Source organism: Argiope bruennichi, chromosome 8, assembly GCF_947563725.1.
Source record: "Argiope bruennichi chromosome 8, qqArgBrue1.1, whole genome shotgun sequence".
Taxonomy (NCBI): Eukaryota; Metazoa; Arthropoda; class Arachnida; order Araneae; family Araneidae; genus Argiope; species Argiope bruennichi.
The window spans coordinates 36,936,002-37,080,180 of NC_079158.1; the positions used below are offsets into that span (position 1 = coordinate 36,936,002).

General features: G+C 27.9%; 1 protein-coding gene across 4 annotated transcripts; it reads left to right on the forward strand.

Annotated features, from left to right (window-relative positions):
- The first annotated feature begins 64,063 nt into the window (after positions 1–64,063).
- LOC129981971 (SANT and BTB domain regulator of class switch recombination-like) lies at positions 64,064–120,471 on the forward strand. 4 transcript variants are annotated; one of them, XM_056093047.1, is made up of 14 exons: positions 64,064–64,324; positions 100,314–100,448; positions 101,590–101,650; positions 106,156–106,382; positions 107,687–107,840; positions 108,009–108,074; positions 108,159–108,308; positions 109,122–109,166; positions 110,000–110,285; positions 111,479–111,721; positions 113,913–113,982; positions 116,944–117,019; positions 117,453–117,526; positions 119,276–120,471. In XM_056093047.1, exons 2-14 carry the CDS (start codon positions 100,322–100,324, stop codon positions 119,362–119,364), a joined length of 1,668 nt encoding a protein of 555 aa, XP_055949022.1. In that variant the 5' UTR covers positions 64,064–64,324; positions 100,314–100,321; the 3' UTR covers positions 119,365–120,471. The 4 variants fall into 4 exon arrangements, with proteins under 4 accessions (XP_055949022.1, XP_055949021.1, XP_055949023.1 ...); XM_056093046.1 differs by lacking the exon at positions 64,064–64,324 and adding an exon at positions 99,529–99,767; XM_056093048.1 differs by lacking the exon at positions 64,064–64,324 and adding an exon at positions 99,529–99,767 and having other exon boundaries at positions 111,479–111,697.
- Positions 120,472–144,179: the final 23,708 nt, after the last annotated feature.

A 144,179-nucleotide genomic window follows, 5' to 3' on the forward strand; every position in this document is an offset into this window, starting at 1 on the left:
GTACTCGAATACAATGAAGAGAGAACTCTTTTCGACTACTTCCAACAACTAAGTTTTCTTTCAATTCAAAAATCGCGAAAGATTAGCTGTTCGTTTTTTCACCCCGCTCTTTTTTTGTTTTTCTTTTTTTATTCGATCTCCATTTCTCATTTCTCTTCACTTCGGCAGATGTGCATATTCGTCTGATTAGTTTTTAATGGTCGAACGGATATGAATTAGCGTGATGAGACTAGGGTATAAATCTTTCCTATAAAGTGCATTCGGCCCGAGTTGGTAAATAGGAAAAACTTCAGAGGTGTTATCTTGTTTTTCAGTAATTTTCTTTCTTTGAATGCAATTTTATCGGAAACCGATCTATTAAGTGTAATTACCATTGTGGGTTATGTCCAAGTTTTTTTCTTCACTGGAAAGTTTTTCTTCATTTTTTTTCCAGCAGAAATGATAACCCAATTCGAAGAACGGAAAGCAAAATGAAACTCATTAACTGATATTGGCAATTACGAACATGACGTATCAAAGCGATTTTTTAAAAATATTCTATATATATAATAAATATTGTTGATATAATGATAAATTTAGAGGACATTAGCCGACATCAAAATATTAATAATTTGTTATCTATTACCTTTTATTTTTATCTTTTATTGTTGTGGTTATTTCATTCATTATAAAAAGATAATCTAATGGAATCGACTTATATAAGAAAACTCCTTTGGATTTGGTCACATGTGTCTCATGTCATGTTTGTGGATAATCCACAAAATGACAGAAAAAGAAACATGTCATGAAAAGAACAAAAAAGAACTTGAAAAAAAAGAGAACATGGAAAAGAACTTTGTTTCTTTTTCATGACACAAAACATGAAAAAGAAACAAAAGTGAACGTGAAAATGTTTTTGAAATTGATTTTATTTGTAGTAAGGGGTTATACATGTACAATTATGATTAAATAAATAGTAGATTTTTGTATTTACAAATTAGAATACTTTTTCATTTAAAAGAGTAGATTATTTAAGTTTGTTTTTTTGTGTAAAAATTCTTTTGTTTATCAACGTCTTCTCTGTTTACTGTATAACATTTAACATAGGGATAATGTGGCTTTTAAACATATTTCAGAGAAAAGTAACACTTATAATTTTTTCTATAATAAGGTGTTCTATTATTAAATTGTTGCCCACTATCAAAAAGTAAACTCGATCCAATCTTAATTTTTATAATTCCAATAGAATAATTATTGGATCAAAATTTTTAAGTATTGGTAAAATTCTTTGTTTTCTAATCAGGAACTACTTTATTGTTGGAATTATCTATACAGATTTTTATAAAATATGCATGATATGATTGATTCTATAATCTGACATTTTGTAAAAGCATCTCGTAATTCTTATTAATGATCAAGTAATAAGAACAACACTTGAGTAAAATCCTCTCTCTCCAAACTTCAGCGCCACATCAGGTGAGAACTATTCTATGCGATTGATTTAACAGGATTAGAACCACTTACATGACTATTCTTGCGTGGCATCGAGTTTCGAAATTAGGATATCGGTTCCTGACATCCGAGATTATACCATCAGGATGAAATTATAATGGTGAAAGAATCTAACGAGAGTTTTCAAAAGAATTGGTCTGGATTTTCTTTTTCAGTTTCTTGAATCAATTTTTTTGTAGCCAAAGGAATAAAAATCTGAAGATTATAAAAATAATAGACGAAATAATATGATAAAACAAATAAACAAATTATTACAGTAATTCTCACTACAAAAAGATAAAAGATCTTTATAAATTGAAAAAAAAATTAATAACACACGCATACGCACACACACACACACACACACACACACACACACACACACATATATATATATATATATATATATATATATATATATATATATATATATATATATATATATATATATATATATATATATATATATATATATATATATATATATATATTCAGCTAGAAATAGAAATACCCCTTTCAAATGCTATACTTAATAAATCTGTGCATTTTTCCAAAAAGCGAATAGTAAAGTTAATAATTATCATAATTATGCGATTATGATAATTGTTGGTACAATACGATATTTATAGTACAGTTAAAACAAAAACTTTTACAGGTATTTGTTGAAATTTTAAAATATTTTCGTATTTTCTTTCAGTATTCATGTTTAAGAAAAGAATCATAAACATTATTAGATTTCTAATTGATCATGGAGAATTGTTCCAATTAAATTAACCCTATCAATCTTTAGAGCGTCACTTAATGCACCTCGCATTTTATTCATGATATATCCTTTAACCTCCTCAAGTAACTGGTTTTTATAATTCCTTCATATTTTCACTCATACTGTACATTAACATGTTCATCTATCCATTTTTATTGTACTCCAGATATTTTTTCCTTCTAGTTTTTATCATTTCTTGTTATTTTATATGCATTCGTATTTTGTCATTTGTTTGTTTCTTTCAAATTGTTTTTTTTTTTTTAATAAAGTCCACCTACATCTACACCAAACCGGAAAGGGATCACATGAACTCTAGAAACGGAGGTGTGGTGTGGTGTTAAGTGCTAAGTATTCAAGTTTATTAGATATGCAAAACTTAAATAATTTTAACAGTTCGATAAAGATGTATTAATGTAACGGATAACATTTCATAATAAAATTAAGAGAGAGTAAAAGAAAAAGAAAGACAAAAAAAAACACGTTTCAGGCAGGAGTTTCAAAATCTGGCCATTAATTATAACATTTTTGCTCATACAAAGAAAGATTACACCCAAAAACATCTATTTTAGTAATATGTATATTAATATGATTAAAATGAATATTCTATTCCTGCTCATTTCTCTATATGTTTAATATCGCCGAAATTACATATTCGTTTCATAAGCAGAATTTCATTATTCTCGGTACATATATACACTGATGGTTAAGAAGAGTTTGAATATATCTCTGTTAATATCCCTTTTAAATGAATGATTCCCTAGTACGAATTCCTATTGTTATAAAAAGAGAGGGAACATTTTTAATCGCCGAAGGAAAAAACTAGAGGGCATGCAGAACCATTTTAAACATGACAGGTATAAGTTTTTCTTTTGACAAAATTTCAAAAATTCATTCAACATTTTAAATTGCACCGATATGTACTTGAAGCAATAATTATTTAAATACCGATTTTTATTTAAAACTTCAGGCTGTTATCCATACTTTGTTTGGTAACAGTTTTTTAGTTGAAATAGAACAACAAATTCCATCGATTCCTCGGATTTTCTACATTTATTCTATTCTTAATTCCTCGGGCATAGTCTTCAATACACTTTTTTTTTGCGTACTTTCTATTAAATGTACTACACCCCCTCCTTTCCGCATAAAACTATGAATTTTGTGCGAAGCCGTGAACGCTAGGAGTTCTCCCATTTTTATTTTTTGAAAACTTGCAAATGAAATCTTGAACTTTGAATTTTAAAAAAAGACGGATATGCATTTCGGATTACCGTTTTTCAAAGGATTGAAACCAAATTGTGAGATGGAATTACAATTTTAGAATCAAGCCTTACATAATTTTATAAGAGCTTACGGTTTGCGCTTTTGAAATGCGTTTTGAAATCTTATTTACAGGTATGTGGAAACACAGACCGATAATGCTCAACCCCCTTGACCGACTTAGTTCATAAATTTTTCACAAATCTAGAGTTTAGATCCTAAAAAACTGTGTATTAAATTTCATTTATTCAAGTTATTATATTTTTGAGATTGAGTTCATTTATATTCGGACAGACAGACTTCTTAGTGAAGGAATGTCGTTAAAAGTTTGACAGATAGCTACAAATTTGGTGTAAAGACAACATATCAAATTTCACCTGTCTAGCTCAAAACATTTAGGCTAGACAAATGAAAACTTTTTCGATTGTCGAGTTTACAAACAGACATAATTCCAAAAATCTGTTTTTATGACTCAAATTGGTCTGAAAAGAGGAAATCCGTCTAAATCTTAAGCTCTCTTCACCCATTCATAGTAAAAAGAATGAATGATGAAATAATATTTAACATCATTTCGTCAGGAATTTCATAAAAAACATCTATTCACTGACTCCAACACAGAGCTTTAAATTTTAAATTGAATGCAAATATTTCATATGGAATCTTAATGGTATTCATTTTCCCCTCTCATCACTCAGGGTTATAGGTCAAGGCGGAACGCGAAACAAAACAAGATAAAGAAAAAAAAATATTTCTTAATTTCTACACTTTATTAAGCTTCTTTGGAAATCAAAAACGATTTCTTTCATATCTGTGATCTCATAATTTAAAAACTCTGAGGCATTTTTGAATAAAGCAATAAATTAAGACGGTACCAGCATTGTGGTCAAGGTAAAGATGCTTCTATTAATGCTAGTCATTTGTCTTCTTTTTTGCATATTACATTCTGTTGCATCTAACCTAATAACTTTCTGAAACAAAGCAAGTATGCGGCTCTTAACGTCTTTCTTTGACCTTCCCAAATAGCTCTTTCCAAAATATAAAAGAAAAAAGAAGAGGAGGAAAGAAATATATCGAATCCAACAAACCGCAATTCCTCTGTCTGCAATTAAACCGAGTCAACCCTAGCACTTGAAAGTATCTTGACAGCTCGTACAATCTAATACGCAGTCAAGGAAACTGAGTAGTAACACCTGTGGCCACTGGAGGTCAGGCTAGTTGTCGACCCAAACACTTATTCGCCGTGATGCCAGGTTCGTCAACTTTTCTCAGCATGTCATGGTGTATCGTGGCAGTTTTTGACACCTCAAAGCTGGATCCTTCTCGTTATAGTGATCTGTTGTAATGGGTCTAATATTTCTGTCATCTAACCATTAAAGTGAACTTGAGTTTTTCGGGACCAGTTTTTGATCTCGGCCGTAATCAGGTGACAGGGATTTTTTTGAGCCATTTCATTCATAGAAATATTTATTTTTTTATGCTCTTTATTTCTCTAGGGTTTTTTTTTCTGTGATCAAACCCATGAATGAATGAAGAGGGTAATTTTTCTTTCAAACCAAAGATAGAATCAATATAAAGCATTGTCGCACTGTCAGTTAAATATTAATTAGAATACAAAAAAAGTGAAAATTAATCAGTAAAGCCGTTTGTTTTGGTAAAATTACTATTAATTTTATTCAAGGGAGCAAACAAATGATAAGTTGTACTCACAGGTTTGTGATAGGTAATTTCTGCTGTTGTAAAACATAATTTAGTACTTTTTTTATTAATAAAATGTTATTAGGGCAAAGAATGTAATTTTTATTTCAAACCATAGATAGGATTAGTACTCTAGCATAGTTGTACAATCTGGTAAATACTAATCAGAATATGAAAAAAAAATGGTGATCGGACACTAAAATTATAATTGAAAAAGTATTTGTTTTAGTGAAATCTCATTCAAACTATATGAAAATTACGGATAGTAAGTAATATTCACATTATTATTTTTGGGCAATTTCTACTAATATAGGATTTTTTTTTTTATTTCTAAAATTATTTAATGATTTTGATTATGGTAAGCAGTGGATTTTTTTTTTCATAGACGAAATTGATGCACAATATATAGCATTGCTGATCATTAAATATAACATAAAATACAAAGAAAAGAAGAAAAGAAAATTAATCAGTGGAGTCATTTTTTTTGGTAACATTAAGACGATTTATTTAAAGGGTATTAGAAGAGCATATAGAAAGTAGTTTTTCCAAGATTCTATTATGTAATTTTTTATTGTAATACAATGGAACTTAGTTAATTCGAATGTTTTTAATTTGAATTCGAATTCTTTTCGAAATTGTTAAAATTTCCAATTTCGAATGTTAAATATCAACTGTTATTTTAATTTTTACTTACTTCAAAGAAAAACCTAAAGATAAAATGTAAGATAATATTTTTATTTTTAAATTATTTTATTAGCCAAATACGCCCATATTTTGTGTTTTCAATCATCATTATCATTGAATAAAAGTTTAATTTCTGTTTTCATCTATAAAATATTATGCATTCAAAAAATGATGATTTTTTTAAAAATTTTAAAAGAATTCTTTAACGTGTTTGATGCGAACTCGATAATATTTATTTTCAAGTATTATTACCCATTTGTGGTATTGCAAGTGATGTACACTATTTTGTTTATGAAATTATTATTATTATTACAATTTGATGAAATTATTTTAAAAGTAATTATTTTTAAAGTAAATTAAAGTAATTTTTAAGTAAAATTTTAAAAGTAATTTAAAGTAATTATTTTAAAAGTAATTAAAATTTGATGATAACGATAATCACTTTATTTCTGTATTAAAATTACTCATCTATTATTTTTTAAGAGTGCGTTTTTATTAAAATTGTTAAAATATGATTCTTATAAAACAGTTGGAAATAATATCTGAGAGATGAATTGTTTTTCTATTATCAGATATTAAAAAATTCCGTATAAATGTGATTTAATATTTCAACGACTGACCACTTATGAATTTGATTTTATTGCTGTTCGTATACATCAACAAGAAGAAAAATATGTCAAAAAAGCCAAAACGCTTCCTTAATATATTATTGCATACAAATAAAATATATAAATTATAATACTAAAATATACCTCACAGTACAGAAACGCTTAATTTTCCTCTGTTTTTATATATTCATTCTTAGATGTTGAATTCATTAAGCTATAGAAAGAAAACATCATACTTAATTCTCTGAAAGCACATTTCTTAAACATTTATCCATTGACAACAAATATTACATATTAGGGAAAATTTCTTTTTACTATTTTCCGTTCATAACCCTTTTTCACCCAAAAAAATTCTTGAGAACCAATTTTTTTTCGAAAAATTCAATAACCATACAAAAATGGGGAATTAAAAAAATAAATTCAAGTTTGTATGTCTAATTAGAAAAATATAATAAATTTTTTTAAATCAAACCGATATTAATTGGTTTGATTTCAACAAATAAATTCAATTTAGTATGCTTAATTATAAAACTGTAATAAAATTTTTAAAATCAAGCCGATTTTCTTATTTATTTTCTCTTATAAAATAAAGAATAACCAGAAATAAAAGAAAAAGTAGGATCAAAGTTTTGACGCCAATAATTTTTTTTAATGCTGTTCCAAGGGAGGATCAAAATTTAAGATCTACTCAAAATTGTCCTTTTAATGAACAATGAAATAACAACATACCTTCCCTAAAATTCACTTATGATTTCATACTGTTTTCAGATTAACGCGATTTAAACCCAGCCCCAAACACATAAAGCACCTACCACTCATTGATTTAAAAAAAAATTCTAAATGATAAATAATCTAACTACAATGAAATAAATAAATTAATTAAAAAATGAATACGATAAAATTATTAAACATCTTTTAACATTATATGATATCCGTGTCAATGTAACTGAGTGCTACATAATTGCTCTTAACCACATACCAGATTTTCCCAAAGCCATTTATTAAATGAATTATTATATTTTTGTAGACTTTTATTTAATTTGATGTGTTTCATGTTTGTAAAGATAGAAATTTTAACTCATTTTTCACTCACTTCCTTCACTTCCTAGTTGTATGTTCTCAATGATCTCTTACAACTTTAATACTTTCAAAATTTAACAGTCATTTGATTTAATAATTAAGCAGAATTTTGATTCCGTACACGTGCCATTATCTGTTAGCGGATTTGATAAAAAAATATTTTGATATGCCTTTATATGTATAGTAATGATCTATAAATTAAAGATTGAAAAGAAGAGAATAATTTAAGTAAAAAATAAATTATTTTCCGTGAATAACATTTTTTTATTAAATTGGTTTATCTCTTGAACTTGAACTAAATAAGTTATTCACAAATATATTAATTCACCATTAAGTAAATATGTAGATATAAATATTTCGAGATTTCTATAAAAACTTATTTAAATCGAAACGATAACACACATAAAATAAAGTATGTCGTTAAAAAGAAGAACCTTAAAATAACTTGTCAATGTTTTAATCGATAAATATACAAAATTTTGCCCACAATTTCATCAACACATCATTCTGTTGAATTCTGAGAACATAATGGCCTTGCATTCATCTGCTGATAACTAAATAAGTTATTCACAAATATATAAATTCAACATTAAATAAATATGTAGATATAAATATTTCGAGATTTCTATAAAAACTTATTTAAATCGAAACGATAACACACATAAAATAAAGTATGTCGTTAAAAAGAAGAACCTTAAAATAACTTGTCAATGTTTTAATCGATAAATATACAAAATTTTGCCCACAATTTCATCAACACATCATTCTGTTGAATTCTGAGAACATAATGGCCTTGCATTCATCTGCTGATAACTAAATAAGTTATTCACAAATATATAAATTCAACATTAAATAAATATGTAGATATAAATATTTCGAGATTTCTATAAAAACTTATTTAAATCGAAACGATAACACACATAAAATAAAGTATGTCGTTAAAAATAAGAACCTTAAAATAACTTGTCAATGTTTTAATCGATAAATATACAAAATTTTGCCCACAATTTCATCAACACATCATTCTGTTGAATTCTAAGAACATAATGCCCCTGCATTCATCTGCTGATAACTAAATAAGTTATTCACAAATATATAAATTCAACATTAAATAAATATGTAGATATAAATATTTCGAGATTTCTATAAAAACTTATTTAAAACGAAACGATAACACAAATAAAATAAAGTATGTCGTCAAAAAGAAGAACCTTAAAGTAATCTGTCAATGTTTTAATCGATAAGTACACAAAATTTTGCCAACAATTTCATCAACACATCATTCTGTTGAATTCTAAGAACATAATGCCCTTGCATTCATCTGCTGATGGCAGATCTTTGATGGTCTAGTCAAAAATAGCATCATGTGGCAGATGAGAATTATGAGTCTATTCTGCTGGTAGACGCAGCAGAAAGGGGAATGGATACAGGGGGTTGGCCATTTGAATCATTCTTGGAAGTTTGATGAATCGAACGTCGTTGGCGGCTCGCTCCAGTATTTATTCGATTCCCCGGAATCATTCACGATTTGTAAAAATCACACATCTCTTCATAATTCTTGCCAGCCAACCTTAATCCTGTCACTGGCGTACAAAAGGAAAGATGTATGAAGGGGTCATTTATAATGCAAGCGGAATGCATTCGTGGATACTGCATAGAAACAGAGAGAGGCATTATTCTTCGTGTAGGATCCATACCGAATTCTTGCGTCTATTTTTCAAAAGGGCATTTGTGAGGTGTGATACAGCGTAAAAGTTTTATTTGGAATAAATATGCAAATCTGATCTAAAGAGTGGATAGGCGACAAAAATATAAGGAGTTGGTAATAAATCTCTGGTGACTTGAATTGTTATCATCAAATATTCTGTTCATCAACGATTTATTGCAACCATAGAATTTCTGTCACATTCCAGATGAATTTAGCAGTGATTTGTGGATAACTTTTCTTGGAGTGTGTTTTTGGAATTTCACTGAAATGTGTGGTAAAATCGAAGCAAAAATGAAAACTAAAAGACTTACTTCGAAAACTGTGGTTTATTAATTTTTGTTTTTGAGGTTAAATAAAGCGCATAAAGATTATTAAATGTATCTATATTGTGTTCCATATTCAGGGTGCCTGATATGGAACACTGATCATTACCCAACAAATAGTTTCTAAAACATTAGAATTAGATAGAGATTTCCAAATGGTAAAATGCTTTAAACGAAAATTTAAAAAAATGGTTGTGTGTTGTTTGAGCCAAAAAATATATTACTGAAAAAAAAAATTACTAAATATTAGTTTTCATTCAGTTCTCCTGTCCTATTAATTATATTTAGTAAAATATATTTTATATCCTTAATTAAAAAATACACTTTTCTTTGACTTAGAAGAAGTAGGTTTTAAAGTTCTGATAATTTCTGTTTAAAAATATTTTATAGCGCACCACTGACTTACTCGAGGATGATTCATAAATCAACGTACGCTTCGAGAAAAGGCTATATGTTGGTTGGTCTAAATAGTGATATTCAAAGCCTCATAACTCTGTTTCAGTCTCAGGTGGGTGAAGCTTATTTTTGTGTGTTTTGTTTAAGATATTAATAGGCCGAGATTATGTTAATAAATATAATTAATATGACCAGCTGATTGTATAAAAGACAGATTCCGCAGTTTTAGTAGAGCATATGTCGATTCTAACATAAAAATATTGAAACGGTGATACTTGCTAATGCAACACAATTAGCACATGAACTAGAATTACAAGTATATAGACTACTAATTATATGTATAAGAAATTTTTGAAATTTTAATTAAATTTTCAATTGATTACAAATTAAGAAAAATTGTGGAGTTTTCTGCAATAATATTCGAAAATATAACAGTAAAAAAAAATTGATTTTTACATCAATTTAAAATCTTAAAAAAATTATCTTTTTAATAATAGAAATTTTTGCCATTGGTTTTTTTTTATTTTCAATTAATTTTCAAAAAATATTTTAAGCATATTTTTGATAATACATTTCATATGAAATAAAAATAAAATTTAATCTAAACTATCAAATTACGCGTACATGAGAAAAAGTAGCTTTTATTAACATGTTGTAATCACGTTGACAAAAGCTCAAGTTAAAAGATTAAGATAATTCTTACTGTAAATTAAACTCGAAAAAGGGCCATTTTCAAAAAATGTGTTTGTAAAATGAAATAAATGTGAAGCATAAATTTTCTAGAAAAATAAATTCAAGAAAATGATGTCTGTGATCTTTTAAACTATCTATACTATTAATTCAAAAATTCTATATTATTTAAGGCAAGTATGATTTATATATATATGCAGGTTATCCATTCTAAATGGAGCTTAAAGCTTGCTTTTGAACCATTAGTATAATGCATATTCATCAAATAGGAAAAATTATCTAAATAAAATAAATAGTACTATTTTATGCAATTTAAGCCAATAAAAGTTCTGATGAATTTTGAATTTCATATTTTGATATAGACCTTCGGTTCTATGAGTCATATTTAGTGAATTATTATTAATATTTTAAATGAAAAGAAAGGTCAATCAAAGGTCAAGCGAATTATGAAAATTTGAATATCACTGTTTCTTTAGACGCCTGTTTGTAGACTTCTCCTTTGACCGCCTTGGAAAAGATATTCCAACCAGTGTTCGGAGCACCCAAAGCTGATATTCGATATGTTCTATTCTTTATATTATCCGATCAGATTTGATCGAAGAAAAGGGAGACGTCTTTTGATTTTAAAGTTCAAGCATCAAGAATATTTTTCTGAGTTTGATTTATAGAACTAAACGACTATATTTGATATCGACTACATAGTTTTTCAAAAATATATTTATGGATTGAAACAAAGTAAAATATTATTATTTAAGCCATTTAAATCCTTTTGAAAGAAAAATTGAATTTTATGATGAAACAGATAAATTTTTATTAAAAAATGATAATAATAACGTATAAATTATTAAAAAAATTATGTAATACATATAAGACGATTCTATTTTCTGTTCTCTTATTTGTTAAAAAAATAATTTTTTTTTGTTTCAACATAAAAAAAAAGTTTTTATATTATTTGTAGTTTAATTACTTCCATTTTAAATTAAAATTGAAATTTTAGAGATGACGAAACATTAGGAAATGTGGAATAAAGTTAATAATACAGCGTACGATTTCTAAAATAGGATGAGTGTCAAAATTTCTAGCTTAAAAATATTTTGCTGAAGGAGCCTTTAAAACCGAGTAACGTAAAATATTGAATTGAAAATTTTAGCAACCCTCAATCTTGGGGAACTAACTAGACATAGTTCAAAAACATAAAGAAAATCTGAATTAGGTTATGACTATCGTCAACTTTAATAAAGGATTTTATGAGAAAATTTCATTTTTGTGTCAGAGATTAAGACGTCACTTAAGATATACGGTTTATAGAAATTCTCTTAAATATCTGAACAAAAGCCAACTATCCGAGAATTTATAGCCACTTTTTCTCAGATAATATGGAAGATGGTCGAAAAAGTCTGATATGACATATCTTACAAAACGCGAAATCTTTGTTATTCAGATATCGTTTGTTGATTCGTTTCCCGCCTTTTTTCTTTGAATGCACGTGGCTTCTTTTTCTTCTTCTCTGGATCAATCGAAAAAGCTTTATTTATATTTCGGGAATGTATTGAGAAAAGATGCATGGGAATTTTTTTTGGAGAAGAACGCCATTGTGTTTCGACGACGTTCGACTCAAAAAATGTTCTTTTATTGTATTTTCGTTAAGCATGCAAATATATAGAATATGTAAAATGTCCCTTTTATTTAAAAAAAAAAAAAAAACTGACTTTTTACACAATGTTATGGCAGAATTCTTTGAAAAGAAATGACGCTCTTCTGACATTTTTAGAAATGCAAAAAAGTAGCGGTTAAATGCATCTTAAAAATTTTGAATCGTGTTGAAGTTTATATTGTCGGGTGCAAAGTTTTGATTCTTTTTTCTTTTTCCTTTGACATCAGATAAGAATTATTCATTTTTTTGAGGATCAAACCAGCCTGACATGCATTTCAAAAGAATTCTACATATTTAAAGATAAATAAAGCTTTCAAAAATATCTAGAATACATTCCAAAAATGCAAATAAAACAATTCTATGTTAAAATACTATTACAAAATATATTATATTCGAATATTCTTAAATTCATAATTGCTCAGTTTCCGCAAAAATTTTAGTTTTTAGTTAATAAAATATGACTTAAAGAAAAGAAAAAAATGAATGAAGTACTGATTTTTTAAAAAAAATCAAATGTATTTCTAGTATTTTCAGAATCTTATTAGTGCTGTTTAGTTAGTTATTTTAGTAATTTTTATTATTGAAATTAAAAATAGCTTAACAGAAAGAGTTTTTTAAAGCACACTTTCATTCGTAAATTTTTTTATTTAAAAATTCGATATTATAAATATAATAGAATCTTGAAATTTATTTTTTTTGAATTCAATATCAAGAGGCAGCAATATTGATAAAGAATCGAAATTAAATTGAATTATTATTGAAAAATTATTAAAAATTTATTCTTATTAAAAAATTTTCTGATTAAAAATTTTTAATTTCCGAGAGTATAAAAATAGTATCTTATTATAAAGAATACATAAAAGAGTACACAATTTCAAATTTCTATTACAACAGAAAGTAAATGGAAAAATTCCCACTTCAGAATCATGAAAAAAGTCGATTCATATAAAAATGTTTAGCAATTTTTAAAAAACAAACCGAGTGATAAAGATTTCAAGTTGTTTAGGGTTAAGGGTTGTCAGTTAAAAGAGAAAGATTTGCGGGCATATATATTTAACTCAAAGTATAATGACATATTAATGGGCTTATGAAAGGTGATGAAGTTCTTTTTTTAAACTCTAATTCGGAAGAATATATTTTTTGGTAAAAAAGTTTTGAAGCAGCAGTTTTGAATAGTTGAAAATCAATGGTCCCATTCTTAATTTAAGCTTATAATTTACCATGCTTATTTTTAATATTTTTGAGACTATAATTCATTAAATTTTATTCTTTATTTAGTCCTGTTAAACTAAGCATTTTTAAATTTCCATCTTATTAAAATTCTTGAAAAACAAATAGAAAGCCGTGATAAATAATAACATAGCAATATTTATTCATTCTTAGTCAAGAGCAAACTCGAGTACCTCTATGCCAGCGTTTTATCCATTATACTACTCCAGCCTCGGCAACGGCGACATATTATCTATATCTATACTTATAATAAAGCTCAATGTGTGTGTGTGTGTGTGTGTGTGTGTGTGTGTGTGTGTGTGTGTGTGTGTTGGCGCTCTACAGGCCAGACCATTCAACTTAAAGCTACCAAATTTGGTACATGTATACCTTAGAGGTCAGGAATGTGCACCTGGGGTCCCTTTTTTTGAAATTTTAATTAGAATTTTAATTATTAATTAAAAACTAACTTTCCCGCCAAAAAAATCTTCCATTTTCCCCACCGCCAACTTTTAAGCCAAAATAATCTTCCATTTTCCCCACCGCCAAATGAGTAAGGCTTCAGTTTATTTTTCTACCAACAGTACTGAGGCTAGGGTTAACATTCTTCGGCGGATTATTTCAAACGATTCTGTTTATTTTCTTAATGTTTTATGCATTTAAAATTAAACATTGTTAATTAATCCATGTTTCAGATTCATTCTGAAGTACTTTTGAATTAAAATAACACAGAATAAAGGAAATTAAAAATGTCTAATCTGCATAGCGTTACCCCAACTGGCGTAGAAAAATTCACGCATTTGCGTTAGGATAACTGGCTAAGAAAATTCACGCATGCGCTTTGTGTTCTGATTGTTGTCATAACAACCATTATCAACGGATGATTTAAATTATTTTTAGGTTAGTTGCATGCTTTTGTAAGTAAATTTTATTTATGTTAGTTATATATTTTTTTGTATATGCTTATAGTTTTAAGTACATCGTTTTTTAAGTAGTTTTTTTTAACCTGTTTTAGACCGATTATTTTAAACGATTCATTTTATTTTCTTAGTGTTTGATGAATTTAAAATTAAAAATTGTAAATTAATCGATCTGTTCATGATGAATCTGAGAAAATTTTGTTGACAAATTCTTGAGATATTACATAAATTAAGAAAGATATTCTTTAGTGCCCATAAAGTTTAAACGCTCAGTGACTCTATTATCAGTAATCATATTATTAAAAAAATGCTTTGTTTCAGTAAAAAATATTATTATATTAATCGCAGATTAATCATTTACACTTTAATTTAAAGCATAAATTCTACGAGGGGTAACAGAAAATTAGAGAGATACATATCACGTTATGACTGAAGGCCTTTATAATATTATGAGTGAATTATATGACTATCAAAATTTGAAGTTTTAAAATATTTTGCTGAAGAATCTATTAAAGTTGGAATTGCATGATATATTTAATTATTAAAATTTTAACGAACATTAAGATTGGCGAACCGGCTGGTCGCCAAAGGCGGCTAGTTAGTATATAAGCTATGCAGAAAATCTGAGGGCCATTTTCTCGAAACTGACTGGCCATTGCGCTTTAAAATTTTCGCGAGTGAAAATTCTAAATGTATATTAAATCTCAACCAGAACTCAATTTTCAACTTCGTGCCCTCCCTTTGTTAGATTAACCCTCCAACTGCATATTACGCGATTTACACGGCATTTAATCCATTTTCTGTTGCCTCTCGCGTTTTTCGCAGTTTAGTGTTTATTTTTACGATTACAGAATTATGTTATATTATATTATCATCGTGTAACATATAGCATCAGTTCACTTTATTTGAAAAATATTTATTTGAACTTATTTGCAAACATCGCATCTAAATAGTGTTGTTTTTTCTAATGGTACTTGTCATAGACAAGCCAGCTGACGAAGTCAGCGATTTTAAGCCGAGAAAACGTCTCTTGTTTTATTAGCGCCAACTAGGGTCAAGAGTATGTCTTAGCTACTCACACATTACAATCGCTTGCACAACCCCTTTTTACGGGTGTTGCACATTCACACACCTCACAGATAGAACAGATGAAGAACAACCATGCCCGAACCAGGACTCGAACCCAGAAGGCCCCGATCACGTGGAAAATGCGCTACCCCTATGTCAGGACACCAACAGCCTTAAAGTGTAAATATAACCAGCAAGAAAATAAATATTACTTTTTGAAGCCTGAAAGTAAAAGCAAAATTTAAATGGCATTATAAAGAAAATTGTTCATAAAATACGAATATTGAATAAAATATATTCGATACTTCCGCCAAAAATTAGCTTTTTAACTTACTCACCTACCTTAAGGCATTCTAACAAAAAGGCAGTATCTTAAATTCAAACGGAATCATCAATTCCAAACGGAATGAAGTGAAAGAAACAAAAATATAAACAGATAGAATATACCACAGAAATATAAACAGAAGCTTTTATTACACGGTAAAAATTATCAAACTATAATGAAATGGGTACAGCTGTTTACGGAAACCACATATAGATACATTTTTCAGCCTCATGAATATTTATTTTATATTGATTTTAAAGAATTAAACAGCCAGACGGTTAATTATTTTCTTCATCTGAATTATGATATTGTGTTTCTTTTAGTACATTTTTAAAAATATGTCTAGTTAATTAGAATATGAATGCCTATTTTCCAAAGATAAGCTATTTGAGATTTCAACAGTATAACAATGTTAAAATTATTCCTACTTGTATAAGAAACCTGTTGATATGAATTGCGAAATTTCAGTATTGACATATGGTAAGAGCATGCGCAGTAAAGTGGGAAGATACGGGCGGAAGAACGAGGTTCATCTTCAGTCTGATGAGTGCAATTACACTGTCCTCTTCTTGTCAACATTATAAGAGCAGACATCAGCCAGGTTTCTCTTTTTCATCTTTAAATGAGAGACGGTTTCCCCTTCTATTTTTATGATTGAGAACTGGAATGGGAATTTTAGAAGACGTTAGAAGTTGTTTAGATGAATTATAGTGTATTCAAGACTGTTGTTTGGGACAACTTTTGTCACTTGTGAAATTAATTGAGATGAATCGGTAATACTTTTTCAATTGTCTCTGAATAAGAGTTTGCAGTAATTGAGTTGAAATGAATTCTAAACAATACAATTTAAAACTGAAAAAAAACTGATGCCCGCTTTTTTTTCGAAACACTTTTGCTCACATTGTGATAAAAGAGTTCGTAAATTGTTGGATGTAATTTCTATTGATTTGTATTGTAATAAGCAAGCAATTTTAAAATGACTAGTTCATCTGCAACTTAATTTAAACTCTTTGTATAAGTGCAAATTATGTATATGTTTCCGGTTGTCTATTGTGTTAGACTGGTGAAATAAAACATTTTAAGTGGTGCTGTAGCATGGAAGTTGTATTAAAAGAAGCGATGTTTTTATGTTTTTCCCTCCTTTGTTGTAGAGCCAAATTCGAATGCGACAAAATGTTTTTAAATAATAAAAAATTAAAGTAATAAATAAGTCCTAAATTTCCCGCAATAAATCAATTCTTTGAAACACTTTCTTTTAATCAAACAAATCTGTAGTCTTAATCTATATATTACATTTTTCAGTAATTAAATTTCTAAATATGCTCCAAAGAAGTACTACAAAGTGTAAAGTACAAAGTATAAGAGTACGAAAAATATTTTGGCACATTTTACAGAATTGAAAAGTCTTTTTAAAAAATCTGTAAATCAAAGGCATTTTTTAAAGGCTAAATAAATAATAAAGTTTTCAAATTTCATAATTTACTTTGCCTTATTAGTTCAATCGAATTTCAATTTTACATTGGAAATAATATATAAAAGTAATATTAATGGTGTAAGGTGTTTAGTTTAAAAAACTTTAATAAAATAGTGATAAATATTTAAATATTTAATATCAAATTTTGTGAGGAATAAATTGTAAAACCTCCTAATCTGGAAAAAAATAATTTAATGAAATTTTTGGAATTTACTTTAGTGAATGTTACATACATAAGGATAACTTTTAAAAATTTTTAATCGATATTTACTCTATTTTTTTAAATAGAATATTAAAGTAATATTAAACTTTTCAAGGAAAACAAACGAATAGAAAAGGCGCAAAAGACCTATAAGTACCATTCTGTCAGTCAAAATTCAGGAAAAGAAAAAAAAAATCTTATTCTAAAATTCAGTTGGAATTATAATAGTTGATTTTTGATTGCAGAAGATAAACATTTTATTTGGTTTAAAAGATGGAATGCCAAGAATATTTCACTGAATAGGATTCCTTAGGACCAATGGGCTGTATAAAATTTAGATTAAAGTTTTTCAGAAGTACATTTATTAACTGAACAAATATAAAATATTATTATTTACATTCTTTCAATCTTTCTGAAAGTGAAACTGAAGACTGCATTTTATGAGGAATCAGAGAAATTTTTTTTAAATTGACCTTTGAGATATTGCATAAATTACAGGAAACATCATTCTGTAGTTCACATAAAATTTCAATACTGAGCGATTCTGTTTTCTGAACTCATATTTTAAAAATTATGTTTTCTGTATTGATATTTTTTTTCAGCAAAAAAATTCTTTGTATCAATTGAAGTTCAATCACTTCCGTTTCATTTTATAGTTCACATTTTGAAGGAACTAATAGAAAATCAGAAATATAATACAATGAATATCTATAACAGTATGAATTATATAGCTATAGAAGCTTTAAAATATTTTCCTGCGCAAGCTATTAAGAGACCAAGTTACATAAAACATTTAACCTTGCGAAGCAGCCGGTTACCAAAAATATTTAGTCAAATAAAATCAAAGCATAGCATATCGCCTCAATATTGAATATATACAATCAATATAATATATAAAATAGAATATCCAATTTTTTGTTTGAATTTTACAATATACCATACCTTTTGACGAAATCGAATAAAATCACATCTTTCTTAGCGGCTAGAAGGTTTAACCTAGCTACTAAAAGATTGCTAAACTCGCCTGAAGGTGATGAAAGGGGAAGGGAGATAAGATGATTTTATTTTCTACTTCCGCTATAATATATTGTTCCACAAAAAAAAAAAAAAATGTTTTTACAGCATCCTAAAATTCAAACGAAGAAAAGATTTTTCAATTCAGTGCCGTAAAATTCATAACAGAACAACTATTTTTGTAATTTCAATCGAATTTTTAAAATTCTTTACAACTCAGTTTATAACAATTTCTCCCTATATTTTTTTGTTGAAATATTAACCTTATTTAACTGTTTTATTACATCTGTCTCTCGCGCGTTGAATTAATTTTTTTCTTCTGCAGATATTTTCATTTGTATTGCTATTTTTTATAACTTTTTAGTATACGAATGCACACATGCACTTTATAACACTGTATTTTTAACCTGTATCAATCTAGAAACTTCATACTTCTCCATGGCCAAATACATGCTGCCACGTTCTAGAGCGATAGTTACATACATTTTTTATGAATGTAACAAATGTAAGATACGAGTATACAGCTGGATAACTTTATTAATTTCTATTCTAATTAGGGATGAGGGTTCTAAAACATAACAAAGCTGCAAATCAGATTTAGGAATTCGAAAAATATATGATATAAAATCATATACTCGCACTTTATTTTTCGTGCATGTATATACAACAAATAAACGCAAGTGTAACCGTGAAAGTAGCAGCTATATTACCTATAAATACATACTCTGTCAAAAAATTGCTGATTTGAAATAACAGAATAATGTAATATAAAAGGTAACATGACAAACATAGTTTCTCAAATGTTTCCTTCATGACATATGTTCATTCAAATACACATATTTTAATGAAGATAATTTAGGTGGTATCAAGGAAACATGACGGCTATAACTGAGTTTGCCATTGACATCAAATTGCATGTTGCCTTTTCTATACTGTGTGAGGTTATTTTCCTTTTTCTATCTTATATACGAGGCATAGAGTATTGTTATCATCAAAGAATTTCGAACTCGAGATTTTGAAGAATCGAACTTTTCACCCCTCTCTGAGACCGAAAAACGACTTTTGGCATATGTCTGTGAACAATATAACGCAAACATTCTTTTTACTTGATGTATGAAACATGATATATGAATTTTAGACATAATTTGTAAATTTCTATCAAATTCTAGACATAATCTATTAACAAGAAGTATGTCTATCCGATTTCCCAAGTTGAATTGAACACAATAAACAGAAAACATAAAAGGTTGGGTAGATAAAATTTGGTGTAAAGATTTTTTTTATATAAAATGTAGGCATATATGAAATTTTCAATTAAATCTATTAAAGGATGACCGTCTGTCAGTCTCTAATTTCTCATGTTTATAAACGGAATAACTTAAATGAATTTGATGCGTGATCTTGTGCATACAATTGTAGTTCTATGTTAGTTTTTGGTTTCAGTCCAACGGAAAAAAAGCGTATATTTGCTTTTTACCATTCTTTTTGTTGATAGAATTTCACATTACTTTTCCGTTAGTTGGGCGCAAGCGAAAAATCGCCAAATTATGTAGAATTCCGCCAAATTTCTTACGCCAAATTCGCATTTGGTTCACAATCCGTTAGCCGGGCGCAAGTGAATAATCGCCAAATAATGTAGAATTACGCCAAATTCGCGTTTGGTACATAATTGGCGACATTTGCACCCGGCTAATGGAAGAGTACCAATTTCACTTCATATAAATTAGAATACCTAAAGTGAACTTGAAGGGAATCAATCTGGATTAATCACCTTAAGCTAGATATACTTTGAATTATCCAATTTGTGTGTTTTTAGTTTCTCAGCCACAGAATCTTATTATTTTTTAACATCGATTTGAAATTTCATTTTGTTATAAATACCACGGATTAACCCTTGGGTGTCACCTCGAAATGAGGATGGGATACTTCCTGTATGGTGGTTGGATCTCGCCACCTTGGAGGGTACACAAAAAGGTGGGGAATCTGGCTCCTCCCATCGATGACGGGACGTACTTCCTTCGGGAAGGGTTGTACCGAGGCCGGTGGTGGTCCTTAGGACTCAACCACAGTTCCCGCCAGTGTTGCAGTTGAGGCGGTCCGGTCATTCAGTTTTCGTTATCCATGTGCCTTCAGGCGGGTCGGAGAGTCGGGATTTTCCTCCTTCTTGCAAATGTAACATCATTTCAAGGTTTTCGTTTTTCTAATTTTCAGCAAGAGCTATATAAATCAATAGAAATAAATACCAGGAAGGCTAGAAAAATGTTATTTATTTTAGAATTATATTTTGCTTTAAAATTGTTAAGATAAAAAATAAGTTAAAATATTTTCATAAAACAATCTTTAAAAAAGTTTCTGTTTCAAATCAAAGATATAAATCGGAATTGTTCCCTTGCAAATATTTAATAAAAATCGTTTTACTCGATTAAAAATGATTCAAAATTAATTTTAGAAATAAAAAATTATGCTTAATACAAAAATATTCCATGAAGAATAACTTTACTGACCGGGCAACAATTAAAACTTTTAGACTTTAAAATTTGTATTTTTTTTTTTTGTTACTTTTATTGACATATAAAAAATATTATCATCTTTCTGAGTTTTTCCTAAATATATCGTATTGCCCCCCCCAAAAAAATGTCATGTTTTAACAATGAGATATCCGTAATTTGTTGGTCTGGTTTCTTTGTCTTGGATATTAGAACAATAAAGTGTTCTGGCTTTAAAATAACAATATCTGGAAAACCGAGTTTTGCTCAACGGTTTTTTTTTTCTTCTAAAATCTTGTTTTTTCGGAGAAACTATTTAGATACAAATCCCTTACTGATTATATATGAATGTTTTCCAATCTTACCTACATAAGAACTGGTCATTTAAATAAATAAAATAATGAGTGCACTTAGTTCAACATGCTATTCAAAGCAGTCTGCTTAACATCTGCTAAACAATGTAAAAAACAGTATTCATTTTGCAATTTATCTATCTTTACTTATATTTTTGAACTTACACTCAGTTTTACCATGGTGAAATCGGGTCTTAGATGATGCTATGTGACACTGTCATGACGGCAGATAGAAAAAGGTTCTAATAGTTAATTATAAATAATGTTTTTTTTTCGTGTGTGTGTAAAATAGCATTTTTTCGGATAAGACATCTGTATAGATAAACTTAAAAAGTAAAAATATTAAATATAAATAGATAAGTAAAAAATGAAGCAAAAAGAGCGACTCGAACTGAGGACCCGCAATGCACTTGGCATTCCTGTTGTTCTGACTACCATAATGCACTGCCCATTCTTCGAAATGGAAGTTAAATATGCTTTTTCTAATAGTTTATTTTTTGTGTGTGAGTAAAATCTCATTTTTTCAGGAAAAGCACCTATATAGATAAACTTAAAAAGCAAAATCTTATATATGTATAAAATTTTATCCAAACCGTTAGAGCCATTCCCGAGATACATGAAATAAATAAATTTTTATACATTACTAGCTAAAGCTATAAGATTAATTATTCTTACATCATAAAATTGTTCCTATCATATTAAAAATATATAAACGAACTAAAACAATCAAAACGAAATATTTCACACATATTTCTCATTTCACTGAAAAAAACCTGATATTGAATTAAAGCCAATTTTAAGACTACCGGATTATCGTAAGCTAAGATGCTTATCTCGCAGTTACACCTATTTCAAGTCTGAATTATATAAGTAAAAGATAAATGATAAAAAATGAGTAAGAGTAGCAGAATCCAGTTAAAAAAGAGGGGGGGGGGCAAGCAATGACAAGCTGAAGCTGAGAGTAAAACTATATATGAAGGGGGAAGAGGGTAGAAAAGACATTTTAGAAAACCTATTTCTCTTGTGTTAAATCAGACGGTAATTGCGGTCTTTGGCAATGGGTGTGTCCATGTTCTCACATTTGGGATAGACTAGAGGTGTTCGCATTTAACAGCACATTCAGTTAGGGGGCCATATATGTAGGAAAAGGGTGATTATTTAAGGACACGTAATGGATTGATAAGTCCTCGTTATAGAATTTTTTTTATTGGTTTTTGGTTAGATAGAGAATAGATTTATGATTTAATGCGTTTTAAAGCCATTGAGTGTTTCAATATTTACTCGATGCTAGTACAAATTATATCGGAGCATGCAAGATTTTCTGAATACTTCTACAGATTCGGAAGATTGCAACACAACAGATGTATATATTGGGAAATAGGCTTGGTTCAGTATTGCATAACAGGATTTTATCGAACTCAGTAAAATTAGAGGAAAACTTATTATGGATAATAATGATTTTAACAAAATATTACAATACTCTGAAAATTTAAAAACATTAAAAAAATGATGGAAAATATTTCTAACTTTTTACAAACAGCCTGAAGATTTTTGTTGTTTTTTTTTTTTTTTGACAGAAATTTGTTATTGTTTTACAGAACTTTTGTTGACCTCTTATGCAAAAGCTAGATAGTTATTGAGTGAGCATAACAGCCAGTCACAATAATCCCTGTTTATACGGCTTAGTTCTTGGTAATGGGTTGATTGGTTGTAATTTTAAAAAAAAGTATTTAAATATCAGAAAGTTTATACTCAGGTGGTTAATAAATATAAAATTTAAAACTAGAATATTTGATCCTGAATTTGTTTTAATAATTAGTGAATTTAGTACTTCGTAATGCGAAATATTTGAATGTGAGAAATACTATATGTACTAAATTACCGAAAATGGAATGCATAAAAAAAGTTATTGTTATTATAATTATCATTAAAAAGTTCTTTAAACACGCCATGAACTATAAATAACCAAAATGAATAACTAAATAAAATGTACAATTAATCTGCTTTATTCATAGGAAATTATTTTTAATTTATACGATAGCGAAAATATAGATGCAAAATATATAAAATGCTACATACAGTATGCTTTTTTGAGAAGTTGTGGTAGCCTTTTGGTAAAATCGCAATTTCGAGGCTGAAAGTTCGCGGGTTCAATACCTTATTTCTTCAAAAGTCTGTCATGTTTGTTAGACTACTACATATTATATCTTCCATCGAGGGTCAGAAATCACACACTTCATCGCAGGGAAATTTCTAGAATATTGTACCAGCTCGGTTGCTGCCATCGTCATCTCACCACGGTTCGAAATTAAGAGAGTGGCAAGAGTGTCTTCATTAAGGAATGCTAATCCAGCTGATGAAAGAATTGGTGATTGTAATTATTAAAAAATAAAATATTAAGCCTTGATTTTAAACAAAAAATATTATTTATTTATTTAATATTTTGTAATTTTCTTTACCGAATATTAATGAATTCTCTTATTTTTTCGAGTGCCGTTGTAAAATTTTGCAATTCTTGTAATATCAATAACATGCATTGTAATTCTTCATATTTTAAAATTATCACCAAAAATCTTGTATAAAAAGTTATTAAAAGCATTTTATTTTCTTTTAACGTTAAAAAATATGCTTGAAAAATTCAAAAATATTATTTCATATTTATATACAATTATTTAAATCGATTGTATTCTTTTTTTGTAAATAAGGAATCTGTAATTGGTTTTTTTCACTCCTTACTGTATATGAAATTTTGTAAAATTGTAATATTTTTATAAATTAATATGATTAAAATTTTGTTTCAAGTAAAGGCCATCATTCAGTTAAATATTTGAGAAAAAAATGTTTTCAAGATTCCATAACACATACATAAGAATAAATTATAAATTAAAAACTACGATACTACGATATGAATAAAATAATTAAAATAAGATATTTCTAACAGTAATAAAAAAATTTCTAGCGAAATGCTTTCTATGATTTTAAGTTAATCGATATTTAAAATTAAATCAACTGTAACCGTATGGTAAAACCGAACCTGAACTTATAATGCAATAATTATTTTTGGAAAAAGTATCTTTAATATTTTTCCTTCTTTGAAATTTTAACTACTCTGATGTGTGATGAAATGTTAACTAAGCTAAAAACTACTCTGTGAGTCTAAGATTTCGCTTATGTGGGTCCAGTTTGAATTTTTTAAGCTTCAAAAAATTTCAACTTGATATCAGCCTTTTCATTTAAAAGAGGATGATATAAAGTTGATTTAGTGTTTCTGATCGAAGATATTAATTTTACACTTATTCCCTGGTTATTTTGAAACTTTGTATCTTCCATGGTTATACATAGCTTCAATATCTTCAGAATTTATTAAAGATTAGGCGGTTAATTTAATTAAATTTTTACTATCAAGAATAATCAACTGATTCTAAATTTAAGTTAAAATATGATTTCTGATTTTCTTTGCATTTATAATAATGAATTATAAATTAAAGGCTACAAAATTAGCAAAGTAGTCAAATAAAAGTTGAATTTTTTAATACAATGATATGAGTGTGATTAAAAAAATATTTTTTATTATATTTATTTAGTGTATTAATTGTTATTATTAAAAACTGTAACAATATATAAAAGTAAAAAAAAAATCTGCAAAGTGATATTGAATATAATCATTGATTTTCGAAAACGCAGAAATTTGAATAGCAAGCGCCTTTGTCAAATGATTTCTTAACTAATCAATTGAATAATTAAATATACATAGACCAGATTTATTTGCAAGTGCCTTTGTCAAATGGTTTCTTAACTATTCAATTGAATAATTAAATATACATAGACCAGATTTATTTGCAAGCGCCTTTGTCAAATGGTTTCTTAACTATTCAATTAAATAATTAAATATGCATAGACCAGATTTATTTGCAAGTGCCTTTGTCAAATGGTTTCTTAACTATTCAATTAAATAATTAAATATACATAGACCAGATTTATTTGCAAGCGCCTTTGTCAAATGGTTTCTTAACTATTCAATTAAATAATTAAATATACATAGACCAGATTTATTTGCAAGCGCCTTTGTCAAATGGTTTCTTAACTATTCAATTAAATAATTAAATATACATAGACCAGATTTATTTGCAAGCGCCTTTGTCAAATGGTTTCTTAACTATTCAATTAAATAATTAAATATACATAGACCAGATTTATTTGCAAGCGCCTTTGTCAAATGGTTTCTTAACTATTCAATTAAATAATTAAATATACATAGACCAGATTTATTTGCAAGTGCCTTTGTCAAATGGTTTCTTAACTATTCAATTGAATAATTAAATATACATAGACCAGATTTATTTTCGTAGTTTTAGTAAAATGGAATTATTATATTTTTATTTACTTAGATACAAGTATGGTTAAAACGGTGGACAATTTTTCGATGAACAGTAGTTTATAAAAACAGTAGTTAGCAAAATAAATAATAATAAAATAAAACAGAAATAAAACTTTTAGTGATATTTATTTCTGGATTATAATTGCAAATTACCTTTTCTATAAGGATTTTTTTTTTAATTTTTTTTAAATTTTTTTTTATTTTATTTATTTATTTGCAAAAGAATCAAATTATGCAAAATCTACTTTAATAGTGCATGAACTTATTTAAGCGAGGGGGAAATGTATATAAAATCATGATTGATTATCAGACTGAAATAAAATATACAGTTACAATTCAAATATATAAAAATTTTCTTGAAGGCTATAAACATGAAAACAAATTTAAAAACAGAAAGGTAATTTAAAAGTAGACGAATGAAATAAAGTATCAAATAATTGTTTAGTTAGTTATAACACAAAACTTTTAATAGAAAATGTTTGATTGATGCCCAGCTTAACCTTTATATTAAAAAGAAGCTCTTCATTCAGTCGAATTTATTTGACAGAAGAGATTCAAAACTAGTTTGTTAGTCATGAACTTCCTTGTTCTTCAGCGGAAAGAAATGTTTCAATTTTAATGAGAAAAACGAGCAACCTGAATAAATATACACATCTGATATTTTAGAAAATGCTCTCCGACTGCACACCCAAATTTAAATTCAAAGTATCAAAGCGAATTGACAGAAATATCCTCATGATCGATGACTTCATTAATACTCTTTTTGACGCTGTAGGATGCAGAATTATATTTTGTTTGTTATTTTAATGGCAAAGTCTTTCAAATAAATATTCGAAGTAATTTCCGACGCGCGCTTGATGTCATGTCTCTTCATATCGCTTTTATTCTCTTCATGAGCTTTTCGTATTCATGACAAACATTTTCCATAATACTTCAAAAATATTATTGATAGGTTATTGAAAGCATTTTTTTTTCGCTATACATCGCAGATAAAACTCTTCATGTAATTTGATGCATGGACTGAATTCGTTGGGTTCAGTTCCCGATTTATTTGCCGCAAAAGCCAGTATCTTTATCATACGACATCGTAATCAAACTCATAGATAAATGCATATATTTATTTATTTATTTTTGCAAAATCTTTCAGATGAATGCTCGATGTAATTTCTGACGCACGTTTGATGTCATGCCATTGCATATCGCTTTTATGCTCTCTATGAGTATTTATAAAGAGAATATCCATACAAACTCATAAACAAATATTTTTTTATATAACGCATTAAAAATCTTATTGATGAGTTATTGAAAGACTTTTTTTTTCTCTATACATTGCAGATAAAATTCTTCATGTAATTTGATGCATAGAAGGCATTCGTTAGGTTCAATTCGAGATTTATTTGGCTCAATAATAACTACTGTATCATAATAAACTCATATATAAATTCATATATTTATTTCTGTTTTACTTTCAAAGTCTTTCAAATGAATGCTCGATGTAATTTCTGACGCACGTTTGATGTCATGTCACTTCATATCGCTTTTATGTTCTTTATGAGATAAGAGAATATTCATAAGAACTCATAAAGAGATATTTTTCCCATAACGCATTAAAAATCTTATTGAACAGTTATTGAAAGGATTTTCTTTATACATCATATAAATTCGTCATGTAATTCAATACTAGGTGGTATTAATTGAGTTTGTTTCATGGTTTGTTAGTTCAAAAGATATTATTTTGATATAGTAACTAGGACCAGAATAAACCCTGTAGGGATCTTTTTTTTTAAATTATAGCCACTCACCCCGTTGCCACAGCCGTATAAACTGGGATTATTGTGACCGGCTGTTATACTCATTAACTTACCAACTTTTGCATAAGAAAACAACAGCCAATAAAAGTTCAAGGAATCTTCAAACTGTTGGTAAAAGATTAGAAATATTTTATATAATTTCTTTTAATATTTTTAAATTTCTAGGATATTGTAATATTGAGCTGAGATTACTATCAATATTGAATCTTTCTCTAATTTCTTTGAGTTCGACACATTATGTTGTGTAGTGTTGAACTGAGCTTATTTCCCCGCATATACATGTGTTGTCTTGCATCCATTCGATTCTGTAGAAATATTCACAAAATCTTCCATGTCCCGATATAATTCTATAGGGATCCTTATGCAATAAAAGTTTCGCAACCTAACTTACAAATCCAGATTTTTTTAATGATTCCTTAATCTTTATATAAGCTGTTTTAGAGTAACCAACATTATGATTTGCTAAAAAAAATATTTAAGTGTGGGTTAATTTCAAGAAATTCTTAATATTTACCGAATAAAAAAATTAAATTTAAATTTAATATTGGCCAAAACCTTTAAGAAAATCTATTAATACATTCTAAACATTTTAATATATAACCTGATAAAATTATTAACTCGTGAGTCAATCTGTCAATAGTGAAAAAATATTGACGGCGCAAGCCAATCTAAAAACATAAAACAAATCATGAGAAAGTTGTTTTAAAATTTAAATAGACATAGGACAAGTGTTTGAATAAACTCGAAAACACTGTTCACGTAAATCAAAAATTCAAAAATTAGATAGATCTAAAAATATCGCAAAGGGAAAAAAAAATTTGGAGGTGGCACCCAAAATTGAAGGCTTCTTTACCTATATTACGATCTAATCCCGAGTCTATCATAATTAAATTATTAAACTGATTTGAATTTTTTTTAAAATATAAAATAAAGTCTATTTACCTAGATTAAATGTTTAATTTGCTTAGTTAAAAAGTTTGTAGAAATGTGCAAATAATGATATTTTAGGTGATTCCGTTTTAGTTAATGAAATCAGGTATCAGCTCTGAAAATATATTACTTATAGATTACATATTACTTATTAATCACTTATAGGTTATTGATAAATACAATTAGATGCAATCCCTGATTCAAAAATGTGCTTTCCTAATAATTTAATTAGGAATCCAAATATTACTTAAGATGTGCGTGAATTATGTGTTATTTTTGCCTAGAATTATAGCTTCAGTTTATAAGTTTAAGAAACGATCTTTCGATGTGACGCTTGGGCTAGGTAGTTAAGGCATTAAAAAGAACAAAATAAAATGGTTTTATAAAAGGACGAAGGCGATTGTTCGGACCATTACTGACCAAAATAAAGAGTTTTGTCAAAGCGTTTTTTAAACAATGATTTTAATTTTGAAATTCCATCAAATTGTCGGAAATATTTAATGTAAATGTTTTTCAAAGCAATTGTAACACTATGAAATAATCTAACTTTTTTGTAAACTACAATGAAGAATACTCAAGAAAGCTTAAAGTAATTACTGCATTCATAATAATTACCTATCTGATTTTCCTTGGTCACATGAGCAACATCTGAGTAAAAATCCATTTCATTGCAATAGGATGCATTTTCTATACGTATATTTAAACCATTTACCATTAAACGAAGATGAGTCTGTCTTATGCCTTAATAAAATGAAGATTTAGATAGTCTCAGAATCAGAAGTTTAAAAGATTAAGAAAAATTCCATATCATATGGCTATCTGGTGGTCATCATGCTTCTTGGCATCAGACGCTTAAACAAACGAAGATAGAAGGAATCATTTCAGAAGATGTAGATAATCAAAAAGCCAAAATTTCAGAAGATTTAGAATTAGAAAGTTCGATAGCATGTTTTATCTAATGATCCTTATGCTTCAAAGTATCTGGTACTGAATAAAATGAAGAAAGAAAAAGTAATTTCAGAAGATTTAAATAGCAACAATAGACGAAATTTGGGAGATTTGAAAAGTTGATAGCCTATAACTATCTAATGGTTTTTATGCTTCGCAGTTTCAAGTACTGAATGAAAGGAAAATAGAATGAATTATTTAAGAAGATGCAGATAGCCATAGATTTAGAAAGATCGATAGCATATAAATATCTAATGGTTTTCATGCTTCACAGTTTCAAGTGCTGAATGAAAGGAAAATAGAATGAATTATTTAAGAAGATGCAGATAGCCATAGATTTAGAAAGATCGATACTATATGACTATCTAATGGTTTTCATGCTTCACAATTTCAAGTACTGAATGAAAGGAAAATAGAAGGAATTATTTAAGAAGATGCAGATAGCCATAGATTTAGAAAGATCCGTAGCATAAGACTATATAAAGATTATCATGTTTTAGAGTGTCCAGCGTGAAATGGAATGTTACATGAATTCTGCCCGGATAACAAAAGTCGCATTGAACAATTATTATGTAAAAAGATATTTTTCAAACTTTTTTCGATAATGTTTTTCAATTTTTTTTTCCTTTAATCGTGGTTTACAAAATATTTATAGCCGTTTGAACTCGATGTAATTGGTTTGAATAACCTTGAGAAGGCAACATATGAACTTTTGACAATAATAACATTCCCAAAAGTATACATTATTTTTACTGATATATTAGAAAATTCTTTTTAACTCTTTCAAAAGTTCTCTTTGCGGAAAGTTTATCATTTTTCCTTGAGTATCTCTTGAAGATTCAAGGTTCTGAAAGGAGCAATGTAAAATTATTGATAGATTTAAATATTTCTAGCAATACTGTATATAGAACAGTAATTATGTTATGCACTGCAAAAACGTTTTAGTGCTGCAGTCCCTTAGAGCTTATCCACAAGTCGCCCCGACTGTTGCCTATTTATAGGATATAATGCCACAAAGATTTCTTGTAATTCGTAAAGCTTAGAAATCCCAAAGAATATTTTATATACTCGTTCAAAATTTTTATATATTCATTTCTAGAGCCTAGATATAATTCCAGAAGGTCTTAAAGGCATTTTCAAAAGTTTACTAAGGATTTAATCAAGATGAGTTACCCTGATTTTTGTCTGTTAATGCTGTATAGCAGCACAAGGACTTCCTGCAGTTTGAAAAGTCCTGAAAACCTGTAGAGATGCGAAAGAATACTCTGTATACTCATTCAAATTAAAATTCATGAAACCTAGATTTGCAGAACTTGTTGGTAGATAATGCAGAACTTGTTGGCTGCATTTTTGAAAATTTACTGAGGATTTAAAAAGAAAAATGATTTCCAATTAAAGTCATTCGTTTCTATTGTTGTCTATTTGTAGTGTAATAGCACGTGGACTTCCTGGAGTTTGTAAATCTATAGAAATGAGAAAGAATATTTTATTTTCCTATTTAAATTAAGATTGCCGGAACCTAGATTTGCAGAACTTCTTGGTAGATGATAAAGAATTTTGGAACATTTACTTAAGATTTATAAAGAAAAGTGATTTCCAATCAAGGAAATTTGACCCTATTGTTTCCTGTTAATGTTATATAGCAGCACAAGGACTTCCTGAAATTTGTAAAACTGTAGAAATGCGAAAGAATATTTTATATGCTCATTCAAATTAAAATTTATGAAACCTAGAATTGAAGAACTTCTTGCATGCATTTTTGAAAATGTTCTGAGGATTTTAAAAGAAAAGTGATTTTTATTCAAGGTGTTTCATTCCTATTGTTACCTATCAGTGATATATAGCAGCGGAAGGACTTCCTAGAGCTTGTAAAACTGTGGAAACGCGAAAAAATATTTTATATACACATTTAAATAAAAATTCATGGAACTTAAATTTGCAGAACTTCTGGGTAGATATGGAAAAACTTCTTGGATGCGTTTTTGAAAACTGATTGAATATTCAAAAAGAAATCAGATTTCCAATCAAAGTGATTCGCTACTATTATTGGCTATTAGTGGTGTATAACAGCTCAAAGACTTCCTGGAGTTTGTAAATCTGTAGAAATTAGAAAAGAATATTTTACATACTCATTCAAATTAAAATTGATAAAGCCTAGATTTGTAGAACTTCTTGGTCGATAACAAATAGCTTCTTGGAAGCATTTTTGAAAATTTACTCAGGATTTAAAAAGAAAAGTGATTTCCCACCAAGGTGAGAGTAGAAAAGAAAAGACAGCGCGAGAAACCAAATCCTCTTTCAAGAAAGAGGAAACTAATTACCGCGCAGGTTCATAACAGGTGTTGTTACTTTGACACCTAATGTGTCATTCTGAACTTGTTTTGAGGCCCCTAATTATCGTGACATGCTCGCTGAAGGCTCTTACAATAGCCGTTTGATGGCTAACAAGCATTGTTAAGGCTGCAATTAAGTGCCTTCAATTTTCACACTCAACAAAGAGCCTCCAGCACCGACGTCACTTTGGCTTTTCTTTTTTTCTACCTTCTCTCTTTTCTCTTTCCTCTAAGTTTTCTGTTTCATTTATTATTTATGGTGTTTCGTTTTTCCCCCTGGTAACCAGATGTTGCCTGAAGTTACGATATGTAACTTTGATGGGAAATTTTATGAGAACAGTGTGCGGAATTGAGATGAAAATAACAATCACAATCAAATTACTTTTGTATGCGTGAATTGCTCGTGATTTCGAATTATTGTTAATGGGATTCCTATGGGTAAACGAATGAAAATAGTTGAGGTTTTATACAAGTGGGCAAATGCACTTATTGGTTTCATTCAGTTGAAAGACTGATAGAGTTATGAGCATTTATATTACCTGCATTGAATGTTAAGTAACCAAGTCAAAAGAAAATTTATGTATGATTTTTATTTTAAGATATCAAATCTGTTACAGGAAAAATCAGGCATTTCAATGCATGTTGCACATATGTTGACATGAAAGATTTATTTTTTCTTTTGGAGAAATGTTACTTTCAAACAACAAACACACATTAAAACATTTTTCTTTTCTTTCTGGCTCAGTGAATTTTAATTGAATACCGGCAATGTTATATATATATATATATATATATATATGAATTCGCTAATGTTATGATGTTGATACATTTTTATTTGGTTTCTCCACTTTATTCCAGACTATGTTTTAAAACTGGAAAGGAAATAGGAGATTATAGTATTTCTTTACCAAAACAAATATCTAAGAAGAACTATCTTTATGTACATGCTGTTACTTAGCTTAATTGGGTACCACATTGCTTTGCAAAAGATTGAAGATTTGATTTGCTTTTCTTAATAGTGTTTGAATGTTCAAAGCTGTAAATTTTTCTTATTTTAATAGTATAAAATTCTAGAAATTTTGACAATATATTTAAACCTTTAATTATATTTTTTATTTCCTCAATTAGATAACATATCCTATTTTAAATTGCTTATTGCTATTTCATCCATACAGATTATAAATCGCCCGTAGAATATTCAAACATGCCCAAAGGACTTTTTTAATCAATTAACTGCTATTTCTTTTTATATGTAGATAATAAGTCAAAGATTCAACCATTCAATTTATTTGATTTTTCAGGCATAAGTTTCCTGAATAAAATATGCTACGCCGAAAATTAGAGCTAGATTATTTAGATTAAATTATTTAGTAATTATTATTAAAAATTATTTAGAATAATAAATTATTTAGATTAAATTATTTAGTAATTATTATTAAAAATTATTTAGAATAATAAATTATTTAGATTAAATTATTTAGTAATTATTATTAAAAATTATTTAGAATAATAAATTATTTAGAATAATTATTCTAATTTCTAGAAAATTAGATTAAATTATTTAGAGCTAAATGCGATAATACACTAATACTTGAAACCTAACAAAATCAGTAAAATGAAGGGAATGATAGCAGTATCACTAAGACATGAATGTATTAGAAAAAATGAAACTAAATATTAAAAATAAAAAAAAATACCAACATCCTTAAACTTTAGGAAATTAAAATCTGGATTTTGTCCAAATAATGTCAATTTAAAGTATTAGAGTAAAATTACTTCCAGCAATATATATTAAAAACCACACAGTCTTTTAAAATATGTTGGGCAGTCAGCGTGTCTCCAAGATGGCTATAAGACAGAGCAGATTGTGCAAAAAGCTTACATTTTTGTATAGTCTGTATGTCTCATAAGGAGTCTAATTAAAATGTTATTACAACATCTATTAAATTTAGAAATTTACTGCGATTCTGCCAATAAATGCTCCAGCTATACAAACTAATAAGTGCTATATATCCTATTTGCATGTGATTGGATAACAATCTGTTTATATCGTTTCTGATAAAAGAAAAAACATTTTAATTATGCAATTCATACATTTTCTCAAATCGTTGAAAAAGAAAAATTCATACAAATTCACATTCACTACACATTTTCACAATTCCAAAAATCAATAGCAATTTATTCAATTCAATATAACTTTTATAGATGATGCTTTTAACATTTTATGTCTATGAATATGGACAAGAATTTTTTTTTTTCGTGCTTTAAACAGATGCTGTAAAATCATTGAAACAGAAGTCCTTTCCTGTGAACCGTACCAACTTCTCACGGCATAATTTGAATGAAAACTGTAGGTGGTCCAACAGTAGCTGACGCGAGGAAGTGTAAAACGGACAAAGCAAGAAGTGAGTACTGTAACCCGAGGGTTTCCAGTGAAGCTTTGACGGCCATATCCTGGCTATGTCATAGCTAACATCAGTGATAATAATCGTACGCCGGAAGCTTTGGTTACCCTCGCTGGAGTTATTAATTCACCCGTTGACCGACTGTTGCTGACAACGAATCGAGAATTAAAGATATAATTTATTTTCATAACTTCAGCGATTAAGTTCGCTTCAAACTCGAGAATCAAGTCTGGGCTACTTCAAAGTTTAGTTGTTAAGAAGATGAGAAAATAAAAGGAATCAACTTCATGCAACTCGAGGGATAAGAGTAAAAATATATGAACGAGTAAAATCCATAGAAATGTAATGTATTCTGTCTCTTTTATAAATCACTGGAGTCTTTTGTTTTCTTTAAAGTGATTTCAAAACTAGTATTTTTGACGTGAAGGAATAATTTAAATTTATAAATGCAAATTATTTCAAATTAATTCGCAAGACTTTTTCCTTTCGAATTAGCCGTTGATAGAGTGTCATTGAAAAAGATTTGTAAAAAATAAATATTAAACAGGATAATTATTATATATGATAGCTGTCAGATATCTTTCACAGACATTCATTATTATTCAATTTAGCATAAATTTGCAATCGAATTAAACTTTGAAATATTTGTTTTCTCCAAGCTGTTTTTTTTTTAAAAAATATATTGTATATTTGCATTTACAGACTGTTGAGAAATTATGCAATAATTTAATAACTGGAAATTAAAACTTATATAGTTCAACGCATTGTAAAAATAGTTTATCTTCAAGTTATGTATTTACATTTACAGAGAAAATGATGTACTTACTTTTATGGAGAAATATCTATTGTTATATGGGGGAGTGCGTGAGTGCGTGCGTGCGGCGCATGTGTATGTGTACTTTATTTTTAAAAGATATAATTTTATTGGATATAAAAATGCTTTTCAGTATACAAAGATTCATGAAGATAAAGAACAGTATGTAGATATATATTTTCCAATGGAAAATTGACTGTCATAGAATAGCTAAAACCCTTTCCCACTTTCTCGAATATTCAAGTTGGTTATAATTTTTGAATTCATGTAAACCGGACAATTCAAAAACGTAACAAAGGATTTTTTTTAAGTAAATGAATTCAGATTTCACTAAGTGAATGAAATTCATTTCTCAGTTTTAATATCTAAATTGTATATCAATATAAAATTTTGAACCAAATCTGCTTAAAGGTTAACTATCACCAATTGGAAATACAAGTAAATGCAGCTATTCACAAACCTAATGATCTAAATAAATGAAATTCGATATGTGATCTTGCCATTATAACTGTAGTTATAAATTTTCAATTTTGACTGCAATCAAACAGAAAAAAAAGACATCAAAAACATACATTTGATTTTCAAGTACTTGTATATTAACCCCAAACCAGGGATTAATCCTTCAAAAATTGTCAATAATTGCACTCTCAAGCTTTAAAGAGACCATTTCCGCTTATCTTTACTGTCTTTGGATTTTTAAGTCTTCAAAACATTTTCAATAATAGATGTTGGAGATATTTTTGCAGACGAAATGGATCATTCGTCTTAGAAGTTTAAAATTTCTTGCTTGAATGTTTGAGATAATTGTTAATATCTTTTGGATTTCTATGTCACTCAAGATCATTAGCGTACTAAAGGTTTATTGAGTCAAAATACAGAATTTCTGTTTATAAACGTCATTATATTACTCCATTATCTTTATTTATAAACGTTTCTTCTCTTCTCTTTACATTTATCTTTAAAAAAGTATTGTGTAATGTTTTGTTCTCATGGTGTTTTCTAATAACGCTTTGTAGTGAGCACTTATAAGCTCTTTTTGGCTATCTACTTGCCACTTTACCTGTACCTAAAATTCATTATACAGGGTGTTTCAAAACTCATAGGCAAAAATTTAAGGGGTGATAGGAAACATCTAAACAAGTAATTTTCACCATACAATGCATAGGCGGAGAGCGAGCAGAGAACCGCCAGGAGGTATCCGCTACTGTCACATGAAAGAACGAAACACCAAACGGAAGGAGGAGGGACTGAATAATTTTATTGACAACTTGTATGGCAATGTTACAGAAACCGCCTGCTGTAATGCAGGCGTTATACCTGCGACGTGTAAGGGGAGCACTTTTTCAAACACCTCCGACATTTCTCGGATGGCGTCGGCAGCAACAGAAATCCTGGCAACTAGGTCCTCATCGGAGAGGATAGAACTTTCGTAGACGAGAAGAAAGACAGGAGAAATCGGGTTTGCGTGCCGGCCCACTCCGACTAATCCTTCCAAAGTGTCTTCTCGGGAAACGCTCTCCGTACAGTCTTAAGGCTTCAAAAGCATTCCCACTCGCCAGACCATACATAAAATGCATGTCCGCCTCTTCCTGATTACTGTACGTCGCCATACTTCCTGAAATCCACTGTAGGAATGACGATGTGTAAGAAAACTTGCGATTTATGCTTTCCATTACAGCGCCATATAGCGGTTCACCGCTTGCTCTCCGCCCATACATTGTATGCTGAAAATTGCCTGTTTAGATGTTTTCTACCACCCCTTAAAGTTTTGCCTATGAGTTTTGAAACACCCTGTATTAATCACGGCTATGATTCAATTTATATGCTTTGATGATTGAATTATTATTATACTAGGGATCATTTGTCTAATGTCTGTTATTATTTATTTTTGACATTCACAACTGCATTCTATATATTTTTAATTCTTAGCATTGTTGTATGCTGCTCTTAGATTACCGTCTTTTTCCTTGCAATGTTTTGAAAAGAAAAACTATAAGTCTTACTATCATTACTTCGCGAAAGGAAATTTCCTACAAAATTATATATAATAAATGTGTTAAATCTACAACAAACATTTTTGAGTAATGGATCTTGATTGTGGTCCAGTGCCTGAAAATTCTTAGATTAATGAGACATTTCCAAATATATATTTAATATATCTAAAGAAATTGTCGTTTTCCCGTCTTGAAAGTCATTCCTCTTAATATCAGATTTCTTTTTTACAATGAATTCATCTCTCTGAAATAAAGTTGTTGTTTTTTTTTTTGAGCAGAATAAATTTTTTCAGTAAAATTAATATGTTTATATATTCTCTTTATATTATCCAGGGCGGTGTGTTTTTCCTTTTTTTACTTTCTTTATGCATTTGAAGAGAATGAAAGAATTTCTGAAAGAGCTATTTTGATGAGAAAGAGAAGAGATTTTGAATAGTTCAATTTCGAAGTTTCATGTGTATAGTTTCTTGTTTGTTTATGAACATAATAACTCGAAAACGGAACGAGTTAGATTAATGAAATTCAGTACATGATATTTCATCAAAATTATAGATCATGTCATATTTTATACGCATTAAGTCAAAAAAATTCAAGTTCTTAAAATGATACTCGATTTTTTTCCCCATGAAATGATGAAGTTCAGACAAATCACATTATATTCCTTTAAATATACAAAACGCATCAAGGAGAGAACACTGAATCCGATACATTACAGCTGAAGGAGCCGCGATTTGCAACAAAAGGGTATGAAAAGGAATAATTTGTTATATTTAAATAAAATATAAATATATCATTTTTGATATATAAATAATTTTTTAAGTGTTGCTTATCCCGCCTGTGGCTATATCAGATATAGAGATTAGAAGCTGAAACGCGTAACGAAAGAAAGTGGCATCTGGGCCATCATATATTTCTTTCGAATTTCAGTCGTCTTCATTGGTTTAGAAAATGCAAATAACGTCCAAGGTATGGCATTATTTTTCGCGTCTTCATGATATTTCAATTTAAAAATAAAAATAAACGCAGTAACGTTTTATCGGCATGACGCACCCATAAGACTGCCCTCCCCGTGACTTCTACACTGCCATGCCCCACTCATCGGTTACATCGCAATTCAAGAAATAGTTGGTAAAGTGATTGGTTCTACCTTCCTTGATACATATATTAAGGTTGCGGAGTTGAGTTACCTCCACTTCAAAGACGGACGTACCTCCTATCGAAGATTTGTATCATAGCAAAAAATTACCATTGGGGTCGACTTTTAATTCAAAATTTTTGGTATGTCGGGCGGGAGGGGTAAATCTCATCTGATAATATTTTTAAACTGGATGTTATCGATAAATTGCGGGCATGATGGAAAAATCATACAAAAAGCTATACAAGGAAGATTGGTGAGCCTATAACTGTCAAAAAAGGGACTTTGTTATCTCTAACATAAGAAATACTCAGTAGGAAAAGCTTTTCAAAAAATTTGTTTAGGTTAAATAATCAATTTTAAATCAATCGAAATTTTAAAATTTTCCCTCATTTATTTTGTTGAATATAGTTACAGAAAATCTATTTTTACCTTGATTTAACATTCAAAAATTCAGCGTTTCAGAGATACCAATTTTTTTAGTACATTTTTTTTTTCTTAACTTTAATAAATTTCTATCAATATCTTTAAACATATTTTACAACAGAATTTGACATTGCTTTAATTTTTGGTTTTATACTTAATCGTATTATGGAGCTATTCCCAATTGGTTTTATACTTAATCGTATTATGGAGCTATTCCCAAGAATTTTGTTTGAACTTTATTGTTACAACAAGTACGAATTAAGTATGAGCAAGAATAGCATAATAATTAATAAATCAAATTCAATCTTTATCATGCTTTGATGTATCAGACTAGAGATTCGAATCACCTTCCTTTCATTCTTTTTTTTTTAATAAAATCTCTCGTATTACGGACATTAAAAGTAACATTGTGATGTAAAGGATATCCCAAAATAAACGCAAGATTTGAATTTGTCACTAAAAAATTATTGCATTTCATGATTACACAATAATTTATTTGATAGTGAAGATTGTGATCTGGGTGAAATGACTTGAAAACACAGGTTGTCTTTTATGGGGCTTATTGGTAGCAGCAACAACAAAAGGCACATGATTACGCCATAGTGTAGTAGGCATAGAGAACTACACATAAAATTTCTCGGGAAAGAGAGAGCCGATACTCTAGTACAGGAGTCAAGTTCCCTTCTGCTGGGGAAAAAAAGTATACTAACATCAACAGGGAGACCACATATTTACATGATTGGCAGCTAGCTCTGCCCAATAAGACCACATGGTTAACTGAATTCTTAACAGTCACCTTTCGTGCAATAAAGTGTTAGCAACTCTATTAAAAAAACATTGGACAGCTGATAGTTAGTTTAGTTTAGTTATATTAACGTCCCGTTGTAAAGCAACACTAGGGCTATTTTGGGACGGACCTCGTAATTTTGAACCGCGGTCAGATGATGAGGACGACACCTGAGCTGGCACCCCCTCTCCACACCACACTACACCAGCGGGAGGACGTTTGTCATGACGGATTTAACATGCAACAGACTCCCTTACACGACAGTTCTTCGGTGGAATCGGGTCTCGAACCTGAAACCCTACGGCTCACAAGCCGAGACCTTACTACCAGGCCACCACGGCCTTTTGGCAGCTGATAGTTTAGTGTTAGTAAAAATGGAGGGTTACATGATAGAACAACTTGTAAACGCAAATTTTGAACTAAATAAAATAAAAAAGTTTATTTCTTTACATTGTTATATTTTTATTGAATCTTAAAGTATACTGGATAAGGTTGTCTATGGAATAACACATAGGACAAATGGCCTCCACGTCTTTGCTGGCACATAAGCACTCTTCTGTCGAAATTTTCCATGACCATTTTGCATAAACATGGCTGAATTTCATTGTTGAGGCTTTGAATTTTCTCCTTCAATGCACGTGTGCTTGTGGGCTTGTTGGCATATGTAATAATCCCGTAAAAAGAAATTCGATCTGAAGGACCAATTCTCAAATTTTTGAACTGTGGTCGCCAAACTTTTATTATTTTTGAAATATTGCCCACTTTTTTTCTATTGTGTAACGCTCCATTTTTACTAACCCTAAACTATCAGTTCATCAAAAGATTTTTTTTTAATAGGATTTCCAACACTTTACTGCACGAATTCAAATCTTGCGATAATTTTGGGACGCCTTTTGCAGCATGAAAACTGAAAAGATTATATTTTATTCAGATTAAAAAGGAACTAATAAACAAAAATAAAGAAACATGCCCCAAATTGTCTAATGATTTCTGACATTTTGTTTTGTCTCAGGGTTAATTAATCGACTGTCAGTTATGCGAGATATTTGCGTACAAATTCATTCAATTCTAATTAACTTGTCAAATTATGTGTTTCGGGAAATATTAAACAAAATGCATTACATATATTTAAATTTCTAATCAAAATCACAGTAGTAAACTTTTCGAAATTAACAAAACAAGGTTATTGATGCGGCAATGAAAGTCACAGAATCGCTATTTAAAATTTATAAATAATGCATTTATATTTTGTAATCAAAATTCATATCACTGCTAATCTGTTTCACAGATATTTAGTAATTTTCAGAAATTGATTTATATCTATGCTTCCATAATGGAGAGAAGGTTTCGAAAAAAATTAAATATTAGGCTTTCAAAGAAAGGGAAGATTAGGAAAAGTTATCATAAAAACAATAAAAATATATTATATGAATTAAAAAAATTAAAAGTTCCTGCTTAAAATATAAAAAATTTAATGCATATAAGTAACATAAAATTATTTGGATATTAATTTTTGAATTTTACCATGGGTAGTAAGTAATACATAACAATTTCATCATTAAAACTTCTGCCCTCTTAAAATTATTTTTTTTACCTTAAATACTAATCGGTATTAACAAAAAAATTAACTAAATTTAAAATTAAGAACTGCTAAATTTAATTTAAAAAACATTAACAAAAGGAATTATTGCTTTTTTTTATTTGAAGAAAAATATTTTTGTTAAAAGAATTTTGCCTCAACAATTGCACTTTCTTAATTACTTAGCTGAGATTAAAAAAATCGCTGAATGTCCAGTAGAAATTAAAAATAAATTGATTAGCAGAAAAAAAACCCAATAAAAATCGTTATAAGATATCACAGCTGAAAGTAGAAAGTATGATTTCAAATACTAAAAGAATCGGGAATCATTAAACTAAAATTAATTCTCACATCACCAACCTGTCTACTCCTCACAACTACCAATAAATTTAATTTTTAATATTTATTTACATAATCAAACTAATCCAAAGAATATAAGATCATACTGAAACGCTATTTAGATTTATAATTACAAATAAAACTCTTACTTATTACTGTTGCATCAAAAATATGTAAAAGTAACAATAATAAAGGCAAAAACCATACCTCGCTATTTGCCACAATTATTTATAAATTGAATATCGAACCATATGTTTTGAAATCAAAATGCAATTTTAATTATCTATTACAAAATTAATAATTAGAATATAAGACAAAGTACAACAATCAAGACTATTGTCGCAGCATGCTAAACACAAATGCAAAATTTTTACAAGCATATCAGAATTTCTAAAAGCAATAAAAAACAATGTGTGTGTGTATGTGTGTGTGTATGTATGTGTGTGTGTGTGTGTGTGTGTGTGTGTGTGTGTGTGTGTGTGTGTGTGTGTGTGTGTGTGTGTGTGTGTGTGTGTGTGTGTGTGTGTGTGTGTGTGTGTGTGTGTGTGTGTGTGTGTTGATTTTAAATGACTGCTATAGAAAAAATGTTGCTTACAAAAAAATCCAGAAATGTTTAAAATTTCTTTGAATTTCATATATTAATTCTTTATCAACAGTTTTAACTATACAATATTTCAATTTGATAATCTTCCTAAACTGCACCATGCGTGATACAAAAAAAAACGGCTAAACTTCTTCAGGTTAGAACGATTGATTTGTCACGTTAATTAGTTACTTCTTAATGAGTCTGAAAAAAATTATTAAATATTTTATGAAAATTATGATAAAAAGTAAAGAAATAAATTAAAAATCTATTAGAAATTAGAGTATTTTTTCAGACTTTCTATTACTAATAGCTTAAATTATAGGAAATATTTAATCAAAAATATGAAGAAAAAAAACACATCTCAAAGGTAGAAGTATTTAAAAATATTATAGATATGATGATATATATAAAATTTAGACATACTAAATCTTATAAATATGGAAAATATCTAAATATATTTCGAAAATTAGAATATTATTAAAGCGCTAATCTGTTTATAGTATTTCTATCACCACATCACACTTTTGTCAAGTTCTTCTGTTCGTCATATATTTTATTTTTAAAAATTGTGGCTTAGAGTGTAGGGATAAAAGTACTGTTTAAAAACAATTATTTTTATTACATTAAATATTCTTGTAGTTATCATTCATTAATATATTATTTTCATATTCATTTTCCTATTTTTGAAAACTTAGGAAAGAATGAAAAGTTGATAAATTCTTTTCTGATTCTAAAAGATAACTAAAATAAATTTACGATACATTGTATTAAAGCAACAACGATCAATGCTTATCTGTTATCCTCTTATCATAAAGAGCACTTAACTATTTCCCAATAGGATATTGCAAAATTAAAATTTTTCGTCCTTGGGAAAAAAAGGGCCTCCTGTCCGATTCACCTCTCCCTGAGCAGTTAATACATCAAAGAGCTCATTAAGAAATGAAAAGTGGTCGAAAGCAGACGGAAGAATCCTTCTTATTTTCCAACTGCTGTTTAGTTGTCCCAACTTCGAATGACAGATCACTGCTATCTTACGACTGGCTTGAACTGTTTCACACCTTGGGCGCCAACTAATTTTAAGCTAAATAAGTTCCAATATCATTTTTCTTGGGGGACAAAACAAAAATTGCATTTCTGCTTGTTGTAGAACAGGCAGACCAGCACGGCATTTTTTTTTCTCTGGAGAATTAGGGCTATAACAGATTTAGAAGTAACCTAACTAAGTATATATCTATGGTTTTTTCTTTCCTAAAATAGTGATATATTCCTAATTGGCCATCGGTGTACTGATTTTTTTTTCATTATAATTTAGGCGTAACTTTTGAAAATAAATTAAAATATTTTTAAATGAAGAGAATTGTTATCATAAGATACCCATTAATAGAATGATATAACTCAAAGTTGTAATAGTAAAAGATAAACACATGAGACCATTGGATGCAGCAAAAAATAGACGGGTTTAAATTTGTTGAAATTCGGTGAATAAACAGATGTAGAGTTATTGAGAAATGAAACTTATTTCATTATTAATTTCAATCAGAAAATTTTATTGAAGAAGCTTTGAATAAGCAATTCCGATTTTAATTCAAAACTAGTAATTCTACCTTTAATTTAAAACTAACTGTGTCCGAAAAAGATTCAAACTCAACTCTTTCCTTATACTGGTTTTTATCAAACCTGTTATTCCAAATATTTTTTCTTAAGACTTGCCTATAAATAATATCTTTAAATATTTGCTTTATTAAACTCCGTTACAACTTTCAATGATGAGATAAAAGACTAAAGACGAAAAAAATGTAAATATTTGCCCTCACAATTTGAGTTCACTTAAATTATGAAATTTATTTAAGAATTTGTTGTAATTGTTGTTTCTTACTGTTACGAAATTTCCCGGGGGTTTGTTTGGATAGTGGGAGTTATATGGTGTGGTGAACACTCAATCACCAGGCGGCAGTAGAAAATAAAACAACGACGTTTATTTACACGAAGACACACAGGACAGCACAAAGACGATAACTATATACAGCACAGAAGACGATTATCTTCAGCCGAGTCGTGCAGCATACACAGCAGCTCTACTCCGTCGCTGCTCCGCTAGTCCCTGGGAGACGAGTTCTTCACCGTCGCTTCCGACTACTCTTCGACTCCACTGGTCCACGACTCAATTCACGACCGCCCGGCAGCTGCGGGTACTTCCTTTTATAGGTCTCATTAGGCGGGGCTAGAAACCTCTCAACCAATCAGGAACGTTCGAGACGCATCTCCGTTCCTACTGGACGGATCGGGAAAATTCTCGATGTTTCGAGTATAATCTATTTTGGCGCCAAAGTCGCCAAATTCGTCGCCAAGTCACCAAATAGTCGCCAAGTTTGTCGCCAAGGTCTGGGACTTCCTATGGAACCAACTATGCTGGGAAGCAGCATTACAGATTCGTAACATTACTTTATGAATTAAATTCAGAACTCGTTATTTTTTTAAATGAATATAACGCAATTGGCTTAGAAATGGGCCGCAAAATGAGATCCAAATTTCATATCCTTGATGCTTTACTTTTCTATGGAGTTCTTTTAACAGAAGCAGATCTGAATTTTCTGTTTTGAAGCATGAATTAAAATTCAGGATTATTTATTATAAATTATTCTTTCTATATTTCTTACACTTATATTATATTAATAGAGTTACACAACTCCGTTGAAAAGATGTAGTGTTAAGTTAAATAGATTTGTATTGAAGATCTCTTAAATACTAGCTCCCAAACAGGGTAGGGTTATCAAATAGGTAAAGAATACAATTGCTTAGAAATCCCGAAGTAGTCGATACGTCCATAAATTGTGTTTATGCTTTCATTTGATTCGCAAGGACAATATATTCGAACTCATCGGTCTAAAATCAAGTATCTTCAGAACATTATTCTGAAAACATTTCTTTGTAATCATATTTGGTAAGTTGTATATTATCCTGTCTAATAAATATTGAAAAGTATATTGTTTTAATTTATAAAAATCTCGTCCTATTTTTAAACAGTATTTATATTGTATTAAAATAGTTTAGTTCAATATTACTTTTAAATTTACATTTTTTGCAATATTTTCAGGTTGATTTGATTTCATGATTGTATGTGACTTAAGAACCACATATTTAAATTAATTCGAATTGTATTCACTTATAACTTAAATTTAAAAAATTATTCTTCAAGTGTTTTATGTTTCGATATTTGCTTGCATTCAATGTGTTTATTTTTTATTTTATTTTTTTGTTGGTCATTAGTTAATTGATTTACAAATTAACAACTCTGACAAACATAATACCTTATATTAAAGCATTTTGAAAAAATTTTTACAATTTTTTCAAAATTATTTTTAAATTTAAATTAATTAAATTTAATTTAATTTTTAAATTTTAATTATTTTAAATTTAAATTAATTAATTAATTAAATTTAAATTAAATCCAATACTTATATTACTTAAGAATTCCTAAACGATTTAATCCTTTCCTCCTCTCAAAATATGTGTTTTTGTTTTTAGATGAAAAACAAAAGTCAAATTACATCTTTAGGGAAAATAATTTAAAATTATATTTCTGTACGAGAAAACCTTTTCTGTGTTTTAAATTAACATAAAAATTTATAATCGTTTTGTGGCAAATTAACGATTATAACATTATAACAATATTAACGCATCAACATCCATATAAAATCCTTTTTCATTGCCTAAATTCTGTAAATCAATGATTAAATGAGGAATGTATTGAAATTCAATTGAGGCAGATCAGATATATCATTCGATTTCAGGAAGAAAGGATAAAGTACGATCATTGAATAGACTTTCATGTTGATCCTATGTAGAAACTTATGAATGATCGCATTATCGATTAATCGTATCATTCATTAGTTTCTATGAATGCTTCAATCTGATACATTCAATTAGTAAGTTTTGCCGATTTTCTGAGTAAATACTTTTGTCAGAATTTTAATAGTAACGTATTACCGCACAAAAAAAAAGTTAATTGCAAAAACTAGGAATTGCAATAAATTTAAGTTTTAAATATATGTTTCAAAGCACTTTACAATTAAAATATAACAAAATATCATGGAAAATGAAGTAAAATTTTCTAATTTATGCTGCTTTTAGAAATATTTAAAAAATTTCAATAAATATTTAAGCAAACGTTTATAAACAAAAGGGTTTAAATTATTCAATTCCACGCCAAAATAAACAATAAATAAACGTAAAAAATTCATATACGGCGTAGAAGTATTCATATACGTTCATTACATTCATTAAAATTCATATACGTTCATATAAATAAACGTATAAAAGGCGTTGAAGCATTTATTTATGTACTATATAATGAAACACGAAATTATACCAATGTAAAAGAACATATATAAATTATTCAATAAAATGCATTGTAGCTTCAAGCATATGAACTATGAAAAATGTCATTTTGTAGTTATAATAGGGTTGAAGGATAAGGATAAAATAAAAAATTTAATACTTTCATAACTTTTATTATAAATGTTAATCGAAAAAGTTTAGAGTGATAACCTTTGTATTATTCTAAGAAAGTGTATTCAGTTAGTATTCTATTCAAGAGTATTTAGTGTCCAATTAGAATTCTATTGATGCTAACATTTTTAGATATGAGTCTATAGACACGTTTTCGACTTTATACCTATGTATATGTTTTTTTCCCTCTTATCAAATAATACACATAGCAAAATGCACAAAATTTTGATTTAGTAATTTGGAAAAACTAGCAATTCATGTCATTATGTGAGAACATAAAACAATTCACATATCGCATATAACAGTTTAAAAATGGATCTAGCTAACCTGTACACATGCTTTGCATTAATAAAATGTTCTGGAAATTATGACATACTACATTTTGATATAACAGTTATGATACGGGATAAAAAAAATTATCGGAATAGTTAGTAAGGTTCTGATTAAATAGTTTAATTTGCAGGAATTTTTTAAGAATATTGATTTTAGTTAATAATTTATATACATACTTATAAATTAATACGTTTTCCTGTAACTTCTAATAAAATGACATTCATTCAAAATGTTATAACATTTTTTCCATTTCCCTATTGCCTTATTAGCCGAGTTTCTAAATTAACCTGAATAGAAGATTATGGATCTCGTATATATACTTTTCATTTTTTTATTCAATACACTTTTTATATTTTTATCATGAAATGAAAAATTGCTTCCCAACAAGGTACGAGAAATTTATCTACCCAAGCCATGCATCAAGCTCAAGGCAGACCAAATGACAGAAAAATTTACTACAAGCAGTTAAATCTACTTCTGTTTCTATCTCAACTCATGGACCGGGCATTTATCCTATATCCACTCGAGATCATCCTCACTACAAACGGATGAACATGCAATCGTATATTATTTAGTTACCAATCCCCAGTTTTCACTTGATTCGTTGTGAACCTTGACCCCTGGCTATTCCTTCAAAGACTGTCAGGCCGTACGCCTATCTCATACAGAAAAACGAAAACTCTTGCCAGGATCAACTGATTGAAGACATTGGTTTTTATTGTTGGTGTTGGTGTGTATTCATTCCTAATTCTCTCAGACGGAATTCTTTTGTTGGCGTTTATCTGATATATGGCGTATCACACGATTACACGGTGCACATTTTAATTACTTTGTTACTGTACGTCTTTATTTGATACGTGCATTGGAGAAGATGGAATTCAGCCAGGTTAACTCGCTTTGCTAAGGGGCCAACTGATATATTTAACAGAAATGGAAGACTTAAAAGCAATGAAGGAGATGTCTTCATTCGTTGAAATGTGATTGACTCGCAGTTATGGTTCTTACGTAATTTAGTTCGTTAAAGCTATTACGGAAAAGAAAAAAAAAGAAAACGCCGAATCTTTGTTTAATTATATTTGTTTATAGACTTAAGCTTTAAAGATAATAAGAATAAGGAACTTTTCCCTTTATTATTTCTAAATTATATTAAACTGCTTAAGTTAATCAGTTAACATTTGTCGCTTTATCGAAAATTGACTTAATGAACATGTCGCTGCCATGATTCATGCTTGTGGTTCAAACTACTATCTAATAAGATACTTACTTCTTTGTTATTTCTTAAAGAATATCCAGTTAGAGAGGAGATGTGAATCATAGGTAATTCACAAAATGAACAATAGGTTGAAACAAGAAGATATAAACTGAACGTACTCGTGTTCTACTCTAAATAAATTTTATACTGAATGAGAATTTTAGCTGTCATTAAAATATGAGTGATATGGCAGTTAACATGTTAATAAATGGTTAAGATATTTATTTTAATATACCATAAATTGAAAATGAAGCAAGGTAGATGAAAAAGACTTGAAATGAGTTCATTATATCAAAGTTAAAGATTTCGATCGAATTTTGGTCTAAGTCCTACGTGTCTGTCTATCCGCATGAGCATCAACATGGTATTTTAGAAAGGCAACGATCTACATGGATGAAATTCGGAATATGCTTCGTAATTAGACTTATAAATCTGGATTAACTTTTGGATTAAATCGTTTAATAGACCTCCATCAGTCTATCGACAATGAATACATAAACTATAATTTGAAAGCTCAAGCTAGAAAGATGAATTACGCCGAAATTGGGACATAGTATCAAACTTTTGGATCATATCTGTCAAATAGAATAATGTTCATCCGTTTCCCTGGCCGAAATCATTGAGAAAAAAAATTTAAATTAAAATAAATTTATCTAATTAAATATTTAATTTAAATTTTTTAGTTTTTAAAACCCTTTACCTCTGCAAGCAACTTATACAAGTTTTTTTTTTTAATCTAAGAAGCTAAATTTGGTAGTTTTATGTAAATGGTATGTATTGTAGAACTGTAAATCTGCATTAATGCCATTGTCGCATATCTTAATTTATAGAAAAATGTGTCTACCTGAAAGCGTTATCACGACAAAGTCAAATATAAATATATATCAGTAGCTCGGAGGTAGCATTATTTGAATGCTTAAATACAGCTTCTTCCAAAAAGTAAATCAGGTGTATTGCCATTGACAAAATGCCACCAATAACAGACAGTTTTGTTTTGTTTTTATCAAACTACGGGCTAAATGTCGTAGCTTTAAGTAAACGAATATGACCTGTAAAGCTATATATTCTCTTAGAAGCTATAGATTCGCACGAATACATTTCATAATTTATAGAAAGTATGTTTATCTAAAAACCTTTTTATTTTAAAATCAAGTATAAATAGGTAGTAGTAGCTTGGAGGTAGCACTTATACTTCAAAGCTCATAATAAATAAACCCTTAAGTAATTCAGGTATATTGCCACCACTGAAATACCTTCAATAAAACTCCAGTTACTTGCTACAATGAATTAGATCTAAAGTGAGAAGTTTGCAATTTCTACAAATCAGAAACCGTTTCGAATCAGTGTGATGGTTGCCTATCCATGGCATATAACGCCACAAAGACTTCCTGGGGTGTGAAATCTTCGAGGTAGTGATGAACTGTTGAACATCTCTCAAAACTCTTGATCTCATGACCTCGCTATACAACTTGTTAAATACAGGTGGAGTTCAGAGTTCCTCAAAATTTATTATTCGGATTTTTCTTCTTGATTTTATTAGGGGAAAGTCATAAATTTGTCCTTCCGTCTGGCGCTATTTGGTATGTGGTGCAAATGGAATACGATAACGAAGATAAACGGTTTCTAAGTGATTGTATACGATTTCCTTTGAGTTAAGGTACTGCTACCGACGTTTGAAGTAGCATTGAACTTGGTAGGTCGTTTCGAAGGAGAATGTGATTCGGACAAATATTTATGGAGATTATTTATTTTATTGAAATGGATCATTTTTTATTGTCAGCAGTTGAAAGTGTATAAACCTTTTCAATGCTGACAATAAAAAAAAATGATTGGATAGTGCATAAAGTGTTTCGATTTTATTTTTCAGAATGAATGGAGTACAATTTTATCGTTCTGTATTCGGATAGAAAATGAAAATTACTTAAGAATGGAAATATTCTAGAATCATATAGAATTGAAAGTGTTTTTTATTATATTTTTCAGAATGAATGAAGTAAAATTTTATCCTTTTGTATTCGTATAGAAAATGAAAACAAATTAAGAATGGAATTATTCTCGAATCTTATAAAAGGGAAAGACGTATGAAAGTGTTTTTGATTCTATTTTTCAGAGCGAATGAAGTAAAGTTTTATATTTTCGTATTCGGATAAAAAAATAAAAACAATTTAAGAATGGAATTAATCTAGAATCTTATAGAAGTGATAGGTGTATGAAAGTGTGTATTTTATTTTATTTTTTAGAATGAATGATGTAAACTTTTATCGTTCGTTATTCGTATTAGAAACAAGAACAATTTTAAAAAGAATTATTCTAGAATCTTGTAGAAGAGAAAAGTGATAATAGCTTTTCTGATTTTAGTTGTGTGAAGGAGTGAAGTAAAATTTTGCCATTTGATATTTTTATGGAAACAAGAACAAATTAAACAGAAGAATTAATTCTAGAATCCTGAAGAAGTAAATTCCTCATGAAAGCATTACTTGATCCTCTGCGGAAATATAAATATTTTTTTCAATAATTCGAAAATTTTGATTTAAATTAGTTGAATATATTTCTGCAAAAGATTATAAAATATCTTATAAAAGTTTAATTTGATTTAAAAGATATTTTTTTTTCTCAGACATTAAATTAGAGGAATAGTCTAAATAGCATATAAGATAAGAAAAAAGTGTTATGCGTTGTATGCTCCAATAAATAAGTTTGTAGAGTAAATCATGAGATGCATAAATTTTTACTCTAGCAAATTTACATATATATTATTTTGGAAATTTATTTTTGAGAATCAATTATTCTATTCAAGTATAGAAATAGCTATAATATTTAATTTTTTTTTCTTAATTTTTCTACTTCTGTAAATCACTTTTTGAAAGAAATTTTTTGATTTTTTTTAAAAATTATTCAAAACAGGCTTTTAAGCAGTCAGTATTTGTTTTATTCCTTTCATCAGATATAATAAATATTTCCATTCGATACACAATTTTTATTTAATATAATATATAAAATATTAATCTAAAACAAAATATCTTGTAAAAAAGCAAAAAGGAAGTTAGTGAAATTTAATTATTGCGAAAGTTTAATAAATTTGTTGAATAATTTAATATTTTTGTAGAAACCAAAAATTCATATATATATATATATATATATATATATATATATATATATATATATATATATATATATATATATATATATATACGACTTTTTGACAAATATGAAAAAAACTGCCAAATAAAATTTTCATTTAGCTTAAAAGTTTCATTAAATATAGAAAAAGGTTTCTTTTTATTTTATAACACTGATTCTATAAAATTTATCGATAAAGTTTCCTAATGAATGTTTCTATTTCAGAAGATTAATTATTTAGCATTTTTTTAAAAATATACTTTAATTTATTTTCTTTATCATTTTAAACACATTTCATAAGTAAAGATGTTTATTTTCATGCAATTTCTTTTTGAAAAATAATTTTTCAACATTAAAAATTTATGCAAATCTCTGAAACCTCTGAAATGTTTATTTTATAAATATTCAGATTTACAAGATTTACCTATTTCAGATTTACAAGATTCTAGAAGTCTTGGAAATCTGGTTTTGCTAAAGTAGAGTTAAATTTTTTTTTTAAATTTCTATTTTATAATTTTTTTTCCTTTTTTTAATTTTATTAATGTTTTCAAATAGTAATCTGATGATTATGTATTTATTTAGGCTGTAAATGTTCAATATGGGATAAATTTTTTACAATACGATTTTTCAAATTAATTTTAAAAAGTTTAAACAATGTATATAATGAAACTTTGCTTAAAAGGCAATTTTTTCTGGCTTTAAAAGAAAATCATTTTTGAGAGATAGTAGCCTAGGAAGACATGAATCACATTTTTCATAAGAGGCATAATGATTTTCCTTCCATCGACGGCTAAGCCTATTTTCTCGCTCAATGAAAGTTTTTGTTTGACGCATATTTCTTGATTTCTTTAATATCTTGTTTCCTCTGGAGTTTTTGGCACGCCCTTTCCTGAGCATTTCTAACAACCGTTTATTTCTTTCATTTTTATTTTAATTTAATGAATGAAGCGTTGAATTAAATGCAGCTGTGAAAACGTCCAATGAAGAAATCTGCAATTTCGTATAGAGATTGTTTACATTTGACTGTTTACCATCAAGTAATAAATAATAAGAGGGATTTCTGTGCCGCCTACATTACATATATATATATAAAGAAAGAGAGATCTATATTTAGAATACTAAGATTTGGTTGGTAAGATGCAGATATATTTTGTAGATTAATTATTCACCAACCAAATGCCACTCAGTGTTATAGTCGTGATTTGGTAGCGTTTGAAAGTTTTATGACATGCAAGTTTACAAATGGTCGCTATCAACGCGTGACGTGAAGAACAACAATCATTGGTCAACAAGGGCATTATGATTGCTCTCAAAATTTTAGCTCTTTTAAGACAGTGTTACTCAGCCCCTTTTTTCACGAGTTTCCTTAACACTGCCCCGCACATGCCAACCCTAATTACCGTGTATAATTACTAACATCTGCAAAGATAATTACTATGTATAATTACTAATATCTGCAATAATAACACCCTAATACAGAGACATTTTTACTTTCTCGTATAGATAGTATAGAGAAAGTATAGTAATCGACAAAATATTTGAACTTGAGATTTGGACGAATCTCCACGTTTCAGACCTCACTGAATTCGAAAAATACATTTTTAGGAAATGTCTGTCTGTCTGTAACAAAGATGATTAAAACACGCTTTGATGTAGACATAGGAGATTTGGTCTACTATCTTTACACCAAATTTCTATCAAATTTTGAATGAAATCTGATTAAAGGAAGGCCGTCTGGTTGTTCGAATAAAAGTTAACACGATGGTCACAAAACCAACAGAGCTGGATAAATAAAATTTGGTGCACAGATTTAACATCTATAATGTAGATACCTATCAAATTTGAACCAAATCCGTCTATCTGTTACCGGAATTACCGTCTATCTGTCTGTACTTTCAGAAGCATGTAAATGTGGTTATTCAAAACCGCAGTGACTTAAATATATCGAATTTGATAAGTGATTTTGTGACTATAACGGCAGTTTTGTGTCAAATTATAGTTTCTATCGGTTGATAAAAACGTGTCTAAAATGCAAATTCTTTTGGATACTATTAACCTCACTCCAAGAATTAATCGTCCAAAAAGAACTCGCGAAAGATGCTACGAAAGATTCGGTCAAAATGCTAAATTCACGATAAAAGTTAATATTTCGTAACCATTGTACGCCAGTGCTATGTAAGACATTCTCAAAAATGACACCTTTAGGAGAGAATATCCGAGAAAGTTTTCGGGGGACCACTCCCAAAACTTATGCAAAAATGCTTACCATTTATGAAAAAATAATGCATATTAATAGTTATGTACATTTAATTAAATTTAAAATACATATATTTAAGGACAGTTAAAAGGATTTTTGAAACCGCCTAATTTATGAACTATTGAAATGTATCTTTTATTATCAGGTTTTGACCTGTGATCATATCTATTACAATAAGCACTGATTCTACTCATAAAATATATACCTTAACTAAATTTAAAACATTCAAAAAAATTTTAAGGTGTATGTACACACTTGAAACTTCGAAAATCGTTCAAAATATCAATTTTTTTTTTTTATTGCTTAATAATGTTCTCTGATCCTTTAGCTTTCAAACGATACCAAGATGTTGTCAATATTCAAAATATTTCTCGAAATATTTATAATTATTTTTCTTGAGGTGCTTTCATTAAAAACTCTAGTTACGGTTTTTTTAAACTCATTTTATGAAGAATGATATTTGTCCACTATGTTGCTTCATTCAAGCAATCATAACTCAACAAGAAATTACCCAAATACAATTATTTATATATCAAAATTATCTGTAGGAAATAGCGAATGTTTTTTGCCTCAATCAAAGTTATATTTGTAGAAATAAATTTTTAATAGCTATTTAAAAGTTAAAATGACAGAAAAAATCTCGCCTTTTCTATTCATCGTTGATGTAAAATTTAAAAAAAAAACTATACATATGTTTATAACTTTATTGAGACAGACAAAATGAAGACTAATATTAGGCATCATTTCCAACTAGAATTGTGTGTCTGTACAAATTAGAATTTAAGATATTATGTTTCAAAAAATATGCTAATTAGTTCATTAAATATTATTTAATTAATTAATAATTAGTGTAATATGTTTTTTTTCACTGAAATGAGTTTAAACATATATTAATGACCGACTGTTAAAAAACTAGATTTTTAAAGTTAAAATTTTTTTTAAAAAATTCTAGTGTGTACGTACATTTTAATAAAATTATTTCAGATACAGTTCAATCATTTTAATTTTTCCCAATAAAACGTAAGTTAAATTAGATAAATTATCCTTTTTCTTTTGTTCAATCTGTCTTTGTCCACCATAACATATTTTTTGTCTGTATCCCTTCATTACCCTAGTGATTCGCATACCACAAGGTGAAAAATTAGACAATTCTCCATTATTACAGCTAATGGTGACAACTGTCTGACATTATTATTTTACTTCTATGTCTCCTACAGAACCATTAGTCTCCTAAGTATCAAGCAGCCTAGTCTTAAGCTGGTATGAAAAAAATACCTTGATAGCTCATATTTGAGTTTAATATTTATTGCCTATGGATTTTTTTTGAAGAAACAAAATCCGCAAAAACTATTCACTGCATGTAATTCAATATATCATTGATTCGGTCCTAATTCTTATTTAAGGACGTTATTAAAAGTCTTTTAATATAATTACAAAGCTAATTTATGAGAAAAGGGCTTATGGATACAAATTTCAATTACAAAAAGACATTTCTTTATGATGCTAATCACTACATCGTGTTTAAGATGCACAGACGAGCGAAATTCAATTATCAATGAATGAATAATCCCGGCTATCCTTAGGCAAATTTTCTTTCATCCGTCATCATCGTGATGTCATTGACTTTCAACCACTCGTCATTAAGGACGCACGGAACGAACTTGCATGCTAACGTGTTTGGCTTATTGAATTCAAGCTCATCCCTCCACCCCACCGCAACCCCTAAAGTTCCGAAAAAGGTTCGCACAGGTGGTAATGATACACTGGAGCTGGTCATCTATAAAACATGAAACCTTCACTTTTCATAACATCTGCAATAAACTGACACTAATAGTCATTGAATAATAATCTGCTGGATAATGTAGCAAAAAGGAGAAAATGTGTACATGCCGGAGTTCCTGACAAGGCGCTGACACACTAACACATCCTTGATTCTTGTCTAACACCTTAATTGATACTTTGCTGTGAAGCCGGCTGCCCGCTTTTTGAATAGTGAAGAGGTGGTCTTTGAAGAGTGAATATTTTGGCGAAAAAGTACAGTTTGCCCACACGTGTCATCCACACCTTTTGGACAGCTATCTGGGGAGGTGATGGCAGTCACCAGTTTGGCGATATTTCACACGCGATATCCACAAATGATGCCGAGCATTCTGGAACAAAATTAGACAGTTGAACATGTGCTTAGAAAAAAAAAGTGTTGAAAACTGTATATGAGTTCAGTGTAATCAGTTGTCAAATTTTGAGTGGTGAAGAGCGGATTTTGGAATGTTTTGGCGAAACATTTCAGCACATGTGTCATCGATTGCTTCTGTTTCTGTGAAAAAAAGTGAAAGTTATCAGTTTGGCGATATTTCACACATGATATCTATAAAAAGTGCCGAGCATTCTGAACTAAAATAAGGCACTTGCATTTGCGATCAGAGAAAAGTGTTGAATACTATATATGAGTTCAGTGAAATCATTTGTCAAATTTTGAGAGGTGAAGAACAGATTTTGAAGATGGAATATTTTGGCGAAACATTTCAGCATACATGTCATCCATTGCTTTTGGATTTGTGATGAAAGCAGAAATCATCAGTATGGCAAGATTTCACTTTTCTGGTTTATTTAAAAATCGAGCACTTTGAAGCAAAAGTAGATACTTTCAAATGGAATTTAAAATATCATGCATTTTGGATTCTGTATCATTGTTCCGTGAAACTAATAACTTTAATAGAAAAATGGTAACTTTAAAAAAGAAATTTTGGTTGAAATTGTTGTCACACTTGCCATTTGTTCTCGATCTAGTTTGGTTTAATTATATTGTCCATTTAGAAACAACAGGAACATTAGTTTGGGAAAGGCCGCGTAATTTTGAACCCAGGTCAAATGTCTATCACTGAAAATGAGTTCGCAACTCTTTTCAAATTTCTGTGTCCCACCAATGCCTTCTGGAACTAATAATACGATGGAAGTCATCAGTTTGACGGAATTTCACTCATAATTCCCACACAACCCCCCCCACACACACACACATATTTTAAAACAAAATCTAATATTTCTATGCACGACACTAAATTATTATGCAGTCGAAAAACTACCAATATCTTTTTTCATAATTTTAATCGTTAATAACAGCGACATTTCCTTTTTCTGCTTTTATATAAAACTAGCCATCTTTAGCTTCCAGCTTATTGCAATAATTTAATTTAATTTAATGCATTTCATATTAGTTGCTTAAAAGACAGGAAAGCCGTTCTTTCAGATTGTTTGTCTTGAATATCGGCTTTCCTGTCTGTTAAACAACTAATACGAAACGAATTTAATTAAATAAGAAGTTTAACTATATAGTTTGGTATGACTAAAAAATATGAATTTAGTAGAAATAAAAATGCGAAAATGGATTATTTATTTTTTTAAATTTGCATCCGAAATGAAGCATTTCAATATTGAGGGAAATTCAAATGTCTGTACAAGGCCAAATTTAACGCAAACAATTAACTGGGAGAAAAAGTTTAAAAATATAATCCAAGGCTGGCATATCTAAGAGAATGTAACTGCCTCCTGCAAATTCCTAGATTTAACGATTTCGAAATTACTTGATAACTTAGTAAGCGTTGACCTTGAGAATTTAGTTTTTAAATATTTGTCAAAGAACGGGAATAATAACAAGTCAACATTCCTGCTGTGAATATTGCACAAATGATGCATAGTATATACTTGAATAGAACCAGGTAATGATTTACTTTTCCTGTTCAGAAGTATTGCCTGCGTGTGTTTCATCAGTGAATATACCTATGTTCGTCTTGCTCTTAGATATTTCTTCAGCAATCAATTGGAATTTCAGAGTTTGCTGTCCTCATTCGCACGCTTGATATTTTAACAATCATATATTTGTGCTCGTATATCTTCTTATAACAGTTCATGCATTGATACAAAAATTTGAATTTAAATGCAAAAACTAAAAAGAAGATAAAATTCGAGCTTATATATATGTGTGTGTGTGTTTGTGCGTGTGTGTTTTTGTGTGTGTGTGTTTGTGCGTGTGTGTTTTTGTGTGTGTGTGTTTGTGCGTGTGTGTGTATGTGTTTGTGTGCATGTGTATGTGTAAGTGCGTGTACATGTGTTTATGTGTGCGTGTGTATGTGTGTTTGTGCGTGTGGTGCGTGTGTATGTGTGCGTGTGGTGCGTGTGTATGTGTGTTTGTGCGTGTGTGTGTATGTGCGTGTGTATGTGTTTGTGTGTGTGTATGTATTTGTGTGCGTGTGTATGTGTGTTTGTGCGTGTGTATGTGTTTGTGTGTGTTGGTGCGTGTGTTTTTTTTTGTGTGTGTGTGTTTGTGTGTGTGTGTGTATGTGTGTGTGTGTGTGAATTCACAAGACTATTAAATTTGTATCATTAAAAAGACAATTTTTTTAATTTTAAAACTGTGTGAAATTCTTTATGTGCAATAACATTTTCTGAAATCTTTGTGGAAGGACATCAAAATTCAGCTTAATTTTTAATTAATTAAATTCTAATTAAAATTTCAAAAATCGATCTGAGGCACACCTTTTTAAGCCTCGAAAATATTCTGTGCCAAATTTGATAGATATAAGTCAAACAGTCTATCTGTAGAGCACCAGAACATAGATACGCAGACCCATATAATTGTTCATATTTATTATCAGTAGAGATAAAGAGGAAAACCAAAGTTTAAACATACATAAACTCTCAAATTTGATCTTATCTTTTCATACATTTGAAAGCAAATCTTATCTTTAATCACTTCAAAATTAGAGAATCAAAAAACTGTTAATACCCTAGTTTTTTTTAAGAAAAACAGAAAATATGCGGTTTCATATTTCATGAAAAAATTAATATGACATCACTATATCTAATTGTAAATTTTAAGATAAAGATTGTCTGGATTTTAAGTGTTATGAAATTAAAAGGAGATTATAACTTTGCAATTAGAATACAAAGCTTAAAAAAAGCAATGTATACCCTAAAAAGCATGACTCTGAAGACGATTCCTGAATATACAGCTCACTGCTAAAATACAAACGAAACAGAATTTCATTCAATGTTTTCGCGTTGAAAATAAAGCCATAAAAAGTTTTATGGTATATTAGCTAATTTCATTAATATTATAATTACTAAAGGAGATTCAAAATTAATATCACTTAATGCGAACTATAAAAACAATCCAATAAAAAATACTAAACTAAATTTTAAAAACAGGTTATTCTGTGAAAATTCAAGCGACAATGTGAAGCCTATTGGAGTTCATGTTCAAAGAAGGCAACTATTTTTATTCTTACCATAAGAAATTGCTTTGAATTTCTGCAATAAAGAATTAGTTATAAAATTAATTGTGTAAAATATATTGAAGTTAAAAAAAACTTATTGGCATAAAATTAATTTACCTAAAATGCTAATTGTTTTAATTTTCAGATGGTACAATGATAATTTTTATCATCATATTTTATGAAGAAATTAGAATAAATTTTACTTGATTTTTAATTAAATATTGAAATTTGAAAGGTTGGAAGTGATCTTTATCTTGAATTTACGAGCATAGGTGAGACATTTTGCACAAATTGGAATTGTAGGTATTTATAAATAACATCCACATAAAGAAGAAGAGCAAGACTCAATGTATACACAGACTGAGCGGATAAATCTTTTTAAGCCCTCTAAAGTCTAGTATAGTCAGAATAATATCACGTACCATTTAATAAAGTGACTACGTACAGTTAAAGTGTCTCTGATGGCGAGATAAGAAAGTTAGCAGAAAATAACTCAAAAAATAAAGGAGATCAGTCAAATAAGTCCAATGAGAAAAATGTACCATTTACCATAGTAAAATATGGAAAAGTCATGTGATTATCTATAAAATTGACCAAAGTATTTGCAATATCGCGTTACTTGTAAAAGGGTTCGTCCTAAAATTGAAAATTGCATACCCGGTGTTTCATACCATTTCTTTTAATTAAACAATAGCGAAGTTAAATTTAAGCATTGAATAAAGTAAATAAAAATGATAATTTAAAAATCTGAGAAACGCACTCTCGGGAAAGGGGTTGAAGATATATTTTGCCATTTTAGACGAATTCTTTTTCAAGTGTTTGAAAGTTTATAATTTTAATCACAAATGTTTCCTTTACTTTTGCAGATAACTCCAGGAAACGTTTCCCGTTTTTAAATTATTATTATGGCATAGTATGCATTTTTCTAATTATACTTTTTGCTCTATTACTTTCGTATTGAATAATTTTTTTGTAAATTCCTTATTTCACCACTAGCTGTTTCAATAAATTCAGCATAATCACTTTATTCTAGACGCACGTTATATCCTTGACTATATTAGACGCCATTTTAAATTTAATTGGTTTAAAAAGACTACCTATCACCCTGTATATGCAAAAGACCAAAAAATATCCATCTTCTCAAAAATAGAGCAAAGGTAGCCTTTGAAATCTTATGCTTCAGAGAAACATACACTTTATCAGACTTGTGCATATTGAACAGCTAACTAGAACAATCATAAATTAAAAAGGTTTGGGAAATTTTATGCAATTATTTTTGAATAAGATCACATTTATTGTAAATGCTTGCTTAATTTTAATAATTTTATTTCGGTTTCGTGTTTCTATGATGCCAATTTTGAAAGCTGAAAAGGTGATCTTTAAAGAAGAAAAAAATATAGTTTTCCACATAGTTATACACCTTCATTTCTACGAAAACGGCACTCATGCTTATTATAGTAACTTTGCACTGGATTGTTAGCAGACTTCCAACTGGCGGATTGAGTCCATGATATTGATATTGTGTATTGTCCAACATTACACAATATCTTCAATTACAATCACAAAGTTATCAACCAAATTCGTTGCAATTTTGAATCGTTTTCATATTTATATGAATATATAAATCAACAGACGATTAAATCGTTAATCATATACGGATTGTTTAAAAATTTGAATAGCATAAAAACTTTGGATGATAAAACCATAAGATAAATTCCATCCATCAGATTCTTTGAGCTTTTAAGATATTGCATTCGAGTTCTCTAAGCCTAATAGACTGAGAAACTTCTCATTGTCGGATTTCACTCAAAATTTGATAAGATGATGCTATAATACGATAAGAATATACATTTTTGATGTTGAAACCAATTATTGATAAAAATCTACAATTTTGGAGCTTGCTTCATTCGTCTAGTTAGTTGCTTTTTCCAATCATTATATTAATGGATTGTCATTATTCCAATTTCAGATAGAGAAGTTCAAAGCGTGGAAATTCATCAAAATTTGGTGATTGAATTTTTTCGGAAATTTCAATTCTTTCCCTTTGTAGACTTCGTGTATGACAAAGTAAAAATAACATTTCAGTTTTATTTCTAAAATTAAAATTTCAAAAGAAAACTTGTAAAATAAACCTAGCTACCTAATTTAATCGATTCGCTCCATCATATAAAATTGCTTCTATTTTAATTTTTACAGGAATATTATGTACAGCCTGGGTAACAGTATTTTGAGCTGAAAAATCTCTACTTTAGTTAGACGAAATGATGTTTTTTATCTTTTTCTCAATCATAATATTTTTTCAAAAACGAAATAATTTTGATCTTTCGCGGCATTTCAATCACTGAATGAAGTGCCTGAAATGTTTTCTTTCAACAGCTTGTGGCGAAATAATCCTACACGTGTTATTCTTGGCGTGATATTTTGGCGGAATGCGTCAATAATTCAAAGTAACGGAAACCCAGAATGGTAAGAGAAAAATAACACGTTTCTAGAAGCAAATGATTATCATTACTCCGTCATTTGATTAGATGATTGCAGGGTTGAGCATGCTGCAATATCTTGTTCCTTGCATTAATGATTACTGATTAAATTTCAGTCGGGTCGTGCGCTTCCGTAAGTAGAAAGCTGTCATTCCATTGATAGGAACGCCTCTTTCTTTTGCTTGGAAATGTTTCCTTCACAAATTACTTTTATTCATTCTTTGTGGTCTGATTTGGATTCTGTGATGTTAAGAAACGCTTTAATTTCGTTCAGGTGTCAATCACAATCAAAGGTAAAAATATCAAGAAAAGTTAAAAGTTTTGTTGGTTAGCTCGAGTACATTTTAAAATTCAGCAAATTTAAAGTTTGCGCAGTATTTTTTCTCAGGTGAAGAGAAATCATATGATTTGTTTTTTAGAAAAAAACATTCTGTTTTTTACCCAGTGTTCTTATTCAGCATATATTCTTTGTATTCTGGTTTTTAAGAAACGCTTTAATTTCATTCAAGAAACAAAATTCTAAGAAGAAAAACAACAAAAGTTAAAAGTTCCGTTGGTCAATTCGAGTGCATTTTAACGTTCAACATATCTTATAGTTTCCACAGAGTTTTTCTCCAAAGGAGAAAATCATATGCTTTGTAAAAGAAGCATTCTAACCTATATATATATATGCATCTTTTGTGTTCTGACTTGATTTCTGGAACGATAAGAAGCACTTTAATTTTGTTTCAATCGCAATCGAAGGCCAAAATATCAACAAAAGGTTAAAGTTTCGTTGCTTAGCTCGTGGACAATTTAAAATTCAATGAATTTAAAAGTTTACACAGTATATTTTCTCAAATGATTAGACATCAAATGGTATGTTTGTAAAAAAAGTATTCTACGCAGTGTTCATATTTCATTCAAAGTTCATATTCTTTGTTTTTTGCTATGGTTTCTGGTATGTTAAGAAACGCTTTAATTTTGTTCATGTGTCAATAACAGTCGAAAAAAATATTGTGGAAATTTAAAAGTTTCGTTTGCCAGCTCGAATGCATTTTAAAGCTCGACAAATCTTACAATTTTCACAGCGTTTTTTCTCAAATGGAAAAAAATCACGTGATTTGTTTGTAAAAAAAAATTTTTCTACCAGTCTTTCCATTTGGCATACATTCTTTGTGCTCTAATTTGGTTTCTGGTATGTCAAGAAACACTTTAATTTTGTTCGTGTATCATTAACATTCAAAAGGGAAAAAAATACCGAAAAAAATTAAATGTTCCATTTGCCAGATTGTTTGAATATTAAAGCTCAACAAATCTTATAGTTTTCACAGTTTCTTTTCTCAATTGGAGAAAAATCATGTGATTTGTTTTTTGAAAAAAACATTCTATCTTATACTTATATTTGCCATACATTCTTTGTACTCTGATTTGTTTTCTGGAACGATAAGAAGAACTTTAAATTTTTTTTCAAGTGTCATTCACAATTGAAGGTGAAAATATGAAGAAGAGGTAAAAATTTGTTTGGATATCTGGAGCACATTTTAAAATTCAATAAATTTAAAAGTTTGCGCAGTATTTTTTCTCAAATGAAGAGAAATCATATGATTTGTTTGTAAAAAAAACTACTTGGTGTCCATATTTGTCATACGTTCTTTGTACTCTGATTTGATTTCTGGTATGTTAAGAAACAACTGAATTTCGTTCATGTGTTTATAACATTCGAAGGGAAAATACCAGCAAAAGTTAAAAGTTTCGTTAGTCAGCTCGAATGAATTTTAAAGTTCAACAAATCTTATAGTTTCTGCAATATCTTTTCTCAAATAAAGAGAAATAATCTGATTTTTTTTTCTTTGTAAAAGAAACATTCTACCCAGTGTTCATAGCTGCTATACATTCTTTGTGTTTCTGATATTGATTTTGGGATGTTGTGAAGTTCTTTAATTTCGTTCATATATTATTCGCACTTGAAGTTTTCATATTTATGTCTTCTTTAAAATAATTTAATCGCGAATAACAATTCTTGAAATCTACATAATGTATCTTTACAGTCTGTTTAACTGTCTTAAATATGATTATATTATACTTAAAAATAATTGATGCTCTTTAAAAGAATATTGTCTTAAATAATACGAAAATATTTTCAATGTAATGAAATAATAGATCAATTATCATCATAATGGAATAATTTATTTTCATGTATCATTCCCTATAGTTCTAAGACAAACAGGAAAATTAATTATACAATTCATCAGTAAAACAGTCTCAATAGTAGTTTTACAAAATGTTAACTTCTGTTGTTTTTTAATGTGGTAAACGATATTTTTAAATCAAAATTAAATTTAACCATGGATAAAGTTTACTCGCATCAGAATAAACTCAAAATCTCTATTTTATCATCAGAATAAACCAAAAATCAAGCTTGTTTACATATTCTCGACTTCAGTGAAGAACAAATTAGCTAATTATACGAAAATTATAATAAAAGAAATCTACGAAAAAGAAAAACCTTTTAGAACTCGTGATAAAATCTGGGAAAAGCTCATTCCTTATCACGTAATTACTCTAGAAAGAATTAAAAGAAAAACAACGAACGAGGAAAACAACAACACTGTGCATAATCTAGAAGATTTCTTTTTCAAGTTCACTTCAACACAACAGAAAAAGCAAATGACTCCCGCCCTAGCTTCTTTCTTAAAACCCGAGGTTTAATTCTGAAACCGGTAGTATAAATCCAAGGTTCCAGAAAACAAACTAAAGCAACAAAGAACTTAATTCTTTAACTGTGAGAATACATTTATAACCGCTATCGTGTTTCTTGACACGTACTAAAAAGATAAGAAAGTGAACGAGAAATGAACATAAAACTGCCTACTCATTTTTAAAATCGAATATTACTATCGTCTGCGGTCCTTCCGCGCTGAGTTGTTTCGCTGCTGCTCTCGGAATCGTCTGGCAGAAAAAGAAACAAACCGCATTAAGCTCGGCGCGAGAAAATTCTTAACCCTTAGGTTGGAAACAAATTAAGCATCGAGTGTGTATCGTTTTCGGGTATCTTTTTAAAGCCAGTGTTCGTTTTCTGTTAATTAGAAATTCTCGGCACGCAAGTAATCCGAAGACCATCACGTGTTTGCACGCTTTTCGGGGAGACGTTTTCTGTTGCATCTGTGACTCCCACCGTCACCTGGTAACATCCTTCTTTTGCAATGCGATTTATTTTGCTCTTTAACCGTGAACCCTGGCAGATGGATAAAGAGAAAGGAGAGGGGCCGTCCGAAAGGTGAGAAAACAACACATAAAAACATCGATATTTAAGCTTACACCTAGTTCCTTATTACTTTCTAAAATATCCATATGAAAAGTACAGAAACCGCCATAAAAAGAGAATTTTGGGAGTTTCGATGTTTTTGATTACCTGAAAACGAAAAAAACTATTTTAACTTTCTCGAATACGACGGAAAAAAGAGAAATTATTTAGTTTAAAACTGGAAATGTCCTTATTACTTTTTTGAACTAAAAAAAAAAGAAAGAAAGAAAGAAAGAAAAGGTCGGGAGCGCAACAATCGTCATAAGATTTAGAATTTTTTAGATTTCTATAATTTTGATCACTTGAATATAAATAAGCTATTTTTACTTTCAGGAATACGAAGAAAGAAAATGAAAATATGTTGCATTCAAAATGGAGTTTCTACTATTGCATTCTGTAACTGCAAAGAAAGCAATCTAAAATTTAGAATTTCGTGGATTTTTTTTTGTTTTTGAATAACTGAATATGAATGGACTATTTTTACTTTCTCAAATACTGAGAAAAAGAAGAGAAATTATTTAGCGTTAAAATTGGAATTGCTTTTATTACTTTCTTGATCTGAAAGAAGAAAAAAAAGAAAAAGAAAAGAAAAAAGGAAAAAAAAAAAGAAAGAAAGAAAGAAAGAAAAGGTCGGGAGCGCAACAATCGTCATAAGATTTAGAATTTTTTAGATTTCTATAATTTTGATCACTTGAATATAAATAAGCTATTTTTACTTTCAGGAATACGAAGAAAGAAAATGAAAATATGTTGCATTCAAAATGGAGTTTCTACTATTGCATTCTGTAACTGCAAAGAAAGCAATCTAAAATTTAGAATTTCGTGGATTTTTTTTTGTTTTTGAATAACTGAATATGAATGGACTATTTTTACTTTCTCAAATACTGAGAAAAAGAAGAGAAATTATTTAGCGTTAAAATTGGAATTGCTTTTATTACTTTCTTGATCTGAAAGAAGAAAAAAAAGAAAAAGAAAAGAAAAAAGGAAAAAAAAAAAAGAAAGAAAGAAAGAAAGAAAAGGTCGGGAGCGCAACAATCGTCATAAGATTTAGAATTTTTTAGATTTCTATAATTTTGATCACTTGAATATAAATAAGCTATTTTTACTTTCAGGAATACGAAGAAAGAAAATGAAAATATGTTGCATTCAAAATGGAGTTTCTACTATTGCATTCTGTAATTGCAAAGAAAGCAATCTAAAATTTAGAATTTCGTGGATTTTTTTTTTGTTTTTGAATAACTGAATATGAATGGACTATTTTTACTTTCTCAAATACTGAGAAAAAGAAGAGAAATTATTTAGCGTTAAAATTGGAATTGCTTTTATTACTTTCTTGATCTGAAAGAAGAAAAAAAAGAAAAAGAAAAGAAAAAAGGAAAAAAAAAAAGAAAGAAAGAAAGAAAGAAAAGGTCGGGAGCGCAACAATCGTCATAAGATTTAGAATTTTTTAGATTTCTATAATTTTGATCACTTGAATATAAATAAGCTATTTTTACTTTCAGGAATACGAAGAAAGAAAATGAAAATATGTTGCATTCAAAATGGAGTTTCTACTATTGCATTCTGTAACTGCAAAGAAAGCAATCTAAAATTTAGAATTTCGTGGATTTTTTTTTGTTTTTGAATAACTGAATATGAATGGACTATTTTTACTTTCTCAAATACTGAGAAAAAGAAGAGAAATTATTTAGCGTTAAAATTGGAATTGCTTTTATTACTTTCTTGATCTGAAAGAAGAAAAAAAAGAAAAAGAAAAGAAAAAAGGAAAAAAAAAAAGAAAGAAAGAAAGAAAGAAAAGGTCGGGAGCGCAACAATCGTCATAAGATTTAGAATTTTTTAGATTTCTATAATTTTGATCACTTGAATATAAATAAGCTATTTTTACTTTCAGGAATACGAAGAAAGAAAATGAAAATATGTTGCATTCAAAATGGAGTTTCTACTATTGCATTCTGTAACTGCAAAGAAAGCAATCTAAAATTTAGAATTTCGTGGATTTTTTTTTGTTTTTGAATAACTGAATATGAATGGACTATTTTTACTTTCTCAAATACTGAGAAAAAGAAGAGAAATTATTTAGCGTTAAAATTGGAATTGCTTTTATTACTTTCTTGATCTGAAAGAAGAAAAAAAAGAAAAAGAAAAGAAAAAAGGAAAAAAAAAAAGAAAGAAAGAAAGAAAGAAAAGGTCGGGAGCGCAACAATCGTCATAAGATTTAGAATTTTTTAGATTTCTATAATTTTGATCACTTGAATATAAATAAGCTATTTTTACTTTCAGGAATACGAAGAAAGAAAATGAAAATATGTTGCATTCAAAATGGAGTTTCTACTATTGCATTCTGTAATTGCAAAGAAAGCAATCTAAAATTTAGAATTTCGTGGATTTTTTTTTGTTTTTGAATAACTGAATATGAATGGACTATTTTTACTTTCTCAAATACTGAGAAAAAGAAGAGAAATTATTTAGCGTTAAAATTGGAATTGCTTTTATTACTTTCTTGATCTGAAAGAAGAAAAAAAAGAAAAAGAAAAGAAAAAAGGAAAAAAAAAAGAAAGAAAGAAAGAAAGAAAAGGTCGGGAGCGCAACAATCGTCATAAGATTTAGAATTTTTTAGATTTCTATAATTTTGATCACTTGAATATAAATAAGCTATTTTTACTTTCAGGAATACGAAGAAAGAAAATGAAAATATGTTGCATTCAAAATGGAGTTTCTACTATTGCATTCTGTAATTGCAAAGAAAGCAATCTAAAATTTAGAATTTCGTGGATTTTTTTTTGTTTTTGAATAACTGAATATGAATGGACTATTTTTACTTTCTCAAATACTGAGAAAAAGAAGAGAAATTATTTAGCGTTAAAATTGGAATTGCTTTTATTACTTTCTTGATCTGAAAGAAGAAAAAAAAGAAAAAGAAAAGAAAAAAGGAAAAAAAAAAAGAAAGAAAGAAAGAAAGAAAAGGTCGGGAGCGCAACAATCGTCATAAGATTTAGAATTTTTTAGATTTCTATAATTTTGATCACTTGAATATAAATAAGCTATTTTTACTTTCAGGAATACGAAGAAAGAAAATGAAAATATGTTGCATTCAAAATGGAGTTTCTACTATTGCATTCTGTAATTGCAAAGAAAGCAATCTAAAATTTAGAATTTCGTGGATTTTTTTTTGTTTTTGAATAACTGAATATGAATGGACTATTTTTACTTTCTCAAATACTGAGAAAAAGAAGAGAAATTATTTAGCGTTAAAATTGGAATTGCTTTTATTACTTTCTTGATCTGAAAGAAGAAAAAAAAGAAAAAGAAAAGAAAAAAGGAAAAAAAAAAAAAAAAGGAACGCAACAATTGCCATAAGATTTAGAATTTCGTAGATTTCGATGTTTCTGTTCACCTGAATATAAGTAAACTATTTGTACTTTCTCGAATACGAAGAAAGAAAAGGAAAATATTTTGCATTAATACTGGAGTTTCCATTACTGCATTCTAGAATTTGCAAAGAAAAGCAGATGTCTGTTATCATGAAATTTAGAATTTTGTTGAGTTCTTTATGTCCGATTAAATGAATATGAATGAAGCATTTTTACTCTCTCAAACAAATCTTTTAGAAGTTAATAAAGAAAAAAAAATGTTTTAAAAATTGTGGCTTTCTTACTATTTATCCATGCAAAAAGTATAGAAATCATCATAAGATTTCGAATTTTGATATTTTAAATCATTTGAATCCGAATAAACTATTTTTAAATTTCTTGGATACGAAGCAAAAGAAAAAAAAAAGAAGATTTTGCGTTAAAACGTGAATTTCTCTTATTGTATTCTTGAATCTGCAAAAAGGAAACATAACAATCATCATAATATTTTGACTTTCGAGGAAAAAGAATCATAGCAATCATAATATTTAAAATTTCGTTGTTTTCGATCAATAGAATATGAATTAACTATTTTTACTTTCTGAAATACAAGTAAAAAAAGAAAAAAGGCTTTCAAAATTATAATTTTTTTATTTTATTTTATTTTATTTTATTTTATTTTTTTTTACTATTTCTCGGGTATCCATGCAAAAAAATGATCATAAAGTTTTATTTTTTATTTTTATTATTATTATTATTATTTAGTAATTTGAATAAAATATTTTTAGATTCCCAAATGCGAAACCAAAAAGAAGAAAACTTTTCCATTGAAAGCTAAATTTTACTAATCACTTTCTCGAATTTGCATAGAAATAATCGCAAAGCATAGAAATTGTTTTAATATTTAGAATTTCGATATTTTAGAGTATTTGAATTCGAATATATTGTTTCTGGATTATCGAATACAAAGTAAGGGAAAAAAAATATTTTGCGTTAAAATTATAATTTTCCTTATTAATTTCCCGAATATGCGTACAAAAAGTAAAGCAGTTTTTACTTTTTTTAAATAATTTTTTTTAATTTTATGAATTTCCATGTTTTAAGTCACCTAAATATGAAGAAACTAGTTTTATTTTCTCGAATACGAAGCCAGGAATATATCATCAGAAAATCCCAATTTCGTCATCAAAAAATTTAATTTCAAGTTCATTACTTTGATTCTCCTTGAGTTCAAAAAAAATTCACTTTCGATAGTATGTCCGTATGTCTGTCTGTGCATGTGAACATTCATTATAAAAAAAAAAAAAAAAAAAAAAAAAAAAAGCTGCTAGCTAAAAGGGGAGATTTTGTATTTATTCATTACAACAAAATTATAGATCTTCTTCACATTTGGGCCAATTGTACCAAAAATCAAAATGGATTAAATTGAGTTTGAGGTCTGTATTAAAATTGTAAATTCGTATGAAATTTTAGGTAATTTTATTAAAATTGTAAATTCGTATGAAATTTTAAGTAATTTTATTAAAATTGTAAATTCATATCAAATGTTAGGTAATTTTTGATACCTAAATATAATGCACTCCATACAAATAAAAATCAGACATAAGATTTTTAGAAATAGATAAAATTTTGAACAAAATTCTTCAGATTAAAAAATAATTTCGGATATTTTTATTTTAATGTCATTAAGAGAGAGGCATTGAAATGATACTTTCTAGATAAAATTCTTTTAAGAATTATTGTTTATTGGGATTAAATTTTTTCACTCTTAGAATTTTGCAATAATATAAATAATTTCTTTTTATGTAATTGTGACGTCATATAAACTTACTCTATTAAATTGATGAAATTAAAAATTAAAAATTTTTGCTCATTAGAATTTGATTCTTGTTTTTATTGGATTAAATATGTGTGCTTATTAGAATTCAGCAATAATATAAATAAATTTTGATTGTAACCTTTTTATTTAATTGTGATGTCACATGAACTTGATGAAATTGATAACTAAAAGTTTTTTCTCATTATAACTAAATTATTGTGTTTATTGGATTAAATCTGAGTTCTTATTAGAATTTAACAATAATTTAAATAATTTCTGATTGCGAAAATTTCAGCAAAAATATCAACATCTTTGATAATCAATTAATTGCGGTGTTAGAATTAAAATAATATAATGAATCCATTTTCTAGATTTTATTGTTAAATTAATTGTTCTCAGTAATTTATTTTATTTCCAGAATTATTGCTACAAAATGTTTAGCATTTAGTAAATCGCATTTTGTTATCGGATTTATTTTTTAATTAAAGGAAAAATTGTTTTGCAAACTATTCTATGAGAATTTCTGATTTAAGACTTTATGAAAGTATTTTAAATATGTAAAGTAAGTTCTTATTTACTTTGTTTCATATTATTAGCAAAAGTAGAATTATAAAATATCAGTACAATTTTTTTGAAAATTTAACAGAAATTATTAACTTTCTTGTCATGCCATTAGTTAACACGTTATTTAACCTTCTTGAATTTTTAAGATATTCCAATAGCATCAATATCAACACATTTCACAAAAATCTATATTTTCTAGTATAATACACACAAAAAATTATTGTAGTCGTTAAAAAATTTAAATTTTGTTACTTTAATAACTTTGCACGATTCAGCCTTGGTGAGTCTAGAAAAAAAATTTTGTAAAATTATGTCTCTCCGTGAACAGGATTGCTAAAAAGTAAAACAAGTTAAATGAATATAATTGGTATGTGTTCAGGAATTAAAGCTGTAAATATAATTAAATTTCAGACTATGCGTCCATGAACGTATAAACTTGAAAATACAAAAATGAAACCAAAGAAATAAAATTTGAAATGTGATTTTTACATTAAAATTGCAGATCTATATAGAATTTTGAAAACTTATCGGTCTAATAAAAAGAATCTAAAATACTAATTTGATTTATTTAACAAATTTATTTTCTTCTTTTATAAGCTAATATTTTTAACAGTATTGTTTTGTTATTAAAAAATATTTCGATTGCTCGATTATTGATGTCAGAACTAGATTTTTATTGTATTTTGGAGGCGATCTGTCAAAATGAAGAGATTTAAATAGCTTATTCAATTTGTTTAATTAAATTCTGTCCATATTAAAATAAGCTAACTTTTTTGCTAAAAAGAGTTCTTTTCATACTGAAAAAACATTCATTTATTTCATCATTTGATACAAGAACTGTGGTTTTATACAGAATTTTAGAGCTGGTCAGTAAAAAAAAAAGTACAAAATGCTTACTCGATTTTCTCTAAAAATTTTATTTTGCTATTCAAATACTAACTTTTTTTCCAATTGTATGCTTTAGTTATTGAAAAAATAAATCGTTTGCTTGATTATTTGACAGCAAAACTAGTTTTTTTTAAATAGAATTTTGGAGCTAATCAATTAAAACGAAGATATCTAAAAATGCTTACTGGATTTATTTAATAAATTTCTGTTCTTATTCCTTCAAATAAATTTGCTTTTTTTTTTTTTTTTTTTTTTTTGCTAAACAATATTCCTTTAGTACGAGAAAAATGATTCGGGGTTTTTTTTTATTGTTATTTGTCACCATAACTATAGATTTGCATTGAATTTTGCAGTTGATAAGTTGAATTTCTTTTCCTATTCAAATAGACTTCCTTTTTTGCAAAATGCCATTAATTTGTTATTATAAGAGTAATTTAATAAAAGTTACAGAACTGTTAAAATTAAAATACAAAGTAATTAAAAGATTATCTTAATTTTAATGGTACATGAATAAAATGTAAAGATAATTTATTTAAAAATCAATAATTTTCATGATGCAAATTCAATACTTAATGATATTTTATATAAATATATTTATGATAATTCCAAAAAAGTTTATTTTTTTTATAAATGAAATTTTTAAGACATTTTTTTTTCCATATTGAAATCTAAGGTATTTGAGAATTCTAAGAATTTTTGTATGTGGATATGTTTAAAATATTACAATAATAAATCTGGTTTTGAGAATTGTTTTTACAATAATTAAGGAAATTTTAACTTAAACGCTTCTAATACTTTGTCTGTATGTTTCCATCTCCATGAAACCAATTTCTTCAAATATATTTATCAGAAGCCAAAAGCTGCATAGAAAATTATTCATATATGTTATGAAAATGAATTTTTGTCATATCTCTTATGGTATCATAAAAACCAAAATAATATGGAAATTTGATAATTAGGAAATTTTGAGTTAAAATTCTTTGATGCTTCAAGATTTTTTTTATCTCTTTAATTTCCCATTAGCCTATGAAGTCATCTATAAAAGTTAAAATGTTATCTATAATTGTAATATATTATAATTAAATACAAGCCATAACTAAAATTTGAATTATATATAATCTTGTAAACTCAAAGAAATCTTTTGCCATAATAGCTTCTACAGCTAAAGATTTCTAAAATAATTTTTATAAATCTTTATAAATCGTCTATTACAAAGTATCAATTAATATATTCAATGACAATGACATCCTAACACCTCCATACAAAATGATAATCAAGCATTAATCATTCAGTTAAGATTGTAACGTATTCAAATCTCTTGAAATTAGGATCACGCGGCTAATATAACCAAGCATGGCATCTGATAACTATCTACAAGCTGTTTTTCGCCTCTTCCTGGATGTGCCATGAATTCCAATTTTAAACTGATTCAAGTAAATGCCCGCTTGCATCATGTGAGCTTGCATTGATTTAATTTTCAAAAAATTAAGAAAAACTGAAGATGGATTTGATAAATATATATAAATTCACCGCAACAGCAAGTAATTTAAGTATTTTTCTTTTAAAAATCGGAACATACCGCGTTTAAAATATTCAGCATTATTCCAACAGCAATTGCAATTTTTTTATTATTTATATAAAAGCTTGCATTGATTTAATTTTCATAACATTAAGAAAAACTGAAGACAAATTTGATAAATATATCTAAATTTTCCCCGATAGAGAGCGGTTTAAGTATTTTTCTTTTAAAAATCGGCACATTCCACGTTTAAAATGTTATTATTTCAATAACAAATGCAATTTTTTTTATTACCATTAAACAAGAACAAGAAATATATTTACTCTGCATCACGTCCGAATTAAACATTACAGGTGCTCTCAGACTATATGAATTTCGAAGCCTCCTTTCCCCATCTTATATTCCAAAATCAGATATTTTTATTGACTTTATTTCTATATCTACATAAAGTACTTTTAAGTAGCAAATAATTTGGCAAATGAAAGTAACAAAACATTCCATTGTATGTCATCGTAAAAAAAAATAAAAAAATCAGAATCTTATGAAAAACATTAATTAAATTATTCTGGAATTATCGCAAAAATATCTGTAGGCCACAGGCATACCCCTATGCACACTGGGTTTATAGGTAGCATCCCATTTTAATACCGCACAAAGCGAAATCAACGTTTCAGACGGGTTAACAATCTGATAAATGTGTTTAAATCTACCACAATAATGAACATTTAAATATTTTTCTTTTAAAAACCTGCGCATTCAACGTTTAAAATATTAAGTATCTTTTCAACAACAAATGCAATTTTTTTTATTACCGTTAAACGAAAACAAGAAATATATTCACTCTGCATCAAATCCGAATTAAACTCCACAGGTGCTCATAGACTAAACGCATTTCGAAGCCCCCTTTACCCCTTTTATATTCCAAATTCAAATATTTTTATTGCCGGTGTCCTATCCTAGGGGTAGCGCGTCTTCCCCGTGATCTGCCGTCCCGGGTTCGAGTCCTGGTTCGGGCATGGTTGTTCTCCACCCTGTGTTCTATCTGTGAGGTGTGTGAGCCCCCCTGTAAAAAGAGGTTGTGCAAGAGAGTGTGTGAGTGTCATCTTCATATGAACTAGAAGTCAGACTGCACCCCTCGGATGCTCATACCTTTACCCTCTTTCCGTTGTAACGCGAACACGACATCATCAAATATTTTTATTGACTTTAATTCTATATCTATATAAGGCGATTTAAGCAGCAAATACTATGGCAACAAACAATATGGCAATAAATAACAACTAATAACAACTACTTACAATAAATAACAAAGCGTTCCATTGTATATGACCTTAAAAAATGAAAAATCAGAATAATATGAAAAAATAAAATAAAATTATCCTGAAATTGCCTTAAAAATATCTATAACCTCTGGTGATCCCCTACATCCATCCCACACTAGAAAGTTGCTCATTTTAATACTCCAGCCTTGCAACAGAAAGGGAAACTAACGTTTCAGACGGGCTTTCAAAAAGGTTGAGAACTGAAAAATAGCCTGTTACAATTGGCGCATGCGCCCTCATCGGGAAAGGCTGCAACCACAGGGGGTGATATCTGTCACGTTTGTAATAAGGATTCTGCCCAAGATGGCAGCCGAAGATAGTTTTCATTTGCTCGGCATGATTGATAATCATCGACCCTATTTTATGCAGTAATTAAAGCACCCGCCCTCCAGCGTGTTAATTGAACCGGTGCTGGGTTTCTTGTCATTACTCTAACCAGCTACACTTCTACAAACTACTGCACGTCTGGATGGGGTTTTCTTTCTGGCTCTTCTAAGAGAGTTTCGATTAATGTAAACCTTTTCGAGCTTTTTAGCCTCATGACCTCAGAATTGAGAGAGTTAGAAGGGTGGGGGGGCATTTCGTTTATCTAAAAAAAATTTCACTATTTCTATACATGAAAATGGAACATTACTTATTGATTATTAAAAGATCAATTAATTTTTTTCATGTATACGAATTTATTAATTTTTATTTCCTTGTATAAGAAAAAAATATTATACTTTTCAAAAATTTCGCATTCGAAATTTTAGCAAATCTCTACGTTTCAAATCTCATTGTGAAAAACATATTTTTGGAATTATGTCTGTCTGCCTGTCTGTGAACACGATAATTCAAAAAATAGCAATAACCCTTTGAACTAAACTAATGATAACTGCTTTGAAGTTTATATTTGGTATGTGAAACTTACTCTAAATTTGTAAATTTCTGATAAATTTTGGGTGTAATGAAATGGTAAAATTCTTTCTGTTCGGCTGTTCAAATAGAAGTGAACACTATAATCAAAAAACAGGAAAAACAACAGATTAAATTTGATACATAGATTTAGCATCTAAGTTGTGAATCCGTATCAGATTCAAAATCATATTTGTCTAGAAGTTGACAATCTGGAGTACTGTAATTTTACTTGCATATAAAAGCAAAAAAAAAAAAAAAAAAAAAGGCAACGATTTAGACAAATGATTTTTTTTTTTTTTCTTACTACAATTGTAATTCGGTGTCAAAATTTGGCAGGAATTGGTTGGGCAAAAAAGCACCAAAAAAGGCCTTTTTTTTTAAACAAATACAAAATTCATATGAGTAAATCTAAAAAAAATCTGTGCATTCATGGTGTTTATGGTTTTACCCAAAGTTTATAATTTTGCGCAGACAGAGTAAAAATAATCTTATTGTTAGACAGTAAGTTTCGACGAGATTATACCAGCTAATTTTAAAATGGACTTAGTAGTTAATTAAATTTGATAATCCATTGCGTATATTGCTGATTGAAAAGTGTAAGACAACGTGTTGTTGGACACTTTATGACATTTGCGATTATTTATGCAATTGATTCAGTTGTAGATTACTTTAATATTTTTTTATTGACCGGTATACAAACTATAAACTACGTGATGCAAAAATCGCATAAAACGCTCTGCAGGAAAGATCATTGAACTAAGTGCACCAAATGAGTACCAAATTTGGTACACAGTTGCATACTGTGTAATAGGTGTTCGTTAAGAAAAGTTTTTCAAAATTTTAAATACGTTTTTAATTAATCCGATATTTATTCAAATTTCAATTTTCTTTTCGGAATAGCAACAGAATTAATCGTAGTATAAATCACACAAAACTTAGAAAAAAATTCAGTATAACGAAAGGAAACTTCTATTTTTATACCACTATAAAATTCAAATAATTATCTTTTCAGAGATTTGAAAATTATTTCAATGCAATTTTGTCCCTTAATTCTAATGTATTTTTCAAAAATTGGTTTAAAAAATAATTTTATAACAATGCTTTTACTTTATGTTTAACTGCGAGTAGCAAATTAGCAAGATTATAAAAAATCAACATGATTATTTAAATAGCTGTCATGAGATTAAACAAAGATAAACGTTATATTTTTCTCGGCCATTTTGTGTTAATTCGTTATTTTTTTTAATTATTTAATTTTTTTAATTCTGCCATTCTCACTGAATATAAAATTTTTATGAAATATTATAGATATTTTAATTCGTTTAATTTATTTTCCTGCAAATTACCATTTACAATGTTTGAAATTTGAATTATTTTTAATAAGTATAAATAACTAATGAAAAAATAAACGTTATAACGTTTAAAAATTATTTAGTGGAATTAATATTCTCATTTAAATCGAAAATAGAGATAAGAATTATGAATTTTGTGCATTATGAGATTTTATATAAAATAAAATTTACATTAAAATATTTTAAATGCATTTTTGCATACATTGATTTTTTGACAAATCTTATTAACAAATATATTATTTCCTTGTATACTATATTTACATCACATAGACACTGGCAACTGATTTTATTTGTATTAATTGTCACTTTTGGAATAAATTACTTCACATTTTTTCACAAGTATTGAAGCGTAAGAAACGGTGTAAAGATATTTTATGATAATTAACTAAATCTATAATAATAATAAGTGTGTGTGTGTGTGTGTGTGTGTGTGTGTGTGTGTGTGTGTGTGTGTGTGTGTGTGTGTGTGTGTGTGTGTGTGTGTGTGTGTGTGTTTATTGACCAATAGCTTAAAAGCAATGAATGGGTGGGTTTTGTTTGTTAGGTAATTAAACGTAAGAGGCGAATGTTAAATACTAGTAGTTTGGTGGGGTATTTTTTAAACCAATCTTATAGCATCTTGCCTTTATCTTTTACCGAATTTTGCTATATTTTCCGCTAACTCCATACTTTCCATTGAATTTGAAATTTTAAGTAGTTAACACCAAACATTAATCATCATATTATCTTTTTAGCAACTTTTGTAAACTCTTATTATTACTTCTATACAAAGATAAACGTCTGCAGTCATTTAAAAAAAAACGGGGCATCGTCACCTCTTGCTCCACGTTTTTACATCATTTTTTAGTTGCAATTTTAGTTATTCCTATAATATAACGATCTAAATTTGTTTTTACAGCTATATGAAGCAGACGATTTTTGAATTTGCACCATCTAAATATTTCTTAACTTATAGTGAAAGAGAAATGCATTAAATGGTAAAAAAATTAATAGAGTTTTTATTATTTTTTTATTTACAAAACAATGCAGTTATCTTTTTAAAAATGCACTTTTTAAAATGCAAATGAACAACGAAAATACATCTCTTTAAGCAAAATTAAAGTAAAAGTATTTTTTCATTTTATAATTGTAAGAAATGTGACATCTTATGCTATATCGTCATTCTTTTTTTTGTTTGTTTGTTTCTTCACATACAAAACAACTTTATCCTTGTACTTGCTTTTTCTGAATCAACTTTTGATGCGTTTCATAAAATTTCATTGCTTTTATTTATGTATGTATTTTGCACTGACTTGTTCCACTTTCTAGTTTGTGACAATTGTGCCAATGATTCAAACAGAAGAATTTAGGCAAATGCTTGCAGTTATGTCTGAGGAACTTTTAGACAGTAACAAAGAAAAAAAATCCTCCAATTTTATTATTATATTATGTTAATAAATTATAGCTAAATGCGTTTCCTCTTTGAATGTATATTAACTTACTTTAAAACAGCATTAAAATTAACAGTCTTTTGTTAAGTATTTAACAGATGATGTCTAAATGAAAACAATTGTTCTTTAACTGAAATGACACGGCAATCTCCCTAAAAAAACAATTACACAAACCACATTTGCATCATTGCAATACAATGTGTTTAATTTAAGTCTTACATATATGATAAAATTGAAGTTAAGATATCAGTTCAATCTAGACGATAATCCAAATACCGCAACTTTTCTCTGTACTGCAATTAATTTTCTTACAAATATTTCTCCAATTTTTTTTAATGTATTTGTCACAAAAAAAAATTACTGAAGCAAATGAAATATCTTAATGGATGCCATGAAAAAAAAATTGACTTGTTTAAAAATTTAAGAATCAAAATTGAAAAGAAGCAAGACTATTCATATGTAAAATATTACCCAGAAGAAATTTTTTGTTTCTCTTAAACTAAACATTTTTATGAAAAATAAATTACCATCACCTGTGAAAAGACACTTTGTTATTAAAATATAAATGACACCGAACTGAAATAATTATGCGCACAAGATTTATATTCATTCATTTTCGCCTTGTCAATGTATCATTCGCAAAAGTTGCATTAGCGCCATCTGTTGACTTGAAAGATTTTTATTAAGATAGAGGACGAGCCTGTAATAACTGTATATGTCAAATAAGGACAGATGGCATCCGTGATAATAAGCTCTATAATATCTTCCGCTCTCTTTTCTTGTATTCCTTTTTCTCATCTTCCCCTTTTAATTTTCTCTGTGTCTCTGCTCACGAATTCAATAATCTTTTTGCAAACTTTCTTTCTTTTCATGGCATGTACAACATATGGCGAGCATGTCTATACTATATATCCTGAATGACATAAATGTAGCATCGGATCTTCTGTCTTTGTCTCGTTTCTATCCAATTGATTTGAATGATAGCTTACCTCACATCCTGTCTACGTGATTTTTTTTTCTTTTTGCCTTATATTACTTCTTACTTTACTATTTAAGATTTAAGATGGTGAAGAAATCAAAATTGAAAATATTCAACTATTTTAATTGCAGTTAAAATTCATTTAAATTATTAAAAATTAAATTAAATAATATTTAAAATTATTAATAGATTAAATAATTAAATAATATATTAATTTATTAATTAATCTAAAAAATAAATAATTAAATAATATATTAATTTATTAATTAATCTAAAAAATAAATAATTAAATAAATATAAATAATTAAATATGTTTAAATTATTAACAGGTAAATTAAATCATTCATTTAAATTATTATTAGATAATTTTTAGGCTGGTCAATTATCTTTTGATTGCATGATGCAAAAAAACATTTCTCGCTGAATGCAACTATCCGTTGGATTTAGAGTCGCCAAATTTGATAAATAATTAAATTTTCAGAGCAATTTCTCACCAAAAAACGTTTTCCAAAATTATAATTAATTAAAAATTGATTGAAATTTTAATGTCTTTTTTTTTCGGAACTTCCATTGCGTTAGGACTACCAAATTTAATATATAATTAATTTGTTTGTAGTAAGCGGTCACCCCCTCCTATTCTAAAAAAAAATATTTTATGATAATTTCGGTATTGATGTTGCAGCAATGTTTTCTAGTTCCCATTTTAGTTTTTCTTGAATATCTTTAAAACTCCCCAGTTCTCACATTACATCCTTATATCAAATTATAGAATATAAAATTCCTTACATTTTGAAGCTTTTATTATTTTTCAAGTTTTAATATCTTTGCAAATATGGGTTCTAAAGTACTTTTTCGTTTTCAGTAATCTATGAACCCCTAAATAATCAAATCTGCATGCTACTAGCATAAAAATAAACTTTTAAGAATGTGCTTTCACTTAAAAAAAAATTCATAGTTGAAACGGCATTTGTTATTTTTTTTATTAATTTTTTACAGTTTCAACAGTTCTCCGACTATATTTTTTGAGATTTTCACCTATTAAACATCGTTTGGGATCTCATGTTGTATGGCGATTCTTTATCTTGATGCCTACTATCACCCCTCTGAATTTGTCGGTCGAATTTGGCAACATCGAAATAATAATTCGATATTCGATAATTCGATTGTATTCAATCAATTAAATAAAGAGTGAATATGAAGCTTCCAAATTAGTTATTTTTAGAATTTTTATAAAAAATACTTTTAATGCAAGAGACATATTTCGTGTATTTAAGCAACAAACTTTTAAATCCTGTATTAAGTGAATTAAACTGAAAAAATAATAATGTAGTCTGAAATACGAAACTAAAGATTAAACAGATGGAATAATTAATATTTTTGAGTTCTTTCATTATGTAATTAATTGTAATTATGATTTAATAAAATAACTTCTAGATTTCTCTCTCTCTATGTATATATAGTAACAAAATCTTGGATGAGGATCTCTTCTTAAGTTTAAAATTTATACACATTTAATAAAAGGGCGAGAACAATAAAATAAATTTTAAAAATAATAATCGTTATTTTGTGAGACATAACTCAAAAATGAGATTTAAAAATTGTGGTTAAAAGCCTTCAAAATTTTTCTAGTTTGTCGCGAAATAGCGGAAAGGTATCGAAAGATGTTGAAACTCTCTATTGTTTTAACAGGTCAGGAAGAAAAGTTGAATTTCCGCTGCGCAAAAGATATAACAGTGAGCGCATTTGCAACTACAAAGAAACAAACAATAAAAATATTTTTATACTGTTTCTTCCTCAATTTAGATTCTTGATCAACTTTTGTTGTCGTAAAGAAGACAGTTGCAGACAGTTTTATTTGTCTTTAGAAACCCAGACGTCGGCACCTCGTTTCAGTCTGATATATGTCACTGTTAAAGAGGAAAAAACAAAGTTTGCTTTTTTTTTTTTTTTTTTTTTTTTTTGTTGTGCATGAAGTTTTTGGAGAATGTAAAAGAGAAGAAAGTGTATGTTTATTTGTTTTTGTGAAATGCAATAATTGTTATTTTTATATAACTCTGATGTTTTCTATAATGCAGGAACTCAAAATTTCAAACACTGCAATGTATCGGTTATAAAGCTAAATTTGAAAAAGTGGTAAGTCTCATTTTCACAAATCTGGGAATTCTGGATATGTGAAAGTAAAATTATGAGAATTCAGTCAGTATTTAAAGTTTATTTTTACTTGCAGCCATAAATAAATATTTTTCACTGATGCTAAATTAGTGCTCCGTTTTCTCTTTGTTTAGTTGCGGAAAATATACATAGAGTAAAACTCATAAACAATAAAAAAAAAATCCTTAAAAACTATGTAGAAATATGATGCTTAGAATATATACATAAATATTGCTCATACTTATAACCGAATCATAAATATGCCTGCAGTACGTTATTTCATATTTAACTATAAATGCAACTTAGAATACTAGAAGTAAGGGAAAGAAAGTTAAATACTAGTAAATAAAATAAAAGCGAAATACTAGTGAGTAAAATAAAAGTTAAATACTAGAAGACTAAAAAAAAGTTAAATACTAATGAACGAAAAAAAAAATTAAATACAAGAAAGAAGAAAGAAAGTTAAATATTAATGAGCAAAAAGAAAGTGAAACACTAATAATTAAAATGAAAGTTACATACTTACAGTCTAAAAGAAAATTAAATACTAGTGAAAGAAAAAAAAATACAAGAAAACTGAAAGAAAGTTGAAAACGTTTTAGACCTGCTAGAATTCATATATATATATATATATATGTGATAAATGTCTGTCTGCCTGCTTGTGGCGGAGATAACTCACAATCACAACTAGACGGATGAAATTTGGCATATAATTGTTAAACCAAATTTGGCATATAATCTATCAAATTTTGAGCAGTGTAAGTTTTCTATCCTGCTGTTCGAATATAAGTTAACCCTTTCTAGGGCCGTGAGAAGTATGCTTCCCACCCAATTTACCAATCTTTGTATGAAATTATGTAGGTTGGCATCAGTTCTGACAAATTTTTTTAGTAAGTCAGAATTTTAGATGCTTCAATTCTTTATCTCAGACAAAATGATGTGTCTTGATTTGTTATTGAATTATTAATTAACCAAATTAATTAATGAATCAAGTTAAATTTATCTAATAAGCTAAATGAATCCCTTTTCTTATTCTAATTTCGAACCTAAAAATATTTTAACATAATATGACTAGAAAAAAATGGCCCTTTAAAGGGTTAATACGATAACTATAAAACGAAGAGAGCTAGATAGATAAAATGTGGTATACAGATTTAACATCAGTATTGTAGATGCCTTTCAAATTTTGAGCGAAATACGAAAAAAGAGTTGAACGTCTGTCTGTCTATACATTCAGAAACATATATAAGGACAAAAACGCAATGACTTAAATATATCAAATCTCGTATGTAATTTTGTGGCTCAATTTCAAAAGGTTGAGGAAAAACGCATTTAAAATACAAATTCACCTTTATTAAGGAGCACTATGCAAGAAATTTATCGAGAGACCACTCCGCTGGTTTATAGTAAGCGTTTTTGAATTATCTTGTTCACACCCAGACAGACATAATTTCAAAAATCTATTTTTAAGATTCAAGGAAGTCTGTAATGTGGAGATTCATCAAATCTCGAATTCAATTTTTTTTTTAACGATTACAAACTTTTTTTAAATACTTCATATATGAGAAAATAAAAAATCCTATCTTATGAATCATTAAATACTGAAAGACAGCACCATTTCAACAATATCTCAGACTAATGACTTCAAAAGTAACTAAAACTACATCAAAGTCATTTCCAACAACTATATAATTATTACTTCGCTGAATCATCTGTTAGTCAAAGTAATATATGTCTTGTTTTGGCTGTCTGGGTTCTTCGAAAAAGGATTTCAATGCACCTATTCAGTGTCTACAGCTGCATTTATCATATTTTTATGTGTGATTTGTGGTAATTTTATCAACGCAAGCATTAATTCACCACATTACGACTTTCGTAAATAGTTGTACACTTTGATTTGACTTTACTAATAACAACTAATGAGGTGAATTTATGTCATGTTCCATTGCTCATGATTGTGAATCATGTGAATTGTTCACACTTGCATATATTTTACGACTGCTTTAAAAACTCTTTATAGTGATAAAATCGTTATGATAGTGATGAAAAATTTGTAATGTTTGTTCCTACTTTCTTCGATGTTTTTTTTTGTTTTTTTAAAGAGATTACTACTTTCGAGGATATTTTTTAAATGTTATTAACTTCTATATTTTTGAATTTTTACATAAGATGTAATGTAGAAATGCTTATTAAACATGAACAATCATTTAAAAGCTGAAACTGGTTTTAAAACTGGAAGATAAGTGATGTTATTTGTGGTTAAAAAGAGGAACTAAAAAACATCTTTTAGTTTAAGAGTTTTCAAATGATTTGTCAAAGTTTTTCAGATAACTTAAGATAATACAACCTGGCTTTAGAACCAATAAATAAAATGCCCAAGGGGTGTTCAAATGAAAAGGGACAAAATGACACTGTGGGTATAAATAAAGACTTTATTCAAAGTATACACCATAGACCTGAGCTCAACGATCCCATTGATTAACGAGCCGAAGGATTCCTTGTTCCCATAATTCCTGTGGCCGTGACAAGACTCAGTCCTTCACAGTGTCCTTGAGTTCGTCGTCCGAGCTGAAGCGCTTCCCTTTCAGGGTTTTTTTTCAGGGGACCAAACATATGAAAATCGCAGGGCGACATGTCCGGGCTGTAGGGAGGTTGGTACAGCTACTCTCACTTGAACTTAGTCAGTTCCACGTGTGTGATCCTGGAGACGTGGGGATGCGTGTTTTCATGGAGCAGAACCACACCCTCCGTGAGTAGTCCCGGTCTTTTGTTCTTGATGGACCTGCGTAGTCTTCGGAGTGTCTCCTCAATCGTCGAATTTTGCAATGTGAACGCCATCCTGTTTTTACATACACTGCATGTCAATTGGACGGCTCTCTTTATAAGTGCCTCGTCTCTCTCCTGCACATGTGGACACCTACGCATGCTCCAATCTAAGCCGGAGACTCCAATCGCATCCCTAGATGTCTCGCTACGTTCTCCCATAGCGGCGTAGGCAACGCTGTTATGACGTTTCGTACCTTTTCCTTTGAACACCTCTTGTATTTTTATGCAATCCTTAAATACAGAGATTCAACTGATAAACAATGTGAAATTTTCTTAATAATTACAATTTTCTAAACAGTTGTTATAAAACAGTGATAAAATCTTTTTAAATGAATAGATTGCTTATTCCGTATTTCGAGAACCGTAGTGTAATGTTCAACTATTATTAAACCTAATTTGAACTGAAAATATGCTTTAGATTTTAATTTATAAGGTTTTTCTAAGAAGATTTTATTAAAATTTAGAATTTGAAAAAATAACATTTAAATATGTAAAATATTATTAAAGTGTGTGTTATGCAAATATAAAATTCAATGTAACTACCAAAAGAATGAATTTAGAATCAAAATTAAAATGGTTTTATGTGGGAAACTGTTTAAAGATTAAGAATATTGGATAAAAATTACTTGATATTTTCTCCAAGAATCGTCTTTTAACTAATTACTTATTTGAAATAAGAAAACATGAAGAATATTTAACGTGTCTCATAAAATATTAACAATAAGAGGATACATTTTTTTTAATGCAATGTCTTTTAAAATACCGTGAACTATTTAAAGGTAATTCTTTTAAACTTAATGCTATCGATTTTAAAGCACTATAATTTCACAGTTACAGGATAACAGACTCAAACTCAGTTGTATGGAGGAATCACCATAACGACTGTCGGAAAATGATTTATTTTCCCGAATTTATTTTTAATAATTTATTCATATGTTGAATTTATTATTATATACATCTTAATAATATACTCGTAAGATCAGAGTTGATTAAACTTTACAATCTATTTCAAACGCCAATGAATTTATTTCATATTTGTTTTATGTCCATAATTTCCTTTACATTTTTGCTGAAACTCTTTATAGTCATAATAAGTTTTTACATAAATGTCATGCTCGTCGGATTTATAAGCTTGAACTATTATCATTTTCATCTGCTTCACTATAGCTGGACATTTTTTTTTATCGCAATAAGCATGATTTCACTAGAACTACGTCACTATCGGAATGACTGGTATAAATATTTTCAAAACAAATGTTATTACCTTCGTTTGAAAGTCAGTGCTTAAAGAGTCAACATTAAATTCGTCATCGCAACTTTCAGTTTCAGAGTACATTTCTTTCGGTGTCTTTCTTTTTGCAAATTTAGAGTATTATTTAAAAATATTTTAAGAAGCGAAAAATCGCAGTTACATTCTAACACAATCTGTGAAATATTTTTTAAAAATTTTATACATCTCCGGATTTTTTCAACTTAATATAATATAAGATCAGAATGGTTCTTTTTAATGAGGATCTTTTCAACTTAATGTAATATAAGATCAGAATGGTTCTTTTTAATGAGGATCTTTTCAACTTGATGTAATATAAGATCAGAATGATTCTTTTTAATGAGGATCTTTTCGAATTAATGTAATATAAGATCAGAATGTTTCTTTTTAATGAGGATCTTTTCAACATAATATAATTTAAGATCAGAATGTTTCTTTTTAATGAGAATCTTTTCAACTTAATATAATATAAGATCAGAATGGTTCTTTTTAATGAGGATCTTTTCAACTTAATATAACATAAGATCGGAATGGTTCTTTTTAATGAGGATCTTTTCAACTTAATATAATATAAGATCAGAATGGTTCTTTTTAATGAGGATCTTTTCAACTTAATATAACATAAGATCGGAATGGTTCTTTTTAATGAGGATCTTTTCAACTTAATATAAGATCGGAATGGTTCTTTTTAATGAGGATCTTTTCAACTTAATATAACATAAGATCGGAATGGTTCTTTTTAATGAGGATCTTTTCAACTTAATATAAGATTAGAATGGTTCTTTTTAATGAGGATCTTTTCAACTTAATTTAATATAAGATCAGAATGAGTTTTTTAATTAGGATCTTTTCAACTTAATATAATATAAGATCAGATCTTTTTAATGATGGCTAGCAGTAGACATGCGATTGGAACGGTAAAAAAGGCCTAGTGGCTGAAAATAGATATATGACAGCAAAGGGTTAAATATTATGCGGGATATCGATTGCACAATATTTCCAGTTATTATCTCTTATGATTCTCTCACTATTTAAGCATTTTCAAAATTAATTTTAACCACTTGTTATTTTCTCGTATAAAAAAAGAACAATAATCATCAAAAAAAAAATCGAACCCGAAATTTTGATCAATCTTCACATTTCAGACCTCCTTGAGTTCGAAAAACACATTTCTGGAAAATATTCGTCCGTCTGTCTGTCTGTTTGTCACAATGTCAATTCAAAAATACTTTGAGCTAAACGGTTGAAATTTGGTATAAGGTCTTTACACTAAATTTTCAGATTTCTGTCAAGTGCTGAGTGAAATCTGTTGATAGAAATTCTGACAGTGCAGTTGTTCAAAATAGGTTAACAAGATAACGACAAAACGAAGAGAGCTAAATAAATAAAATTTGGTACATAGATTTAACATCTATAGTGTAGACGCCTGTAGAATTTTGAGATGAATTCAAACACGGGTTGACTGACTGTCTGTCGGTCTGTACTTTCAGAAACATGTAAACACGATTATTCAAAAGCGCAATGACTTAAATATGTATGAAATTTGGTGTGGAATTTCGAGACTACAAGTGCAGTTTTGTGTCAAATTTTTGTTCTTATCGAACGTTTGAGAAAAACATGCTTAATACCCAAATTCGAATTTTGGATGTTAATACTTGCCATGGATTAAACTCACCAAGGATATCACGATAGATTCAACAAATATGCTATTGTTTCCCCATAATAATTATGATTCAGTTGTACTAAAAAAAATATTTTTTTTTTAAATCTTTCGTTGCTTAAAGAAATATCCTTCATGACGGAAATATTCTTTTTTATTTCATTAGTGACTATAATTCCTTTAACAAATATCTCTTCTGCTTAACCAAGCCTCGTATTTCGCCTATACAAGCTATAAACGAAATACAGAGTATTCATAAAGAAGGAGCAGGCTTAAAATATTTATTTCTAATGGAAATTATATTAAGTAGAGACACGCATGGCGCATATCTGGAATAAATGATTTTTTAATTATACATTTAACCTATTTTTTTATACGATAAACATCGAATTAGAGGCTCTTTTCTTGCTAAACGTCAAGTAGCCGGTTATTGGTTATTGAATTTGCTGTTGTAAAATTTTGATTTCACAGATCTTGAGGAATTTAATACATAAAAACTCTTTTATGTGCTCTCACAGATAGTATTATGTTCGAAAGCAGTTTGAATACTGCCATTATTTTCATCTGCGAGGATGACCAGCGCTTTACCTCTCGTATATTCAATTATTTTCTAAAATGTAAATCTGTTTATGTCGGATCGGCTCTTTGTTGAACGGCTGCAATACAACAATAAATTCAGTCTTCGCATACTGAGAGATAAGAAACCCTGGGTTAAGGTCGTGAATGCCATAAATACACAAATTTTTGTTTTCGAAATTTCACATATGAGAGTTGTGGGCTTCGTAAAGTGATGAGAAAAAAACACCTAGTACTTTTATATTTAATTCATGCAATTGGCAAACAATAATGGCGAAATATCGATCTTCGATGTGAATCTAACATTTTGACTGAATCTATCATGTAATCTTAAGTGATTTCTTTTCACAGTTAACCTTTCCATGCGATTAATACACAAATATTAAAAAAATAGAACACCTTTTATTCTGACCAAGTGAAACAAAAAATTGATACAGAATAAATATCGAATTACATACCAAATTTCATTTATTTAAACCACTGCGTTTTTGAGTATTTGTGTTTGCATGCATAGGAAAGTATCGACTGATAAACATCAATCCTCTGGTAAATTTGTTTGAAAATTTGATTCGTATCTTCATTTCAGATGCTAACCTTGTATACCCAATTTCATTTATTTAGTTCTTTACTTTTTGTCGTTATCATGTTTTACACTTTTACTCGAACAGCCGGATACACAGACTTCCTTTAAATAGATTTTAATCTAAATTTGGCAAGAATATACAAATTTGATCCAAATTTCATCTATCTAGCTTCAAGTCTTTTTGAGCTGTCGAGACATATAGAGTTACAGGCAGAAATAATTTCAAAAATATGTTTTTAGAGAGATCTGAAACGTGGAGATTAATCAAATTATAGAGCTAGAATACATTTTTATTATTGCAATATTGCCGGATTGAAAAGAGGCAGCCGACTCTCCATGGCTGAATGGTCATAGCACTGATCTTTTAATCGAGAGATCATAAGTTCGAACCCCGCTAGAGGCAATGCGATTCATAGTCTGTGTAAATATATAATTCCTTGATTTTATGTTTTCCTTTATTTTATGTTCCAGAAGATTCTGGACATTTCTTTCGTTTACCAGACAAGTGTTCTGGACTTTTTTTACTGTCTCCAGAAAAGTATTCTGGAACTTACCCTGCTAGTATAAAAGCAAAAGATCTGTCAGTCACTGCGTTCTGAGTTGAGTTAATAAATTGATTTGGCTCTACTTCTTGTGTGTGTGTGTGTGTGTGTGTGTGTGTGTGTGTGTGTGTGTGTGTGTGTGTGTGTGTGTGTGTGTGTGTGTGTGTGTGTGTGTGTGTGTGTGTGTGTGTGTGTGTCATTGAGTTCCACGCTAAAGTACCTACGTGACAATATTTTCTCCTTGAATACTTGATATACGAGACGGTAAAACGTTAAATAAATGAAATTTGAATGTTGTTCTAACACTAAAATTGCATATTTATATCATATTTTTGACTCACTAGATCAATGGGGGAGGAAAAAACAAACAGCACACTTAATTTTCTTCTCTATACTAGGACTTCTTCTTTTTGAATAACCCCGCTTTAATGGCGTTCAGTCCTACATTCTGAAATTCCGTATCTGTCTCTTTGTAACTATTCTATCCGAATATAACCCACAACCGAATCCTCGCTGACACTGATCTCGCGAGAAATCGAAATTCCAGAATTTTATCTATATCAACCCTTAGCTCTTAACTCTTCTTCCAAGAGTCAAGTGTCAACCTCAAGAAATGCGAGGCAAAGTTATGAACGAAGAGCGTAGAAGACAATGCATGAATGAATGTGTAACTCAGGTGGTGTGGTGTGTCCTTGGTGTCACATTTCAGGGCGGCGCACTGCTGAAGGAAGCGATCGGGTGGGCTGACATGTCACTGTGCGATCAGGCGTCAAACGCGCTCTGATGGCATTGCTGTTGGCCTGGACCTGTCATCGCTTAAAAATGTCGATTGTTTTCTGGCCTGTTCAACCAATGAACAGGTAATCGCTTACCTTCTCTTCCTAGGTTTCGACTTGACTTAGTGTCGATAGACTTCAAAAGCGTGACTGAATGTGAGGAATGTTTCGTCGTGACTTTGAGATCAAATATTTATAGAATTAGTCTGAGATTAACTGAAATATTTATAGAATTACTTTGAGCTCAATATTTATAATGAGTATCTATAGTTTTCTTGTAGGCGTTTCAAAAGATAAAACTAATATGGGATCATAATGTTTAAAGTGGTTTGATATTTTATTACTAACAGTCGTAATTGTATATATCGGTTGTGATTAATTTCAATTAAATTTCTCATGCATAATTTAATACTCATTAAATCATCAAAAAATGATATATTTAAAGTATAACTTTGAACATCAATACTTATAGTTAGTTTGATGCTTCAGATATACGGTTTTCTTATAATCGTTTTAAAATGAAGTTAATTTTTTTTTTTCTTTTGGGAAATTGTGATTTTTTTTTTTTTATTTAATATTCTTAATGTTTGATTAGGCTTCTTTAGATTAGAACTTTGTTTCTAAGTATATTTTTCGGGAAGTTCGCAAATATTGGATGTGATTCATTTCAATTAAGCATCTTATATATAATTTGATGCTCATTTTAACGTCAAAAAATTATATTCTTGAAGAATAATTTTGAACTCCAATATTTATAGTTAGTATGATGCTTCAGATATATGGTTTTCTTATAATCATTTTAAAATTAAGTTTAAAAAGTCGTAGTAGGGTTTTTTTTTTTTTTTTTTTTTTGCGAAATTTTGAAAAAACATTTTATGTAATATTCTTAATGTTTGATCAGGCTTCTTAATAAAAATATTAGAATTTTCTTCCTATTTTTAGGGGAGTTACACTGGTTTTTTTTATATATACGTATATATATATTTGCGCTTGCTATCTTATACACTTTTTTATGTTTGTATCTGCTATTTTACACAGTTTTTTTATATTTGCTTAATGCTATTTTACAACTTTAGATGCTATTTTCTCAAATTCTAATCTTTAGTAGGATGCTCTGACGAAAAACCTCATAAATTAAAATTTAATGCATATTTTTTACTTAAATTTGGTATGATAATTTCTCAATATATTCTTCAGTTTCTGATCTAGGGGATAAGTAATTTTTTTTTCATTTAGAAATATTTTATAGATGTTTTAGTACTTCACAAAGTGAAAAAAAAATTGAAATTTCCTGTTATTTATCTGTTGAACCCCAATATTTAAAGAATGGATAGAATTACAGCTTATTTTTTAGTTCAGGAACTAAATAACATATTTCTTAAGCTATTTGCAAAATTTTAAATAAATCATTTGATAAATCTCTAAACTAGAAGATTTTTGCCTTAGCCCTCTTTTTACCCCCCCCCCCCCTAAAAAAGCCCTTTTTTCCAGTTTTCAAAAAAAATTTGTCACTTAACTGGTATATTTTAGCTTCAAATATGTCTTTTTTTTTTCAATATTTTTCATGCAAATATTTAAAAATACAACTATTTTAAGGGTTTTTTAAAAAAATTCATCCCAAACGTAGTCACATAAAAGACGAAGTCTTAATATGGGAAAAACAAAAAAAATCATAGTATTGGAAATGATTTCACATTTATTGTTAATCTTCTATGGCGACCAACTGATTCGCCGGAAGTATTGATTGTGATTAATTTCAATTAAATCTTTTGTGCACAATTTGATACTCACTGTATCCTCAAAAAAATGTGAAATATTTATAGAATAACTTTGGATTTAATATTTATAATTAGTTTAATGCTTCACATCCAGTCTTCTTATAGCTATTTCAAAAGATAAAATTAACATAAAACCATAATATTGAAAGTGGTCTAATATTTATAGCTAACCATCATTGGTGATCAGCTAGTTAGAAAGTAATCGTTGATTGTGATTCATTTCACTGCCCTTTCTTATGTATAATTTGATGCATATTGCTTTTTAACTATTTTAATCAGAATATAACCTCTCTTCTTTTACCCGCATTGGCGGATTTAGGTTTTTTTTGTGAACCTAGGCAAGGCTTTTCTATTAATGATTGATTTCAGTTTTTATTTTATTTTAGTAAATTTGTGAAAATATTTGTTTTTATTTATTTTTAAGGTTATTTAAAAATAATTACGGTATTATTTTTTTAATATGTCATAATGATTATCTTGATTTCAAACATAAGTATTTAATACAACTAAAGGTTTATAGGAAATAATAAAGTGCAAATAAAAAAAAACTTTAAAATTATAATTTACAGATCCTGTCAAGTAGATTATAACATATTATTCCACGATATTATAAGAAACTAATTATTTTACTGATTTTAATAATTAAATATGTACATGTACATTGCCATCCTAATATATCATAATTCGAAAAATATTATACTTTTTACAAATTTACTTATTTGAAAACAAGACTAACAACATTTTTGAATTAACCTTTTTACACCCCCTCCCTTCCCCCCACTCCAGCGGTCCCAGACAATTATCTATTCTGCTTAGCTGGAAATCTGCCTCTGCATATCCGTGGCTGATTAAATTTTATATAGCATCAGCAGTCATTCAGCTTCTAAAAATCGAGTGTCTTTTCCCCTTAAACTTCTCATACACCTCTATTTATGTACATTTACAAATAGTGACCTAGAATTCGAGATAAAGGGGTGTAAAGTGGTACTTTAGTAACCTCTTTTCGGAGGCACTTGGGGGAATGTTATAGTGCTTTTAGCATCTTTTAAGCTAAATATGAGAATTGAGTGAAGATATACTAGTATGCTCCAGCGCTATATGCATTTGGTAATTTATTGATAGTGGCAGGGAACGACAGAATTAAATTATGTCCCGGATGCCAATTATTCTTGCTACGCCACTGATTATAAATCAATTTTAGTTATATATTATTCAGTCTAACATTTTATATTTGGATAAAAAAATCTTGAAAAGAGTCCAGAACTTTTCCATGGACAATCATTGGTGGGTTTTTTTGCCCTTTGTATGCCAAGATAAAGAGCAAGTATTGTAATCGTTAAATACTTCGACTTCAACATTTTGATGAATCTTAAAGCCTATCTTCCTATAACAATTATTTTGAACTATTTCTTACTGATTCAGTTTCTGAATTCACATATCTGTGAGCACTTTAACTCAAAAACTGAACTCTTTAACCAAACCCAAAGATTTGATGCATTGAGACAAGATATTTATGCCGTTTATTAAAACATAGTGAGATTTGATTAATTCGAAACCAATTAAATCCTAATAAAGAATCTATTTATCCAAAAGTTCGAATTGAGAAATTTTGGGTCTAAAAATGAATGCAGCAAGTTATTAATTAAGAAAAGCATTATTTTTTTTCTCATATTTAAATGTTTTCATTAATTATTAATAATTTATAAATAGATAAATAATTACTAATAAATTTTTCATTACAAATTTTAGCAATATTTAACTCTGGACATTTTTAACTAATGAAAATAAGTCCAAAGTAAAAATAACTTTTTCAAAACTTTTATTACATCAAATTAAACAAAACATATTTGAAACCAATGACGTTTTAACAATATGTTAATAGGAATTTCATGGGCTGGGATAGCCTAGTTGGTAAGGCGTAGGATTCGTGTTCCTTGGGTGACGAGTTTGAACCCCGAGACTCTCCGTGTGTATGTGGTGGCTGGCGTGAGTGTCGTAGTCACAAAGTCCTCCATGTCGAGAGTAATACTACTGGAGATACTGGATCAGAGGTGATCGTTCTTTGATTCAGGTCTAAATTACGATCTATGGATGAGTGAATGAAATGCATGAATGAAGTCCGCCCCGTAAAAAGGGTTGTGTTCGTGTGTGTAGCTAAGTCGTACTCTTGGCCCTAGATGGCACTACTGAAAAACCAGAGACGCACGCACGGCTTAAGATCCCTGACTTCTAAAGTCAGTGGGTTTGTCTATGACAAGTGCCATTAGAAATAATAACAACAACAGGTATTTCATGAGACCTCATGCAAAATTTTAATTATCGAAGAATTCGAAATAAGAAGGTTCGCATGAGTCAAGTTCTACAGCATGAACCAATATATGCTTAATAAAGCATGATCAACCTTAGGTCTATATTATTCAAAGAGGAATAATGACATGAAAATGCAACATTTACCGTAAAATGAAAATAAAAAAAATCTCCTATCTGAAAAAGAAATAGAAAGGAAACATGCTTGGTTTTCAAACAAAAATTATTAATAAAGATTTCTGAAAGATAGTAAAGATATGAAGGCTTATTTTTAGTTAATATATTTTAGTATAATAATGTTTATAGAATAGGTGCACACTATGTGTGTAAATTGCATAATATCACATGCATGTCACAAAATCATTCAAAATGCTCTACATGGCCATTGAATGCATAAATTCCGTCATTCGACATACATGATACAAAAACATTTAAGATAATCTATAGAGATGCATGTTTAATAGGTAAATTGCATTACGCGGCATGCAAAATTCAAAAACCCTCTACATGATATGGCATACTTGAATATCAAAATTTTGTATGCAATTACATCTTGGGCAGTAAGTATTCATTAAGAAAACGTTTTTAAAATTTTAATCGGATTTTTACTAAAAATTGATCAAAATCATAATTCTTTTTTTTAATGATTTCCGTGCAAATTATGATACAAAAATCATTTTTACACACATTTTAAAATTTAACATAAAAGAAATATTTTTCTCTTTTGACTTACATTTTTATTTCTGCACAATATTTTCCCCCTGTTTTTATAAATATTTTAAATATATCTCACAATATTTTTATGCTCATAATTATTGTTTTTATATTAATGCGAATATACACAGCACATGCATTTAACATTCGCGTTGCGGCATTTTTAAACGCAATTCCTGTGACTATGCTCTTGTTAAAAGTAAGACTAAATTTTAAACAGCAACATAAAAACAGATGAATAGGGGTAAAATATTTTTATGCTTTGACTTCGGATTAGATATCCGAATCTCTAATAACTTTACAATCCTTACGGAAATCTATGTACATTGAAATCGAACTTGCTGTTTTTAAATCAGTGATATGAATAAGATTTGTACAAGTTTTATTCAATAAAAAAAATCTAATCTATATACATTTTATAAATTTATTTTAAAAAACAGTTTTATAAATGTTTCTCATGGCATGGTTTTTCCTACAGAGCTGTAGCAAGAAAGCTGCAACAAGGATGCTTGTTTGCAAGGGTGCAAGTTTCTATTTATCTATTCATTTTAAAGATTTAAATGAAACTTCAAACTTTACCAGTTATAGTTTTTTTTTAAATTATAAAATGTGATAAGTAAAGTATGTATTACAAAGTAAATGTGATATTTATTACAAAGTAAATGTGATATTTATTACAAAGTATGTATTACAAAGTAAATGTGATATTTATTACAAAGTTATGAAAAAATATGGAACATTTTGCTCTTGGAATATTTGTTTATGCTTGACAATAAATGTAGGCTTGCTGAGACTAATTTCAATTTAAGAATCTATTGGAGACTAATTTCAGTTCAATTTTATCAGAAAGTTGATATTATAAACTATTTTTACATTTATCGAAATTATTCAAAATATGTTATAGAAATATAAAAATAGTAAAAAAAAAAAAAAAAAGTATTTGTATATTAAGCTCTTTGTTAGACATCTTAAAGTTGTAATTATCTGAAGTTTGCTCAAACGTTTCCACTTTTCATACTTTAAATGACATGCGCAGTTGGAAATGTAAAGTTCTCTTTGGAGATATTTATATTTCGATGTTGCTGCGCCATCTGTTGGAGAAGTTATGAAAACTCTTTTTAGGTTCTCGCAGTTTCACAATTATTTTGCTACATTTATCAATCCAAGAAAATGAGATCTTATTTGATTTGAGAAATCGGTAGAGAAATCTGATTAACTGAAACATAATAAAATTCGCTTTTCTAAAAAAAATAGAAAGTGTTTCTTTTTAAATATAAAATCGTGCATCCAAAAATTGTGATATCTTTTTATATATAGAATTTAATAATATTTGCTTTTCAAATTTTAATTTTATGAAATTCTTAGTTTTTTACCTAAATTATAAGGAAATTCATAAGTTTTTTATGAAAATGAAAAAAAATCCATAATTCATATTTTTATTTTTTTATTTTTATACTTTCACTATACTTTCCACATTATTACAAATAATGATAAAAACAGAGTGCTGAAAGAAATAATAATAATAATGGAAAAAAAATTGAAAACACTAATTTTATATGTACTTGGATTATACCTTTAATTACGATATTTTACTTAAACTAATTTATTGTTTACAGTTTAATACTCGGAGAAATGAACTGTAAACAATGAGGGGATATATTTGAACCAACTTAAAATGAGTTGATTCTAAAATATTCTCCCTCAGCTTTATTTCAAATTAATTAGCCAAAATTGAGCTCCAACTTGGCAGTCAAACAAATCAAAAGTAAGAACCAATTTCTTCAGCCGATCAAGATATTACAAAAATTCCATAAAAAGTTGAATTACTAAAAAGGCAAAGCTGCAATTTCCTAAAAAATCCTGAGTCCAGGGGATTTTTTATTTTTACACAATTAATCGATTAATTAATTTTTGATACATTTTCAGAGAAATTTTATTTTGCGCTATCATATTAATTTACAAAGTTTGTGATTAAATTCAAAGCAATAATTATTTAAATTTTGAAAGATTGTTCTACCAACATTTTTGATTAATTACCTTTTTCATGTTTTAGGTTACGCTGATTTATAATTCTTAAAAAAACCGTTGCTTTTTGATTTTAAAGTAATTTATTTTGCATGTTTCAGGCACACAAATTTATATTTTTAATTGATTTAAATACTAATTGCGAAATATCAGTTTTATCTTCAGACTCTCTTAATCATAAGAAATAAACTTCACTAATCTTTACTAATAATAAAGATGAATATATGCGAGTCTGTGTGTTGGCTATCTACAAGATAAACCGTTTGATCTAGAATTACCAAACTTGACACATATAGGTTTTGAAGGGCGAGAATGTGCACCTCCGAAGGATTTTTTTAAAAATCAATTAGAATTTTAATTAAAAATTGAGTGAATTTTTTTTTTCCTTGATAACTACTGAAAATGTTACAGCATATAATTTTTGCATCGTCTTAAAATTCAAAAGTTTTCTTTTCCTAATTTTTTGTCATATAATTTTACACAATTTTTAAAAATATTTTTATGTATTTTGCTATAATATATTTCATTGTTGAAGTGAAACTCAAATCGCTTTCTTTAATGAAAATTTGGTTTATTTTTCTATGTTTAATAGATTTCAGTGTAAGGTTTATTTTTAATAACTTTTCTTTCTAAATGTTCGCAATTGAGATTTAATGCTAGAACCATACAATTACGATTTTTTTTAAAAATGCGACTATTTAAGTATTCATGATCTTTTCTATGATATAAATGAATTTATAAAAATAAATAGGTAAAAAATTAGGGAAATGCATAACGTAGTGAACAGAAAGATGCAAGGATTCTAAATAGTATAAATTATATGGCAATCAAAATATAAATTTAAAATATTTTTTTCTGGAAAAAGTCATGGTTTCACAAAATAATTAAAGAAGATTTTTACCAACTAATTGGTCGCCAATGTGGAGAGGGGGGGGGTAGCACAAAATAATAATGCTTAAACACATGAGGCTCGCAGTTTGTTTCGATTCAAAATTAAAGAATTGACTAACAGTTTTGAACAACCAATAAAACTGAAATTTCGTGACATTTTACTTATATTATACAAAAAGAAAATATTACATTTTGAAATATTCGACTACAAAATTTGAATTAATTATTATTTCTAACACTTCTCCAAGTCCGGTAAAAGTATTTTTGAAGTCATTTTGTGAACATTATAACTCAAAAAGAAAATGAGTTAGAAAGATGAAATTTATTATATTGTCTTACACCACAATTGCAATTTCGATCAAAATGTGGACGAAATTCACGAAAGAGGTGTTTATCAGTGTGCATGTTAACATGATAATTGTAAATTCCATAATAAATTAAGGTAGATAAAATTAGCTGGATGGTTTTATCAGTGGATGATTTAAAAGTCTTGCCCCCTGAGCAGTGCATATTATAAGGTATATATTTTAAAAACTGTTTAATTTAGTTTCTCATTTGTAACTTAACATTTAATGATTTATTTTAGGTATTTTTTTTATTTTAGTAATTTTGTAAAAATGTATATGTTATTATTTATTTATTATTAATCATGATTGCGTGATCCCCATGTTTCTACATAACATTATTTAATCAAGTGCTCAGTTTTTATAAATATTGTATGATGAAGTAAATGTAATAGAAACAAACAAGAACCTATCAGCACTTCATAAAGTATTAATATTATCTTCATACTTTGTAATTCATAAAATTTATAATTTTTTCGAATTTATTTATTTGAAAATTGGGCTAATAACATGTTTTTAATCAATCTCCTAGCGGCCCTACCAGTGGTGATAAGAAATGGCTTAATTTATCTAGTCAAGAATCCACCATCATTTTAACACAACAGCGTTTTGGATCTGTAAAAAATTCTAGATCCGTATCTATTTGTGCGTTTATGAGCGCCATAACTCAAATTATATACTTGATAAATCAACTTTAGTTTGAGATTTTGCAGCAAAATTAAAAAATATGCATTAAAATTTGAGACCAATCAGAAATTAATCTAAAAATTGCCTGTACATTACCAGACATCATATGAATGTATACAGGCAGTGTTTTAGCAAAGGTAAGTGACGCCAGATTCATAATATGATTTTATTCGTCAGTCATAACTCAAATTATGTACTTGATAAATCAACTTTAGTTTGAGATTTTACAGCAAAAGTAAAAACTATCTATTAAAATTTGTGAGCAATCAGAAATTGATCTCAAAACTGCCTGTACATTACCAGACATCATATGAATGTATACAGGCAGGATTATAGCGAAGGTAAGTGACGCCAGATTCATAATATGATTTTATTCGTCAGTCATAACTCAAATTATGTACTTGATAAATCAACTTTAGTTTGAGATTTTACAGCAAAATTTAAAAATATCAATTAAAATTTGAGACCAATCAGAAATTGATCTCAAAATTGTCTGTACATTACCAGACATCATATGAATGTATACAGGCAGTGTTATAGCAAAGGTAAGTGACGCCAGATTTATAATATGATTTTATTCGTCAGCCTCATTCGTCGTTGATAATTTAGCCAAGGGCCGGATTAAATCTTATAGCAGCCCTCAGATAATGCAAATCTCAGAGTCATCTTCCTCCTCAAAACTTTCAAAAACTTTTTTTTTTGTATTTTAATTTAATCTTTATATATGTAATTTTCAATGAAAAATTTTGATATACTGAAGCACAAAAATGAGTCATTGTAGATGACTTTATAAAAGGTTAGTTTATGTATACGATGTATACATAAAAATGCTAAACTGAAACTTAAAAGAGATTTTAAATAGAATATTAAAAAAAAAAAGAAAAAAAAAAGAAAAAAACTTTTGTTGACATAAGCTAGATAATATTTAAAAGTGGTATCTGACTTTTATTAACATTATAAAGCTTCACATTTTATTAAAATTATAAAATAACATAATTTAAAACTTCAAGATTGTTAATTAGGAATGTTACTAGGATAATATTCCAAAATCAATTTAAGCTATTCTTAGGTTTAATTTGAATTGAATTCACAAACACATAAATATATATATAATATCGTTACATCACCATAAAATATAAATGCTGTAATTAAAGAATTGAAAAGAATTGTTGTAAAATGCACTTAAATTTATTTCTCAAAATTAGAGAAAATGTTGTATAATTGAAAACTGCTTGTTTCTTGAATTTTAAAGGGGAGTAAAAATTGTGGTTTTATCATGATATATGCCAAGTTATTGTGAGAAAGTTTTAAAATTTCGAATGATTGTTTTGTATTAAGAATCTAATAAAAAAATTGGAAAATCTCTTGACGAGCTGCTGTCATTCTAGAATTATCTATATATCAAATTTGATACTTCTAGATCGAACAGTCTATAGTACGACGAAGTACGTTTTCGAGCATGTTACAATTTCTAGATAATATGCTAGTTTATAAATATTACCATGTTTACAAAACACAAATCAAAATAGTCACCATGATATATAAAATATCTGTTTTTCTAATTCAATAAAAGTAAATAGTTTTTTTTTAAAAAATTATGTTTAAGATTCATCCAAACATGCCCACATTTGTCCTAAATATAAAATATTTCTACATCTTACAAGTTAATTAACATTTAAAAAATAAAATGAGGAATTTGAAAAATCGTTCTAATGATATAAGAATGCGTCGGATGAAATTGGGAATTTTTAACGGACAACGATGATAAAGATATATATAAATTAATTGCATTAAATTTCTGACCATATATTTAGCACCTTTAATGTAAGATTATTAATGTTGAAATTTATTATAAATACATAATTTTTTATATAAAATACCAATAGATGGCAGCACTGACTATGTTCAGCTGTCATGGTAACCGTTATTAATTTGTGTGCTCTGAAGCAGTAAAAAATGTCAATATGTGAACTTTGGTAGCTGTATATATTTAAATTCTTTGACACAATAGCCTAACAATTCGCAAAGCAAATAATGATGACATAATTCTGAGTCAATCCTTCTCTAATTAATTATAATAAATGATAACTTAAATTCTGGAGTAAGACAAATATTCATATTCAAGCAGAACTAAAACAGATATCAAGCAAAGCAGAGACCGGAACGGTAAACTTACCAATTCAGTGAACTTTACTGTAGTAAACATAAGTGTAGGAAGATAAACATTATTAAATCTTGATCATCATATTTTCTGCTAATTTTTTTAAAAATAGGAATAATAATTATTTTTTATCGTGTGGCATTTCAAGTAGAAGATTATATTATTTGAATGAATAATGTTTTATTATTTGTTCAAATAATATAATATTAATCTTCATTTAAGTTATGTGAGATCTTATTTTATACAATGTAATTTATAATTTTAAAAACTTATTTTTCTAACTTGATAATAATTCAGTTTTTGCTGTTTTATATTATTCAAAGCAAGTAGAAAGAATTTAATTTACTTGAACTTATAAAAAAAAATAAGATATGGGAAAAGCGTTGAATTTCAATGTGTTATTCTCTTAGCTGAAATGACCATTTACTTTTTTGGTATAAATGTATAACATTCAATTCTTGTTTAAGAAAGTAAAATTCTATCTGTTAAAATAAATGCAGTATATACATATATTATGACACTGAAATAAACTTTCATGATTTGATTTATAGTAAGCAAAATGTCTACATCTACTAATCCTTCTACAAAAAAAAGTCTCAAGCATTCTGCACGAAATTCAAAGAAACCTGTGAAGCCATCAAGTGCAAGGAGCTATGGACATAGAAGTGGAGAATCTTCAAAATCTGGTATTTTTTTTATTTACTTATTTATTTGGATTTAATTACAAAAATATAAACCTTTGGTGTTGTGATCTGTTTATTGCAATAACACATTTATTATAAAATTAATTCAATTTTCATTTTCTTATCTACTTCAAAATTTGTTATTATTTATTATGTTAGTTAGGATTGACAGATGTAATTATTTGCACTTCTTGTTTTATAATTGTTCTTAAGAACAGTTGTTAGTAGTTGTTCTTAAGAACAACTTTTATAAAGAACAACATATATATATTGAATAACATATATAAAGAACAACAACATTAAGAACAACATATATTTATAAACTATAATATATGTTGTTCTTAATGTTGTTGTTCTTTATATATGTTATTCAATATATATCATCTTAATATATGTTGTTTCTTTATAAAAGTTGTACTTTTCTAAAGAAGGAAAAGAAGGTTCTTAAAGAAGGAAATTTTATTATTCTAACAAATCATCTGGAAATAATTTGTTACTTAATCAAGTAATCTTTATTTGAAAGTTTGTACTAATATTTTAATGCTTTTATTTTCATATGAGAAATATATTAGATAATTTCACATTTTTATTATTTTTATTATTTTTTTCATTTGGGTATCCTAATCATATTTTTTCATATGACTATATTCATGATTTTTTTCAAAGATATAAATATTAAATCACTCCACTGTATTAGTTTTATTGTTTATTACCTTTTTGGAACATTTCATAATATAAATTTACTGATTTAAATTGTTATTTTTGTATTTAACTTGATCTTGAAGAAAAATTCTATATTTTGTTCATCTCTACATAATTGTTTTACAATAAATGCAAGAGTTTGCTTTTGTTCATTATGTTTATAAAATGTTCTTTGTTATTGTTTATAAATATATGTGAGGTTTGAAAAATATGAGAAAAATTAGGTATTAATTCAGAATTTTTTTGTGATTTTTTTATGTAACTATTTTTTAAAAACTAAAATAATCTATTAGTGGTAACAATTACCATTTTTGAGCTTTATTGTTTGTGACCAAATATTTGTTATTCATTGCTTTTCAATATATATGTTGTTAAAACTCTGATTTTTTTTTATCTGATAAATTTTATAGTTAATATGCAATGATTTATGTCCTGATTTTAGTTAAACACATGGAAGCTGCTGGCGATTCTTCAAGTGCTGAAGGTGAGAAAACATCTGGCAAGTGAGTAAATCATATATCTTTGTTTATATTTATGACATATCACTTTTGTTTTATTTAAAAAGTTTTACTCTTTGAGGGTTACATGAATTTTGCTTATTATTTTAAATAACTAATTTGAATTTTTAGTAATATAAAAAATAATTTTCTTGATGTTAATATTGTTATTGATTATCCAATGAATAATGATCTCTGAAATTCTGTATATAGGATAATGACATATATCCTCTTTTATTTAAATAATTTTGTTTTCATCTACATGAATCTTGTTTATTATTTCAAACATTTCACTTTTATAATAATATTTGCAATTATTTTATTGTTACTGATATGATTATTGAACTTCTAAATTTTCAATAAAATGAAATACATATCAACAAAAGGAGTCCATTTCCCTTTCTCATTGCCTGTTTAACCAAAAGGCTATGAGAAAATGATCAGCTGAAATAATTTTCTTATTGCCTTTTTTCTCTCTTTTTTTCTTTATTATACCACAAACTAGATGATAAGCCAGTTGTTATCAAAATGTCATTCAGTAGCAAAAACATTCTTGAAGCATGAAATTTTTACATTGTATATTAATATTTTTTTCATTTATTTCTTACAATTAGTTTCATTATATTAGTATATATTTTTAACATGTACAAATTTCTTTCAATTTATAATTTTATTAGAACTAAAATACTTTATGCAACCTTACTCAAGATTATATTGTCCTATTAACTCTCAGCTTAATTTGAAGCAAAGATTTATATAAATTTCTTTTAAATTATGTTAAAAACACCAAGACATAGATAACTGTAATGTCATATTTGATATATAATTATATTAGAAAATTATTGAAAAATCAATTAAAAGATTTAAAACTTTTTTATAGATATACATTAAAGGAATCTTAAAAATATGCATAAAAAATTATCTAAGAATTCCTTGCATTATCTAGACAGTACATCAAAGGAAAAAAAATTTTAATAATATTACTTTAAATTCAAAATTTAGCTGATGGATAGTATATATATCATTTGAACTGTTAGGAGTTTCCACATAAATCTTAACTTGTTAGATGAAGCATAAAAAAAACAATAAAATGTAACTGATTAGATGTTGGATGTTTATAGATTAAGATAAATTTATTTCCTTTTTAATCTTGTTTGAATGAATTAATATCACATGTGTAACCGTTCTTGTAATACTAACCATAAATGACTGATGATGTCAGAGACAGCACCCTCTTTAAGTCTTGTGGCGCTATGATTCAATTTAAGTCAGGCAATAGCATGTGCTGCATGCTTTGATCCTTGCTCTTATCTATTATCTTAATGCAGAACTTTTGTATGTAAATTGTCCGTCAATAAATAGTTGTTGCTCTAATTAGGACTGTTTGCTGAATCCCTTAACAACCCCACACAAGGACTATATTAAAAATGTTTGTTTTCTTTGCTTTGATCATTAAAAAATGTCTTGTTTTTTATTTATTTTAAACCTAGAATTAAAAAATGCTTTCTTTTCCTTGTATGTTATGAAGAATTGTTGGTTAATACAGAGAATCTTTTAGAATGTATATAAATTTTGTGCATAAAAAAACGGAATATTCTAAAAGCTTTTCAATTTGTGTTTTGTGATACTAAAGCCATTTTGCCTAGTTGACTAAAATGAAAGCTTATATTATGAAAAAAGAATTTAAAAAGTCAAACTATATAAACAGTCCATTGTTCAAAGTTGTTACTTAAAGGTAAAAAAAGTATGCCAAAAATTAAAAGTTTTAATAAAACAGATCAATTTAAAATGTTCATTTTTCTTCAGGAATTATAGTTGTTGAACTATATTTCCTTATTATAATCTTCAATATTTTTTATAGTAATTTATTTAATTAACATTTAAATGTGTCTTTTAAAGCAAAAATAGAAACTTTCTTTTATTATTTCATTAGCAAAACTTTCATGTTTGAAGCATGTGTTTTAAGAAATTGTCCTTTATCACTTTACAGTCCTTTGAAGATTTTAGTAGAATTTCATTTTTTTACTTGCTCTTACTTAAAAATCTGATAACTCAATTAAAAAAAAAAACTAGAAAATCTAGTCTTTTTCAGTTTATAATAATAAATTTTGATAGATAAATATGAAATTGATAACTGCAATCCTTTTTCTCTTTTAAAACTTCATCAGCTCTTCTTCTTTTTTCTTTTTTTTTCATGATACTTTTGATGTGTTGGGGTATTTTTTTTTTCTTAACAAAGGTATTAGATCAAAGAAATGGGAGATTATGTAAAAGGCTACTTAAGGTTCATGTGAATTATGTATATATAATTAAGCTATTCTCTAAGGCAACAATTATGCTAAATAGACCTTTGGATCAATTTAATCATTCTTGTCAAATAAAATAGCTGCATTTAAACAAAAAGAATTTTTAACTGTTTTTTAAAATGTTATGTAGATATTCTGTATTAAATTATTTAGATGAATCAGACTATTTCTGGTATATTTTTTTAATAAAAATTAAAATTTGCAGAAGCAAACTCTAAATTCTCATGTATCAATATCATTTGCAGTGAATTTAGATTGAAAATGTATTGTTTATTTTTACAACTTGTGAGTTTTATTGCCAAGCAATCAAAATATGTTATCAAGATGGTTGTATTATATATTAAGGGGTTTGGCATAATTTGAAAATCGCCAAGTAAGCCCAAGAACTATATGAAATAAACAAATACAAATTAACTATCATGTTATAGAATCCACGCTTAAAAATTCATCATAAAAATGAGATCAATGATTGAGGAGTAATGTCTCTCCAAGTTATCATTTATTAATTAACCAATCAATTTTTACAGCCAATTTCTTTGTTGAGAATAGTGACTGTTTTCAATTTTATTTGAATAGTTTATGCATAATTAGCCATTCATCATTTTCTTCACAAAGTATTTTTAAACTTTAAATTATGCTAGCTATTTGAACTGTATTATTTTAATATAAAGAATAATAAATTTTAGAAAAGTCTGGATTTTTTATTTGAAAAGAATATTTGAATATATTTAGTGAATACAGATTTCTACTTAAAAAAAAAATTTATTTTACATTCTTTATACGTTATTTTTTACCTATTAAAATTTATTACTATTATTAAGTTATAATTAATAACAGTTAATGTAAGTTCCTCTTTGGAATTTACATTTACTTCCAAATTATAATTTAAAGTTCTTTAATTTAATTTAAATTTATTATCCCTGCATTTTTGTAGACGTATATATATATATGAAACTCTAATGTACATGGCACAGAAGTCATTCTTACTATATATTTTGGAATATCAAAAGTCAAATATACTCAAATTATTATGCAAAGAATTCAGATTGCTTATTATTAGACATGGATAGGGCTTACAAAAACTGTTCATTCATATATATATATATATATATATATATATATATATATATATACAAAAAAAATTAAAAAATAGGAGTTGAAACAAGGTTTAATTGAGCATGAAATAGGCTTAACTCTTGTCATGGGTTATTGCTATAACATACCTATGGAAATTGATAACTATATATTCCAAAATTATCATCTCACAAAAATAGTGTTTGAACTATTTTAAAACTAAAAAAAATTGAAAAATTACCTTTTTAATTATATTAATTACATCCCTGTACATTATTTTCTTTATTATATTATAATTTTTTTAATGTGATACACAATTTTTTAAAATTTATGCTTAATGTTGTGATGAAATCCAAATTCAGCCATCAAAATATTCAACTCAATCTTTTTGCCAGTGTTAAAATTAAGATTTTAAAAAATGCTTTCTATTGACATTAATCCAGGAGTAAGATTTTCATTTCTGCTTTTATGTGATAATATATGCACTTTTTGAATTTGTATATATTATAATTTGTGTTGATTTAGTTGATTTCATTTTTCTCAAATAATAAAAAACAAATTGAATTTTTAATAAATTGAATATAAATAACAATAACAAGACAAATATAAATATCAATAACTAAGGAACTATAAATAACAATAAAAAAGCGAATTTTTAAATAATAATAAATAATAAAGCATTTTTTAAAAAATGCATTCTTCATTAATATTTAGCAATATAAATGTCAATTATTTGGACAAACAAGCTGGTCACCAAAAGTGGCTAATATATTATTTACTTCATTTGTTAACTATAAGGTATAATCCAAATCAGTATTGATTTAAATATCCAAAATTTATTGCTTACATCAGAACGTTACATCCTTGTGTAACATATATATATATATTATAGAAAATAATATATAATTTTTATAATATTTATATGAATTGTAATAGTTTATTTTATAGAAATTTTTTATTTTATAAAAATTATAATAATTTATTTAATGAATTTTTAAAATAAGACTTTAAAGTAATAATCAACATGACAAAATGTTTAATCTTCTTTTCCAATTTTGTTTTTATTCTTTATATTATTAACCTTTCATTATTTCTGATGAGAATATAATATTCTATTGTATTACTCTACAGGAAGGAAATCAATATACGTGTCATTGATGACTGTAAAAGTCTAGAAGAAACTTTTTCCTGCCCATATGATATACTCATCAACAGAATGCCATATTTTAAGGATTGTTTAGATGTAGAACCTGAAGGAGAACTGACTATATCTGTTCATTGTGATATCCTTGTTTTTAGAAAGATTATGGATTATATATTGGCAGATTCAACTGGTGGAAGTAAAAAATTTAAATTTGGTAAGTTACCTATAATTTTTAAGTTTTTTCATCTAATCTTGGAAAATTTTGTTTTCAAATTAAATTCTTTATTAAAATGACTTTTTTTTTAAACCTGTGCTTATTCAATCAGTTGAGTAAGTTCTGTATTGATTAACCGGTTTGGGGCAGGTTTGTTGTGTAGACGAAGATTGTAGGTTATCATTTGTGATGGATTAGGGGTAGAAATGTGCTATCATTTTGACAATGATTAATTGCTTAGATCTGAATTGCTTCAAATGATAATAGAAAGAAATACAAATTGAATTTTACTTGATGTATTTTGAAATGATTCTGCAGTTGAATCCATTTCACCAAACCTTTTGCTGACAAACCTCCTTATATAACTGAACTCAAGTTTCAATTCCCTTCAGAACTCAAAGAGTCAGTTATTTATAATATATTCTGAAGATTAATTAACAGAGGGAAAAAATCGTAGAAGTTTTTTTTTTTTTTTTTAAATATTTGGTCATCTTTGATTCTCTATCATTTTATTGATATATTTCATTAAAAGTTTAAATAATCCAAAACTCAATGATATGCATTCAGAATATGGATTAATGAGTGACCATAAAAAATGACATTTTATGATGAAACAAAAATATGATTATTTTTCCTACTCTTTTTTTTTATTTATTTTTTTTTGTATACATAAATTTTTATAACCTTTATTATGTAATGCACTTATATGTCATTTATAATCATATGATCATCATTATTGTCATGATTATGGTGAATTATTAAACAATAATGAATGGCTTATATTTATAATGAAATGGTTCATATATTTTCACATGTCATTTTTTTAAAAGAACTTTTCTTTCCAATGTTTAATGATTTACTATTCTTATTGTCTTTTCTATATTTCTCTTATTGGAATTATAATACATTGTCTTTACTAGACAAAATCCTATGCTTTAGTTGAATAACTTTGGTTTTTGAAGATTTAATTACCTCTCATTAGTTTGTTATTTCTTAAATAATTCATGGAATAAAGTGGTTTGATTATATCATACATTTTTATCATTTTATCTGTATATGAAATGCATTGCCTGCTACTTTATGTAAAGATAATAGTAATTAATTGTGTTATTTCTTCACAGATTCAAAATATGCTATATATTAGTTTTTACAAATTTCTTGCAAATGATACTGTAGTATGTTAGTGCTTAAATTATTGTAATATGTATCTTTGAAAAATGTAATTAATAATAATATCTCAATTTCTAAATATTATATAAATGTCCATGAATATGAAAGCAACAAATTCTTTTATTATATTTCAGATCCAAAGTATGCTATACATCTTCTAGTTTCTGCAGATTTCTTACAAATGTCTCCTTTAGTAGATGAGTGCTTAAACTACTGTCATAGGCACATGAATAGTGTTATTGAGAATAATTGTCCCATTGGAGCATTAAATAATGATCTATTAACTAGGTATAATTGGACATTATGATATATTACTAAAAATGACAAGGATATATATATATATATATATATATATATATATATATATATATATATATATATATATATATATATATATATATATATATATATATATATATATATAATATACTGATATATAAATTTTTGAATTTCTAGGCTTGCTTTACTATTTAATCACAGAGAAGTTGAATCATTAAAAGATCCAAGTGGAGAAATAAAAGAGTAATTATTTTTATTTTTGCTGTACTCAGCAAAATTTAATGCAGTGTGTGTTGATTATTTTGATTTATTTGCATTTCTTTTCAGGAAACTATATAAAATATTATTAGATCGTCTGTTAAAACCTGAAACAAAACAACCTAATCAAAGGTTTATACCCAAATTTATGAAATGTACCCTTTGTGAGCAAGTATTTGCAACAAAACTGCAAAATTATATGCCTTGTAAGTCCAGAAAGTAAGTGGTAAAGTATAATTTTTCTCATTTAAATTAATTGTCTGAATAGATTTGACTGTCTATATTTAAGGTATAAATAAGAAATTGGTTTCTTTATATTCTTAAAAACTTCCAGATATATTTTTTTTAAAATTTGGTCTGCCATCGATTTTAAATGCAATATTTCTTTGTTAATAATGTATATTAAATTCTTTAGGGATTTATTTTTATCAAATATGAATAATTGTCTTTTATATCTTAAGTAGCTTTTTTCATATATTTGTGTCCTAGTATACTGAAATTAAAGGGAAATCACTGTAGTTTCTGACAATTAAAATTGATTATAATCAAGCTCTGTGTCTTAAGCAGTTTTTGAAAAAAAATTAGGAACATTCTGCTTAGTAATTTTTTGTGAATATATGGAATAAATTATTTTATTTGTGACTAACTTTAAGCATTCTGCCATACAATCCGACTGTTCTTGTTGTATATCCTTACTTTAATGATTGTATTGCATATATTATTGAGGAATTTGTTGTTTGAATTCTTATTAAATCAATAAACCCTCAATTTTCTTTCCCCATCTTTAATTCATTACTTTATGCCTTGTATTTATCTCTCACATTGTCATGTAACACATTTGCATTTAATATAATTTAGTTTTCAAAATTTTCAAAAAATTTTGTAAAATTCAATGTTTAATTAGAAAAAATATAAAATTTAAAAATGTGTTTTGTCACCATTTAATCAATAATTGTTAATCTATCATTTCATGAATAAAAATTGTTTTACACATTTATAAAGTCATCTATATACATTTCAATTCTTTTCTAGAGCTACTATTGGTCCAAGAGGTGAACTAATATATACACATAAAAGGTATTTATTTAGATTTTTTCTAATTTCCTTGAATTTATTATGTATATCTTAGATTTTTGAAAATGTTAATTTATTTTTAATAGTCAAAATATATTGGAATTTTGATCATATGGTCTGAGTTAAAAATAATCTGAGTAAGTACCAGAAAAATCTATCTCTGCCCTTCATTTTTTTTAATAGAGTCACTAAATGTTTCAGAAAAGATTGTCAGAATTAGTTTTCATTACATTTTTATAACACATTTATAGGAGGTCATTATCAGGAGTCAGTCTTCAACTCAAATTATTTAAAGGGAAAAAAAAATAAAAACACACTTTCATTCTTAACCATTGTAGCAGTGATGTTAGCAAATTCTATGTATATTTCTGGAAAAATACTATAAATATGTATAGTAATATGTAACATTATATCATAAATCTTTATAATATTATAAATGTATTGAAAAATTTGGCAATGGGAAAAGAGGAATATTCTTTTAAAAACACTGTAAAGGAATCATTGGTAAGATATAAAAAAACTGTTAGCATTCATGAATATTCATATCAAACTAATTTGTTTCAAAAAATGTGTGTAAGAAATCTAATGACTAATAAGGGAATTTATTAATATGAATAATACTTTTGAAACTATTATTACAGTTTCAAATAAACACTTTTGAGAAACTTGTCAAGAGTAAATAATTCATTGTTTTAAAATGTATTCTTTGTTAAATGAGTTATTGATTATCAGAGATAAATAGGCTCCATTCAACTCAAATAAAGTTCTATTGCACTTTAATTTATTTCAGATTTTGCATAAAATAATTTAAAAAAATTTAATTAACATTTTTTTAGAGATATGACTTGGAATCTTGATCGATATTTGGAAGATCAATTTCAAGCTTGTCAGTCATGGAGAAAGATTTATTGGAGAATTTGGGGTCTTCTGAACAGTTTAACGTGCACAACCTGTGGCACTGAATTTTCTTGCTGTGATTTTACTAAATGTCCATTCCATAAAGAAAATATGACTTTCCCATCTGCAGACCAGACTGAGAATGTCCATAAACCAGGTGTTTTTCCATGTTGTGGAGCCAAAGCTTATAAATTTGATCCCATTGATCCATTATTTTTATTTTCTGTAAGTACAACATAAATTACTTCTTTTAATTCATTTTAGTTTTAATTTTTATTATGATAATTGTTGATTAATGCAACTTGCATGGTGCAAAAAGTATTCAAATGATCTACAAATTGGGCCTTTAAATCTAAATTTCCCAGATTTTTACATGTTTTTATTTTTTAAGTAATATGGACACTTTAGAAAAGATTTTTTTCTAAACTCAAATAGATACTTGGATTAATAATTAAATGAATTCTTAAATTAGAAATTCATGAACAGTATATAGCTTTGAAGCATTTTACTTTATAAAATTTTTACTATAATGTAATTAAATTTTTTGAACATAAACTTCTTAGTGATGTCGATCTTATTTTAATATAATTTCGTCTTAGTTTTTATAAATTAAGACAATATTGCTTTTTATTTTCTTGATTATTGTATTTACATATATAAATATTGTGACAATATTTGCTACATTTTTTTTATATTCATATTATCTTTGCTATAATTAAAGAGTACATTTTTAAAAAATAATATTCAAATAGACGAATGAAATCTGAAGCATTGTCTTATTAGATTTGTGTTCGAGCTAGAAGCTCAATCTTTTAAAATGGAAAAAATATCCTTTACTTGAAGATTTTTTTTATAAAATTATTGTAATAGATGACTTTTAATGAGTACATAATAAAAATATGATGAATACATTATAATTAAACATAATTCATAGAAATGTTCCGAAAAATAGTATGTATTTTTACTTCATAAAATCTTGTACTGCATCTACATTTCAATAGATTTATTTCTCTTCTTTTGCTTATAAAATTTTTCTTAAAATCGATCACATATTTCTTTTATTTGAAGTTGTTATGTTACTAAGAATGAATTACATGAATATTAATTTTTTTTTTACTTTGTTTATAATAATAATAAAAAAAAACTTATAATATTTTTTTATGAAAATTTTACTTATTTTTTTTTTAATTTAAGTATATAACTTATTTTATTAATCACTATCAATATAACAATATTTCATTAAATTTAGTTTTAATTTTGTCAGGGTTTTTTTTCTTCATATTTATTTCCATCTTTCTGTTATATAAATTCTCAATTCAGATATCCATCATTTCATTTAGATCTTGTTCTTAACATTTCAATTTATATATTTAACTTATATGTAGTTCGATATAAATTTTTATGATTTCTTTTTGAAGGGCTGTGCATATCGAAATCATACTGTTAGTCCTGCCAAAAGATCTTCAGACATTTTTCAAGATATGCTAACATATTTTGATTTAATTTGTTTGCCTCAACCTTCAAAACCTACACCAAATGAAAATGTGGGCTTGGATAGAATTACTCCTTGCCACAGTGAACGTGCATTAGTACAGTGGCTAAGAGCTTTGAAACCAAATAGTGCAGAACTCAAGAAGGTAATAAATGTGTTGGAAGAAGAAGTAAGACTTTTTTGTATGTTTGCCTTTACAGACTACTATAAGGATTATCAATCAGAAAATTCTAATTTTTTTTTTAATCCAATCAATTTCTACAATTTATTTTCTGAATCATTCAAAAGTTGAACTGCACCATGTTTTTCAAGTCATACTCAAATAAAATTCTGTATGAGTTATTTGAAAATGATAATGGGGCATAATGATTAACATAAAATGTACTTTCATGTGATTTTTTTTGTAGGAAGGAAAGGAATATAAAGAATGCTTTTTCTCTAAAAAAAATTTTTTTGTTCCAGTTTTTGCATATTTTTATGACTTAAACTTCTATGTTATTCAAATTGGAACTGCTTAATTTAATCAATTAGATAGAGGATAGAAAAATCAATCAATGTCATCTTCTGAAACTTTTTTTTTTTTCTAAATCGGGGATTGTCTGTAAGCATTTCAATTTATGAATCAACATTTAGCATAAAGAAAAACATTTTACTATAAATAATTGTACATGAATTAAACTTGCTGAATATATTTTTATATTTTTGAAAATAATGCTCATTTTAAAGAGCAAAATTTGCTTGCTCTTTAGCTTTTGAAGGCGTATACATCTATTAGTGTGATCATCTTCATGATATTTTTATTAATATTTGTTTTCTTTGCATTAAACTAGATATTAGTTGCATATCTGTTTTTGTTGCATATCTATCATAATTCAAACACACTTTTTAAAAATTTTAATTCTTTGAGTGATTTAACTTTCATTCTTGGCAGATTGAAGAATTTTATTTGCATTTTTCTTGTTTCTTTTTAAATTAGAATTTAAACGATAATATTTTTGATGTAGTGAAATCGCAATGTGACTTTTTCATATGCTTATGGAAATTCTTAATTAAATCTTCATATTATTTCTTTGGTTTTGATTTTGAATAATTTTTTGTTGTTCTCTTTTTGATCTCTTTTTTTCTCTTTATTGCTTTATATGGTAGATCATATCACAGTTTTGTTATACCTTATACTTTTTCTTAATTTCCTGTCATTCCTGTCTTTTTGCTTGTCACCTGCCTTTCTTTACAAATTTAGAAGAAAATAAGGAAAATATCCACTTAATTTTTTTAAAGTTATGTGAATCTATCAATAACATATGTTTATTGATTTCTGGTGATTTTTATTAAAGGGAACCTTGAAATAACCTTCAATTTTAAGGCTGAAATATCTTGCAAGTGTTTCAGACATGTATATTATATTCTTATATAAGGGAAGGTGTTATATGGAGGGTGTTAATATGAGTGTTTTAGTTGTTTTCAAACACATATTAAATAAATTTCAAGTGATATGTCATTTACTCAAGAATATGTTTTAGTTTCATGACTAAACAGTGAAGAATAGTATGCAACATATTATTTTTAACTTTCAGATATAATTTGACTTGAAAAATAAATTTTATAAGTATAATTATTCATGTAGATAATTATTAAGCTATAAATAATTATTTGTTCTCATTGAGAAGTAGAAAGTTTTCTTGTGTAAAACTTATTTAAAAACTAAAATTATCTACTTCTAAAATAAATTTAGTAAAAAAGATGCTTTAAATATTAATTTTTTAAAGTTTTTCTATTATCTATGTATATTATTTTTTACTATTAAATTTTTCCACCTTGTGTGAAGCAAAATTTAGGATGTTGAAAAAAGAGAAAGTTTTTTAAAAATTATTTATTTTTCTGCTGTATTAGTATTCAAAAATTTTATTTTAGTGTTTATTGTATTTTTTTCCCTTAATTGCATGTTTAAGATAAAACATTTTATAAAATGATTGTAAAATTTATATGATTGTTTGTTTAATTTTAGAATTCAGATATTAATTTTTTTCTCAGTAAAATTCTGTAGATGAAATTTTAAATATATTTAACATTTGGATCTGGAAAAGCAACAGATTGGCTGAATTTTCATTTTAAATAATTAAGATTATTGAAGTTATTTTATTTTGATTAAAACTCATGAAATTCAAAAAGCATCTTCATTTTTCATAACAAAGTACTTTTCATGTGTATTTGTAAAAAGTCATTTTACTTAATGTCTGTTGTTAAAAGAGTAAATTTTTTATTTATTTATCTTTAGAATCAGTCTGAAGCATATTTTGTTACTAATAATATATTTTAAAGAAATGAAATAATTCTGTCAAATGTACATTTTTTTTTTCTAGGTTGGTTCTAAATTAAGTGTTTCATCTGATGGTAGTGGGTCAGTAAATAGATCTGCAGAAAGTCTGGCAGGTATGTTTTTGTAGTAATATATACTATATATATTATTCTATAAAATATGTATAACAATGATTTATTTCTAATGAAACAAATAACATGTTACATTTTTTGTTTTGTAATTTCTGATTTCAAGGAATTTCTTATATCATGTGATAATAAAATTAAATATAGAATTATTACTTAATTAAATATATGTAAAGTATTAATTGAAAGTAATTTCGTACAAAAATATTAAATGACTTTACAGAAACTTGGGATTTTAAAAATGTTTTTTAATATAAAATAAGTGATTTAAAAAAGTGTGATAAACATAATGTGACCCTTTTTTTTTTTTTTTTTTTTTTTACTCTTATCAAATTTGAGTTTAAAAAGTGACTTATATACAAAGTTCTTTTTCTCCTTAATGCATCCTAAGATTTGCACCTATTCTCTTTCTCATCGCCTCATTCCTTTGTTATATCTGCAGAAGATAATTACCAAAACTTCTTTAAACTGAAAATTATTTTGGAATTAGATTGAAACTATTCTATTCAGTTATGTTCAAATATCTCAAAAAATTATCTGCATTTTGAAAAATAATATGTATTTACAAATGAGAAAAGGGCAATTCCTTTATATATATTCTATTTCCTTTCAATATTTTACTATTCTTGAATTATCTTTTTAGTTTTAGTTATAGATAGTTTCATGTAAATGAAAATTCCTTTCTCATTTACATTTCAAAGGTTATGATAAAGAATAGGAGGTTATGTTGGTGTTGAAGATCATTATTATATTTCAAAAGTTTAAACTTATTTTATAGTGGATCTGTGTTCTAAAGATTATCATTTTATGTCACATTTTTAGAGAATATCATTGAAAAAAATCAAATTATACATGCAAAGAAAACTTATATTGAAAAGCAAATTTAATCTTAAAAAGAGATTTTTGTTTAAGCGTTCAAAACAAGAGATTGTTTCTTTTCTGGTATCTGGATTTTTACTTTTATTTTCTTAATTTGTTGGAAATCGCATTGCACTAGTGAAGACCAATAACTCTATTATTAGTTCCATTACTGATCAAAGATAGGCATAATTATTTCAGGAGATTGCAAAACACTTATTTCTTTTACTGAGTGGAAATAATTGTTGTACTACTATCTGTAATGGAAATAGTTGCATGATCCTAGCTTTGAAATATTTTAAATTCAAGCCAAATTTTCATCAATTATTTATTTATTTTTTTTATTATTATTATTATAAGAACACTAAGTAATATTTATAAGATTAAAAAGCCAATTGTTTATTTGTTTGAACCTTGTACGTATCTTATCCCTGAATGAATTAAAACAAAATGTGGAGCATGAGTTCTTTAGCATCTGCAAAGATTAACTACACTAATAAAGAAATGTTTATGCTCCTTTAAAGGAAAGGAAATGAGAATAAACAGTTTTTTCCAATACAAGTTATATCATTATAGAAAAAATTATTATTATGTTGTTCAAAAATTAAAAAAAAATATGATATCAGTTTCATTACCATATAATTTTTCTTTGATTTTTAATCAATTTTCAAAGTTAATTTGGACAAAATTTTTATCAATTCTTTTCTTTTTTACTTGAAATATTAAACTTATTTCATTGTTTAGTTATATCTATGTTTTATGTGCTTTTGCTAAATTTAAATTCTTTTTTGTAGATTTCATTTAAATTGCTTCAGATTTTTACTTTATTATATAAAATTAAAATGAAGAATTTTAATATGTGCATATAGTATTTCATTATTAAACACTGTCTTTTAAAATTGTTGTAGTTTCTTCAACTGTTTGATGAAATTTTGTCTGGTATTTTTCAGTTTTTAAAGTTATTAAGATATTCAATTGGTATATCATCAGTTCTTTAATATTTTTTATCTTAAGTTCACTGAATAAGATTTGATAAGTTTTTTGTTGCATTATTATTATTCTACTTCTAAAGTCATTCTTTTTAAAATGTGTTAACAAACATTTCCTTTATACTTTACATTTTCTAATGCAGATTTTGGCATTCAAATTTTTTTCCCTCTGCTAACTATTGTTACTGTATTATTAGACCAGTTCTTAGAATCTAAGCACTGGTTTAGAATATTTAATTTTAATTTTAGAATATTTATATCAAGATATCAAAGTTTTAGGAATGGACCATGCTAAAAAATATTTCCACAAAAATAAATAAATAAACACAACCAAAAATATTTTTGAAATATATGTTTATTTATATGCTTTATTTTAAAATATGCTTATTTATGTGAATTCTTTAACTCACAAATGACACATTATTTCCTGAAAAAGATTCATTTACACATTATCTTAGTTTGTACTTGTTGAAATTCTGTTTCTAATAGCAGCTGATATTCATTATTACATCTAATCACAAGGGATTATTGTCTGAACTTTTATGTTGCCCTCACATGACATAGTTAATCTCTTAATATAAAATTTAATATCTTAAAAAGATAGTATGAAAAACCTAAAAACTCAGTTAGTCTAACAGTCTACTATATGTTGTCATATTCTAGAGTGGTCTCTTAAATATATGTAACATGATTTTACAGATCCGGGGTTTAAATTAGATTAAAATATCTTTACGCATACACATACATAATAGTCTCTTAATATATATTATTGTGTACACACACATATATGCAAAGCCACTGGTATAGCAGCTATAACTCAACTGTAAGCCTTCTCTTACTTTTATACAGTGATAGGCTTTCCATGCTTTTGATCGATAATGGTGAAAGTAATAATATTATTCAGAAATGAATTTATTAAAATTAAATAATAAATAAATATAAATTAAAAGTAATTCAACAAATAAATTTTTATTGTAAATTAAATTTCAGTAGCTGGATTACAAAATTATTTGTGACACATCTCATTACTTATTGTAATTAATTAACAGAAGTTGTATTTATTAAAGTCGCTTTAATAATAATTTTGATTTTTTTTAATTAGTTGGAATTTCACGAAAAGAAGAAAAGCAGCCTTCTCTTTTCACTCCTTTGCTTTCATCTTTGGGTCAAGCAGATGGGTAAGTTAATTGAATTTGGTGAGTGATGATTTTTAAGTTGTATCATTTTATTCTTTTAATAAGTAAACACATTTATTGATTTCTTGAATTCTATATCTGTAATGATATAATTTTCTTATCTGAAACATCTAACTTGTGTGCATATATTTTCTATTTATATATTTTGAAACATTATAAAATCTTTAATAATAACTAAGTAACAATATAATTTTCTTATCTGAAACATCTAACTTGTGTGATACATTTCCTATTTATATATTTTGAAACATTACAAAATATTCATGCCTCACATTTTAAAGAAAATCTGAAAGTTTGCAATAAGTATATTTAATTTTTATACTTGATTCTGTGCCATAACATTTTAATCATAACACTACTAATTTTCTCTGCTCTCTCTCTCCCTCTTTCTCTCTCTTATTCCTTTTTTGCACAGTGCTCCTGATGGCAAACAAGTTTGGAAGCCTGGTGGCTCATTGTGGCACAATCAAGATGCTGTCAGAGAACATGGTAATAGAACTAACTAATCATGAATTCTTTGTGATTGCAATGGATAAGTTTATGAATGTTTTTTATCATGAAAAGTTAGCCAATCATTCATAAAAAGTCTGTGCCAAGCTTTATGATGCATATGTGGAAACTATTTATCTAACCCTGTAGAACCAGCTCAACCTTTTGGCTTCAGAGCATATCTGAGGAAACCAAGTGGTATTGTGTGGTTGCTTATGCAATGAATTTGAATTTATAAGTTTTTACTAATTTAATAATATTTTCTCAGTTTTTATAAAAAACTAGGTTACAAATTACTTATTAAAATGTAAAATAGAATGTTTATATTTCTGTACTTAACTGAAAAAAAAATATATTTATCTTTCCGAATTCCATGTAAAATAACTCTCTAAATCTTAATAATGGGTAGTAAAATAAATGAAAAAAAAATCATTTAGAAAGTTTACTCTTCAGAAAAAAACTATTTTTAGAACTACTTACTGATACATACCATTAACAAACTGTCAAAAATTTGATACTTTTAAAATGGCAAATATGCTAGATAGGTGCATATATTTATTAGCTGCATAAATTTGATTTCACCTATTTTGAAGAGGTGATGTTAGTAATAATGCTTGCCTACTGATGAACCAGGAAAAATATTTGAAAGGTTTGACAACAGCCTTTAAAAATGAATTTGCAATATTTATTTATTTTAAGTTAAGAAAATTTGTCGAGTTGTTCCAAATAATCAGCATTTATGTCAAGTTATGTTACATTATTTCATTGCAAAGGCAATTTCAGCAGAAACACATCAGTTGTCATAGGTTATTTAGGGTGAACATGCCCTATCAAGTAAAACTTGCAAAGAATAGTTTGAGCGATTTAAAAATGATGCATAGTAAATGACCAAAGAAATCAAAGATGCAGATTTGGAAGCATTTCTTAATGAAAACCATCAATGGTGAAGGATACAGTCAACAGCTTGTTAATTTAAATGAAGCATTGAAGGAGCTATGCCTAGGATATAGCAAAAGACATGATAAGATTGTTTCTCAACATATCAATGCTCGCTTACATTTTGCTAGACCACTGAAAGAAATTTTGAAATTGCTTTGCTGAAATGTTTTCCCCAACCTGTCATATTCACCAGAAGTTGCTCCTTTATACTACTATTTATTTTTCTATATGTAAAGTGCCCTTTATGTTGAGAGGTTCAATTCCCAGATATATAGATATCAAAATTTGATTTGGTAACTAGATTGCCTTTAAACAACCTGATGACATTTACTTTTGCAGAATTCGTAAAATTATTGGAAATATGAGCAAGTGTTGTAGTTTCTGAACAAAAATATTTTAAATAAGTCGATCTTTAATTTTTATAACCAAGAAATAAAGGTTTTTTTTTTAATTATTTAAAAAAGAATTAAGTCATATTTATACATTAAAAAAAATTAGTTTCAAAGTTATTTTTTGCTAGTATTATACATTTTATTAACATTCTAAAATGTGATGTTTCTAAAGATTATATTTTTGATGTAAAATTTCCTATTAAAATATAAAATAAAATTATTATATTGTTCTCCTTAGTAGAAAAGTCATTTTAATTAAATTAAATATTTTTCATGTAGTTATGTACAATTTTTATGTTGTTGTTTAATGGAAAGAAAATTTTCTTTCAAGTTGCATTATAATTTTAAAATAAAATTAGAAGGATTTGTGTTTCTATTGGAAAAATAATTGTAAATATTGATTTTTTTCCCCTTCCAGATGCCCGTCAAATGGAATTATTGATGTTGGAATTACAAAAAGTTCAATGTAATTTCAGATCAAGGCATAGTTCTCCTGGGAAACCTTAAAATGCTTATTTATTTATTTTTATATTTTTTTAGCTTCAATTTTTATTTTATTATTTTATCTGTGATATGTTGCAGACAAATTTATTTACAAACATGACACTCAAAACTTAAGTAGACCACTTTTATAATGGTGTATATTAGTCACTTCATATTAAATATTTAAATATCTTATCTCTTTTAAATGTTACATTTGAAAAAGTAACAATTAGAGGGTTAACAGTTTATCCATTTTTAAGATGTATTCTTTCATTGAAGGAAACAAGGCAAAATTTTATCTCTATAAAGTCTTCTTACTAAATTATTTTATAAATTTTTTGTGAGACATGAATTCTTCTATAGATATAACATTCAATTTATTTGTAGCAACACATTAATTTAATAAGTTATGTAAACATTGATTTAAAGTTTGCATTAATAATGTTGTGATTTTCAAAGATATGTCTGGTTCCTTTTTTGTAGACCTCAAGTTATTTTTTTCTTATATTATAAAAAATGTTTTTATTATAAAAGATTATATTGTATGTATATATTATTTTATATATTGTTTTCTCTAACCAAATCTGTACATCAAAAACATTAGCGCATTTTTATTTATGCACTAAAAATAGAATTATGTATGTTTTACAAATGTGAAAGTCAATGCAAAGATCGGAAAATCATGAGATACTCGAAATGTTAAGCAAAGGATGTAAAACGCTAGTGAATATATTAAGAAAGAAAATTCTTAAACATTATTCAAATTAAAACAGGATATGAATGCGATTAAAATTTTGGGAACTTTTATCAGTACTTAATGATTTTATGACTTTTGTTTTGTTTTCCAACTTTTGAAGGGGGGGGGGGATTGTGCTTTTGAATATAATATGTTATATAAGGTTTGTTGGAAACTGTTTTATTATTGTTTGTACTATTAAATACTATCACTGATGATTCAAACATTGATGAAAACAATGAAATTATATTCTAATCCAATAAAGAAAAGATAAAAGTAATTTTTTTTCTTTTTTAAAAAATTATTTTTGCATATAAAAGCAATAAAATTTTTCATTTGTATTACTTTTTAATATAATATGGCTGAAAATTATGTATTTGTTCTCCTGTATCTCATATATGAATCAAATTATTGCTTAAATTATTAAACTTTATTTTAAAATTTTCTGGAATTTTTTTTGTTTATTATATCTTGTCAATAAAAGTATTTTCAAACCAAATAGAAGTTTTTAGTTCATTTGAATAGATGAAATGGGTATTGGAAAAAAAAGCAAATTTTGTTAATTATTATGGAAATAAATTGGTAATTTGAAATACAAAAGTGCATAAAAAGTGGATATTGTTGATAAATTGAAGTATTAGTTTGTTTTTTTAATATTTTTTCATGCAATGGAATGTATTTCACTAGTTGAATTTTTGAATTTATATTGTGCATGATTTAATTTTATTCTTTTTTTCAAAGTAATATTTTTGAAATATTTACTAAATGACTCTTTATTTCTTTTAAACTCTTTCAATTCATTTTAAGTATTTGACAAGTTGTTCCCTTTTATCTAAAAATCAAGAAGACTTTTGAAAAAAAAGTGCTACTGAAAATATGTAACTAACATTTTATTATAAGTTTCAAAATCAAATTTCATTAGGTATTTTCCTTTTGCTTAGGTCACCCAGTTTCTAATTAGTAATTTAACTAATTTTCAATTGTTATAATTAATGTCTGCTCTTGAAAATGTATTAAAAACCCCTTCAGCTCTTGATATTGATTAATATAAAAAATGTACTGTTATAATAATGTCTGGTCTTTCTATTGTTAATAAAAGTAAATTCATGTTCCTCTCTCTTAACATTAACATAGGAAACAATACTATCAAAGTCAACTGAATTTCATTATTTTATCAAACATTCATATTGCATGCATTTTAATTAATTTTGTAAATTAATATTGATTAATATTAAAATAGAAGCCTTCAGTGACCAGTTGGTTGCCAGGGTATCAAGAATATTAATCAAATCATTATTAACATCTATCTATCTATCATTATTAACATCCATTCATGAAAGTAAAAAAGAAAAATTAAAACAATTCATCCCAAAGACTTTAAGTGAATTATATCTGTTTTCATATAGCCATTTGCAATGTGTTTAGAAGTTCTTAGTTCCAGTGTTGCAAGCAATTGTATGAGATTTCAGAAGTAAATATTCATTACTTATAACATACTCCTCACAATTTTTGAACATCAAAAGCAGGAAATTTCTTTTCTTTATAAGTTCATAAGTGAAATTTATAATAATAAAATTTTGTGCCAAATTCTTTGTGAACAATTGGTTGTTTTAGTCCAAATTCTGCTTTAAAGTTGATAATTAAAAAAAACTACAGATTAGAAAATTGCCACATACCCTCACACGAAATTAACCAACAAGTAACTCATCAGAGTGACATTTCAGAGAAATGATCATTTATTGTCACCTTCATATACTTTCTTGTAAGAAATATCGAAAACTTTTTCCTCATATAAATTTGGCAGCTCTATAAAATTTAATAAGTGCTTAAGAAATTTCAAAAACATGAATTTCTACATTTTGCATATATTTGTTCTGTAGGTGCAATTTCAGTTACATCATTCCCTAAAACTTTGTCATGGATGCTGTTTTCGCCATTTCGCCATTTTCGAGGTATTTTACATCATTTGTGATTCTTCTTTACCTATAGGCATTTTATCTTGCCTACTATTGGCGTGATTATTTTTGCTGTTGGAGGGCAATTTTTTTTCAATATCCCCACATCATTTTAGACAAAGAAAAAGATAAAGTTCTACAAGCAATTTGTTTAAAATAATCAGCAAAACCGAATCACTTCTGCGATTTTGCCATTTTTTATTTTATGTGAAAGCTTCTGACTTCTAGATACATCATCAATAATCGCTTGACCCCCCCCCCTCCTCAAGAGATTTCTCAGAAATTTATTTTCAGTATACGTTCTGTATGATAGAAAAGGTCTTAAAAGAATCCCCAAGACTCAATTATTTCCACAAGAAGGCCATATTCTCTAGATATGTCACTACGGATCGCCTTTAACCCATCGCCGTCCATTTTCGGGAGATATCGCATTGTAAAATTTTGATAGAATTTGAAACCTCAACAACGAACGTTTCCACCAGTTTGAGAACTTGGCTAACAACAATGTTTATTGTGCAAATATAATTTTTAAAAATGCTTTCTTTTGTTGTGATAAGATGTATTTCTTCAAACTTAATTAATATGAATAATATTAAAACTGTTTATTTCGTGTGCGAATAGGTGGAGCAGGCGTGCGGAAGCTAATTATATATGAAAACCTAAACGCTGTGCGAATGTTATTCTTTTGATTAGTTAAAAATATTCATTCAAAAAAGTATTTAAATGAAAAATAATGAATAAAATGTTTTTAAAAAATCGATTCGTATCTGACGTTATAAAATGTTATTGGTTTATTTTTTAACGTTTTTTCATGACACTTTATTAAATGATGTGGCATAAACAAACCATAAATTGCACTGTTTCGTGGTAAAATAACGGAAGTGATACTACCAAAACTTTTTGTATGTTTTCGAATTAAAGTGTTCACAATATAACCTCCCGCATAATATGGTGAACCTTAGGTATTGCCACGAATACCTTGCGTGGCATTGACAAAAAGTTCCGAAATATTGATCTTTGACGTGAATTTAAGAGTTTTACTAAATCTATCATGTGGTTCTTGAATTTATTTTTTTCTTCTTTTTGTTATTAGCAATAGGAACCAGGAAATCGAATTTGTATTTTAGATACAATACTTTCAACCGACTGAAAAAATTAACATAGAATTACAATTGTTGTCACAAAATCACATACAAAGTTTCGTATATTTAAATCATTGCATTTTTCAGTTATTCTTATAGTAAATAATCAAAAAAAATTCTTATAATTACTTATATTACAATAACATTTCCTGCTCTTATTATAAGCAGCAAAATATCTGCTGAATAATAGGCTTAAAAAACGGAAAATAAGGATTCGTTGAATAAATGAATGAACATTTAGAGCAATGTTCTGCAGTTTATGTTCCACGGGTTGTAACACGCATATATCCTGTGCACATATCTTCAATAAATTTTTCCCAATCTAAAAGTACTTTAATACACTAAATTACCTGTACTAGGTGGAAGAAAATGTTGTGCATGAAATGTACTTTTTTTACCTTCCTGGGTAAATAGTATTGTAACCTTCAAAAATTTCGAATTTGTGATTTTGACAAATTTGCGCGTTTTAAATATTCCTGAGTTCGAAAACAAATTTTTGGAATTATGTTTGCCTGTCTATGACAAAAGTAACTCAAAAACACTTTGAGCTAATTTGATGAAATTTGGTATATGATCTTTTTAACCAACTTTGTAGATTTCAGTCAAAATTTCATCGAAATCTTTTTGAACATACATACTTTGAAAAAAAGCAATGGGAACTTGGAAGCGATTTTTTTAAACTTTTATTAATTTAATTAATTCAAAATTAGTCAATATTTTGATAAGTTTCCGCAATAACTTCCGAAAACATTACAGTATAGAAATGGTTTTTATATTTTAAAGTTCAAAAAATTATCGTTTAAATGATATGAAACTTTTTCGCCGTATAATTTTTAAAAAATATCTGAAATGTATATCCCATTGTTCAAGTGAAACTCGAATCGTTTTCATTCCGTTTCTTATATTTTATCCTAGGGTTGTTGTTTTTTAGTTTGTCTTTTGTTGTTGTTTTTTTATTGTTGATGGTCAAGATATGAAGAATCGATATATTTTTCAATACTTAGTCGGTTTCAGTATAAGGCAGGCTTTTAATAAAAATTTTGAAATTTGGGTATATTTACAATTGAGATTTAACTTTAAAATCAAGCATTGGTAAATTGTGCAATATTTGATAATTTGGATGTGTAAAGATACAGACAGGAAATTAGGGAAATGCAGTGCGCAAAATAGCGTAAGGCTTAAAATATACATTTATCGAAATTTTAAGTTTAAAAATATTTAATTGAAATTTTCAGCAGCCAAAATTTCCGGTGAGCCAAATGGTATCCAAAGATAACTAGACTGTATTAGAAATAAAGAAGAAATGTGTGTATTCATTGATGCTCTATAGGAAAGGTAGTTTGGAGGTGTAAAATATGCATCTCTAGAGGATTTTTTTTTTTTTTTTCAATTTTTATGAGGCTTGATTCTATTAAGAAGGTTCATGCAAGCAGGCATAAAAGTATTAGAATAAATATGCTTCAATGCCTATCTCAGTTTCATTCTTAAAATATATCGATCGGAGAATCATGTGAGTTATGCATAAGAGGTTTAATTGAATTTAACATTTCCGATAAACATTCACCAATTTCATTGGGAAAGCAATAAACTTAATGAACCATCTGGTCGTTAAAGGTGGATAATATATAAAAAGGTATGACTGCTCTTTTTGCTTTATAAGATTTTAATTCTTGAAAAATTTTGATATTTCATATTTATAATTAAACTTATTTTTGTAGTGTTTATATCTATGAGTGTTTGTGTTAATTATATATATATATATATCAGTGGCGCCGGGTGCATATTATGATTTTGTCACTCAAGTCGTCATTAATTTTAATGGTGCCGGAACAAGGTATTTTTTTTCATTGTCATAATTGCCATTGTAAATAATGATATGACATTAAATTTTACCTTCATGACGCTTCTTAAGAACAACTTTCGAATCGTTTATAGATCTTCTTCCCCTCCCCCATTTCACTAATGACGCTGCGCCAGAGGTATAAAAACATTACATGCAATTTCCAATGTTCACTAGTCGTATATCTTATCAAATGTAAAAAAATAAAGTCATTTGTGTGTGTATATATATATATATATATATATATATATATATATATATATATATATATATATATATATATATATATATATATATATATATATATATATATATACAAAAGTATTAGAATCAAATTAATAGGAAAAACAAAAAATCAAATAAAAATTAAAATAAAAAAATTATAAAACATATAAAAAAAGAATCCTTGCATATTGGATCACTCAATAGATGGCGCTGGGGCCTGCATCTGTTTACATAATTTACCGTTAGTTTTTCAAAAACAGGGAATCATAATCGATAGTTTAAAGTTTCCTTGACTGTTGATGGTATGTACTGGCCTTTTCGTTTTTAATTTTTAATTTTAGTGCTATTTTTTGTTTTTATTGTTATTTTTGTTATTGTATTTTTACTTTGTTGTGGTTAATTTCTTCTAATTTGTTGTTTTGTATTTCCTTTCTGTTAAAATGGTATATCTCTTGAGCATAATTTCAGGGGATTTTCGGGTCACGAGGAATCATTATTAGACAATGTCTGTATTTCCTCACAGAAAAAATCCCTTTCTTTGAATCCCTGCCTGAGGGTGACCCTTGAAAAAGTCTTCAGGCCGGATTCTTTTTTTATATTTTTTATAATTTTTTTGGTTTAATTTTTATTTGATTTTTTGTTTTTCCTATTAACTTGATTCTAATACTTTTGTATCAATTCATCTGTGTTTTAGAAGTAGCTGCAATTGCGCTCTCTAAATACTATGAAGTTCTTTTTTGGTTTTAGTTTAAATAGGTTATAAATTTTAGTTGCGATTTCGAAACTGTTTTGTTTCGTTTTCATTTTAGTTTCGTTTTCAAACTTTTTCTTACTTAAGATTGGTTACTATATATATATATATATATATATATATCATTCAAATATAAATAACTCCAAAATGAACATATAGATTTATATCTAATTGCTTATGTACATGTGAACCCCTATAGATCAAAAATAGAATTAATTAAACAAATTTATTCTGTATGTGCTCTTATAGCCAAAATAGTAAGTGTGTGTCAAATGTCTTGAACAGAGTCATTTCTTGAAAAGCCTCCCTATCGGATCATTAATGCGCATGTGAACACGATAACTCAAAAACGCAAAGAGCTAATTTAGTGATATTTGGCATATGGACAAAATTTATCCTTTTTAATGTATTTATATCTAATCAGTCAAAAGGTTGTCTGATGAACTTCAATTCAAAAGTTCTGATTCTGAAGGAAGGGAGGGAAAAAAGGAATGCTATAGCTATACATCAAATATAAACATCAAGATTGGATAAAACGATTATTGCAGGGATTTATCATAATTATCTCATAACAAGCACAAATTCTATTTGCAGTAAAAGAAAAAGATTCACATGCTAAATAAGCATTTGATTAATTATAATTACAATTGCAAATAAAAACAGGAATGTTTTTCCAAAAACATACAGAGAGTATGTTTTTGGGAGAAAAAGTTGTTATCCTCTCTATTCTCGCATATAATTGTAAACCTTGGGAAAGGCCATGAGAGCCTCTAGGGCTCAGTTTTTTATTTTTTGTCTCCAACATGATCATTTTGTACTTCTTAGTACATAGAGAAAAAACAGAGTATACATTCTTGATATTTATTTGAAACCAAAATTTAATTTAAAAGATATTAAAAGCACAAATCAAATTTCATTTATTTAAATTGTTAAGTTTCTGATTTATCACGTTTACATGTATGCACATGTAGAAATAAATAAACGGTCAGCCTGTTGACGGATTTGATTTAAAATTTGATACAAATCTGTATCTGAAATTCTAAAACTGCGTACTAAATTTTATCCTTCCAGCTTTTCATGCTTTATTGTTTGTAATTATGTTCAACTGTCAGACAGACTTTCTCTGAAACGAATTTCCTTCAAAATTTGGCAGAATTGTACAAATTTGCTGCAAAGATAACAAACCAATTGGTCGGGTTTAAAGTTCGATCCGAAGGCCCGCAAAATATGTGAGAAATAATGGCAGGCATGCCATCACACTACGCTTCCTAAGAGCGCTTACCGGAGATATAACTTCTATTTTAAATAGCCCTAGTGTTGCTTTAAAATGAGATGTTAATACAACTAAACTAAACTAAGCACATACCAATTGATTGATTGATTGAAATGGGATGAGAATGAGATTTTTGGCAACAAAGGCCGTTATCCCCTAATGATCACATACCAATTTTCATGGACCAAAATGTTTTGTTTTGTTCGCAGATAGTTAAGCTGCTTACACAGTTCATAAACGATTGGACAGACAGAAACGAATTTTAGAAATAGAATAAGTTTAAACAACGGAATTTATAATAATCTGGAGAAAAATGTTTTTGAATATTATAGTATCCAATGCATAATTTATATAAAAGAGATCAAAAATGTAAAATGACGCAACTCAAAAAGGAGGGTATTTGGTATCCCTGTCCTCATCTTACATGTAAGTTCCCTCTCTTTTTCCCTACCCAATATCAGTTTAATAGATAGCTAAAAACACAGTTATGTCTAATATATATATATATATATATACAGTGGCTCTCAAAATTCAGTATACACTATACTCTTTCTCCTTTAATTTTATTCTTTTTGATCTTAACATTACTATTTATGACTAATATTTATGAGAACGACAAAATATACATTAATAAAAGTATTAGGCTAAAAAACAAAACGGCGGTATCAATAATGTTTTTATTACAGTAATTTTTATGTCAAAGTTACATATACCAAAGTCGCAAAATTGAGTATACATCTAGAAAAACCTGTCAACAAAAAGAGAAAAAGATGAATTAATATTTTTTTGCATATATTTTTGCATTTACAACAGCTTGTAAACGATGTGGCATTGAGTTGACAAGAGTTTGAGTTGTTTCGCCGGATTTTCCCCCATTCTTCTTGTAGTACTCTTTTTAAGTGTTCCTTGCCCCTAATATCGCGTTTTTGAACTGATTTTCCTAATTGTGTCCACAAATTTTCACTCACATTGAGATCTAGAGATTGAGGAGGGGTGTCCAATTGTATTTTACAATTATACAACAATCATAACTTGACTATTTTAGCTGTATGTTTCGGATCATTATCTTATTGAAACAGAAAACTTGATCCTAAACCCAAATTCTGGTCAATTTGTTTTAAATTGTTGTTCAATATATACAAATATTTAATTTTATCCATGATTCCATCAATGAAAATTAAATTTCCCACTCCTTTTGAAGACATACAGCCCCATACAAGAAGTGAACCACGTCCATGCTTGACAGAAGCATTGGTGTTTTTAGGAAGAAGTTCAGAATTGGGCTTTCTCCAAACATAACATCAATCGTCACTACCAAAAACATTGAACTTACTTTTGTCACTGAATATTACTTTTTTCCAGAAGTCAGGAGGCTTTGAAATATGACTTTTAGCAAAGGAAATTCTTTTCTCTCGATTTACTTTGGAAATGAACGGTTTTGTTCTGGCTACGCGACCATTACAATTTGCTTTTCAGATTACTCTTCGAATTGTTTCTGCAGAAACACACTTTCCAATTGTTCTTGAAGTAGATGCAGCAATTTTCGTAGCACTAACCTTAGGATTGTTTGCTACCTCTCGAATAACTCTTCTCTTGGTGGTGGAACTGAGGATTTCTTTTCTTCCACTTCCAGATTTATTAGCAATTTGTCCATACATTTTATACTTCTGGATAATTTTTTGAACGCATCCGTGACTGCATTGAATTTCCCTTGCAATTTCTCGTAGAGATTTACCATCTTCAGACAATCGAATAACAAGTTTCCGAATTTCAACATTTGTTTCATTTTTGGAGCTCATTATGATAATCAAAATGTTCGTTTTCGCTTGGAAATCAATGATTGCCATTTAAAGTAATAAAACTATTTTACTTATTCATTTGAAAATAAATAGTGATAGTCAAGTCGCATATTTTATAAGGTGTATACTCAATTTTGTGACTTCGGTATATGTTACTTTGACATAAAAATTACTGTAATAAAAATATTATTGATTCCTCCGTTTTGTTTTTTAGCCTAATACTTTTGTTAATATATATTTTGTCGTTCTTATAAATATTAGCTACAAATAGGAAAGTTAAGATAAAAAAGAGCAAAATTAAAGAGAAAGAGTATAGTGTATACTCAATTTTGGGAGCCACTGTATATAGCAAATTTTGCAATAATGGCATTTAAATTTTAAAAAAAATTCCATTAAATAGCATCAACTTTGCAGATATCCATTATGTCAAATTCTATAATCAAAGGCAAGCATATAAATATTATGTAGAAAATTATGAGCAACAAATAATCAGTGTATAAAGAAGTATATATACCTATGTATCTTAAGCTGTAGAAAGGATTCCATGATATTGTACTTTGGCGAGTAGAGTTAGATCGAAGTCTTGTTTTGAAACTACACCAGGATTATATTTCGCAAACCTAGCATTTTCGAACCTTGGTTAAATGACCAGAATCTCAACTGAGGTCACACCCCTCCTTATTTTCACACAGCACTACCGTGAAGAGATATGACGTTTGACTGTAAATTTATCGTGCATTAAGTCCACATATTTAGTGGATCCTTGATGGAATCGGGTCTGAAACATGGGGTCTTGAAGTTGAGATTTTCATAAGAGCACCGTTACAATTAATAATTTGTTATAGGGACCTCCCAAGAGAGAAAAGTATGTTTATTTCTTCAAGATGTGTAACAGATGTACAGACGCTAATTGGCAGATCATCACATTTGATTGCTGATCCATTTTACATATGCATGGGGTTTCTGGTAATATATAATTTTGCTAACTGTTGTGATAACCGTGATTGGCTATGGATATTTCGGATTGAAAGGAATGAAGTGAAAGTGGAAGAAAAATTGTAGTTTGACTTTTTAGGAAAACACGAACTAAATGCAAAAGATTACAATCAATGCCTTGTTTACGAAGCAGCATAAGCCAGTAAAATTTAATTATTCGGATTGATTCTGGCATATTTTAATATGAGGATTGTTCAGAGAGTACTCAAACAAGAAATTTTCTGTGAAATCAGATCTCTGAATAAGATGAACCTATATCTGCAAACTGTAAAGAACTATACCTCAATTTATGTAAATAGATATATACACTAGATTCAATATTTGTGTGTGTAAAATGATTTTCTTTCATGTCATCGGAGTACTTTACATGCTCTATTACGAATTGGTGTGGTTTCTAATGCAACACGAATTGCAGACTATTTTGAATTGATGAGGTTTAAGACATAACCAAACAAGCGAAATGAAGGTAAGCGATATTTCCTTTCATATTATTTTGATCGTTGTGTTTGAATGTGTAAAATTGCTAATTGCCCTTCTCAAGGGTCCTTTTGGAGGAATTCGGTACCGAGCTTACAAACCTCCAATTCCGAAGCCGAGAATGCATCACAAGTCTCCTTCATATAACTATACAATTTTGTGGGCCATTGTATAATTTTAATTCACTATAAATCATTGAACAATTTAAATTCATTATAAATTATTGAATAATTTAAATTCATTACGAATTATTGAATAATTTAAATTCATTACGAATTATTGAATAATTTAAATTCATTATAAATTATTGAATAATTTAAATTCATTATAAATTATTGAATAATTTAAATTCATTATAAATTATTGAATAATTTTAATTCATTATAAATTATTGAATAATTTAAATTCATTATAAATTATTGAATAATTTTAATTCATTATGGATCATTGAATAATTTAAATTCATTATAAATTATTGAATAATTTTAATTCATTATGGATCATTGAATAATTTAAATTCATTATGGATCATTGAACAATTTCAGCACATTATGGATCATTGAACAATTTCAGTATATTCTGGATCATTGAACAATTTCAGTATATTATGGATCATTGAACAATTTCAGTATATTATGGATCATTGAACAATTTCAGTACATTATGGATCATTGAACAATTTCAGTACATTGTGGATCATAGTGCAATTTTAATCCATTGTGGATCATAATACAATTTTAATCCATTGTGGATCATAATACAATTTTAATCCATTGTGGATCATAATACAATTTTAATCCATTGTGGATCATAATACAATTTTAATCCATTGTGGATCATAATACAATTTTAATCCATTGTGGATCATAATACAATTTTAATTCATTGTGGATCATAATACAATTTTAATCCATTGTGGATTATTGAATAATTTTAATCCATTATATATCATTGGACAATTTTAATCCATTGTGGTTAATGGTCCAATAATTAATTCATTGTGGATCATAATGCAATAATTAATTCATTATGGATCATAATGCAATAATTAATTCATTATGGATCATAATGCAATAATTAATTCATTATGGATCATAATGCAATAATTAAATCATTATGGATCATAATGTAATAATTAATTCATTATGGATCTTTGAACAATTTCAATACATTATGGATCAAGGAATTATTTTAATCCATTATATATCATTAGACAGTTTTAATCCATTATGATTAATGGTGCAATAATTAATTCATTATGGGTCATAATGCAATAATTAATTCATTATGGGACATAATGCGGTAATTAATTCATTATGGATGATTGAATAATTTCAGTACATCGTGGATCATAATGTAATTTTAATCTATTATGAATCATTGGACAATCTTAATTCATTGTGGATCATAGTGCAATTTTAGTCCATTGTGGATCATAGTGCAATTTTAGTCCATTGTGGATCATACTGCAATTTTAATCCATTGTGGTTAATGGTGCAGTTTTAATCCTTTATGGATCATTAGACAATTTACATCATTATACTGATATTTTATTCGAAATAATTTAAAATAATGTTTTTTAGTGTCTCCAGCAATCAGCTGAATTCCAATGATTATATATCGGGATAGAATTCTAGTAAAGTGTAAAAACTTGTTCCATAATTAATGAATAGTGATAGAAAGCCGAAGCGCACGCTTAGATGTGTAATAGGATTCCACCGCTAAAGGGGTCTCCGTCACTTTATAGACGCCCCCCTGGAAAACAAATCCCTGTCGAATGTAACCGGAGAAGAGCTCGAGCAACAGGAATGATTAGGCTCCGGAAACCCGATCTCGAAATGACTGCAGGTCCTCGGAAACCGGAGAGCGAACGATTTAATAACAGTCCGGAACCCTCGCTTTGTATGGTCCGGACTCCCAGACAGAATTCGGAGCGCTGCGCCAGCGAGCGTACCTCTTTTTTATATCTATATATTCTTCTTCCTTTTGCCTTCCCCTCACCCCTCTTCTAGGTACTTTTTTTTTTCTTTTTTAACCGATCGTAGAAGCTCTTGGATGGAACCCCCCAACAAGCACTCGCTGTTCAATTCGCATGGAGGACGGTAGTGCTTGCTGCCATGGTTTGGCGTCAAATCGCTTTCGGGTTTGCTATAAAAGCTGTTTTCATTTCCAGTTATAATATCCGGTTTCAATGAAAGTGGTGTCTGAAATCAAGTTTTTAAAATATGTAACAGTTCATTCATGAAATCTTAAATTCATAAATGTTTAGTCTGAATGGAAGAGATATTTTGTTCTTTTTTTTTTTTTAATGTAGTTTTAAATTAATAGAAAAAGTTATATATCCATATGAGATTTTTTAGAGCCTAAATTAATCTTAAAATATTAATTTCTATAAAAATAATATAAATTAGATGATTTGATAAATGCTGATTTGACAAATTCATTCACAATTACGCACGCACCAAAAGCTCATACACTTTCTAAGAAATTGTCAATTTGCAAATGTGTAAGAGAGAGAAATCTATTCATACGTATTTGTTTTAAAGAATTAAAAAGCTTGGTACATTCTTTTATCGTTAGAAATTTTGCTTCCAAAAGATTAATATAAAATTTACCTTGATTTCGAAATCACTGTAGAGACGGACTCTGACTTCATTAAAAAGAAATTAATTTGTTGGCTTTTGACTTTTCGTGCAAATTTAAAGATGTACAGCATTGTAAATACACGATACAGGAAAGGTCTGTAAAAAAGACAAAAAAAAAAAAAAAAGCTTGAAATTTAAATATATATATGAGAAAGGAAGAATATGTATAATGTAAGTAAGATTATATATGAAGTAAGAATGAATGAAACTAAGAATATATATGAAGTAAGAATGAATGAAACTAAGAATATATATGAAGTAAGAATGAATGTAAGTATGAATATATATGAAGTAAGAATGAATGAAAGTATGAATATATATGAAGTAAGAATGAATGAAAGTATGAATATATATGAAGTAAGAATGAATGAAAGTAAGAATATGTACGAAGTAAGAATGAATGAAAGTAAGAATATGTACGAAGTAAGAATGAATGAAAGTAAGAATATGTACGAAGTAAGAATGAATGAAAGTAAGAATATGTACGAAGTAAGAATGAATGAAAGTAAGAATATGTACGAAATAAGAATGAATGAAAGTAAGAATATGTATGAAGTAAGAATGAATGAAAGTAAGAATATGTACGAAGTAAGAATGAATGAAAGTAAGAATATGTACGAAGTAAGAATGAATGAAAGTAAGAATATGTACGAAGTAAGAATGAATGAAAGTAAGAATATGTATGAAGTAAGGATGAATGAAAGTAAGAATATGTATAGAGAAAGTAAAATTTTTTTACTTTCTCATAGACAAAGTATTATAAATGATAAAAAGTTGAACTCGAGATTTTGACGAATCTTCACATTTCAAGAGATTCTCAGAGTCCGCAAAATATTTTTAGAACTATGCCTGTCCATCTGGCTGCACACAATAACGCTTTGAACTAGACAGATAAGATTTGTTATGATCTTTGCTCCAAATTTGTAGAATTATATCAAATTTTAACAAAATACATTTGCGAGAAGTCTGTATATCTACGTACAAATGAATATATAACTATAAAAATATGGAGGTTGGATGAATAAAATTTATTATATAAATCTAAAAAAAGCACCTAAATTGAATATTTATATTAAATTTTACGCCAAATCTATCTAATGGTTGACCATTTGTTGACATGTATTGTTTCATACATGGCAATGTAATATCATAAAAACTTAGCCTTAAATAAATGATATTTAGAACACTATTATATCATCTTAAAAAAAAGTAAATTTTGAACTAAATGATTTTCGGTTTGCATTTTCGCATACATCTAAGAGCTATAACTTTGATTAATTAAATTTGGTGCACAATTTTAACATTTATAATGTAAATCCTTTTCAAATTTTATATCAAATATTCAAAAACACAAGAATCTAAATAATTAAGATTTGGTATGTGATCTTTTTATTAAAATTTATGTTTTGTGTCAAATGTTGATTTTAATCTGTGATTGGTTGGTTAGTTCTTTATCAAAAAGACCGGTAGACTTAGAGGTACTAAATTTGGCATAGATATATTTTGAGAGCTGAGGTGATTTTTTTTTTTAATTTTAGTTAGGATTTTAATTTAAAAAAAACTTAGCAAAATTTTATTATTTTTCTGCGATAGCCCTCGAAAATATTATTGCTTAAAAATGATTGTTATACGTACTATTGGAACTTTTCTGAATTTAGGTAATAACTCTTCTTTTTAGTGATACTCAGAGATACCATTTTATAAGCAATTTTTCTTTCAACCAAGGAAAGAGCTGAAGTTCTTATAATGAAATTACAATAATATATAGAAATCAATTAATATATAGATAATTTATAATTGTTTTTAAAATCCTTTTTTCATTGCTTGATAAAATCCTTTAAATAACGTCAGATTAATCATCTCTAGACTAGCGTATATTAAATTTTATTTGTATATCTTTCGACACGCAATAATTCATTATAATAAATCCAATAAATCAGGTACCTTTTACATTTTTATTTGCATACTATTAACTGGCTGTCTGACCTCGTCCTTCTGAGTAACTGCTGAATGAGCATCAAAAGTAAAATTTATTAAATTAGAAAAATAGTATAAAATTCCTGTGATGTGAGACAGCAAACCATGCAACTGTAACAGGTGTTTGAAGCCCTTAATTATTTAGGGATCATTTAATTCATTGGCTTTATTTCCGCCAATGTAAAACTTGTCTTTATTATCATTTTCTTTCATATTTGTCTGATATTTTCTGTTTGATCAGCATATAAAAAGTGATAAAAAGAAGTCAAATCGGGGAAACTTCAAACTTCTGACAGCTGAATTTTGGGATGAAAAGGAAAATATTCTACTTCACCCCCCCCCCTCCTCCTCCAAAGCTACAATAATGATGCGGAGGAGTTTCTATCAAACAAAATACAAATTCTGAAATTATTTTCTATTTCCCGATATCAAGTTATTATTTTCTACTCCACTACATTATCCTGAAGATTGTATTGTCGGAAAATAAGCAACTTAGGGCAATTGGATGCAAAAACATAAAAAAAAAATTGTGTTAATACAATAAAAAGTGTAAAGAAGTTGCAGATTTTTTTTTTTTTTTTTGTAATTAATTGTTTAAGCAAATTCTTAAATCTCCCCATTAACTGATATTGTTTTAAAAAGAAAAACTCTTACTAATGTACAAATTGGTACGATATTAAGCTTATTATTTAAGTAAGAAATAACTAAGAAGTAAGTAACTGTAAGAAAAATTATGAACTGCGCTCATTTTCTTACTTGCATAAAATGGAGAGAAAAATTTTTTGATTGACTTAAGTTATTGAGGATTGTGATGAATGCTAAGATCTTTGGTCTAATGCTATCCCCCCCCCTCCAAAAAAATCTTTGAAATTTCACCCGAATTTCGCTAACTGTCCATATGCATTTGAGCATAATTGAAAAATGCTTCAAAATAGATAAGATATTTTGAATGCACCCAAACAACGAAACTTTAGTCCCCTTAAGTTAATTGAAGACTAGCGGGAGAAGTCTTATTTCTTGCTTACTTTCTAATAAACGGGTTATTCCCCTCTCATCCCTCCAAAAATCCCCTCTCATCCCTCCTACATTCTGGGCAAGACCGTGAATGTATGAGTGGTCAGATTTTTATATTCACAACCCCGCAAATGAGAGTTTTATGCTTCGTAATATAGTTTTTTTAAAAAAAAACCGATACTTCTGTATTAATTGCATGCTATAAAATAACAATTGTGAAAGATCGATTTCTGATGTGATTCTAATGTTTCTACTGACATAAGCAGGCAATCATTGGCAATTTTTTGGCAATTAATCACTGACCTGTGGCTAGTGCATTAAATACCAGAAAACGGAATACGCATTTTTGACGTATTTTTTTTCCATCCGATTGAAACTACAATTTGGCACCGAACTCCAACTGTCATCACATGATCAATATTAAATTTATTTACTTAAATCATTATGTTTTTGAATTAATACGTTTACATGCATGTAGAATATAAGACTGACCCCTTGCCAGATTTCGTTCCAAATTTGGCACTGTTCTACATTTTAGATGCTTAACCTGCGCATCATTTTATTTATCTAGCTCTATTCGTTTTCTAGTTATCGTATTCACTTGTACTCGAGCAACCATGGAAATAGAATACATCGGAAAAAATTTCCTTTAATATTTGATAATGTCATTATACCAAATTTCATTTATATAGCTCAAAGCATTTTGGCGTTAATGTGTTCACAAACAGGCGGATAATCATATCACTGACTCTCCGACCCGCCCAAATGGCCGCGGTGGCCTGGTGGTAAGGTCTCGGCTTCGGAACCGGAGGGTTTCAGGTTCGTGACCCGATTCCACCGAAGAACCGTCGTGTCAGGGGGTCTGTTGCACGTTAAATCCGTCATGACCAAACGTCCTTCAGCTGGTGTGGAGAGGGGGGTGCCAGCTCAGATGTCGTCCTCATCATCTGACCGCGGTTCAAAATGACGAGATCCGTCCCAAAATAGACCTAGTGTTGCTTCAAACGGGACGTTAATATAACCAAACCAAAATCCAAACCGACCCGCCCGAAGGCACGCGGATAAAGAATACTGAATGATCGGACCGCCGTAACACCAACATTGGTGGGAACTGTGGTTGTGTTCTAAGAGCCATCACCAGCCACGGTACAACACTTCCTGAAGGAAGTACGTTCCTTCGTACATGGGAGGAGAGAATAGGCGGATATAATTTCAAAAATGTGTTTCTGATATTCAGTGAAATTTGAAATTCGTCAAAATGTGGGCATCAAGTTTTTGATGATTACAATATACTCTCTATGTATATTTCGTACAAAAGAAACTAAAAAAAGTATTTATCCTAACGTATATTCCATTATCTTTTTATGAGTATTATAAAACTGCACAAAAAGGATGACATTCACAATTTTTTTTTTTTTTTAATGAGTGATATTTTTCTCACAGAATAGAATTATAATTTAAATTTCAAGTCTTTCAAATTTTTGCACTCATTCCACAAAAGTTGTCATTCTATCCATTATACTTGCCTTGCAAACAGTTTTTTATCCTTTTATAATAATTTTTTTTAATGAATAGGGAAAAAAAATTATTTTGGAATACGTCAGAATAAAAAAAGAGCAATAGAAGCTTATTGTCAAATAAAAGAGGAGATTTTAAATATTTTTATTTTATGATTGAAATTCGGGAAAACTTAGTTGCACAATTAGTGCGCAAAATCATTTTCAATACGTTCAAATGCTGCTTTATCTTATTGGTATATAAGCAAGAATAAGAGAAAATAATTTTTTTCTAAAAATGTAAATCAGTTTTCATATTTATAAATTATCATAATATAAAACTTGCAAATGGTAATTAACAATGAATGCTACTAGAATAAAGTTATAAAATTATTTTAACTTTGCCTTTATTATTTGAATAAAGTTAACATTATTTTAACTTTATCAAAATTAAAATTTGATCAATCTTAATTTGAATTTGAATAATTCTGAAACGCTAGCATATAAGATCTTTATAATTAAATGAAAGCACGAAATTAAATGATTTCCAAAATATCTCAACAAAGATAAGAAGTGAGTGCCTGAACAATTTGGACTAAAAACAACCCCGCGCTTGTGCAAATGTTCAAACAAATGGGTGCGTGAACTGAAGAGTTAAGCGTCTCCTAATTAACTATCTAGAAATTTTCGACTATGCCTGTATCTTCTTAAAATATTGCTCATAGTGTGAATTTTCGTTTCAGAATACTTAATTGATGCATAGTAATATATATATTATGAGGACTTTATTGAAAAGAATTTTCTCTTGGGAACCTTCCAACATTTTATGGAATTTGAAATCACTTCTGAAGATGATTCTTAATGTGTGTCATTTGCTGTACGAAACTAAGCTTGCTGTGATTTCAAAAGAAAAAACCCTTTTTTTAATACTTTATGGAAATAGTTATAAGCTAGACTCTTATTGCATAACTTATTACATTTCTCTTATTCTTTTAAATAAGCAAGTATTTCTGGATTGCCAAAAGAGTAATTTTATAATAAAATGATTGAACACTCAATCATTAACTTCTCTCATAAATATCATTATATTATAACAATGCTCATAACCTTTTGTTTAAATACAAATGCATTGAAATATTACTAAATAAACTCAAATTGATTAAACTATAATTAGTGGAATAATTCTTATGAGAAACTAGCAGGAAAAAAAAACAATCGCCAATTTCTCGAATAAATCCCACTGTATTGATGTAAATTCATAATTCTGTGTTTAAAAACCCGATGAATTTTAAGAATAATAAGAAATTCTCTAGACATTCAATTAAATAAATCGACAGCCATTTAAGTAATTTTTATAATGAATTCACCAAACAAACATTAAATAATTTAATAAATCTTATTGACTGTAATTCTTGGCTCAAACACCAATGTCTTCAGATATTTCTCAAGAAACTCAATTTAATGAAACATGGAAGCTCCCTCACCATTTTTTTAGAAGATAATCCGAGACGGTTGTTTGAAATTCTACACCTTTGGCGACTAAAATTCCTCGCCAAGACATCTTCAAGACATACCCTCAAAAATCTGTTTCTCCACGCTACCTGCAAGCATTTTATTCCCTCCCCCCACTTCCAGCTTTTAGTATGCACCTAGTAATCATGCTATAGGCTACCTTTTCTTTTCATGCCTTTCTATGCTCGGTTGAAAGGCAAGAAATTTTCCCTCTTTTTAGCATTGTGTGTTGAGACTTGCTGAATGCTCATTTTGTTGGGAAAAGAGCAGTTGAGCAGTCAGAACATGCTCGGTTGATGTTCATTCTGAATGAAATGAGAGGAAATGCTGAACCAACCGGATATTAGTTCAATGGAATTGTGGAGTTGGTGATTTTCGAATGTAAGCATGTTATATAGAATTGTGAGATTGCTTTTTTTTTTCTACCCAACAATGCAATTCGAATTCATTTGTAAATAAAATAAAGCTGACGAACACTAAATGCCCTTTGAAATCGAATTCTATGATCAGAATTTTTTATTCTGGCGGCATTTTGAAAAGTAGTTTGGTGAAATACTTATAAAAACATAGTGCATATCTATCTGGGAAGGGGGAGGTACGTAAGGTACTAAAAATACCAACTTTGGTGATGGCTTTTACCGTCTTAACCCTTTAAAGCTGAACCTGATTTAAATCTAGTGCATTCTAAATACTATATGAAACTGAATTGTAAAAGGAGAAATTTTTAATCTGACAGTGTTTCGAAGATAAATTTATCGGGGTACTTTACTGGGGAATATCGAAACGCTCTCTTTTTAAGTGGGGAATGTAAGGTACTAAGAAGGAAGACTCTAGAGAAGATTTTTCCTCCTTTAACACCCTTATATCTGAAATTAATTTAGTAACAAATTTCATTTTCATTTATGCATTTTTTTAAAAAATTTTTTAAGAAAACCCGGGAAAAGAAGAAAACTTTTTAATTTATTAAAATAACTTAATTGATTTAACTGATAAATTGGAAATTTTAATTTCAGCCCTCAGCTTCCAACTAGTGTTTGTGATGGAATCTATAGTTTTTTGTTTTCGTGTAAGCACCGTTATAATAAATCATGTTAGAAGATATAAATGGGACATAAATTATAATAAAAAATAAATAAATTGGGTTATAAAAAATATTTTTCGATCGTGTCTAATAACCAATGTTCGCATAAGGTATACTATCATTTTCAAGAAAATGTACATAAATCGATGTATAATGCTTATATATATTCTATGTCACAGTCCATTTGTCAGTGCAGATGAGATTTTTATTTATAATTTACTTGTAAAGTTTAATGGATGTCTTAATTTCTGCTTTAAAAATTTTTTTTCTACCCTTTATTGCATTTATTGTTATTTCAATCTATATAAGCAGGTCAAAGATACTAGAGACAATTAAAATATAATTTTAGGTGCATTTTGTTTTTTAAATTCATTGCTATTTTCACTCATTTAAAGATTCAAATATCAAAAATCTTGTAGTTCGATCTATATGTTATTGAACTCAAGAGGGGCTAGTCATTTCGGACTATACCTCGGTAAATCTTATCGAATAGACCAGTACAATTTAATGGTAAAAAAATATTTATATTAAATATTAATTCCAAGTTTTCAATGTTTGTATGCTAAAGTAATTAAGATGAATTTCTTAATTTATCTGGGCTTGTGATGCTATTTGACCTCATCGGTTTTATATGTATTTTCGCTTTTAATTCATATTGGAGATGGGATCTAGATGGTAACATGATGTGGTGAAATGGAGAATGGACAAGTGTAATTAGTGAAGGAAATAATTCTCTGTACATTATCTCTTATTAATACATACTATGTGCATAACTCTCTCTAATCTAACAAGTCTCTTTGTACATAATTGAATATCCATTTGTTTGTTTGAACTTTATACATTTCGTCTCTAATAATTGTTTGTACTTTATATTGTCATTCTTTAAAGGATTAAACTGAAATTTAGCACAAGTGTTCTTTCGCATTTAGAAAGATTAACTGGACTTTTAAAATGTTTCTACACCCTTCTAAGGAGGGTGCAATAGGATTTTATTCAGAACTTATGCCCTAACTTTTGAATAAATTACCCCTCGAATACTATATATACATCATCTTAAAATTAAAAAAAAAATAGCTTCATGGCAACATAAATTTCATTACGGTAAATTTATCTCTCATTTTTAATCTTTCAAATTTAATTTAAACATTTATCAATTTCATATTTTTTTCTTGATGCGATTTGCAAATGTATGTGTCTGACTTTTTCTTACATGCGTATAAAACAAATATACAAAGACACAGGTACAGTGGATAGTAAATTTTAAAAATGTGAATATGAAGCATTTTAACGAATTTGTTTTCGTAAAAAAGAATAATTTAAACGCAAAGAGTTAATTGGGAACGTATTAATAAAGTTGTATAAAAATTACTTAAATTACTTTTAATTAATCATTTGTTTTGCGATTTCCATTTTTAAACCAAAAAACATTTGCATTTGTTAATTATTTATTTATTTGACCAATACGAGAGTCACGTGCATTCCTGAAACATTCACGAGTCGACAGATGAAAGAGAACACGTTTTACAGCATTTAAAAAAAGAAGACAGTGTTCTGTTTTAGCACAGGAGGTCAACCTTCTCTGCTCTTTACCTTACCTAAAACAAGTCTTCATTGTTATTTTCTTCTGATACTGTTTCCATTTTAACGAAAACAATATTTATTTTCGGAGAAAAATATAGACAAAAAAAAAATATTCTTCTATCGAGAGGGGCCATCACGTGCTGCTTTCTTACGAACGAAAATGCTTGATGATCTGCAGCACTACCAACCTGCATGCCATGCGAACTCGCATGTGAGTATCTATTACAACACTCAAGTCAATACAATTACTACGTACGGCAGGTGTGCAGTATAAATAGCCTCATCCGATTTTATCGTATTTATTTCCAACTCTGTTTCTCGGTACAAGAGAAAAACAATTCTTTCGAAATGGTTCTTTCTCTCTCTTCATTAAGATCCGATTGGGGCTGCTATTTTTGTAAGGGTCTAATCATTATGTTTCGATCAATGTTTTTGCGTTTTTAAGTGCACAACGGGGCGCAGTGGGAGAAGATCTTCCGGGGCGATATGTGGTAATTTGGGGCTTCAAATTGGTTCGTTAGTCGTCCGAGGCAGGTGTCTCCTAACATCCCTCCGGATCGGGATTCCCCTCTTCATTATCTCAATAGCAACACGATATCGGGGACCCTCCGCATAGTTTGACTCTGTCGATCCAATCTCGTCATATTCGGCTCATGTGAGGAAGCGACACGTTGATTGGAGATTGGACTTTTTGATTCTTCCGGCTTATAATTTAAGATCAAGTCTTTGAAAGCTGTATTGTGAACGTTTCATAGTTTTGTTTTTGCTTTGAATCTCTATTAATAATAGAGATAAATGTGTCCTTGCGTTGGCGTTTTACACGTCAGACCCTTTAACATAGAATTGCCAAACGTGGCACGTTTATACCTTGGAGAGTGGAATGTCAAGTACTGATCCATTCCTGCTACTTTCATGCTATAGCTTTTACGTATGTAATATTTTTTTTTATTCATATGATTTAATAATTAGACTATTTATCAATACAGTTTTCAAAAAAAATTAGTAAAACTAAAAAAACAACTAAATTAATAAATTTAAAAATTATATAAAAATATTTTAATGATTTTTTTTGTTTGTTCCCTGTTTTATCAAATATGCCAACGCTTTAAAAATAGGCTAATTAAAAAGAATCTCTCGGTTAATTAGAATGAAATTACTTTTATGTTTCCGTCGAAGGATCAAAATAGAGATGTATCCACTCCAGGGTTAAATTTTGTTTAAGGAAACCTGAATATTCTCATGGAACTTCATTAAGATTTGTACAAATCAAAAATGCTGCATCTAAATTCTCGGAAGCAAAATGATTCGCCGATTTTAGTAATTCTTAATTAAAGTATGAACAAAATGCGAATCTTGCTTACAGAATACTTAATTCTTCCAAGTGCGAGGGAAACTGAAATATGTAAGCCGTAAACTTTTGTTGTTGTTGTTGCTTATAATGGCACTTGCCATAGACAAGCTCACTGACAAAGTCAGTGATTTTAAGCCAAGGGAGCGTCTCCTGTTTTAGTAGCGCCAACTAGGGCCCCAAGAGTACGTCTTAGCTACTCACGCATCACATTCGTTTGCACAACCCTTTTTACAGGGGGGCACATTCACACATCTCACAGATAGAACAGATGAAGAACAACCATGCCCGAACCGGGACTCGAACCCAGGACGCCCAAGTCACGGGGAAGACGCGCTACCCATATGCCAGGACGCCGGCGAATTTTTATAGTAGTATTTTTAGAATCAATAAATCGTATCTGAATAATATAGAAAAATGTCATTTGCAAAAAAAAAAAAAAAAAAAAAATGAAGATAGAGAGGACACAAACTTTTTTTTCACAAAACCAGAATTTGTTGACAACATAGTTTATTATTTAAATTACTATTACAACACTGACAACATAGTTTATTATTTAAATTACTATTACAACACTGACAACATAGTTTATTATTTAAATTACTATTACAACACTGACAACATAGTTTATTATTTTCTGCAATTAGCAAAACGATGCATTTACACAAGATGAAATAGGTTGACCACAAGAACTCTAAGCCAAGTCAAAACAGCAAGCCTAAAGGTAGAAATCGGTCAAATTTGGCAAATCGTGGACTGGTGAGATATTATCGCTTCAATATTTCTATATACGTGCGCTAATTGATATGGGCGCAGATCGGTTGGTAATGTAGGTGGTCAAAAAACCAAACAGGAATATGGGAACTGGTCAAATTTAGTGTGTCGATGAGTAAAGAAATAGTCACCGAAACGTGTCATAAATAAGAAAGGGTGGTAATTTATCATTTCTTGGCAATCTGAATTTCTATCAGTCTATGTCATTTCGAATGAC

Bases quoted from the DNA above. Each gene is read 5' to 3' on its own strand.
- LOC129981971 (XM_056093047.1), top strand. From the start codon at position 100,322: ATGTCTACATCTACTAATCCTTCTACAAAAAAAAGTCTCAAGCATTCT. The intron at 108,075-108,158 runs GTAATTATTTTT...ATTTCTTTTCAG, and splicing joins CCAAGTGGAGAAATAAAAGA to GAAACTATATAAAATATTAT. The intron at 109,167-109,999 runs GTATTTATTTAG...ACATTTTTTTAG, and splicing joins CTAATATATACACATAAAAG to AGATATGACTTGGAATCTTG.